This window comes from Oncorhynchus gorbuscha, linkage group LG03 (genome assembly GCF_021184085.1).
Source record: "Oncorhynchus gorbuscha isolate QuinsamMale2020 ecotype Even-year linkage group LG03, OgorEven_v1.0, whole genome shotgun sequence".
NCBI classification, from domain to species: domain Eukaryota; kingdom Metazoa; phylum Chordata; class Actinopteri; order Salmoniformes; family Salmonidae; genus Oncorhynchus; species Oncorhynchus gorbuscha.
In genome coordinates, this window is record NC_060175.1 from 55899997 (window position 1) to 56027522 (window position 127526).

The window sequence follows — 127526 nt, forward strand, 5'->3', positions numbered from 1 at the left end:
TACCAATACAAGTCACTACATTTACATTTACATTTAAGTCATTTAGCAGACGCTCTTATCCAGAGCGACTTACAAATTGGTGCATTCACCTTATGACATCCAGTGGGACAGTCACTTAACAATAGTGCATCTAAAACTTAGGGGGGGTGGGGTGAGAGGGATTACTTAACCTATCCTAGGTATTCCTTAAAGAGGTGGGGTTTCAGGTGTCTCCGGAAGGTGGTGATTGACTCCGCTGTCCTGGCGTCGTGAGGGAGTTTGTTCCACCATTGGGGGGCCAGGGCAGCGAACAGTTTTGACTGGGCTGAGCGGGAGCTGTACTTCCTCAGTGGTAGGGAGGCGAGCAGGCCAGAGGTGGATGAACGCAGTGCCCTTGTTTGGGTGTAGGGCCTGATCAGAGCCTGGAGGTACTGAGGTGCCGTTCCCCTCACAGCTCCGTAGGCAAGCACCATGGTCTTGTAGCGGATGCGAGCTTCAACTGGAAGCCAGTGGAGAGAACGGAGGAGCGGGGTGACGTGAGAGAACTTGGGAAGGTTGAACACCAGACGGGCTGCGGCGTTCTGGATGAGTTGAAGGGGTTTAATGGCACAGGCAGGGAGCCCAGCCAACAGCGAGTTGCAGTAATCCAGACGGGAGATGACAAGTGCCTGGATTAGGACCTGCGCCGCTTCCTGTGTGAGGCAGGGTCGTACTCTGCGGATGTTGTAGAGCATGAACCTACAGGAACGGGCCACCGCCTTGATGTTAGTTGAGAACGACAGGGTGTTGTCCAGGATCACACCAAGGTTCTTGGCGCTCTGGGAGGAGGACACAGTGGAGTTGTCAACCGTGATGGCGAGATCATGGAACGGGCAGTCCTTCCCCGGGAGGAAGAGCAGCTCCGTCTTGCCGAGGTTCAGCTTGAGGTGGTGATCCGTCATCCACACTGATATGTCTGCCAGACATGCAGAGATGCGATTCGCCACCTGGTCATCAGAAGGGGGAAAGGAGAAGATTAATTGTGTGTCGTCTGCATAGCAATGATAAGAGAGACCATGTGAGGTTATGACAGAGCCAAGTGACTTGGTGTATAGCGAGAATAGGAGAGGGCCAAGAACAGAGCCCTGGGGGACACCAGTGGTGAGAGCGCGTGGTGAGGAGACAGATTCTCGCCACGCCACCTGGTAGGAGCGACCTGTCAGGTAGGACGCAATCCAAGCGTGGGCCGCGCCGGAGATGCCCAACTCGGAGAGGGTGGAGAGGAGGATCTGATGGTTCACAGTATCGAAGGCAGCCGATAGATCTAGAAGGATGAGAGCAGAGGAGAGAGAGTTAGCTTTAGCAGTGCGGAGCGCCTCCGTGATACAGAGGAGAGCAGTCTCAGTTGAATGACTAGTCTTGAAACCTGACTGATTTGGATCAAGAAGGTCATTCAGAGAGAGATAGCGGGAGAGCTGGCCAAGGACGGCACGTTCAAGAGTTTTGGAGAGAAAAGAAAGAAGGGATACTGGTCTGTAATTGTTGACATCGGAGGGATCGAGTGTGTAGGTTTTTTCAGAAGGGGTGCAACTCTCGCTCTCTTGAAGACGGAAGGGACGTAGCCAACGGTCAGGGATGAGTTGATGAGCGAGGTGAGGTAAGGGAGAAGGTCTCCGGAAATGGTCTGGAGAAGAGAGGAGGGGATAGGGTCAAGCGGGCAGGTTGTTGGGCGGCCGGCCGTCACAAGACGCGAGATTTCATCTGGAGAGAGAGGGGAGAAAGAGGTCAGAGCATAGGGTAGGGCAGTGTGAGCAGAACCAGCGGTGTCGTTTGACTTAGCAAACGAGGATCGGATGTCGTCGACCTTCTTTTCAAAATGGTTGACGAAGTCATCTGCAGAGAGGGAGGAGGGGGGGGAGGGGGCGGAGGATTCAGGAGGGAGGAGAAGGTGGCAAAGAGCTTCCTAGGGTTAGAGGCAGAAGCTTGGAATTTAGCGTGGTAGAAAGTGGCTTTAGCAGCAGAGACAGAGGAGGAAAATGTAGAGAGGAGGGAGTGAAAGGATGCCAGGTCCGCAGGGAGGCGAGTTTTCCTCCATTTCCGCTCGGCTGCCCGGAGCCCTGTTCTGTGAGCTCGCAATGAGTCATCGAGCCACGGAGCGGGAGGGGAGGACCGAGCCGGCCTGGAGGATAGGGGACATAGAGAGTCAAGGGATGCAGAGAGGGAGGAGAGGAGGGTTGAGGAGGCAGAATCAGGAGATAGGTGGGAGAAGGTTTGAGCGGAGGGAAGAGATGATAGGATGGAAGAGGAGAGAGTAGCGGGGGAGAGAGAGCGAAGGTTGGGACGGCGCGATACCATCCGAGTAGGGGCAGTGTGGGAGGTGTTGGATGAGAGCGAGAGGGAAAAGGATACAAGGCAGTACAAAGACACAGGCGTCCTTCCTAACTCAGTAGCCGGAGAGGAAGGAAGCCACTCAGGAATTTCACCCTGAGGCAAATTCTGACTTTAAAACAATTAAAAAGATTTTAATGGCAATGATAGGAGAAAACTGCAGATGGATAAACAACATTGCAGTTACTCCATCATAATAACCTAATTGACAGAGTGAAAAGGAACCCTGTACATAATACACATTTTCCAAAACATGCATCCTGTTTGCAACAAGGCACTGAAGTAATTCTGCAAAAACAATGTGGCAAAGCAATTTGTCCTGAATACGTAGTGTTATGTTTGGGGCAAATTCAATACATTCCTGAGTCCACTCTACATATTTTCAAGCATAGTGATGGCTGGATCATGTTATGGGAATGCTTGTGAGCATTAATCATTTTCAGGATCATTTTCAGGTTAACAAATAAATGGAATGCAGTTAAGCACAGGCAAAATCCTAGAGGAAAACCTGGTTCAGTCGGCTTTCTACCAGACACTGGGATATGAATTCACCTTTCAGCAGAAAAATAACCTAAAACGCAAGGCCACATCTACACTGGGGTTGCTTACCAATACGACAGACAGTGAATGTTCATGAGTGGCCCAGTTATAGTTTTGACTTAAATCTACTTGAAAATGTACGGCAAGCCCTGAAAAAGATTGTCTAGAAATGATCAACAACCAATTTGACAGCTTCAAACAATAAATGGGCAAATGTTGCACAATCCAGGTCTGGAAAGCTCTTAGAGAGTCTTACCCAGAAAGACTGTCAAAGGTGCATCTCCAAGTATTGGCTCAGGGGTGTAAATACTTATGTAAAATAGATATTTATTTATTTCATTTTCAATACATTTGCTAAAATGTCTAAAACATGCTTTCACTAATCATTATGGGGTATTGTGTATAGCTGGGTAGAATCAATTCCATTTTCAATTCAGGCTGTAACAAAATGTGGAATAAGTCAAAGGGGTATAAATACCTTCTAAATGCACTGTATATGAACATCAGCATACAATCAAAAGTCATTCAATTTATAAAACTACTAACGATAAGATCCCAGTTAGTCGTTTTATAAATTGATTATATTATATATGAAAAAGGGTTGTCATTTCACAAATGTAAGTCATTTCAAGCCTTATTCAAAGAGTTTTGTTTGATAAAATACATCATAAAATATGTAATATCTTCATATTTATGTAATCCTTGTACTGTGGACTTCTGTCCTCAAAAGCTATTTATAACTATTTTTACCAGAAAGGTGAGATTTGAACCTTCTTGGAGTATGCAGCATTACCAGTTATTGATTATGGCCCGCTCATGATCAATAATAACATTTGGGGATTACACAGATAACGTAACTAAATGTAATCTGAAATGTTAAGATCCATAACAATATCTGCAACCTTTTGCCATAACAGGAAAACATGCCACTATTTACAATCAGGTGGAACATGGTGTGCAACCTAAAGACACCCCTTCTGAGATGCAGATCCAACAATACCTGACTTTTGCATAAATCTTACAGACAACTGTACTGGTTTGTTTGCCTTGACATCTGGCCTGCAGTTCTCCTGTATGACTCAGTTCTCTTGTATGAGTCCCTCTAATAAGTTGTCAAAATATGGCAGTTCATCCAACGCACAACTAATCAGGACCCTGTATATTGTCATGATTTGTTTTTAGATACATTCAAGGTGATATTGATGAACCTCAGATGTTCTTAAAACAATATTGTCCTCCTGGAACTTTTCATTTCTGAATAAGTTGCCAAGTAATACCTACAAATTCTACCAGAGTTAAATGACATGCTGAACCCACCAATCATGTGACCTGAAAGGTTATCCCAAGAAAAGGTTGCTACAGCAGCATTAACTTTGTACTCATCTCCACCAACATGTACAGGGAACCCCATCGGTTGCGAGCTCGTCAAGATCATGTAGCATTGGTTTCAAGATTACTTCCCAACCACATTACTTTAAATATCTTTACAAAGGATCACCTTCAGTGCTCAGTTGTCTCTACCAAGTCTGTCCCAAAACATTTCGATTTGCTAGTTAAGCATTACACTTTCAAATAGCTCTTTGTTGACTGTTGCTGGGTGCTATCGTCCTCCATCAGCACTGGCCTGTACCCTACCTGCCCTAAGCGCTCTCCTGGCCCCTTACCATGTCTGAATTTGTCCTGCTAGGTGACCTAAACTGGGACATGCTTAAACCACCTGACCAATGAGACTCCCGAAATCTTTCTCAAATGATCACCAATCCCACAAGGTATGACTCCAAACACCCAGAAAAGGCCACTCTCCTCGATGTTATCCTCACAAATAATCCTGATAGGTATCAGAATGGAGTTTTCTTTCATGACCTTAGTGATCGGAGATCTTTGTGGGCTATACTCGGCCTTGTCTCAGGATGGTAAGTTGGTGGTTGTAGATTTCCCTCTAGTGGTGTGGGGGCTGTGCTTTGGCAAAGTGGGTGGGGTTATATCCTTCCTGTTTGGCCCTGTCCGGGGGTGTCCTCGGATGGGGCCACAGTGTCTCCTGACCCCTCCTGTCTCAGCCTCCAGTATTTATGCTGCAGTAGTTTATGTGTCGGGGGGCTAGGGTCAGTTTGTTTATCTGGAGTACTTCTCCTGTCCTATTCGGTGTCCTGTGTAAATCTAAGTGTGCGTTCTCTAATTCTCTCCTTCTTTCTCTCTCTCGGAGGACCTGAGCCCTAGAACCATGCCCCAGGACTACCTGACATGATGACTCCTTGCTGTCCCCAGTCCACCTGGCCATGCTGCTGCTCCAGTTTCAACTGGCCTGGGCCCTAGGACCATGTCCCAGGACTACCTGACATGAGGACTCCTTGCTGTCCCCAGTCCACCTGGCCATGCTCCTGCTCCAGTTTCAACTGTTCTGCCTTACTATTATTCAACCATGCTGGTCATTTATGAACATTTGAACATCTTGGCCACGTTCTGTTATAATCTCCACCCGGCACAGCCAGAAGAGGACTGGCCACCCCACATATGCTCTCTCTAATTCTCTCTTTCTTTCTCTCTCTCGGAGGACCTGAGCCCTAGGACCGTGCCCCAGGACTACCTGACATGATGGCTCCTTGCTGTCCCCAGTCCACCTGACTGTGCTGCTGCTCCAGTTTCAACTGTTCTGCCTTATTATTATTTGACCATGCTGGTCATTTATGAACATTTGAACATCTTGGTCATTTTCTGTTATAATCTCTACCCGGCACAGCCAGAAGAGGACTGGCCACCCCACATAGCCCGGTTCCTCTCTAGGTTTCTTCCTAGGTTTTGGCCTTTCTAGGGAGTTTTTCCTAGCCACCGTGCTTTTACACCTGCATTGTTTGCTGTTTGGGGTTTTAGGCTGGGTTTCTGTACAGCACTTTGAGATATCAGCTGATGTACGAAGGGCTATATAAATAAATTTGATTTGATTTGATTTGATTTGATCACTGTTTTACAGCATGTGTTCGTAATGGCTGCTCAGTCAAACAACCTATCCTGATTTGTCATAGACACTTGCTAAACTTTAATGAGCAAGCCTTCCTTCATGAACTGGCCTTTGTAAAATATGCTTGGACAAACATGCCCCCATAAAGAAGATGAGAATTAAACAGGTTCGGGCCCTGGTTCGACCGTGATCTTGCAGAGTTACTCCACCTCAAGAATTGCATTTGGCGAAAGGCTCTGCACATGGATACTCAGGCTGACTGGCTATTGTTCAGGCAATTGAGAAATAAGTGCACTCGGGCTATCCGGAAGGCCAAAGTTACTTACTCCAAGGAGAAGTTCTCTTTGTGGGTCTAACCAAGAAGTTCAGGAAAACGGATAAAGACCTGGAGAATAAACTCTCCTCCTCAAAGCTGTCCATGTCCCTTAATGTTGATGATGTGGTCGTAACTGACAAGAAGCACATTGCTGAGCTCTTTAATCATCACTTCATTAAGTCAGGATTCCTATGACAGCCATGCCTCCTTGCCCGTTCGACATTTCCTCAACTCCCACCCCTTCTAATGCGACTTTCCCAGATGCTTCTCCTTCTTTTTCCCCTGCCCCGCTACAAAGATTCTCCCTGCAGGCAGTCACTGAGTCCGAGGTGCTAAAGTAGCTCCTTAAACTTAAACCCCCCAAAAAACATCTAGTGATGTTTTAGACCCTTTCTTATAAAGTTCTTAGGGCTAGGCGCAGATTCTGTGCTGTTAGTGGGACAAATTCTGGTGAAACTGGAGGGCGTGCAATTCAAATAAATAATCATATATATTATGGATATTAAACAGTTAGGTACTTACAAGTGTCTTATATCGGTTGAAATTCTTGTTAATCTAACTGCACTGTCTGATTTACAGTAGCCATTAAAGCGAAATCATGCCATGCAATTGTTTGAGGACGGCACCACACATCAATATACTTTTCCACCGGCACATAAATTCACAAATAGCGATTAAATATGCACATAAATTGTCGTCATCCAAAGGGTCACAGCTATAACATGTAGTGTCGTTTTGTTAGATTAAATCTTCTTTAAATCTTCCATCGAAGTTTAGCGGTAAATCTTCCATCGATTTGAGTAATCCACTCGTTCAACACGCATAAAAAGGAATCCGGAAATCTACCGCTAAACTTCGTTAAAACAGATACCCTAAAATGTAATCAAACTATAATATTTCATACGGAAAGAAGTATGTTCAATAGGAAACTGATATTAGCAGGTGCGTCATGTCTTCATCGCGCGCCCAAACACGAATTTCCAAGACTGTGTCCCTGTACTAAAACTACTCTTTCTCATTCATTTTGGAAGTTACAAGCCTGAAACCTTGAACATTGAGTTCTGACACCTTGTGGAAGCCAAAGCAATTGCATCATGGGAGCTGGAATTCAGAATGCCCCTATACTTTCCATTGTAAGAACACGGGCTCTCAAATGTCCAGTTGGCTTTTCTTTGGATTGTCTCCTACCATATCTATTGTGTTATAGTCTCCTACATTATTTTAATATTTCTACAAACTTCAATGTGTTCTCTTTCCAATGGGAGTAATTATATGCATATCCTGCCTTCAGGGCCTGAATAACAGGCAGTTTACTTTGGGCATGTCAGTCAGGCGGAAATTTTATAGATCGGCAGGTAAGGGTGCTCTCGAGCGGCTAGATGTTCTTTACCATTCAGCCATCAGATTTGCCATCAATGCTCCTTATAGGACACATCACTGCACTCAATACTCCACTGTAAACCAGTCATCTCTGTATTCAAGACCAACTGGTTGATGCTTATTAATAAAACCCTTTTAGGCCTCACTGCCCCTTATCTGAGATATCTACTGCAGCCCTCATCCTCTGTTAAAGGACCTGTTAAAGGACCCCAAAGCACACACATCACTGGGTCCCTTCTCTTTTCGGGTTCACTGCAGCAAGCGACTGGAATGAGCTGCAACAAACACTCAAACTGGACAGTTTTAGCTCAATCTCTTCATTCAAAGACTCAATCATGGACACTCTTACTGACAGTTGTGGCTGCTTTGTTTGATGCATTGTTGGCTCTACCTTCTTGACCTTTGTGCTGTTGACTTTGCCCAATAATGTTTGTGCCATGTTTTTGTACTGCTACCATGTTGTCATGTTTTGCGTCTTTCATCCTATATTTATATTGTATTTATCATTTTAATCCCTGGCCCCCGTCCCCACAGGAGGCCTTTCGCCTTTTGGTAGGCCATCATTGTAAATAAGAATTTGTTCTTAACTGACTTTCCGAGTTAAATAAAGGTTAAAAAATATCATAATAAAAATATGAATAACACACCAGTAAAGCTAAAGGAATATGCTCCACGTTAGACCAATACCTTGCATCCATATTATCTATAGTACAGTAAAAGGCACACAACTTGTGTTTGCTTCTCTTAGAGCCTGAAGGGTTCACCCCTTCAAATTCATCCTTATAAAAATGTCATAAAGCATTTGGATAGGGTTTAAAGACTGGGTGCTCCTTAAAGTAGACCCCCATCACAATAGTCACTTAAAACCTGTTAACCTGTTTCGTCAGTATCAGAGGGTAAAACAAAATGTCTATGCCTCCGACAAACATATTGTCTGAAAGACTCAGATTTGAAAAAAGTTGATTTAGGGTCATTAAGACCACAGGTTATACTGAAATTAGATTAATGTGCATGAATAAATCTTACTTGCTGGACCAACTTCATCAGATTGAAATTCTAGGACACTGGTGTGAATGAGGCATGGTGGTTGATTTAATACAGGAGGTTGATGATTCTGGTTAAAGTTGTTTGTTATTCAGGTGGGGCGGGTATGCCAAGTTGAAAACAACGTACGCACAGATGGCTAAAATCACCCCCTCTTCCACGCATGTGTCTCCACACCATCCACCTTGACCACACTGGCACCTCTACTGGCGAATGCGATCTTCCTGTCTTCATGGTGTACCAGCAGTGTGGTGGCTTACTGGGCCTCGCCCTCGACAAAATAAACAAACACAAAGATGGGGGGGTAAATTAGCTAGAATACATGTTATAAAGTGTGTATATTTGTGTGGGTGAGATGATATGGTGAGGTGATGATCAGTGGTGTGTGTTCCTAAAAACAAAAAAAATCCTATGAGAGAGAGCGAGAGAGGATCAATAACAAGATACCAGAGTCAGAAAGCACATGCTGCTTTTTCCATTTCATCTTACATGAACTTTCAAAGAATACATTTCCAAAGCCACAATCCCTGATAATGTGCAGTATAGGCAATACTTAATGATTGTGATGGATTATTGTAAGTACCAGGTAGATCCTCAGTGCGTGTCTCTCTTGCATCCATGTAGAGTTTTGCTAATTGGGATTTCCCTTCAGCCATAACAAGCACATTTGGAAGAATTTCGGTGAAGCCCTCATTGAAGGACGGCATATTGTAATGATATTCGTCTGCTGTTTGAAGAGAGTCAGACCGAAATGCAGCGTGTAGGTTACTCATGACTTTTAATGAAGAAAATAGCGGTACATGAAATAACTGAAAATACGAAAACAACAAACGAGTGAAACTAATACAGCCTATCTGGTGACTAACACAGAGACAGGTACAATCGCCCACGAAATACAACGCGCACTCAAGCTACCTAAATACGGTTCCCAATCCGAGACAACTAGAATCAACTGACTCCAATTAGGAATCGCCTCAGGCAGCCAAGCCTAACTAGACACACCCCTACTAATACACACTCCCAATTAATACAAACCCCAATACGAAATACAACATATAAACCCATGTCACACCCTGGCCAACCCAAACATATAACAAAAACACAAGATACAATGACCAAGGCATGACAGAACCCCCCCCCCCCCCTAAGGTGCGGACTCCGGGACGCACCTCAAGAGCATAGGGAGGGTCCGGGTGGGCGTCTGTCCATGGTGGCGGTTCTGGCTCGGGACGTGGACCCCACTCCATAAATGTCCTAGTTCCTCCCCTTCGCGTCCTAGGATAATCCACCTTCTCCGCCGACCATGGCCTAATAGTCCTCACCCTGATCCCCACATAACTGAGGGGCAGCTCGGGACCGAGGGGAAGCTCGGGACCGAGGGGCAGCTCGGGACAGAGGGGCAGCTCGGGACAGAGGGGCAGCTCGGGACAGAGGGGCAGCTCGGGACAGAGGGGCAGCTCGGGACAGAGGAGCAGCTCGGGACAGAGGGGCAGCTCGGGACAGAGGGGCATCTCGGGACAGAGGGGCAGCCCGGGACCGAAGCAGCCCAGTACTGAGGGGAAGCCCGGTACTGAGAGGGAGCCCAGTACAGAGAGGAAGCCTAGTACTGAAAGGAAGCTCAGTACTGAGAGGAAGCTCAGGCAGGTAGTAGGCTCCGGTAAATCCTGGCTGGCTGGTGGACCTGGATGATTCAGGTTGTCTGGCCGATCTAGAAGATCTTGGCAGACTGGCACTTCTGGCGGATCCTGGCAGACTGGCACTTCTGGCGGATCCTGGCAGACTGGTGACGCTGGGCCGACTGGCGGCGCTGGGCAGACAGGAGACTCCGGCAGCGCAGGACAGGAGAAAGGCTCTGGCTGAGCTGAACAGGCGGGAGACTCCAACAGTGCAGGAGAGGAGAAAAGCTCTGGCTGCGCTGAACAGGCGAGGCGCACTGGACGCGCTGGGCCGACTGGTAGCACTGGTGGCGCTGGACAGACAGGAGACTCCGGCAGCGCAGGAGAGGAGAAAAGCTCTGGCTGCGCTGAACAGGCGAGGCGCACTGGACGCGCTGGGCCGACTGGGAGCACTGGCGGCGCTGGGCAGACAGGAGACTCCGGCAGCGCAGGAGAGGAGAAAGGCTCTGGCTGCGCTGAACAGGCGAGGCGCACTGGAGGCCTGGTGCGTGATGCTGGAACTGGTGGTACTGGCGCGAGGACACGCACAGGAAGCCTGGTGCGGGGAGCTGCTACCGGAGGACTGGTGAGTGGAGGTGGCACAGGATGGGCTAGACCGTGAAGACGTACTGGAGATCTTGAGAGCAGTGTAGGCACAGGACGTGCAAGGCTAGGGATGTGCACAGGAGGCCTGGTGCGTGAGGCTGGCACCAACTTCACCAGCTGACTAACACGCACCTCAGGTTGAGTATAGAGCGCTAACTCAGGTGCTATTAAATCCCAGACACGATCCGTCGGACGAATATTATATCTATAGCACCAAGCTAGCAACTCCCTCATTACTCTCCACTCCACTTTCCCCATTAACTCCTTCACAGTCTCTGCTTCGCTCACCTCTAACACTGGCTCTGGTTCAGGTCTCCTCCTTGGCTCCTCACGATGAACAAGGAGAGTTGGCTCAGGTTTATCTCCTGACTCAGCCATACTCTCCCTAAGCCCCCCCCAATAAATTTTTGGGGGTGACTTTCCGGTTTCCAACCACGTCGCCGTGCTGCCTCCTCATACTTGCGCTTTCCCCTGTTACCTTCGGTTCTCGCTCTGTATAACCGTGCTTTCCTTTTTGATTCCATATGTGTATAGCCCTCTTCGCATTGCTGTAGGGAATCCCAGGCAGGCTCCTGCACTCGCTCTGGGTCGGCCGCCCACCTGTCGATTTCTTCCCACGTCGTATAATCCCTGCTTCTGCCGTCCATAGCGTCCTCCTTTAGATCCTGCCAGTTCACACGCTGCTCGGTCTGTGAATGGTGGTGGGTGATTCTGTAATGATATTTGTCTGCTGTTTGAAGAGAGTCAGACCGAAATGCAGCGTGTAGGTTACTCATGACTTTTAATGAAGAAAATAGCGGTACATGAAATAACTGAAAATACGAAAACAACAAACGAGTGAAACTAATACAGCCTATCTGGTGACTAACACAGAGACAGGTACAATCGCCCACGAAATACAACGCGCACTCAAGCTACCTAAATACGGTTCCCAATCCGAGACAACTAGAATCAGCTGACTCCAATTAGGAATCGCCTCAGGCAGCCAAGCCTAACTAGACACACCCCTACTAATACACACTCCCAATTAATACAAACCCCAATACAAAATACAACATATAAACCCATGTCACACCCTGGCCAACCCAAACATATAACAAAAACACAAGATACAATAACCAAGGCGTGACACATATGTTGTCTACTGTGGAGTGGATGCGATCCACCTCCTTATACAACTATAGAAAGAGAGCGAGCCAGAGAGACAGACCGAGAGAGACCATAATACAACTTTAGAAATCATATTGATTCTTCACTAATGCCTGAAATTAATGACATGTTTTAAGCTGAAATGTTGAGTTCTCAAAGTATTGCCCAACCAAACTAAAGCTTTTTGAACAAAAATAAGTACCCCCAACGATTGTCTTAAGTATTCCAACAGATTGCAGCTTTGAAGGGTTAATCTACAAAATTGTTTTAATCTTACACCAGAGGATTTCCTGCAGAAGGGGTATTTCTTTGCTGTGTCCTCCACAGTCATTCCTTTTGCCTTTGGCTTCAGCTCACAGAAGGATGGCCTGACATTCTCCTGTAGAGTTCTCTGATACAGAGCAGAATTCATGGTTCCTTCTATTGAGTAAAGTCGTCCAGGTCCAGAGGCAGCAAAGCATCCCCAAACCATCACACTACTACCACCATGCTTAATCGTTGGTATAAGGTTCTTACTGTGATTTGCCATGTTTGGTTTTCGCCAGACATAATAGGACCCATGTCATCCAAAAAGTAATACTTTTGACTCATCTGTCCATCTTGGTCATCCAGGTGCATTTGGCAAATTTGAGGCAACTTTTTGGGTCCTATTGTGTCTGGTGAGAAACAAACACTGCATTCCACAGTAAGAACCTCATACCAATACCTCAAACATCTTGGAAAATTCCAGAAAAATTATGTCATGGCTTTAAAAGCTTCGGATAGGCTAATTAACATATTGGAGGTGTACCTGTGGATGTATTTCAAGGCCTACCTTCAAACTCAGTGCCTCTTTGCTCGACATCAAAATAAAATCAGCCAAGACTTCAAAAAAGGAATTGTAGACCTCTACAAGTCTGGTTCATCATTGGGAGCAATTTACAAATGCCTGAAGGTACCACAGTCATCTGTACAAACAATAGTACACAAGTATAAACACCATGGGACCACACAGCCGTCATACTGCTCAGGAAGGAGACGCATTCTGTCTCCTAGAGATGAACGTACTTTGGTGCGAAAAGTGCAAATTAATCCCAGAACAACAGCAAAGGACCTTATGAAGATGCTGGAGGAAACAGATACAAAAGTATCTATATCCACAGCAAAATTAGTCGTATATCAACATAACCTGAAAGGCCACTCAGCAAGGAAGAAGCCACTGCTCCAAAGCTGCCATAAAGAGCAAGACTATGGTTTGCAACTGCACATGGGGACAAAGAGCAAACTTTTTGGAGAAATGTCCTCTGGTCTGATTAAACAAAAATTGAACGGTTTTGTCATTATGGCCATTGTTATGTTTGGAGGAAAAAGGGGGAGGCTTGCAAGGCAAAGAACACCATCCCAACCTTGAAGCATAGGGGTGGCAGCATCATGTTGTGGGAGTGTTTTGCTGCAGGAGGGACTGGTTCACTTCACAAAATAGATGGCATCATGTGGAAGGAAAATTATGTGGATATATTGAAGCAACATCAAGACATCAGTCAGGAAGTTAAAGCTTGGTCGCAAATGAGTCTTTGAAATGACCAAGCATTCTTCCAAAGTTGTGGCAAAATGGCTTAAGGACAACAAAGTCAAGGTAATGGAGTGGCCATCACAAAGCACTGACCTCAAGCCTATAGAAAATGTGTGGGCAGAACTGAAAAAGTGTCTGCAAGCAAGGAGGCCAACAAACCTGACTCAGTTTCACCAGCTCTGTCAGGAGGAATGGGATAAAATCCACCCAACTTATTGTGGAAATCTTGTGAAAGGCTACCAGAAAAGTTTGACCCAAGTTAAACAATTGAAAGGCAATGCAACCAAATACTAATTGAGTGCATGTAAACTTCTGAACCACTGGGAATGTGATGAAAGAAATAAACCACTCCTTTCATTCAGACATTTCACATTCTTAAAATAAAGTGGTGAGCCTACCTGACCTAAAACAGGGAATTTTTCACAGAATTGTATTAGATGTCAGGAATTGTGACAAAAAATGGTGAGTTTAAATGTAATTGGCTAAGGTGTATGTAAATTTACGACTTCAACTGTATGAACTCATCAAAAAAAATAAACGTCCTCTCACTCAACTCCTTTATTTTCAGCAAACTTAACGTGTCTCAAAAATTGTATCAACATAAAGGTTCAGCATGGCACTATGGCACTGGCCCTCACTCTCCGATCCAACAGATCCCAGACGTGCTCAATGGGATTGAGATCCGGGCTCTTCGCTGGCCATGGCAGAATACTGACATTCCGGTTAAGCAGGTAATCACACAGAACGAGCAGTATGGCTGTTGGCATTGTCATGCTGGAGGGTCATGTCAGGATGAACATGCAGGAAGGGTACCACATGAGGGAGGAGGATGTCTTCCCTGTTTCGCAGTGTAACAAGCTCAGTCTAATGATGCTTTGACACATCGCCCCAGACCATGAAAGACTGTGTACCTCCAAACCAATCCTGCTCCAGAGTACAGGCCTTGGTGTAACGCTCATTCCGTCGATGATAAACGCAAATCTGACCATCACCCCTAGTGAGACAAAACCGCGACTCGTCAGTGAAGAGCACTGTTTGCCAGTCCTGTCTGGTCCAGCGACGGTGGTTTTGTGTCCATATGCAACATTGTTGCCAGTGATGTCTGGTGAGGACCTGCCTTACAGCAGGCCTACAAGCTCTCAGTCCAGCCTCTCTCAGCCTATTGCGGACAGTCTGAGCACTGATGGAGGGATTGTGTTCCTGGTGTAACTCAGGCAGTTGTTGTTGCCATCCTGTACCTGTCCAGCAGGTGTGATGTTTGGCTGTACCGATCCTGTACCGTTGTTACACGTAGTCTGCCACTGCGTGGACAATCAGCTGTCTGCCCTGTCTCCCTGTAGTGATGTCTTAGGCATCTCACAGTACGGACATTGCAATTTATTGCCCTGGCCACATCTGCAGTCCTCATGCCTCCTTGCAGCATGCTTAAGGCACATTCACACAGATGAGCAGGGACCCTGGGTATCTTTCTTTTGGTGTTTTTCAGAGTCAGTATAAAGGGCTCTTTAGTGTCCTAGGTTTTCATAACTGTGACCTTAATTGCCTACCGTCTGTATGCTGCTAGTGTCTTAACGGCCTTTCCACAGGTGCATGTTCATTATTTGTTCATTGAACAAGCATGGGAAAAAGTTTTTAAACCCTTTACAGTGAAGATCTGTGAAGTTATTTGGATTTTTATTAATTATATTTGAAAGACAGGGTCCTGAAAAAGGGACGTTTCTTTCTTTGCTGAGTTTACTACCGTTCAAAAGTTTGTGGTCACTTAGAAATGTCCTTTTTTTTAAAGGAAAGCACATTTTTTGGCAATTAAAATAACATCAAATTGATCAGAAATACAGTGTAGACATTGTTGTAAATTACTATTTTAGCTGGAAATGGCTGATTTTTAAATTGATACTGTAGGTGTACAGAGGCCAATTATCAGCAACCATCACTCCTGTATTTATGATTTTAAAAGGATAGTTGATCATTAGACAAACATTTTGTAGTTATGTTAGCACAGCTGAAAACAGTTGTTCTGTTTAATAAACAATAAAACTGTCACGCCTTGGTCATTGTATTTTGTGTTTTTGTTATATGTTTGGGTAGGCCAGGGTGTGACATGGGTTTAATTGTTGTTTTTCATATTGGGGTTTGTAGTATTTGGGATCTCGGATGATTAGGGGTGTGTCGAGTTAGGCTTGGCTGCCTGAGGCGATTCTCAATCAGAGTCAGGTGATACTCATTGTCTCGGATTGGGAACCGTATTTAGGTAGCCTGAGTTTCACTTTGTATTTTGTGGGTGATTGTTCCTGTCTCTGTGTAGTGTTCACCAGAACACTAGTGTAATAGGTTTCTTGTTCCGTTTGTTGTTTTTGTATTTATCAGTTATTTCATGTACCGCGATTACTTCATTAAAGTCATGAGTAACCAACACGCTGCATTTCGGTCCGACTCTCTTCCTTCAACAGACGAACGTCGTTACAAAAACTGGCATTCTTTTGACTAGTTGAGTATCTGAAGCATCAGCATTTGTGGGTTCGATTACAGAATCAAAATGGCCAGAAACAAAGGACTTGCTTCTGAAACTCATCAGTCTATTCTTGTTCTGAAAAAATGAAGGCTATTCCATGTGAGAAATTGCCAAGAAACAACACTGTGTACTACTCCCTTCACAGAACAGCGCAAACTGACTAACCAGAACAGAAGGAGGAGTGGGAGGCCCCAGTGCACATCTAAGCAGGAGGACAAGTACATTAGAGTGTCTAGTTTGAGAAACAGATGCGTCAAGTTCACAACTTCATTAAATAGTACCCGCAAAACACCAGTCTCAATGTCAACAGTGAAGAGGCAACTCCGGGATGCTGGCCTTCTAGGCAGAGTTCCTCTGTCCATTGCCTGTGTTCTTTTGCCCATCTTAATCTTTTATTTTTATTGGCCAGTCTGAGATAAGGCTTTTTCTTTGCAACTCGGCCTAGAAGGCCAGTATAGAGGGTGCAGCAAGTCAGCACGTCCGGAGTAAATATCAGTTGGCTTTTCATAGCCGAGCATTCAGAGGTTGAGAGCAGTAGAGAGGGTCGAAAACAGTAGGTCCTAGACAAGATAGCACGTTCGGTGAACAGGTCAAGGTTCCATAGCCGCTAGCTGAACAGTTGAAACTGGAGCAGCAGCAAGACAAGGTAACACGTCTGGTGAGCAGGTCAGGGTTCCATAGTCACAGGAAAAACAGCAGAGACTGGATCAGCGGCACAACCAGATGGACCGGGAATGGAGACAGCCAGGAATTATCAGGCCAAGTAGTCCTGAGGCATGGTGCTAAGGCTCAGGTCCTTTGGGAGGGGAGAGAGCTGGGAGAATTAGAGGGGAGCATACTTAAGTTCACACAGGACATCAGATAAGACGGGATAACTTTACCAGATAGGAGAGACTGACCATATCCCCCTGGTACATAGAAAATTGCAGAATACTGTAGATTCTGCGATGTATGCTTCTCCGTCAGATTCGTCCGTTTTATGATAATCTCCAAAGAGAGACCAATCAGTTTCCAGCTGAGGGGAAATGTATGGAAAATTTAAAATACTGTTCTAATTGGAAACCTCAAAAAGACAAATGATTTGATGGTGAATGTAATCTCATAAGGATCAAACCTGAGATCTTTATAAAATAGAAAACATCGCCAACCACAGGATAGAAACGGTCGGCAACAATATTTTGACACATTGAACGAATAAAACCAAACCTAACATTGGAAGAAACGGAAGCATTTTAATAACACCCTGAAAGAGATTGAAGATTTGATTGATGGAAAGCCAGTTCTGGGAGAAATGAAATGGTCTAAATGGTAAACAGAGTAACAACCTAACCATTTAAAATGGCAACATTTGGAAAGATAATATTGAATAATAATTACATTAGAAGACTTTACTTAAACAAGACAAACTCAGCTCCATAGAACCCACATATAAAAACAACCAGAACCCAATTGACTACCAAATTACACAGGCTGAACTTTAAAATGAAATACAAAGTCTTAAACCTGGAAAGGCATGTGGCCCTGACAGCATCAGGAATTAAATGCTTAAACAGTAATCCTGAGCTGCAGGATACCTTATTAAAATGATTCAACCTGGTGTTAGAGAGTGGCTTGCTTACCTGATATTTAGAACCAGGGGCTCATAACCCCCATATATAAAAAAGTTGACAAACTGGACTCCAATAATAATGTCTACAAGGGGAAACTGTTCTGCTGTATTCTCAATGACTAAATACAGACCTTCCTCACACAACATAACGCTCACAGCAAAAACAAATTGGCTTTCTACCCAAACACAGAACGAAAGACCACATACACATATTACACACACCAATGAACCAGCATGTTCATCAGAAAAGCCTGCAAAGCATTTTACTCCATTAAAAAGAAAATGATCAAATAAAATGTGGAAGTGAGGTTTGGGGTCCAACCTTTAACTATTATTACAAGCATTGAGAGAAATCAAATGGAAAATCGAAATACAGAATATGCTATGTTATATCCAAAATAAATTACCAAATAATAAATGCGGAGCGGAACTTGGAAAATTCCCTTTAATTGTAAATAAATGGACAAACATTTTTGCACCATTTCAAATTAAGCCCCAAAACATCCTTACAATTCAAAGCAGTGGAACCCAAGAACTGAACCCTGTTAGTTAGGAACACTAAACAACCTTATTATCCAAACATACGGAAATCAATCAAATTGTTACAGAATTGAAAACCTCCTATTTGACAAATTGGGAAAATGAAACAAAAACGCAGAATAAACTAAATTGCTATTTGACCCTCAAAAGTGAATATCTCTACCAGACAGATTCAAACCAAATATAGGCTCAGCCACCACCAATTAACTATAGAAAAGGGAGACAAAAAAAAGACATGGATACCGAAAGAGTGTATGTGGTCGCTGCACAGCAGGGGAAGTAGAGACAAATGCACCTTTTCCTCTGATGCGAGAAATAATACAACATTGATAAAAATTCAAGAAAATATCTCAATCAATTCCCTACTTCTGTGCATTTACTAATGACAAAGCTGGGAATTATACTGGGTAAGTGAGAAACCGCAGATATTACTGCCAGTATACTGTATGATTGCCATAGCTTAACATTCCATTACCATCAAGTCTCTGAAGTATTTACATTGTAAAATATCTTACAGTGGCTTGTGAAATTATTCACTCCCCTGGCATTTTGCAATATTTTATTGCCTTAAACCCTGGAATTAAAATAGATTAATGGGGGGGTTTGTATAATTTGATTTACACAACATGCCTACCACTTTGAAGATGTAAAGTATTTTTTCTATTGGCAAAACTGCTCCAGCTCCTTCAAGTTGGATTGGTTCCGTCTGGTGTACAGCAATCTTTAGGTCATACCACAGATTCTCATTTGGATTGAGGTCTTGGCTTTGACTAGGCCATTCCAAGACCTTAAAATGTTTCACTCGAGTGTTGCTTTAGCGGTATGCTTAGGGTCATTGTCTTTCTGGAAGCTGAACCTCTGTCCCAGTCTCAAATCTCTGGAAGACTGAAACAGGTTTCCCTCAAGAATTTCCCTGTATTTAGCACCATCCATCATTCTTCAACGTTTCAGCTGTTTCAGGGTTATCTTTGGTCTCTTTTTTGCCTCTCTGATTAATACCCTCCTTGCCTGGTCCGTGAGTTTTGGTGGGCAGCCTTATGTTGGCAGGTTTGTTATGGTGCCATATTCTTTCCATTTTTTTTTTAAATATAATGCTCCATGGGATGTTCAACATTTCAGATATTTTTTATAACCCAACCCTGATCTGTACTTCTCCACAACTTTGTCCCACACCTGTTTGTAGAGCTATTTGGTCTTCAAAGTGCCACTTGCTTGGTGGTGTACCTTGTTTAGTGGTGTTGCAGACTCTGGGGCCTTTCAGAACAGGTGTATATATACTGAGATCATGTGACAGATCATGTGACACTTAGATTGCACACAGGTGGACTAATTATGTGACTTCTGAAGGTAATCGTTTGCACCTGATCTTATTTAGGGGCTTCATAGCAAAGGGTGTGAATACATATGCACTGACCACTTTTCTGTCATTTTTTATTTGACATTTCTTGAATTGCACCACATTTGGTCTATTTTGTGTATGTCCATTACATGACATCTATTTAAATTACAGGTTGTAATGCAACAAAATAGGAAAAACACCAAGGGGGATGAATAATTTTGCAAGGCATTGTACAAGTCATAGACAGAGTAACCATCATCCATGTACATTTTGTTGTTTATTTATTAGTCATTCTTTCAAAATAATGCTTTTTATAACCTTATTTGTATTTATTTAAACGTATCGACCAAAGAATACACAATACAACAGCAGTATGTACCGTTATTATTAATATTGAAACGAACGGTATTTCATTATCCTCATTACATTGTACTTTATTTACTGAAATGCTGTATCACTATACTGCTTTGGCAATATCTACCATTTGTATTTCATGCCAATAAAGCAATCTGCATTTGAATTTGAGAGAGCGAGAGAGAGGTTTCACACCAAATATTAGAGTGATAATATTTCTCCAAACAAATGCCTAGGCTTTGTGAGGCGGGGCTATCCTTTTGTTTACTTTGGATTATGGATTGCCCCTTGGAGAGTAATCAGTCTGATAGAATTAAACTTACTGATGACTGCTGCTCTATTCCCCGATTGGTGTTTGTTGTTTCCTCAGGTTGCTTAGACTTCTTCCCATGGCCAAACATTGCTTTGGTCCTTTTCAATCAGGCAAGGCCCCTTTTTTCTACACATCCTGTCTGAATGACGTGCCCAAAGTAAACTGCATGTTACTCATGCCCTGAAGCCAGGATATGCATATAATTGGTACCAAAAGAAAACACTTTGAAGGTTGTAGAAATGTTAAAATAATATATAACACAATAGATATGGTAGGAGAAAATCCAAAGGAAAACCAACCAGAATTTTCTTTTGAGAGACCATGCCCTTCCAATGGCCAGTATAAGGGCATTGTAAAATTCTAATTACCAAATTCTATCCGTGTTTGTGCGAAGAATAAGAATACAAGACGCACCTGCTAAAATCAGTTTCCTATTGAACATACTTCTTTCCGTAAGAAATACTATAGTTTGATTACATTTTAGGGTATCTGAGGAATAAATATACATGCATTTTGACTTGTTGAAACAAAGTTTAGGGGTAGATATTTGGACTCATTTCTTTGCATGTAGAACGAGTGGATTGCTCAAATCAATGGCACCAACTAAACAGACTTTTTGGGATATAAAGAAGGATTTTATCTAACAAAATGACACTACATGTTATAGTTGGGACCCTTTGGATGACAAATCAGAGGAAGATTCTCAAAAAGTAAGTGAATATTTAATCGCTATTTGTGAATTTATGAAACCTGTGCCAGTGGAAAATATTTTGTTGTGGGGTGCCATCCTCAAACAATCGCATGGCATGCTTTCGCTGTAATAGCGACTGTAAATCAGACAGTGCAGTTAGATTAACAAGAATGTAAGCTTTCAACCGATATAAGACACTTGTAAGTACCTAAATGTTTAATATTCATAATTTTTATGATTATTTATTTGATTTGTACGCCCTCCAGTTTCACTGGAAGTTGTCCCACTGGCGGGATGCCTAGGCTTAAGAAGTTCATGGCCGTGGACAAGTGGTGCAGGTTCTGCCTTGAACCTGCATTTCAAGGACATGTGCCAGGGTTTCTAATCGGATCAAAGAGACAATTGTGCAAAAGCATTAGCAACCCAAAATATTTGTTTTTCAAGTTGTTTGTATGTAACAGCTAAAAAATAAAAGTGATTGATTTAATAAAAACAATTACAGATTATGGCATTTACCCATGTGACAATCTACGTAATATAATAAAAAAAAATAGTTTCAAATCCATCAGTGTTTGTCAGACTAAGCAACATCCCGAAAATCGATCTTCTCACGATGAAGTCTTCATCGTCCGAACAGTTTGGCCTACAAACTAATATGACCACTTTATGGAAAGATGAGACTCACAACCACAGTTGTCACAAGACTCGTCTGAAGTTAACCCATACAAATGAATGGAAGTATGACGGTAGTTTTGTGGCAACAAAAATAAGGGGTTAAATATCTGTCCAAAATAACAAAACTATTTTCTTGAGCTTTATTACATCTATATGTATATATAGACAGACAGATTAAAAGTACATTAACATTGTAATACTTCTGACAGCCATCTTTCTAACTCAGCTCATAACTTTTGTACTTATACATTCACTATACATTCAAGACGGTCATAAGCTTTTTCGCCATCAATAGCCAATATTGATAAATTTATATATAGTTTTTTAGTATATTGTATTAAACTGAAACATATTTTATTTGTTTAAGTGTCTATTCTTAAACAACCCCTGTTTGATATGTATCAAGTCTGGTAAAGACTTTTGGTATAATATTGCTTAACAGATTTGTTATTATTTTATTGTCACAATTTATTAAACTTATGGGTCTGTAATCAGCAGGGGACTCTCCAGATTTTCCTGGTTTTAATATAACTGAAATAACTGTTTGATACATGGAACTAGTAAGTAATGAATTAAATGACGTGTGTTGTCATTTGTGTCCCAAAATGTTAAATTGAATTCTATGGGAAAGCCGTCCTTTCCTGCTGCTTTTCTCCATTTTGGGGCGGTAGGTAGCGTAGTGGTTAGAGCGTTGGGGCAGTAACCGAAAGGTTGCTAGATCGAATCCCCAAGCTGATAAAGTACAAATCTGTTGTTCTGCCCCTCAACAAGGCCTGCTGTTCCTAGGCTGTCTTTGTAAATAAGAATTTGTTCTTAGCCAACTTGCCAAGATAAATATATAAAATATTTTAATTTTAATGTCTAATATTTATTTGTGGTTATTTATGATTATTTTTTTGTCTGCTGATAATTGCTTCATGGTTGTTGAAGTCAAAGAAGGCTGTAGAATCTGTCCAACTGTTGTATAATTCTGATTTATATCGATTTTCATAGAAGCTTTTGAAATTGTCATAAATCACATTGTTGTTTCTTAACACATTTGTATCTTTATCTTTTAAAAATATAACTGGTTTGGCATGTATTAGTTTTGTGAGAGCTGGGAGATGTTTGGCAGGTTTATTTTGCCATTAGGTAGTATACTTTATTTGAGTTTAAGCTGTAGTTGTTGGCTCTATTCAAAAGTAAAAGATCATATTCCTGCTTAAGTCCAGAAATTGTATTTTCTTTTTTACCTTCGAAAGATTTTTAATTAGCCAACTGCACGATCAAGACACCTGCCACAATCACAAGTACTGTTGCATAAGCCTACAGATCTTCCCCGAATTGTCCGGCTCTTGGAACCGATTGTTTACTGACATGCTCTTCTTTGTGCATTGCTTAGCAATGTGTCCCACCCCTTTTCACTTAAAGCAAATTGTCTGACCGGTTTGTATCATTACCATTCTTCAGAGCAAGACCTTGGACTGCATTTATTAGCTACCCAATGACATTACAATGCTCGGCCACCACTTTAAGAACATCTTCCAAAGAGACAGCTGGCTTCAAGGTCAGAACACCGAGAATCCCTCCCTCTCTTGTCACACAGCACTTTCCTGCTATTGACAACTAGTGTTACAGGGCTGGTCCTCCAGTGAGCAGGTGATGGCTTCCTCACGTACATCAAACTAACTTCCGCAGCTCTCTCTTGAGGGCAGGATCTATGATGCCCTCAAGGAACTGGTTTATGACATTTTTATCAATTTTATCCTCGGAAACGAAGTCTTGTTCTTGTTTCAGTACAAAGCTAAGCATCTGCGAGAGTCCATGTGAGAAATCACCAAAATCCCATCAAACTCCCTCGCTCTGATGCAGGCCATAGAAGGTGTGTAACAGCTGAGATGCGCTACACTTCTCTATATTAGCCCCCTTAGATAAAAGAACAGGTCACTGGGCTGGCGTGACTCCCCACCCATGCGTAACCGCACTTCCTTTAAGGCTGACCCCTCAAGAGACAGTATGGAATCTACCTTTTCATCAGTAATCTGATCTCTGGCTCAAATTACACATACAACCTCCTCAATGAACTCGTCAACTGACCAACCATATTTAAAGACGCTCTAGGTACATACGCATATGGCCTTGTTGACCATTACCCAGAGCGTCAATAGTTGCCATTGCTTCATCATGTTTCCTATATAGCTCTGCAATCTGTGGCTGTAAGTCAACTACAGGGTTACCCTCACCACCAGGGGGGGGTGTTACCATAACCTGCTGGCTCTGACATAATCTACAGTATGTACTCAAACTCAGTTTAAGGATATACTGTAGAGTAGAAACATTCTATAAAAGTTGCTGGATGGATGGAGATGATGGAATATAGTCCGCTGTGTTGGTCTGTGATGATCCACGGCGCTCACTGGATCCCGGCAGTCTGGTTATTGAACCTCCACAGCAACCCCAGGCAGGCCTCGCTGTCCGTTCTCAAAACCCCTGGAACAATCTGTCGTCAGATCTCTCTGGCCCTGCAGCACTCTTCACCACTACCATAATTATACACTTCACTACCCTAACAACTCTATCAGAACCCAACTCCCGGTACCAAAAGGTTGGCGACATTGGTTAAAAGTTGGTGAGTGTTGGTGAAAGTAAACTAATTTGGGGTTGTTTATTCTGTCAAAACTTCCATTTTAAATAGGATAATGTAAGAGGGAAATCATCGCAAGGTGAAGTCATCATGAAGTAAGAATCTGTCTAAATCACAATCAAGTGAAATAATTCTGTTAGTAAAGTGCGTAAAAATAACCTGCAAAGTTAAATGCAGAGATGGTAGTGGCTCTGCTTTAATAACACTGTCCACATGATATCTTAACCCCACATGGAACAGCAGTTACAGACATGTTCGATTGGGTTCAAGTCCGGGCTCTGGCTGGGCCACTCAAGGATATTCATAGACTTGTCCCATAGCCACTCCTACATTGTCTTGGCTGTGTGCTTAGGGTCGTTGTCCTTTTACTACAGGGTTGGCAATTCCAGTCCTCGGGGGCCTGATTGGTGTCACAGTTTTGCCACTAGGAAAACCACTAGGTTTTCTAACCACTAGGATACCCTGCCTCCCTAATTGGATACTGCCAGGTTTCCTCCAGACGTGACGCTTGGCAGTTAGGACAGAGTTAAATCTTGGTTTCATCAGACCAGAGAATTTAGTTTTTCCATGGTTTGAGAGGCTTTCATCTGCCTTTTACTGAGGAGTTGCTTCCTGCTGGCCACTCTACCATAAAGGCCTGATTGTTGGAGTGCTGCAGATATGGTTGTCCTTCTGGAAGGTTCTCCCATTTCCACAGAGGATCTCTGAAGCTCTGTCTGAGTGACCATCGGGTTCTTGATCACCTCCCTGACTAAGGCCCTTCTCCCCCAATTGCTCAGTTTCGCTGGGCGGCCAGCTCTAGGTAGACTCTTGGTGGTTTCAAACTTCTTCCATTTAAGACTGACGCAAGCCACTGTGTTCTTGGGGACCTTCAATGCTGCAGAACTGTTTCGGTACCCTTCCCCAGATCTATGCCTTAACACAATCCTGCCTTTGAGCTCTACGGACAATTCCTTTCGACCTCGTGGCTTGGTTTTTACTCTGACATGTACTGTCAACTGTGGGACCTTATATAGACAGGTGTAAGTAACTGTGGGACCTTATATAGACAGGTGTAGGTACAAAGGTGTAGGTCCAAATCATGTTCAATCAATTACATTTTCCACAGGTGGACTCCAATCAAGTTGTAGAAATATCAAGGATGATTAATGGAAACAGGATGCACTTGAGATCAATTTCGAGGATCATAGCAAAGGTTCTGAATACTTATGTAAATAAGGTATCTGTTTTTAAATATGCAAAAATGTCTGAAAACTTGTTTTCAATTTGACTCTCCATATCGGCATTGTGTGTAGATGGATGAGGAAAACATGTCATTTAATCTATTTTAGAATAAGGCTGTAACATAACAAAATGTGAAAAAAGGGGTCTGAATACTTTCCAAATGCACTGTATCTGTGGCTGTACTGTTCGTAGTCAGATTTGCCTTCACCTATATTGTTAATACTCGTGCTTGACTATTAACAACATACGCACCACTATGACATAATTTGTTACCCCATGCACCGGGCTACTTGGTTCAAGGTCAGTACCAGATTTGAAACGGGGCTAAATATCCTGCTTGGTTCCAGGAATAAAGTGGGCCATGGGCCAATGGAAATGAAATAGGAACCATGATATTCACAGCACAGCACAGCGTGGCCCTGCAATGGTAAAAGCGTCATTACATGTCCCGTATTGCTCCACAATGAGGAATGCCTCCTAGTGACTAGCCTGAATCCTTGGTTGAGAAAAGCTTTGTGGAAGATCTCATACTCCTTGTGTGTGTCTGGGTGTGTATAACACATTTTCAACCATATTGTATCATACAGATTTAGGATCTTCATTTCACCTATATTGTCACAGCAAAATCATCTTGCAGCAACAGGATTTGAACGTTTAGTCCAGAATGTTGCTTGATCGAAGGTTAGACTTATCTGGCCAAAAGTAAGCTACATGAAAAGTGCAGTACTGTTTATATAACCTTGTGTTAGTGTTGGTTTTCAGTAAATGTATGTTAATTACAAAGCTCATCTGCATTTCCTGCAGTGCAGAAAAATTCTCAGATACAAAAGTGTGACCGAATTAATGTATCAGACACTGTATACTGAAGTGTATTGTGTAGGCTGTCACAACCTGGCTCTTAGAAGGTGACAAGCAAGGGAGTCCACATGTTGGCATTTAAGAAGCAAAAATATGTATTAAATAACTTTAAAAAGTATATAACTACAAAGGAAAACTAACTTGTGAAGTGTGGAAGGAGACATGTTAGGAGTGTAATGGAGATGCATGAATGAAGGTAGAATGTGTGTAAATGTTGAAGGGTGCACCTAATCAAAAACCATAATCAACCAGATCACAACAAAAATGGTGCTTGTGAAGAGAGAGAGCCTGGACTGGGCACCAGGAACTTTTATCTTCTAGTTGATCCCAAACCCAGGTGCAACTTGTCACCTTAACGATCCAATCAGCTCCACCTGTCCCCAATCAGCAAATAAAAGCCCAAACACAGACGGAGGCAGGTGAGTGTGAAGGGGGTGTAACAAGGCTACGTGGTCAGTTTTTGTAAAGTAGAAAATATGTCTCATGATTTGTCAGTGGGTTGATTGGCTTTTGAGGATAGAGACAGGATCTACCCCCACTTTCACCTGAGAAGCCCTCACTAGAAAATAATTGCAGCTGATATTTCATTTGGAAAGTCACAGCTATGTGGCGTGAAGGTCTGTGAAAATCTGAAAACATGTATAAAACCTATTTTGTTAAGTTCATCCCAAAAAATAGGATTAATCGTCAACCTACAGTACCAGTCAAAAGTTGACACACCACCTCATTCCATGGTTCTTCTTTATTTGAACTATTTTCTACATTGTAGAATAATAGTGTAGACATCAAAACTATGAAATAACACATGGAATCATGTAGTAAACAGTGTTAAATCAAAATATATTTGAGATTCTTCAAAGTATACCCTGATGAAGACAGCTTGTCTGTCAATGTTGGTTATTAGGTTAAAATATTCCATCTAAACGCAGTATGCGGCTTTCTTCCTTTTTCAAGATTCTTCAAATTAGCCACCCTTTGCCTTTGACAGATTTCCATACCCTTGGCATTCTCTCAACCAGTATCATGAGATAGTCACCTGGAATGCATATAAATTAACAGGTGGAACTTGACAAAAGTTAATTTGTGGAATTTCTTTCCTCCTTAATGCATTTGAGCCAATTGGTTATGTTGTGACAAGGTAGGGGTAGTATACAGAACATAGCCCTATTTGGTAAAAGACAGTCCATATTATGGCAAGAACTGCTAAAATAAGCAAAGGAAAAAGACAGTTAATTTAAGGTGAATTTAAGACATGAAGGTCAGTCAATCCGGAAAATGTCAAGAACTTTAAACGTTTCTTCAAGTGTGGTTGCAAAAACCATCAAGCGCTATGACGAAACTGGCTCTCATGAGGACCGCCACAGGAAAGTAAAATCCAGAGTTACCTCTGCTGCAGAAAATAAATTCATCAGAGTAACTGCATCTCAGATTTAAACCCAAATAAATGCTTCACAGAGTTCAAGTAACAGACACATCTCAACATCAACTGTTCAGAGGAGACTGCTTGAATCAGGCCTTCTTGGTTGAATTGCTGCAAATAAACCACTAATAAAGAACACCAATTAGAAGAAGAGACTTGCTTGGGCCAAGAAACACGAGCAATGGACATTAGACCAGTGGAAATGTGTCCTTTCGTCTGAGTCCAAATTTGAGGTTTTTGGTTCCAACCGCCGTGTCTTTGTGAGACACATAGTAGGTGAATGGATGATCTCTGCATGTGTAGTTCCCACTGTGAAGCACGGAGGAGGAGGTGTGATGGTGCTTTGCTGGTGACACTGTCAGTGATTTATTTACAATTCAAGGCACACCAGCATGGCTACCACAGCATTCTGCAGAGATATGCCATCCCATCTGGTTTGCGCTAAGTGAGACTACCATTTGTTTTTCAACAGGACAATGACCCAACACTCCTCCAGGCTGTGTAAGGGCTATTTGACCAAGAAGGAGAGTGATGGCGTGCTGCATCAGATGACCTGGCCTCCACAATCACCCGACCTCAATCTATTTGAGATGGTTTGGGATAAGTTGGACTGCAGAGTGAAGGAAAGGCAGCCAACAAGTGCTCAGCATATGTGGGAACTCCTTCAAGAATGTTGGAAAAGCATTCCAGGTTGAGAGAATGCCAAAAGTGTGCAAAGCTATCAATAAGGAAAAGGGTGGCTATTTGAATAATCTCAAATATATTTGGATTTGTTTATCTTTTTTTGTTACTACATGATTCCATATGTGTTATTTCATAGTTTTGATGTCTTCACTATTATTATACAACATAGAATGAATAGGTGTGCCCAAACCTTTGACTGATACTATACATTGAAGAGTGTTGCTAATTATGTTCTAGATAACCCCTCAGGAACATGTTACACATTTTTGGGGGATTGCCTTGTCACATCAAACCTCTGAACTTTGTGTCCTCCATTGATTTGATCATTTTGTGTTTGTTGAATGATAATATAATTTACATTTACATTACATTTAAGTCATTTAGCAGATGCTCTTATCCAGAGCGACTTACAAATTGGTGCATTCACCTTATGACATCCAGTGGAACAGTCACTTTACAATAGTGCATCTACTGCTGCAAAACAATTTACAGCTCTGGTTCACACCTGATTTCAACTTTTAGACATACTGGATTTTAGCATTTTGAAAGATTATGGACATGCACTATATACACAAAGGTATGTGGACACCCCTTCAATTTAGTAGATTGGGCTTTTTCAGTCACACCCATTGCTGACAGGTGTATAAAATTGAGCAGACAGCCATGCAATCTCCACAGCCAAACATTGGCAGTAGAATGTTGCCTTACTTTAGAGTTAATTGACTTTCAACGTGGCGCCACCATGTGTGTAAGATGGCGGCGACAGAGATGGTCGCCTCGCTTCAGGTCCTTAGGAAACTATGCAGCTTATTGTTTTTTATGTATGTTTTCATACATTGAAAATCTCAAGTGTTATTACATACAGCCGGGAAGAACTATTGGATATAAAAGCAATGTGAACTTACCAACATGACGACCAGGAATACGTCTTTCCCGAAGCAAATCCTTTGTTTGGACCTCCACACTGGACATGGGATCTTATCCCAGTGGCCGACCCAGAACAACTCAGTCGCTGCAGGAGAGGCCGACGGAGCGGCCTACTGGTAAGACTCAGAAGGCGAGCACACCATCCATTGCTTCCGAGCATATTACTCGCCAATGTCCAATCTCTAGATAACAAGATGGATGAAATTAGGGCACAAGTGGCCTTCCAGAGAGACAGACATTGAAAGATCAAAAGTCCCCTGGGCGGAAGTGCAGACCTCACCCTCCTCAGAAGTGAGCTGGAGAGGGGCAGGCAACGCTGGACTCGCAAATTGGAATGAAACAGCCGCGGGCTGGAGGGAGCGCTGACTCGACAGTACCTGGGATGACGGGCCAGGGTTCGTAACCCATCTGACTCTCTGGCCGAGTAGCAACAGGAACATGAAAAGAGCGTATTCTTCTCAGCCTAACATTCTCTGTTTCACGGAAACATGGCTCACTAAAGATATGTTGTCAGAGTTGGTACAGCCACCCGGTCTCTTCATGCATCGCACTGACAGAAACAAACATCTCGCTGGTAAGAAGAAGGGCGGGGTGTATGACTTGTGATTACACCATGAGTTGTTACTCATAACAACATACAGGAACTCAAGTCCTTTTGTTCACCTGACCTAGAATTCCTTACAATCAAATGCTGACCACATTATTTTCCAAGAGAATTCTCATCGATTACAGTCATAGTTGTGTATATCCCCCCCAAGCAGATACCTCGTCGGCCCTGAAAGAACTTCACTGGACTCTTTGTAAACTGGAAACCCTACATCCTGAGGCTGTATTTATTGTAGCTGGGGATTTTCACAAAGCTAACCTGAGAACAAGACTTCCTAAATTCTATCAGCATATTGAATGCACGACACGAGTTGGTTGCATTCTAGATAATATGCTACTCTAATTTCCGAATGCATATAAAGCCATCCCCCTCCCTGCGATCAGCAAATCTGATCATGACTCCATTTTGTTGCTCACGGCATTTAGACAGAAACTAAAACAGGAAACGCCCGTGCTCAGGTCAATCCAACGCTGGTCTGACCATTCGGATTCCACGCTTCAAGGTTGCGTCAATCACGTGGACTGGGATATGTTCCGGATAGCCTCAGACAACAACATTGATGTATATACTCTGACTCGGTGAGCGTGTTTATTAGCAAGTGAATCGGAGATGTCGTACTCGCTGTGACTATTAAAACCTTTCCAAACTAGGAACCTTGGATTGATGGCAAAATCTGCGCAAAACTGAAAGAGAGAACCAGCGCTTTTAATCATGGCAAGGCGACTGGACTCATGACTGAATACCAACAGTGCAGCTATTCCCTCCGCAAGGCAAACAAACAAGCAAAGCAAAGCGTCAGTATAGAGACAAAGTAGAGTCGCAATTCAATGGCTCAAACACAAGACAGATATGGCAGGGTCTACAGTCAGTCACGTATTACAAAAAGAAAACCAGCCCCGTAGCGGACATCGACGTCTTGCTCCCAGACAAATTAAACCATTTCTTTGCTCGCTTTGAGGACAATACATTGCCACTGACACGGCCCGCTACCAAAGCCTGTGGGCTCTCCTTCTCCGTGGCAAACATGAGTAAAACATTTAAACTTGTTAACCCTTGCAAGGCTGCCGGCCTAAATTGCATCCCTAGCTGCTTCCTCAGAGCATGCGCAGACCAGCTAGCTGGTGTGTTTACGGACACATTCTATCAATCCGTATCTGTCTGCTGTCCCCACAGGCTTCAAGATGCTCACCAATGTTCCTGTTCACAAGAAAGCCAAGGTAACTGAACTAAATGGCTATTGCCCCTTTGGCACTCACTTCTGTCATCATGAAGTGCTTTGAGAGACTAGTCAAGGATCATGTCACCTCTACCCTACCTGACCCTAGACCCACTCCAATTTGCTTACCACCTCAATAGGTTCACTGGCGATGCAATAGCCATTACACTGCCCTATCCAATCTGGAGAAAATGGGTCCTGGACTTGACGGGCTGCCACCAGGTGGTGAAGGTAGGAAGCATCCCCACCCCGCTGATCCTCAACACTGGGGCCCCAAAAGGGTGCTTTCTCAGCCCTCTCCTGTACTACCTGGTCACCCATGACTGTGTGGCCATGCACGCTTCCAACTCAATCATCAAGTTTGCACACAACACTAAAGTGGTATTACCAACAATTGCGAGATGGCCTACAGGGAGGTGAGGGCCCTCGGAGTGTGGTGTCAGTTAAATAATCTCACTCAACGTCAACAAAACAGGTGATCATGGACATTAGGCAACAGCTGAGGAAGCACCCCTTCTTCCACATTGACTGGACAGTAGTGGAGAAGGTGGAAAGTTAAGTTAATCGACGTACACATCACGGACAAACTGAAATGGTCCACACAGACAGTGTGGTGAAGAAGGCGCAACTGCCCTCCAGGACACCTAACAACACCCGATGTCACAGGAAGGCCAAAAAGATCATCAAGGACAACAACCACCTGAGCCACTGCCTGTTCACCCCGCTGTCATCTAGAAGGCGAGGTCAGTACAGGTGCATCAAAGCTGGGACTGAGAGACTGAAAAACTCGGGAATCCTCGGATTCCGGGGGTAGTAGTCCTGGGCCTTTAGCGGCGGGATAGTACATCTGGCTTGACATTCTTTGATCCCGGCTGGTATGAGAGGGAGAAGTTGAACCGTGTGAACAGCAGGGCCCATCTGGCTTGCTGAAGTTGAGGCACTTGGCTGTGCGGAGATACTCCAGGTTCTTGTGGTCAGTCCATGTGATGAATGGATGTTCCGCCTCCTCCAGCCAGTGCCTCCATCATGATCTTCACCATGAGAAGCTCACGATTCCCCACATTGTAGTTCCTTTCTGTGGCATTGAGGCAATGGGAGAAGAAGGCTCAGGGATGTAGCTTGAGGTCGAATACAGAACGCTGGGACAGGACAGACCCCACTCCAACGGCCGAAACATCGGGCTCCACCTCGAACTGACGAGATGGGTCAGGATGAACCAGGATGGGAGCTGTAGTGAAGTGTTATGAGGTCCCGGGAATGCCCGGTCAGCAGCTGGGGACCACATGAATGGAACCATGGGCGAGGTGAGTGCTGATAGTGGGGAAGCCAGGGCACTGAAATCCCGGATAAAGAGGCGATAGAAGTTGGCGAACCCCAGAAAACGTTGCAGCTGTACCCTGGACGTAGGCTGAGGCTAATTCATCACTGCTCTCACCTTCCCGGGTGACACTCCCACAGAGATGATATAACCCAGAAAGGGGATGGTGGAGCGATGGAACTCGCATTTCTCTACCTTTACAAACAGCTGATTCTCCAGATGGCGTTGAAGGACCTGCCGGACATGGAGCACGTGTTCTTGATGGAAGCGGGAGAAGACGAGGATGTTATCAATGTAGACGAAGACAAAGACGATCCAGTTCAAGATGTCACGGAGGACATCAATAGAGAGGCTGGGAAAAACCAGGAGCTGACAGGACAAACGCTGGTAAGCTTGACAAACAAGACGAACTGGCAACAGACAAACAGAAAACACAGGTATAAATACACAGGGGATAATGGGGAAGATGGGCGACACCTGGATGGGAGTAGAGACAAGCACAAGGACAGGTGAAACAGATCAGGGCGTGACAGGATGAATTTGAACGCCGACTGCGAGCCAGGCTTAATCGCCCAATATCAGTTCCCGACCTCACTAATGCTTGTTGCTGAACGGAAGCAAGTCCTCTAGCAATGTTCCAAGATCCAACACCAACTGAAGAGTGGAGGCTGTTATAGCAGCAAAGGGTGGACCAACTCCATATTAATGCCCATGATTTGGTAATGAGATGTTCGACAAGCAGTAACTGTATATAGTATACAAGTCCCGCTTGTTGCATGGTTATTCATGAAATATCATTAAGTGTTATCATCTTTGCTCGGTAGCTGCACTACGGGTGGTCATGCTCTTGTCCAGGGACTGGAATGTTTAGCGAGACCTGTCACCGTGGTTCAGACAGAGGCTTTTTAATCAACACTCTCTTTTATTCATTTAGTGCAGCAGCAGGATGGTGGAGTAAGTCAACTGCCATGGTAAGAACCCCAGAGCCTATTATCATGAAGCGTATCATTCTATAGGGAAACTTAGCAAATCCAGACCTGGGAAGTCAATGGCTAATGCAGGGTCTTATTTTCACATAGCTGTGTTAATCAGATGTAATCCTACAGATAAAACCATGTGCACTACTGTTAGTGTTTGGCAGAGGGTCCTAATTCCTTCTCTCACACACATCAATTAGAGAGCCAGGTCTGGGCTAGGATGAATAGTCTGCATTTCAGGATGTCAAGTACTGACATTTTGGAAAAGAGGAAGATTTAATAACACCCCTCTAAAGGTAATGCACTTTAGAACATAAGAAGCATCCCTCTAAAATGTACAGTAAGCCCACTTAAATAATTATGGGGCCATTTAAAAATGTAAAGTATTGTGGAAGATCGTGGATTGCGATCGAAAGTTGAAAAGTAATGCACTTCGTAAGTTAAGGAACACCCCTCTAAAGGTAATGAACTTCCCAACAAACACTCTAGAATCAAGTGGAAGGAACACCATTTAGTAAGGAACACCCCTAACAGTGTTTCCCAACCCTGGTCCTCCAACAGTACACATTTTCGTTGAAGCCCTGGACCAACACACCTCATTCAACTCATGGAGGGCTTGATGATCAGTTGACAAGTTGAATCAGGTATTCTTGTCCAGTGCTACAATGAACACATGTACTGTTGGGGGTACTCGAGGACCAGGCTTGGGAAACACTGCCCTAGTAGACTAATGCACTTTTTTAACATAAGGAACACCCCACTAAATGTGATCCGGAGGCTATATACATTCAATATATTCTCCAGTTTTAAGGTGGAATTGGAAAGATACCCCTCATATATATGATACCCCTCATATGCTTGTACATTTTGTATGCGTACTGCTTCTTTGTCATTAAGGGTTGTCTGTAAACCATTCCCCTTTATTGCTTCTTTGTCATTATGGGTTGTCTGTATACAACTCCCCTTTGCCAGATACTATTAGATATTGCCTGTTGTTGGAGAAAAATAAATAAAAATACAGCCTTGATTACCACAGCCAGGTGAAATTTAGTAGTCAACTTCTTTATTCCTATTAACTAATAATCACTCGGTGGGCTCCCAAGTATGCAGCGGACTACGGCACTGTATCTCAGTGCTAGAGACGTCACTACAGACCTTGGTTCGATTCCAGGCTGTATCGCAACTGGCCGTGAATGGGAGTCCCATAGGGCGGCGCGCAACTGGCCCAGGGTTGTCCGTGTTAGGGTTTGGCTGGGGTAGGCCATCATTATAAATGAGAATTTGTTCTTAACTGACTTGCCTAGTTAAATAAAGATAGCCAACAGACATCCAGTTACTGCATCTTGAACTGGGAAGGGATGATGTCATTGTCTCTGAGTGTAGATCCACCTTTGATTGGACAGTCTATGATTAGAATGATTAGATTGGAGAGTTTTACACTCACCCAGGCACGACCAGAAGAGGACTGGCTACCCCTAAGAGCCTGGTTCCTCTCTCGATTTCATCCTAGGTTCATGTCCTTCTAGGGAGTTTTTTCGAGCCACCGTACTTCTACAGTACATTTGCATTGCTTGCTGCTTGGGGTTTTAGGATGGGTTTCTGTATGACCACTTTGTAACATCTACTGATGTAAAAAGGGCTTAATAAATACATGTGATTTGATGTGGTCAGTGGGAGCCGGTAGCTGACTAAATCAAATCATAGCCAACTTTACTTGTCACATGCGCCGAATACAACAAGTGCAGACTTTACCATGAAATGCTTACTTTACAAGTCTTTAACCAACAGTGCAGTTCAAGAAGAATTAAGAAAATATTTACCAAATAGACTAAAGTAAAATATAAGAATAACAAGTAACATAATAAGAATAACAGTAACGCGGCTATATACAGGGGGCACCGGTACCAAGTCAGTGTGCAGGGGTACAGGTTAGTGGTGGCTATTGTGAGTGTATGATTGGACTGATAAGCAGGGCCAACAATGCATGGCTCATTGTGATCCACACTGCATGTACAACAGGTGCTGCATGCATGATAACAGCCTGAAACAATGTATATTCTCAGAGAGCGAGCAAGAGGAGAGCACCCTGTGATGATGTGGTGGTTTAATCTATTATACCACATTGGCAATGGTAAAATATTTATTTTCAAAAAGAGAGCAGAGCAGATAGGAAGAAATGGCCCTGACTGGAAGTGAAGAAAAAGATTATGGGAAGGATTAATTATGCAATCCGGTATTACCTGAATTACTTAGTAGAAAGAATTGCCCCAAAGCCATGATATGCAAAACTACTGTTCACTGAAATGTATAGGAGGACATATTTTTTTGTGAACATGTCATATAGCTGTAACCTGGCTGGTAGTTGTGCAACTGTTGTGTAGTGGGTGGAGCAGACAGAGTCACATCCTCCATCCTCCCTATGAAATGCCTCAGAAGTCCTCATTAGATTCTAATGAGGGGCGGGACAACAAAATTAACCTTAGGACCAAAGGTTGCTGTTCAATAGCAGTCAGTGCTATGATGTCACTTGGTGGTTTCCTACAAGCAATCAGTGCTGATTACAATACAGTAGTGCTCTGTGTTTGTTTAACCTCCTGCAGTGCTCGGAGATGTTTCCTTTCCCATGCCCTGAGCATAGAAGACAAAAAAACACCTGAGGGAGTTGGACTAAGGCCTCGCCTGAAGCTAATCTCTGAAGTGATCAGAATGATTTCTGACATTATTTTCTATGAGGACAGAAGTGAGCAAAACAAGTTGCTTGTGAGCGAGAAAGTTGTCTGACTGCTCTGACTCTCGATATCCTATATATGTATTTTTATTTAACCTTTAATTTAACAGGGAAGACATATATAGGCCTAGGTCTCTTTTCCAAATATGCCCTGTATAATACAATATAAATATACAAGTTATATATATAAACTCAGCAAAAAAAGAAATGTCCCTTTTTCAGGACCCTGTCTTCCAAAGGTAATTCATAAAAATCCACATAACTTCACAGATCTTCATTGTAATGGGTTTAAACACTGTTTCCCATGCTTCAATGAACCATAAACAATTAATGAACATGCTCCTGTGGAACGGTCGTTAAGACACTAACAGCTTACAGGCGGTAGTCAATTAAGGTCACAGTTATGAAAACTTAGGACACTAAAGAGACACCCCCCATTTGTTCAGAGACACATTATTCCATTTCTGTTAGTCAAATGTATGTGGAATTTGTTTATATCTCTTGTTATGTCAGTTTATGTCTCAGTTGTTGAATCTTGCTATGTTCATACAAATATTTAGACAGGTTAAGTTTGCTGAAAATAAATGCAGTTGACAGTGAGAGGATTATTCTTTTTTTGCTGAGTTATATATATATATATAAACCGCCATAAAAAAGGTCAGACTATTGTTTGCAACTGCACATGGGGACAAAGATCGTAATTGTTGGAGAAATGTCCTCTGGTCTGATGAAACAAAAATACAAATGTTTGGCCATAATGACCATCATTATGTTTGGAGGACAAAGGGGGACGTTTGCAAGCAGAAGAACGCCATCCCAACCATGAAGCACAAGGGTGAAAGCATCATGTTGTGGGGGTGCTTTGCTGCAGGAGGGTCTAGTGCACTTCACAAAATAGATGGCATCATGATGGAGGACAATTATGTGGATATATTGAGCTTTAGAAGCTTCTGATAGGCTAATTGACATCATTTGAGTCAATTGGAGGTGTACCTGCAGATGTATTTCGAGGCCTACCTTCAAACTCAGTGCCTCTTTGCTTAACATCATGGGAAATTTAAAAGAAATCAGCCAGGACCTTGTGAAGATGCTGGAGGAAACAGGCACAAAAGTATCTGTAGCCACAGTAAAACGAGTCCTATGTCGACATAACCTGAAAGGCCGCTCAGCAAGGAAGAAGCCACTGCTCCGAAACCACAATAAAAAGCCAGACTATGGTTTGCAACTGCACATGGGGACAAAGATCGTACTTTTTGGAGAAATGTCCTCCTCTCTGATTAAACAAAAATAGAACTGTTTGGCCATAATGACCATCATTATGTTAGGTGGAAAAAGGGGGAGGCTTGCAAGCTGAAGAACACCATCCCAACCATGAAGCACATCTTGTGAGGGTGCTTTGCTGCAGGAGGGACAGGTGCACTTCCATCATGAGGGAGGACATTTACGTGGATATATTGAAGCAAGATCTCAAGACATCAGTCAGGAAGCTAAAGCTTGGGTCTTCCAAATATACAATGACCCCAAGCATACTTCCAAAGTTGAAATGGCTTAAAGACAACAAAGTCAAGGAAGTGGAGTAGCCATCACAAAGCCCAGACCTCAATCCTATAGAAAATTTGTGGGCAGAACTGAAAAAGTCTGTGTGAGCAAGGAGGCCTACAAACCTGACTCAGTTTTTTTCTTTAACTTTATTTATCTAGGCAAGACAGTTAAGAACAAATTGTTATTTTCAATGATGGCCTAGGAACAGTGGGTTAACTGTCTGTTCAGGGTGGGAATGACAGATTTATACCTTGTCAGCTCAGGGGTTTGAACTTGTAACCTTCCGGTTGCTAGTCCAATGCTCTAACCACTAGGCTACCATGCCACCCCATGAGGCTACATACACCAGCTCTATCAGGAGGAATGGGCCAACATTCACCCAACTTGTTGTGGGAAGCTTGTGGAAGGCTACCCAAAACGTTTGACCCAAGTTAAACAATTTAAAGGCAATGCTACCAAATACGAATTGAGTGTATGTAAACTTCTGACCCACTGGGGACGTGATGAAATAAATAAAAGCTGAAATTAATCATTCTCTCAGTTATTATTCTGACATTTCACATTCTTAAAATAAAGTGGTCATCCTAACTGACCTAAGACAGGGAATCTTTACTAGGATTAAATGTCAGAAATTGTGAAAAACTGAGTTTAAATGTACTTGGCTAAGGTGTATGTACAGATATATTCTATTCTACTGTATTTAGTTCATGCCTATCCGACATTGATCACCCTAATATTTATACATTTCTTAATTCCATTCTTTTACTTTTAGATTTGTGTGTATTGTTGTGAATTGTTAGAAACTGCTGCACTGTTGGAGCTAGGAACACAAGCATTTTGCCACAACTGCAATAACATCTGTTTAAATATGTGTATGTGACCAATACATTTAATTTGATTTTTAAGCCCAGACTTTAGTGTGTATCCCACTGTAGATGTCTCCTGTAGGGTCAGTACTGCAGTTGGTGTGGGCTGGAGTGGAGACACATGACAAGGAGGAGGGGAAAACATTTCAGGGGCACGGCTCTCATCTTCAAACAACCAATAAGAGGCTGGCTGGCTGGACTGACCTCACCAGTTCGCACTCTAGTGCCTCGGCCGGCCCAGCTGTTTGATCTGGCCACTGAATGAACCAAACTTTTGTCCACTTCCCTTCCACTTCACAGACTAGCCCTTATGCTGACTCTGAAGTATTAATTATAGTTTGGGACTGTCTCTCTGACTTTCTGGACCAGAAAGAGGTCTCTGCTTCTTCCACAGATCCACTTAGGATATAGTATAGTATGCAGTCTGTCCTGTGCTGAAGTGCCTCGGTGAGAGCTCCCCATCTCAGCCTGCAGAGCTCATCTGGATTTAGAAAGATCTGCTGGCAAGGTAAGACGCAACCCATACATCCATCTGCATTAGCTCTGGGATGTCGATTTGTCGACATGGGAAAAGAAAGGGGCATCTCACTTATACGTTTGATGGGACACACACAGTATGTCAGGTTGTTATGTGAGTGACGGGTGTGAGAAAAAAACATGGCAATTTCTTTCATTCTTCATGCCCTGAAAAGCATTGACAGATGGTCATGATCACGATGGCTCACTTTGGGGTCGTTATAGTATTGAGGAGGATGTTTGAGGCATGGCTGCAATGGAAATCAATGGGGATCGCCTACTACACAAACATAGGCCAGGACCTGAACTCTCCAACTCATTCCTACCAAGCCTTCAACCTAAATGCCACTGCTTGTATCATAGGCTTTAGAAGAGCATACTGAAATAACCTAATATTGGTCCAACAACCCAACTTTTGTCCTGACCTGATCCACATTAGTTTCTGTTAGTCACACATCCATTTGGGGGGCCATGTTCGCTTAAAGTCCTGGGGCTTCTGATCCCCGGGCTTGTGCGCCTCTCTGATGTGACAAGATGTCTGCTAGGGATTGAACCTTGTATAAGATAAGACATAGACCTTGTTGTGGCACAGCTAATACCCTGTAGCGCCGAGCACATGTGCCGCTGGCACGTTTGAAGCAGCATATTCCATCTCAAGTGGCACTGTCAGGCCTCCCACTCTGGCTGCTTATTACAGAACTTAAGCCAATGAGGGGGCCATTCTCCTTTCCCCCTGTTCCCCTGACTCATATTTCATCCTCCATGCATGCTGTCTGCACATGGTAAACCTAGAAAGCAGGATCAAATTGAGTTCTCAACTAAAGAGTCTGCAAAGTTTTCAGTCTTCTTGAGTGGAGGAAATTGCCGCCCTTGTTTATTTCATTATTCATAACCTTGATGGGGTTATAAATCGTTAATATACGTTATTGTCTTTGTCCTGATATTCTCCTCCATTCATGAATTTAAACAGAATATTATTACACGGTGTTGTTTTTGTGGGACTCAATGAACTCCCTGACCCCATGCACAGAATGCACAGAATGTACAAAATGTACGCGGCGTACCCTGTGCTCTAGCACAAACATGTAAGGATTGAGAGACTGCCTGTTGAAAGTGTAAAGACTATTTTCAGATAGAGACATGTCTTTTTTGCTGACCTTTGTTCCCAGGGCAGGAAGTGACGGCTGTAATAGGACACCCCGTACATTGCATTCTCACACCTATTAAACAGTGCAGTCCACTCCTGATAAGTGCACTTTGGATATGTACAAACTCCTTTGCAATATAACTAAATGGCCTGGTTTAGTTGAAGTTAATAGTGGAACGCGGTCTTATTTTTCCTTTCTCTCACTACAGCCGCTAACAAAGGAACGTTGTAAACCAGCATGGCACTGTGAATGACTTTAAGAGACTCCAATGGCAGCCTTTTCAGTTGAATGCATTCAGTTGCACAACCTTAACCTTCCCTATATCTAGGTTAAATTCTCACTCTGCAAATTGTAAAAATTAAATTCAAAAAATAAACAGACAGCTCTTTGATTGATATTATCAACGGCTGCTCTCCTTTTTGTTTACCAGGAAATTCCTGTTACACTGTCCAACATGCAATATGTCGTAGCCGACATTAACAGGTTTCTGTATAAGACATAGTCTCGCCCTGGAAAAAATGTTTGTGTTCAAACGAGACACTCAGAGGCTGCCATACATAAAGCCCACTGTCTGTCATTGACTCGTTATATTACCTTTGCATCAAAGCTCTGTCTGGACAGTGTTAGGAGGAAATAATGGGCTTTTGAAAAACAAAACAAAAAACGCCCCACTTTCCTCCAGACTTCAGCATTCAATCAGTGCAATCCTATCACCCCCCCCCCCAGCTCAACTCTCAGCTTGGCGTCACAGTTTCTCAAAACTCTGGAAAGATACGGTCCATGCCGAGGCACCGCTGCACCGTACACCAAACTGCTAATCCCATGTTGTTTTCACCACCACAACGGGCCGTCACTTTGTTTAGATCAAGAGTCCTCTCCGCCGAACATGCAGAAGCTCTAAATCATCACCCTCTTTATGAAAGCCTTGGCTTTGGAGGAAGCTAAATATAACACATGTTCACGGTTTGATCCATTTGCACTGCGGATGGGCTCCCCAGTGTAAACAATACAATAAGCCATGTGACTCTGGAGATGGGCCTGTATTCAGCAGCTCAGAAGTGAGGAGTCGTGGGAGTATAATGGACGGCTGGAATTACAGGAGGTGTAAAAAAGCAGCTCCAGAAATGCCACCCACACAGTCAATATTGGGCTTTTTAGGATGCGTCTTTTTGGCAAATCAAATTCATCCATTTACTTGTGAAATCCCAGAGGATGAAGTTATGGATTCTGCGTTTCATACACTGGCAAGAAATAATCATGCAAATGGCCTAAAGTTGAAACTATCGAAAGTTGGCAACCAGCAGGTAAACCAATAACAAAGCGTACTCCCCAAACCCTGTTTTGGTAAGAAGCCGAGGGGTGGGGCTGGAGAAATTTAACCTCTATCAAATTCATAGACGGAACTATGGATGCAAGGACTGACCATCCATGATTTCAAAATGATAGTTTTAACAATGTTTTGAGGCTTCTTACCAAAATGTAAACAAACAGACAGTGGAGCCTGTTCATTTAGATTGACCTTGTTTACAAACGTTGAAGTAAAACACGCTTATATTTCTGGCTCTGATGGGGTACGACAGTCGAACTAAGCTCATGAAGCGTTTCTGCGTTAATAAGCGACTGCTGATTGCCCGCTGCAGATTGTCAACATTTAAATGATCAAGCCATTGATGTTAACAGGACATTTTCATGCGTGCCTTACCCCTCTCGCTGTTTGATATTTAGTTATTGTTGCAATAACATTGATTCACTGAAGCAAATTACCATGACACACCTGTGATATCTACCAAACATAGGGAAGTAGGGGTGCTGACGATGCTGCAGGAAAAATTCTTCCCAAAAGTAGTGCACTGGGCCTTTACTAGTATTTTTTTAAAAGGTAGTTGTACAATTAAGAACAGTATCTTTCAGGATTCAATAGTTGTAATTGTAAGAGTTGTTGCCCTGTCCCATTCTCTGTGATTGTCATTGTAATTGAATCCAGATAGAACAAAACCCTGTCCCTTTCTCTGTGATTGTCATTCTAATGGAATCCAGAAGGAATAAGTCCCTGTCCTCAAACATGTACATCAAAAAGGTGCAAAGTTACGGGCAACAACCACTTTTTGTGCCGTATTAGTTTACCATCCTTACAAACCACTTAATGTAAATGTGCACTACTGTATTGTATATAGATTGGTCATCTAGGTTTGTACCTGTAGACTTTTCATAACCATGAAGAAAAACACAATACAGTAATTGTGACATCAAGTGGTTTGTAATGCTGTGAGGTGAAGATGTGGCTCACTTGGTAGAGCATTCTGCTTGCAATGCTATGGTTGTGGGTTCAATTCCCATGGGGGACCAGTACAAAAAAAAGTATGAAAATGTAAGCACTCACTATGGTAAGTTGCTCTGAATAAAAGTGTCTATGGAAAATAAATGAAGAGGCCATTTCAGTTAGACTAAGCAAGAATGTTTTATATTCCACAACTATTATCAGATTAACTGTTTTGTACAGATAATTATCAGACTCACGTTACAAATGCTGGTAAACACTCAAATACATTTTGCTTTTTAAAATTTTTATCACAAAAGTAGTGGACTGTGCCTTTACTAGTCCTGATTTAGTGGACCGATATAGATGTCATCAGCACGGCAAATTGACACGTGTTTAATGAACTTTTCTATTATTTCTCTATTTTCTTTCTCTCTGCATTGTTGAGAAGGGGCCCGTAAGTAAGCATTTCACTGTTAGTCTGCACTTGTTATTTCCGAAGCATGTGACAAATGAAGTTATATTTTAATTGATCTGACCTTAACAGTAAAGAACAAGTCTTCCTTGAACATACATATTTACTTTTATGATTAATGTTCATGTTCACTTCGTGAAACATTGTTTTTAACATAGTTTGATTCATAAAAAATAAAAATAAAAAAAATACAGTTCTAGCTTTGTTTAAACGATGACATGTTTCTGAAAGCTTTATTCATCTTTCTCCAACAGGTGCCCATTGCTGTGTAGGGTCCTGTGCAGAGAAGCTTGGTGAGCAGCAGCCATGCCGCCTGCCACTGGAGGACCCCAGGGGTACACCCCTCCAGAGGGGGGCTGGGGCTGGGCGGTGGTGGTGGGAGCCTTCATCTCCATCGGCTTCTCCTTTGCCTTTCCCAAGTCCATCACTGTCTTCTTCAAGGAGATCGAGGTCATCTTCAACTGCTCCAGCAGCCAGGTGTCCTGGATCTCCTCCATCATGCTGGCAGTCATGTATGCTGGAGGTGAGCTGGAAGATGGAATAGTACACCACTCCCAGAAATGTACATGTTAATTAAAAACGTTTTGGATATACAGTAATAACACAATAACGTTTTTTTTCACACAAATTAAATTCTAACATGTTAAATGTGTACTCCAGCCATCTTTACTTTCACAAACGCCTGAAAAGCAAGAATGGGGTGCATTTTTTTGTTGTTCCTAAATACATTACACATTTTATATGCCATGGAACATATTAGAATTGCAAACGGAATGTGTTAATTTCCCAGTAGGAAGAGCTAGTGTGATGAGATAGTGTGTGGCAGAAGTGAGCTGTAAGATGCACAGCCAGAGTGAGTAGTGGAGCATTGTGTAACAGACCTGGGTTCAAATGGTATTTGCTTTCTTTCCAATACATTGAGCTTTTGATTGAGCCTTGGCAGGGAATGGACCAAGAGACCATTGAATTGGTTCCATTGCGCCAGGCGTAACTCAATCAAGCAGAGCTAAAATATTTTATAGAAAACAAACGCTACTTCAACCCAGGCCTGTTGTTGGCAGCGTGTAACCGCTGCCTAAGAGCACATTAGCTACATTGATATTGTCATCAGTAATAACAGCTGCTGAACACCCCAATAGTGTCCTACTAAAGCTTGGTCATCCCATGAAGGGAATGGTGATGATCAGTTTTAAGTGCTACTGACACCTTTTAGCTACTGTAGCTCATTAAGCATGTGTCCCAAATCGTGTCGCACTATATCCTCCTACAAGCTCTCAAGATGGCGTTTGAGACTTTGGAAACTTCAACTTGGTTTTCTTTTAGATATTTAATTTGATGCAAAAAAATGTGAATGATAGATACGACAACAACTTAGAAAATGTCTACCATCGTCCTTCATGCTCTGACTGCGCCTTGTAAGATGAATGTAATCTGGAAGCCTATATTAGGCCTCCGTATTCTCTGTATACCTTTCAGTGCGAATGTGATTGAAAAATACACTCTACCTTTTGCTCAGTAGACCGTTCATGCACCTTCTTTTCTTCAGTCACACAGTGCTCCCATAGTTTCCCACCCATTGACTATGTGGCGTGAGGTCACTGGGCATCACATCAAGATGAAGTGTATTGTCCAAAACGAGACGGCGAGGCCTGAATCAAACCACTGTCTTTGAAATTAAACGAAATGGGAATGCTTTTACTCTTCAGAAGCATCGTCTTTAACAGTGCACCGGTAGCTGTCTCCTGATTCTCTGTGGATGTGGTTCCTCTCTTTCCAGTGTGCTTGTTAATGTTGTCCCAGGTGACATCTGAGGCTGAAGAGATGAAATGGCCAACATGAAAGTCAGGCAGACCACTGTGAGTGTGTCGGTTGGTCTGGCTTCCTGTACCAGCGGGGACTGGGGTGAATCGCTGGGTGATGTTAAACAGGTCTGCCGCGTGAACCGGTGATACGCCTCTTTTCATCTGGATGACATTCAACACACACACACAGAGAACAGCAATCAGAGGGACTCTCCTTCTCATGCTCCTTGTCCCTCAAGACGAGGTCTGGCGTAAGATAACAAAGCGTTGTCGGCATTGTCTGTTTTCTCTCCAGGAGGGGAGATAAACTGGCGTGGTGTTCTCTCATAAAAGTTACTAAACAATGTTATTAACTGTACAAATTGCCAGCGTTTTCAGCCGGCTTACTAGTAGTGCCTGTTTAGAATAACGTGTAAAATAAACAACTGTACGAGTAATTACCAAAACACTGAACTCATGAGAGGATTAGTGCCAGTATGTTTCATGTGTAGTAGTAGTAGTACAAACTACATACACAATATAGTAGGTCAAGCTTCAGTAATAGCAGCACTTTATGAATTCTTGAATGATTTCGGAACCATAATCCTAATTTAGTATATAAGCAACCGGCATCATGTGTGTAAGTATAGTCCACTCAGACAGATAAGCAGTCACTAACCTACTGAAGTACAAAGCTGCCGTGGCTGGCCCCCACCAGATCAGTGAATCACTGCTATTTATTGTTCAGCAGTACATTCCTTCAAAAGATAACACCTAGCTCAGGCACACATTCAGGAGCTGCATGGGTGAAAGCCAGGTCACCGGGTCATGCAGTAAGATTGTCTCAGATGGTTCCCAGTAGATTCCAGTTCTCCCTCTCTGAGCTTTGAGTAGGTTGCCTGTTAGCTAGGTTTTGGACACATCACTGCCTGTGCATGATGAGGAACACATTACTGTGTGGGCTTACCTCTAACCCCTGTACAGGACCAGAATACATAGGCCCTGTCAAACGCAAGCCTTAAAGTGGAGGTGATGTCCAACGGTACACGGCACACAATATGTGTTCTTCTAGATTGTAGTTCAATGAGTCAATGAGTCATTGTATCAATTGTCTTTAGAAAAACCTTTTTTTACAATTGTCTTGAAGTACTTAACAGTAACCTGCCTAGACTCCCAAAGACCAAGCAGCACCACAGTGGCAATCCAGACATGTAACATTTTTGATAGGCGTTCTTGCTCAACAGAAAATGGCTTGTGTTGCTTGCCTTATTTAACTGTAAGTCGCCATAACAATTTATTGAATAGTATTTGTGTGTCATCCATGAATGGTTTGGTCAAAGGCTACCCCCCCCCCCCCCCTCACTAGCTCATCTTTGAAATGGGCGGGGACAGGCTCTTTGTTGGGGTTTAGCCTTGCCTGCATTAGAATCTAAGAAGCCTTTGTCGTGTTCCGAGCTGGCAAATGAGTCTGGACAACCTCTAAATAAAAACCGTCACATTCTATTTAGGTTCCTTCAGTGGTGCCGAGATTTGGCAGGGAGGCTGAAGCATCTTCCACGTCGATCTTCGCTCCCATTTAGGCCCTGTTGTTGTAAGCCAGACAGGGGGGTGGGCATGCAGACAGAGAGTAGGCATATGTTCACATAGTGTAGTGAGCGAGCTGTGGTTAGGCTCAGTTTATAATCCGTAGTTACCTTGACTTGGTGTTGCCAAAACCTCAGATTCAGCCACACCTTAATGGAATGAATATGTTGCAGTCTAAGACAATAACAAAATGATGATCTTGTGAACAGCCGCCAATGTTTCCAGTAGAGAAGATAATAGGGCATGTACTGTAGTAGTAGACTGTGGGGTGAACCTAAGGCCATCATTGATTAGAAAGATGTGGAGTATGTTTATCAAGTCACATCAATAGACAATGAACTGTATATCCAGACATTGGTGGTACAATGGGTGGTACAATGGGTGGGACAATTGGTGGGACAATGGGCGGGACAAAGTAATCTCCCTTTCAATGTATTGTTCCCATCTTTCAAAATGAAGGGATAGTATTTACTATTACATGGGACTTGTGGTAGGATACCCATAGGGAATGTGTCTGCCTAAAGGAGTCACCGTGTTTCAGTGGTGCTGGTGGCTAGCTGATGTTGGCTAGGCAAACCGAAAAGTGTGCTTGCATACTCCCTTAAAAGACCTTTGCTTGGAAAAAATGAAGAAATCGGCAAGAGTACTGTTTGTCCATTTTGAGACGCGATAGCCAGTCCTCAAAATAGTCACAGTTAATTGAAGATAACTCAAGAAATCTGTCACGCATTTTTACGTTTTTTTTTGCCAAGGAGACCTTAGTTGCGCAATTGTACATCTAATTAAGATGTAGGTAGAGCATAGCTCTTGCAACATCAGGGTTGTTGGTTTGAGTCCCACCTGGGAACAGTACGATAAATGTATGCACTCATTAGTACAACTGTAAGTCGCTCTGGATAAGAGCGTCTGCTAAATGACTAACATGATGTTTGATTTTTCATGAAAACTAGTTGTCTCTCGTTGAATGACAACAACGACTTTAAGAATCCCTAACGTTGACCAGTCACCGACAAAGGGGTGGAGACTCCCGAACTTCAACTGGCCTAGAGAAAAAATGTTGTGTTCCCAAACAGCCAACAAAACCCTTACCAAAGTCCAAAATGAACGAAAATGTCACCAAATGTCGTCATAATGTATGCACAAACTGTTTTGTCTGGTAAGCATGTGGACGCATTAAGTGTAGCTTACTCTGCTGTTTTTATGTTGTGCTAAGTATGCTGCTTGGAGACAGTGGACATAAAATGCAATGTACTTTATGGTTTCAGTCCTAATTGTATCCTGTGTTCAAGTACTTTCAACTTTTTTTATCTATACAAAACCTCTCTCTTACACACACACACACACACACATCATCCTGCACACACACGATCACCCACAGAGCAGAATGAAGCAGGATTTTACAGTAGCCTTGTTCTGAAGGGCTCTTTAGAGACGTCTGCTTTTGTCATTCTCAGCACCTACAATAGGAGCACACAAGCCGCAGCGACACCTCACAATTTCATTGTGATTGTCTTGTTTTGTGTGAGATTGCATTGCGAACAGTCGCTAGACCAGAGAAATTGCTGCAGTGCTGCAGTGAGAGAAATCATTGCACAAGTTGTGTTGATTCTCTGGCTGCGCCGGTGTTTCTCAGAACTGTGGCTTTGGGGAACTCTAGTGGTCAAATATAACATCTCTCTCAAGTTATCTGGCTTTTCTTATTATACACTTTCCCTTTATCACGTTTTGAATAAAGAAAGGAATCTTCTCTATGAACATATTTAAAACCATGTGAATAAATAATAATAAAGAGAAAGGAGTGCCATCCTATAAAGGTCATCAACATTTGATTTCAATAGTCATAATGGTATAGTCAGTTTTGCTTGGGCATAGTTGCCTAATGTAACTTTTACCAACACGTGAACCATCTTGACTGTTTGGTATTGCATTTGTCATTTGTGATGTGTGTGTGTTTGTCTCAGGTCCTATCAGCAGTATCCTGGTTAATAAGTATGGGAGTCGTCCAGTCATGATGTGTGGAGGATTACTGTCTGGGTGTGGACTGATATCTGCCTCCTTCTGTAACTCAGTGGAAGGACTGTACTTCTGTGTGGGAGTGGTCGGAGGTCAGTGATCTAAAGTAACTAAGTCAAAAACACTTTGAAGTACAACTTAGGTAGATATGTGGGGTATCTGTACTTTACTATTTATATTTTTTGACAACTACATTCCTAAAGAGAATATGTACTTTTTACTTCCATACATTTTCCCTCACACCCAAAAACACTTGCTCCGACAGGACAACAATATGGTCCAATTCACACAATTATCAATATAACGCGTTGTCATCCCTAAAGCTTCTAATCTGGCAGACTCAGTAAACATAAATACTTTTTTATGTCTGAGTGTTAGTGTGCCACTGGCCGTCCGTAAATAAAAGAAAGAAAAAAAAGAAAGAAAGAATGGTGCTTTCTAGTTTGCGTATCATAAGGAACTTGATGTATAAGCATTTCCTTTTATGTTTTACTTTTATGACAATTGAGTACTTTTTCCACCACCATTCTTAAGTACATTTAAAACCAAATATTTGAGTCTTTTACTCAAGTTGTGTTTTGCTGGGTGACTTTTACTTGAGTAATTTTCTAACCTCTACAGGATTGGTCTAATGTGTTATATTCTCCCACATTAATTTCACATTTCCACAAACTTCTTGTGTTTTTTCATGTGTTTTCAAGAATATGCATGTCCCGAGCTACAGGCAGTTAGATTTGGGTATGTCATTTTAGGTGAAAATTGAAAAAAGGGTCAGATCCGAGGTTAAGTTATCTTTACTTTTACTTAAGTACGAGTACTGTTTCAAACTTTGTCAGAGGTAGGCCTCTTTCATTTATGATCACAATTTGTTTTTTTTCTGTTAAGGACCTTTATCGCCCTCTAGGGAACTCTTTAGGAACTCTATCACCACTCTAGTATCCTGTGTCTAGACTAAAACCAATGGGAAATCACAAAACATAAATATGTTTTGAACTGTTATAAATGTATTTCAACAGGCTTGGGACTGGCATTCAATCTGAACCCAGCCCTTACTATGATTGGGAAGTACTTCTACCATAAGCGGCCCATCGCCAATGGAATCGCCATGGCAGGCAGCCCGGTGTTCCTGTCCACCCTGGCCCCTCTCAACAGTTGGTTATTTGACCAGTTTGGCTGGAGGGGCAGCTTCCTGATCCTGGGAGGCCTGCTGTTCAACTGCTGCGTGGCTGGCTCTCTCATGAGACCCATCGAAATTAAACCACAATCTTCCTTGAAAAGTGAAGATGTTGCCAAAGAGAGTATGACATGTGGGCAGAAGTGCAACACTTTTATTGACCTCTCGCTGTTCAAACACCGGGGCTTCGTGCTCTACCTCATGGGTAACGTCATCATGTTCTTTGGTCTCTTCTCCCCACTGGTGTTCCTTAGTAACTTCGCCAAGAGCAGGGACATCCCCAAAGAGAAGGCAGCCTTCCTGCTGTCTGTTCTAGCCTTTGTGGACATGGTGGCCCGGCCCTCCATGGGCATTGTGGCCAATACCAAGTGGATACGACCCAGGGTGCAGTACTTCTTTGCCTGCTCTGTGCTATTGAATGGCGTGTGCCACATCCTGGCCCCCATCTCCGTGGACTACACAGGCTTTGTTATCTACGCCATCTTCTTTGGCTTTGCCTTCGGCTGGCTGAGTGCGGTGCTGTTTGAGACACTCATGGACCTGGTGGGAACCCAGCGCTTCTCCAGTGCAGTGGGACTGGTCACCATCGTGGAGTGTGGGCCTGTCTTGTTAGGACCCCCTTTGCTAGGTGAGTATGTGCACACGTACATGTATTTGTAGTTTGGTTAAGCACCTTGTTTCTATATAAAGACACACAATCATCTAACTGGTTCATTTTTATGAAAAGTAAAGACTATTAACTTATGATACAATTTAGAATTTAATCTTTTGTTTTGCCACAGGTAAATTCAAAGACATTTACAACGACTACCAATACACCTACCAGAGCTGTGGTGTGATCCTTATTATTGCCAGTGTGTTCCTGTTCGTGGGGATGGGTATCAACTACCGGTTGTTGCACAACGAGAAAAAGGAGGAGGAAAGGAAGGCTGATCTGGAGGAAAAAGAAGAAGAGTCCAACAAGGACAACGCTGCCAAAGAAGCCAGCAACGACAGGTTGAGAGCATTTGATGAGGCAAAAACTGCGGAAGACACAGTCTAACTCTCATCACCATGTGAATGTGTGAATTTGATGTCATCGCAATACAGTCAATTAAGATAATGTAGACATCAAATTCATTCAGTTCAAGTCCTTGCCATCTAGCAGATTTCATGTAAAGATAATTCTCAGCCCCATTTCCACTTCTGTCATTGAATAATGTATTATTAGTATAATATGACTGGAGCAAGATACACTTGTGTATGATATAGGCATGCAATCTCTACTGACATGTACTGCCACCCTGCAAAAATATACTCTTATGTTATCAATCTGGACTCCAGATTGTGTTGTGATATATTTTTGAATATTATTAGATACAGATCATTTGTTTATACTGTGTTTGGAATTTCATAAATGCACTTTATATAACTGCAATTTATTATTCTGTGAAAAAATGGAACTGCTAGAACTTTTACAACCTTTAATAAATCACTATAACATGTCAGGTTTCTTTCTCTCTGAAAGCATTTCTAGAAACTTGTTCTTAAAGTAACACTGTTAGTGAGTTACATGAATAGTCAGGTGTCGTCTCTTGATGTGACATGTATTCCCAATTGTATTCAATACAACTTAACAACAATTATTTCCTGCCTTAACAAATAATTTCTACAATTCATGTCCAAAAGCATGTGGACATCTCATTCCAAAATCATGGGCATTAATATGAATTTGGTTCCCCCCTTTGCTGCCATAACAGCCTGCACTATTATGGGAAGGCTTTGCACTAGATGTTGGAACATTGCTGTGGGGACTTGCTTCCATTCAATCACAAGATCATTAGTGAGATTGGACACTGCTGTTGGGCGACTAGGCCTGACTCGCAGTTGAGCGTTCCAATTCATCCGAAAGGTGTTCGATGCGGTTTGAGGTCAGGGCTCTGTGCAGGACAGTCAAGTTCTTCCATGCCGATCTCGAAAAAACTTTTCTCTATGGACCTCGCTTTGTGCACTGGGGCATTGTCATGCTGAAACAGGAAAGGGCCTTCCCCAAACTGTTGCCACAAAGTTAGAAGCACAGAATCATCTAGAATGTCATTGTATGCTAAAGCATTAAGATTTCCCTTCACTGTAAGTAACTAAGGGACCTAGCCCGAACCATGAAAAACAGCCCCAGACCATTATTCCTCCACCATCGAAATGTACAGTTGGCACGATGCATTGGGGCAGGTAGCGTTCTCCTGGCATCCTCCAAACCCAGATTTGTCGGTCAGAGTGCCAGATGGTGAAGTGTGAATCATCACTCCAGAGAGCGCGTTTCCACTGCTCCAGAGTCAAATGGCAGTGAGCTGTACACCACTCCAGCCGACACTTGGCATTGCGCATGGTGATCTTGTGTAGGGCTGCTCAGCCATGGAAACCTATTTCATGAAGCTCCCTTGACGAACAGTTCCTGTGCTGATGTTACTTCGAGGCAGCTTGGAACTCAGTAGTGAGTGTTGCAACCGAGGAGAGATTATTTTTATGGCCATTCTACTGCCAATGTGTGTCTACGGAGATTGCGTAGCTGTGTGCTCAATTTTATACAGCTGTCAGCAACGGTGTGGCTGAAATAGCCGAATTCACAAATTTAAAGGTGTGTTCACATACTTTGTATATATAGCGCATGTTCAAGAGATGACTGATAGAGGGTGCTGTGTTGAAGCCACCGTGCCTCCATCTTGGCACTCACCCACCATTGTAAAAAATATTTTGGAAGCTATAGAAATGCATGTATTAATGTCTACATTAATTTTTGCCTCCTTAATGCATACTTTGAAATGATATTTGTGAGCTATGCAAAACAATACCTAAATATATGTAATTTCATCCCTGAAACACTGTAGAATTCCATTCAATCCTATGGAGGACTGCTCCTACTGGGGAGTGACAATATGGCCGACCTGTGGCTTCAAAGCCTCACAACGGCCAATACATAGCATCCTCAATCCAGGGTTTATTTACAATTCGATTCAATACATTCGTCTTAACCCATTATCTATTTCTTTCCACTAGGTGTCAGTATTTACTGTTACATTAATGACAGTTAAAGGCGCTACATGGTCAATCTGCAGTCTGCATCGGCCTTTACAGTGATAAGGACTCTGCAGAAGTCCGGGCATTCATACGTTTTGAACTTCGTGGAGCAGCACAGAGCTGTTGAGCAGAGCTGGTGTGAAGGAAGTTGTCAAGGAAGTAAGTTTGTGTTTGTACAGGACTTCCCGCCCCCCAATTACCGTCAACCAATCATGTCTATGCAGAGCCCTCCGCAATGTTACAAAATCTGGGAGGTACAGGGCTCAATTAGGCCTCTGCATGCCTCCAGATGCCCCGCTATTTCCTCACACCCTCCTTACAGAGTCTGACTACATTGTATATACAGCATCGATTGGTTCTTAAGTCCTGAAGGTTTAACCTTATCCTGGAAGAAATTGCACTTATATTGCAAAATGACATAGTATATCACATACTGCTAGATTTTGACTTATTTTTCAAGTCATTTAAAAAACCTGAGATCAAAGACGTGTCATCGTTAACGCAGGAATCAATTGTTCGATCCAATGAAAATTTATATGGATTATTTGTTGTCCTATGACGGTACCTTGATCCATGAGGGAACAGACCATATGTTTTTGTCGTCATCCTCATTTTCATATGCTCAAGGGACTTGGAAGGAGGCATTTTGACATAATTAAACAAAGACACACTTTCAATCATGCGTTTCATACATGGATGATGACCATGATGTGAACGGTTTTGTAACACTTTTATGTTGTTATTTTTTTCCCCCAAAAAAAAAACCCGATACGGGATATTGTGTTCATATAGCAAGGAGAGGTATTATGATATAATTAAATGTATGTATTCAGGAGAAAGAAAATCCAATAACTGAATACAAGCTGTCATTTTATCTGGATCAGGTCTGTATTTATTTATTGCAGCCTAATTATAAAATAAAGTATCCCCATACACAGCTATTGGATTATTTGAATGAATTGGCTAACCTAGGCTACAATGTTTCCATCAATTAGTATAATGCCTAACCATAAATTAAGAAAATAAATATTTAACTATGGTAAGATGTAACTTTCAATTTCTCTGTTAATATGTGGACCCTTCAAATTAGTGGATTCTGTTATATCAGCCACAAACGTTGCTAACAGTTTTATAAAATCGAGCACACCGCCATGCAATCTCCATAGCCAATAGAATGTACCATACTGAAGTGCTCAGTAACTTTCAACATGGCACCGTCATAGGATGCCACATTTCCAACAAATCAGTTCGTCAAATTTCTGCCCTGCTAGAGCTACCCCGGTCAACAGTGCTGTTATTGTGAAGTGGAAATGTCTAGGAGCAACAACGGCTCAGCCGTGAAGTGATATACATACAAGCTCACTGAATGGGACATTGGTTGCAACACTCTCTACCGAGTTCCAAACTGCCTCTGGAAGCAATGTCCACACAATACCTGTTGTCGGGAGGTTCAGGAAATTGGTTCCCATGGCTGAGCAGCCGCACACAAGTCTAAGATCACCATGCGCAGTGCCAAGAGTCAGCTGGAGTGGTGTAAAGCTCGCCGCCATTGGACTCCTCTGAGTGACGAATCATGCTTCACGATCTGCCAGTCGGATGGACAAATATGGGTTTGGTGGTTGCCATGCGGATGCCATGCTACCTGCCCCAATGCATAGTGCCAACTGTAAAGTTTGGTGGAGGAGGAACAATGGTCTGGGGTTATGTTTCATTGTTTGGGATAGACCCCTTGGTTCCTGTGAAGGGAAATCGTAATGCTACAGCATACAATGACATCCCAGACAATTATGTGCTTCTAACTTTGTGGTAACAGTTTGGGGTAGGATCTTTTCTGTTTCAGCATGACAATACCCCCGTGTACAAAGCGAGGTCCATACAGAAATGGTTTGTCGAGATCGGCGTGGAAGAACTTGAATTGGAATTGGAATGCCGACTGCGAGCCAGGCCAACATCAGTGCTTCTGGCTGAATGGAAGCAAGTCCCTGCATCAATGTTCCAACATCTAGCGGAAAGCCATCCCAGAAGAGTGGAGGCTATTATAACAGTAAAGGGGGACCAACTCCATATTAATGCCCATTTGTTTTGGAATGAGATGTTCGAAGAGCAGGTGTCCACATACTTTCAGCCATGTAGTTTACATTCCACACATGCTAAATACAAAAATAAGGTTCTGCCCCTGCAGCTACAATGTTTCCAGCTGAATGTAGCTTAATTGTTATATTTAAAGCTTTTAGATAACAGCACAGCAGATAAGCAAGAACTGCACGGAACTAATGCATCAATATCTTAGAAATGTTACAATTTAGTTTAGGATGGAATAACGTTTAGAAGTCGTTTGTTGTTTTTAAAGTGAAGAAATCATTGCATTCTGCTCGCACATTGGAAAAAAATATCAGTCCTGTCTGCCTGTTGAGCTCTCAACTCAGCCATTGAATTTCAATTTTTTTTTAAACGTTGTCTGTCTGTCTTCACCTCCAGGTAGGGAGCTAGCTACTAGCTAAGATAATATTTCACTATGTTAATTATTTAGCTAATTATCTAAATATTTGATTGCAAAATATTAGTTTTTGTAAATGTGTCTCCAACCCCAGCCTAGCAGACATTATTAGCTAACTAACTGTCACGATCGTTGTTGTAATCATACTCAGACCAAAGCGCAGCGCGGAATCGGTTCGACATCCTTTTATTATAAGAGAACAGAACAAAAAAACAATAAAGAATAAACGATACGTGCAGCTCAATCAGTGCTCACAGGCAACTACGCAGAAACATGATCCCACAAAACACTGTGGGGAAATGGCTGCCTAAATATGATCCCCAATCAGAGACAACGATAAACAGCTGCCTCTGATTGGGAACCAAACCAGGCCAACATAGAAATAAATGCACTAGATCGCCCACCCTAGTCAAACCCCGACCTAACCAAAATAGAGAATAAAAAGGTTCTCTATGTTAAAGGCGTGACACTAACGTACTGTTCCAAAATTTCAGTTTGTGTACTAATGTTTTCTGGAGAAATAAAATGGCTATAGCCAAAGGCCCTTGCTTGCTAATGTACTAACGCTGTCAATTATGTGTTGTTGTCAAAGAACGTTATCAATTTGCTGTCACCCTGGGTGCACATTTTGTTTTTTGCCCTAGAACTCCACTACTCGGATGCCTGGCGAGATTACGTCGGCAAAAAGATAATCCGCCTTTACCTTCCGTTTTATTGGCGAACATACAATCCCTGGAGAATAAACTGGATGAGCTCCGTTCGAGACTATCCTATCAACGGGACATTCAAAACTGTAATATCCTATGTTTCACAGAGTCGTGGCAGAACAAGGACATGGATAATATACAGTTAGCTGGGTTTTCAGGATATCGGCAAGACAGAAAAGCAGCTTCCGGTAAGATCAGGGGGGGGTGTGGTGTGTGTCTCTTTGTGAACAACAGCTGGTGCGCAATCTCTAATATTAAGGAGGTATCTAGATTTTGCTCGCCTGAGTTAGAGTACCTTTTGATTGTAGATCACAATATTTACCAAGAGAGTTTTAATCCATATTCTTCTTAGCTGTCTATTTACCAACACAAACTAAGATTGCACTGAACGAGCTATATAAGGCCCTAAGCAAACTGGAAAATGTTAATCCATCCAAAATGTTCATCCAGAGGCAGCACCCCGGCCGACTTTATTTCAGGAAAACTGAAATCCATTTTACCTCATTTCTACCAGCACATGCAACAAGAGGGAAAAAAATGGTGGATCACCTTTACTCCACACACGGAAACATGTACTGTACAAAGCTCTCCCTCACCCTCCATTTGGCAAATCTGACCACAACTGACCTGATCTGACCACAACTCCTGATTCCTGCTTAAAAGCAAAAACTCAAACAGGACGTATCAGTGATGCACTGAAACAGATGCTAAGCCACAAGACTGTTTCGCTAGTACATACTGGAATACATTCCCCTTATTCATCCAATGGCAATGAGGAGTATAACACATTAATTACCAGCTTAATTAATAAATGCATCGACAACGTCGTCCCCACAGTGACCAGTACATATCCCAACCAGAAATTATGGTTTACAGGCAACATCCGCATGGAGCTAAAGGCTGAAGCTTTCAGTAGCTGGATACTTATAATAAATCCCACTACGACCTCCAACAAACCATCAAACAGGCAAAACATCAATACAGGACTAAGATCGAATCCTTTTACACTGGCTCTGATGCTCGTCAGATGTGGCAGGGCTTGCAAACTATCATAGATTGCAAAGGGAAACCTAGTTGTGAGATGCCCAGTGAAGCAAGCTTACCAGATGAGCTAAATGCCTTCTATGCTCACTTCGAAGCAAGCAACACTGAAGCATGCATAAGAGCACTTGCTGTTCCAGGCAACTGTCTTTCAAGCAGACTACCATAATCCCTGTGCCCAAGATCGCCAAGGTAACCTGCGTAAATTATGGCCGTCGCATAGCACTCACATCTGTAGCCATGAAATGCTTTGAAAGGCTGGTCATGGCACACATCAACACCATCCTCCCAGAAACCTTAGACTGACTCTAATTCGCATACCTCCCCAAAAGATCCACAGATGATGCAATCTCTATTGCACTCCACACTGCCCTTTCCCACCTGGACAAAAGTAACACACACCTATCTCTCTCTGCTGTCTACTGTAATCCACTATCATCTCCATTGTTTTGTTGACATTGAGGGAGAGGTTATTTTCCCGGCACCATTCCGTCAGGGTCCTCACATCCTCCCTGTATGCCGTCTTGTCGTTGTTGGATATCAGGCCTACCACTGTTGTCAGCAAACTTGATGATTGAGTTGCCACTCAGTCATGGGTGAACAGGGAGTACAGGAGGAGGTTGAGCACACACCCTTGTTGTTCCACAGTCTTGAGGATCAGCATGGCGAAGGTGTTGTTGCCTACCTTCACACCCGAGGTCGGCCCTTCTGCCCAGCTGCAAAGGGCGGGGTTGAGACCAATTGTCCAAGCTTGGTGATGTGGTATGATTCTGCTATTTTCTTTACATTTGATCTGGAACCCCCAACAGAAGCTAGCCAGCTAACTAGCTAGTAGTTAGCTTGCCACTGCTAGTGGTCATCAGCTACATTTAGCAAGGACATATCTCGCCAGTCTGCACAGCCCGACTCAAAACAGAGCAAATCGGGCTTATTTTTCTCCATATCTCTGGATTCCTATCTCAAGCTCTGAACCTTTTCACCTAGGTCATCGCAGCTAGCTAACTGCTATCCAATTGGCTTCTCCTGGCTAATGTCTCTGTCCCGAAGCAACCACCAATTAGTCTGGAGCTAGCCTATGCAAGGCCCAACTCCCGGCAAGCTGAAGAGGTCAATCAGCCACTAATTTAAGCTACAATACCTATTTTGCCAAATGGCCTGGACACCTTTAATTGCCGAAATGGAGCCCTGCCGATCCATCATGACTGAACAACTGACGTAATCCGCCCGAGGGGGTTACTTCCGGCGCCGACTGAGATGGCCGCCTCGCTTCGCGTTCCTAGGAAACTATGCAGTTTTTTGTTTTTTTACGTGTTATTTCTTACATTAGTACCCCAGGTCATCTTAGGTTTCATTACATACAGTCGAGAAGAACTACTGAATATAAGATCAGCGTCAACTCACCATCAGTACGACCAAGAATATGTTTTCCGCGACGCGGATCCTGTGTTCTGCCTTACAAACAGGACAACGGAATGGATCGCATGCAGCGACCCAAGGAAACGACTCCGAAAAAGAGGGAAACGCGGCGGTGTTCTGGTCAGACTCCGAAAAAGGGCACATCGCGCACCACTTCCCAGTATTCTTCTTGCCAATGTCCAGTCTCTCGACAACAAGGTTGATGAAATCCGAGCAAGGGTGGCATTCCAGAGGGACATCAGAGACTGCAACGTTCTTTGCTTTACGGAGACATGGCTCACTGGGAAAACGCTATCCAGGGCGGTGCAGCCAACGGGTTTCTCCACGCATCGCGCCGACAGAAACAAACATCTCTCTGGTAAGAAGAGTGGCGGGGCGTATGCCTCATGACTAACGGGACATGGTGTGATGAAGGAAACATACAGGAACTCAAATCCTTCTGTTCACCTGATTTAGAATTCCTCACAATCAAATGTAGACCGCATTATCTTCCAAGAGAATTCTCTTCGATTATAATCACAGCCGTATATATCCCCCCCAAGCAGACACATCGATGGCTCTGAACGAACTTTATTTAACTCTTTGCAAACTGGAAAACATTTATCCGGAGGCTGCATTCATTGTAGCTGGGGATTTTAACAAAGCCAATCTGAAAACAAGACTCCCTAAATTTTATCAGCATATCGATTGCGCAACCAGGGGTGGTAAAACCTTGGATCATTGTTACTCTAACTTCCGCGACGCATATAAGGCCCTGCCCCGCCCCCCTTTCGGAAAAGCTGACCACGACTCCATTTTGCTGATCCCTGCCTACAGGCAGAAATTAAAACAAGAGGCTCCCACGCTGAGGTCTGTCCAACGCTGGTCAGACCAAGCTGACTCTACACTCCAAGACTGCTTCCATCACGTGGACTGGGACATGTTTCGTATTGCGTCAGATGGGAATATTGACGAATACGCTGATTCGGTGTGCGAGTTCATTAGAACGTGCGTCGAAGATGTCGTTCCCATAGCAACGATTAAAACATTCCCAAACCAGAAACCGTGGATTGATGGCAGCATTCGCGTGAAACTGAAAGCGCGAACCACTGCTTTTAATCAGGGCAAGGTGTCTGGCAACATGACTGAATACAAACAGTGCAGCTATTCCCTCCGTAAGGCTATTAAACAAGCTAAGCGTCAGTACAGAGACAAAGTGGAATCTCAATTCAATGGCTCAGACATAAGAGGCATGTGGCAGGGTCTACAGTCAATCACGGACTACAAGATGAAATCCAGCCCAGTCACGGACCAGGATGTCTTGCTCCCAGGCAGACTAAATAACTTTTTTGCCCGCTTTGAGGACAATACAGTGCCACTGACACGGCCTGCAACGGAAACATGCGGTCTCTCCTTCACTGCAGCCGAGGTGAGTAAGACATTTAAACGTGTTAACCCTCGCAAGGCTGCAGGCCCAGACGGCATCCCCAGCCGCGCCCTCAGAGCATGCGCAGACCAGCTGGCCGGTGTGTTTACGGACATATTCAATCAATCCCTATACCAGTCTGCTGTTCCCACATGCTTCAAGAGGGCCACCATTGTTCCTGTTCCCAAGAAAGCTAAGGTAACTGAGCTAAACGACTACCGCCCGTAGCACTCACTTCCGTCATCATGAAGTGCTTTGAGAGACTAGTCAAGGACCATATCACCTCCACCCTACCTGACACCCTAGACCCACTCCAATTTGCTTACCGCCCAAATAGGTCCACAGACGATGCAATCTCAACCACACTGCACACTGCCCTAACCCACCTGGACAAGAGGAATACCTATGTGAGAATGCTGTTCATCGACTACAGCTCGGCATTCAACACCATAGTACCCTCCAAGCTCGTCATCAAGCTCGAGACCCTGGGTCTCGACCCCGCCCTGTGCAACTGGGTACTGGACTTCCTGACGGGCCGCCCCCAGGTGGTGAGGGTAGGCAACAACATCTCCTCCCCGCTGATCCTCAACACGGGGGCCCCACAAGGGTGCGTTCTGAGCCCTCTCCTGTACTCCCTGTTCACCCACGACTGCGTGGCCATGCACGCCTCCAACTCAATCATCAAGTTTGCGGACGACACAACAGTGGTAGGCTTGATTACCAACAACGACGAGACGGCCTACAGGGAGGAGGTGAGGCCACTCGGAGTGTGGTGTCAGGAAAATAACCTCACACTCAACGTCAACAAAACTAAGGAGATGATTGTGGACTTCAGGAAACAGCAGAGGGAACACCCCCCTATCCACATCGATGGAACAGTAGTGGAGAGGGTAGCTAGTTTTAAGTTCCTCGGCATACACATCACAGACAAACTGAATTGGTCCACTCACACTGACAGCGTCGTGAAGAAGGCGCAGCAGCGCCTATTCAACATCAGGAGGCTGAAGAAATTCGGCTTGTCACCAAAAGCACTCACAAACTTCTACAGATGCACAATCGAGAGCATCCTGGCGGGCTGTATCACCGCCTGGTACGGCAACTGCTCCGCCCTCAACCGTAAGGCTCTCCAGAGGGTAGTGAGGACTGCACAACGCATCACCGGGGGCAAACTACCTGCCCTCCAGGACACCTACACCACCCGTTGTTACAGGAAGGCCATAAAGATCATCAAGGACATCAACCATCCGAACCACTGCCTGTTCACCCTGCTATCATCCAGAAGGCGAGGTCAGTACAGGTGCATCAAAGCTGGGACCGAGAGACTGAAAAACAGCTTCTATCTCAAGGCCATCAGACTGTTAAACAGCCACCACTAACACTGAGTGGCTGCTGCCAACACACTGTCATTGACACTGACCCAACTCCAGCCATTTTAATAATGGGAATTGATGGGAAATGATGTAAATATATCACTAGCCACTTTAAACAATGCTACCTTATATAATGTTACTTACCCTACATTATTCATCTCATATGCATATGTATATACTGTACTCTACATCATCGACTGCATCCTTATGTAACACATGTATCACTAGCCACTTTAACTATGCCACTTTGTTTACTTTGTCTACACACTCATCTCATATGTATATACTGTACTCGATACCATCTACTGTATGCTGCTCTGTACCATCACTCATTCATATATCCTTATGTACATGTTCCTTATCCCCTTACACTGTGTATAAGACAGTAGTTTTGGAATTGTTAGTTAGATTACTTGTTGGTTATCACTGCATTGTCAGAACTAGAAGCACAAGCATTTCGCTACACTCGCATTAACATCTGCTAACCATGTGTATGTGACAAATAAAATTTGATTTGATTTGATTTGGCTCCGCTGTCGCGACGTCCCCTGAATGCCCATCTGCTAGCCTGCAATCCGCGGCTCGCTAGCTGTCCAGAGCACACCGGACTGTTAGCTGAAGAAGTCCATCAGACCATTTTTTGGGGGCTACTGTACATATTTTGAAAATTGGCCTGGACCCTTTTACTACACAGAGTCCTGCTGATCCATGTCTCAATTGTCTCAAGGCTTAAACATCCTTCTTTAACCAAACACCTCCCCTTCATATACACTGATTGAAGTGGATTTTACAAGGGACATCAATAAGGGATCAAAGCTTCCACCTGGATTCACCTGGTCAGTCTATGTAATGTTTTGTATACTCAGTGTATATATACTGTAGATATATTTATTTTTTATTCATATTTTTTTTTACCCTGACATTGCTCATTCTGATATTTCTTAATTCCTTTATTAACATTTTGGGGATTTGTGTTTATTGTTTTGTATTGTTAGGTGTTACAGCACTTTAACTGAAGCTTGTAACATGCACATTTTGCTGCACCTGCAATAACATCTGCCAGTTGGAATCTGATTGCATACACCAATATGGTCTGCCCGACGATGAGGGAGAGTTTGTGGTGGATTTGTGTGGGGTCCTTGAGTATGCTGCGTGCCTTCCTCTGGCAGATGTCCTGGATGGGTGAGGGCACGGTCCCAGTGATGTACTGTGCCATCTTCACAACGTGCAGGAGTGCCTTGCAGTTGTGGACGGAGATATTTCCATAACAGGCCATGATGCATCCGGCTCAGGACGCTCTCAATGGTGCAGTAGTAGTATTTAGAGAGGAGGCAGCATGCCAAATTTCTTCAGCCACCTAGTAGAGACGCTGTTGTCATGCTGGTCCATGACGAGTCCGCAGTGAAGTGGTCGCTGAGAAACTTAAATCTTGTGACTCTCTCTACTGGTTGTCATGACACCACAATGCCAGTTCACACACCTGCTCCATACAGGTTGACTCGTCGTTGTTGGTTATCAGGCCTACAACCGTGGTGTTGTACAAAGCCACGCAGTTATGGGTGAAAATGGACTGAGGACACACCCCTGGGGGTCACCTGTGTTGAGTCAGTGTCTCCTTAACTTCTTATGGTATAGGAGACAGTTGCGTCCCACTTGGGCAAAAAACAGTGAAAATGCAGTGCGGCAAATAAAAAAAATGATATAAAAATCAAACTTTCGTTAAATCACACGTAAGATACTCAATTAAAGCTACACTCGTTGTGAATCCAGGACACATGTCAGATTTTATAAAGGCTTTTCGGCAAAAGCATAAGATGATAGCCCAATAGTAAACAAAGAGAGTACCATATTTCAATCTTGCAGGCGCTACACAAAACGCAGAAATAAAATATAAAATTAATTCCGTCCATAAATATCCAAAATGTTCATTTATTTGGCGTGTTTGATCCAGAAAACAACAGCTTCCAAAAAAACGCAACGTCACTACAAAATATTTCAAAAGTTGCCGATTGTCACGCCTTGGTCATTGTATTTTGTGTTTTTGTTATATGTTTGGGTAGGCCAGGGTGTGACATGGGTTTATATGTTGTATTCGTATTGGGGTTTGTATTATTTGGGATCGCGGCTGATTAGGGGTGTTGTTAGGCTTGGCTGCCTGAGGCGATTCTCAATCAGAGTCAGGTGCTTGTCGTCTTATGTTTTATGTTTTACAGTGAAAACACAACATATATTTATGTTAGATCACCACCAAATCCAAAAAACACACAGCCATTTTTCCCAGCCAAAGATAGTCACAAAAGCAGAATTAGAGATAAAATGAATCACTAACCTTTGATAATCTTCATCAGATGACAATCATATGACATCATGGTAAACAATACATTTATGTTTTGTTCGATAATATTTACATTTACATTTAAGTCATTTAGCAGACGCTCTTATCCAGAGCATATTTGTATCCACAAATCTCAGTTTACTTTGACGCCATGTTCAGAAATGCTGTAATGCTCCGGGTGTCGTGGGTGTGGAGTCAAATGCAGGAGACAGAGTTCAATGCTGTGCGTCTTTACTAGCACCAACGCACCACAGGGTGCTCACAAAAGTAACGTTCCCAAACACAGGGGAAAAAGTACAATAGAAAAAATCACGACTAGGCACTAAGCACGTACCTCTACAACAGAGCCGAAGGTTTACAATGAAATAATCCCGCACAACAACCAGGCGGGCCGGCTGTCTAATAAAGACAAACTAATTAAACATGAACAGGTGCTACCACTAAACATACAAGGAGGGGGAGGAAAAACAATCAGTGGCAACTAATAGGCCGGTGATGACGACCGCCGAGCGCCACCCGCCCAGGAAGGGGAAACACCCTCGGTCGGACTCGTGACAGTACCCCCCCTCTGACGCGCGGCTCCCGCCGCGCGACGACACCGGCCTCGAGGTCGCCCCGGAGGAAGAGGTGCAGGGCGATCCGGATGGAGGCGATGGAAATCCCTCAACATGGATGGATCCAAGATGTCCCCCACCGGTACCCAGCACCTCTCCTCCGGACCATACCCCTCCCAGTCCACGAGGTACTGCAGGCCCCTCACCCGGCGTCTTGAGTCCAGAATGGCCCGGATCGTGTACGCCGGGGTCCCCTCGATGTCCAGAGGGGGGGAGGGACCTCCGGTACCTCACTGTCCTGCAGGGGACCAGCTACCACCGGCCTGAGGAGAGACACATGAAACGAGGGGTTAATACGATAATAGGAAGGGAGTTGTAATCGATAACACACCTCGTTTATTCTCCTCAGGACTTTAAAGGGCCCTACACACTGCGGACCCAGCTTCCGGCAGGGCAAGCGGAGAGGTAGGTTTCGGGTCGAGGCCAGACCCTGTCCCCGGTACAAACACGGGGCCTCACTGCGGTGGCGGTCAGCACTCCTCTTCTGCCGTCCACTCGCTTGTCGTAGAGATTCCTGGACGGCCCTCCAGGTCTCCTTGGAGCGCTGTACCCATTCCTCCACCGCAGGAGCCTCGGTCTGGCTCGGATGCCATGGTGCCAGGACCGGCTGGTACCCCAACACACACTGAAAAGGGGACACGTTAGTAGAGGAGTGGCGTAGTGAGTTCTGAGCCATTTCAGCCCAGGGAATGTATCGTGCCCACTCCCATGGCCGATCCTGGCAATACGACCGCAGAAACCTACCCACCTCCTGGTTCATTCTCTCCACCTGCACATTAGTCTCGGGGTGATAACCGGAGGTCAGGCTGACAGAGACCCCCAAGCGTTCCATGAACGCTCTCCATACACGAGATGTGAATTGGGGGCCCCGATCAGAAACGATGTCCTCCGGCACCCCGTAGTGCCGAAAGACATGGGTAAATAATGCCTCCGCAGTCTGCAGGGCTGTAGGGATACCGGGCAACGGGAGGAGACGGCAGGACTTAGAAAAACGATCCACAATCACTAGAACCGCGGTGTTCCCCTGAGACGGCGGGAGATCGGTCAGGGAATCTATGGACAGATGTGACCATGGCCGCTGTGGAATGGGGAGTGGTTGTAGCTTCCCTCTAGGAAGGTGCCTAGGAGCCTTACTCTGAGCGCACACTGAGCAAGAGGAGACATAACCCTTAACGTCCTTAACCAACGTAGGCCACCAATACCTCCCCTGAAGGCGCCCCACTGTCCTCGTCACCCCAGGGTGACCCGAGGAGGGTAGGACATGAGCCCACCGAATCAGTTTGTCCCGAACACCAAGCGGCACGTACCTTCGCCCCGCTGGACACTGAGGAGGCGCGGGTTCAGCCCGTAACGAACGCTCGATGTCCGAGTCCACCTCCCATACCACTGGGGCTACCAGCTTTGAGGCGGGAAGGATGGGAGTAGGTTCGGTGGACCCATCCTCGGTGTCATAAAGGCGGAACAGTGCGTCTGCCTTCACGTTCTGGGAGCCCGGTCTATTAGACAAAGTAAACCGGAACCGGGTGAAGAATATGGCCCACCTTGCCTGACGTGGGTTAAGTCTCCTAGCTGCCCGAATATACTCCAGATTCTGGTGGTCGGTCCAGATGAGAAAAGGGTGCTTAGCCCCCTCAAGCCAGTGTCTCCACACCTTCAGAGCTCTAACTAGCAACTCCCGGTCCCCCACATCATAGTTACGCTCCGCTGGGCTGAGCTTCCTTGAGAAGAAAGCGCAGGGGCGGAGTTTTGGTGGCGTACCCGAGCGCTGTGATAGCACGGCACCCACCCCAGCCTCGGACGCGTCCACCTCCACTATGAATGCTAGAGAGGGGTCCGGATGCGCCAACACGGGCGCATCAGTGAACAGCGCCTTCAACCTGTTGAATGCTCTGTCCGCCTCTGCTGACCACTGCAACCGCACCGGGCCCCCCTTCAGCAGTGAGGTAATGGGAGCCGCTATCTGGCCAAAACCCCGGATAAACCTCCGGTAGTAGTTGGCAAAACCCAAAAACCGCTGCACCTCCTTTACCGTGGTTGGAGTCGGCCAATTACGCACGGCCCTAATGCGGTCACCCTCCATCACCACCCCCGAGGTGGAAATGCGATATCCCAGAAAAGAGACGGCTCGTTTAGAGAACACGCATTTCTCAGCCTTGACGTATAGGTCATGCTCCAGCAGTCTACCAAGCACTTTGCGCACCAGAGACACATGCGCGGTGTGAGTGGCCGAGTAGATCAGAATGTCATCGATATAAACAACCACTCCCTGCCCGCCCAGGTCCCTGAGAATCTCGTCTACAAAGGATTGGAAAACGGCTGGAGCATTCTTTAACCCATACAGCATGACGAGGTACTCATAGTGGCCGGATGTAGTACTAAATGCGGTTTTCCACTCGTCTCCCTTCCGAATACGCACCAGACTATACGCGCTCCTGAGATCCAGTTTTGTGAAGAACTGCGCTCCGTGGAACGATTCCACCGCCGTAGCCATGAGAGGTAGAGGGTAACTATACCCCACTGTGATGGCGTTTAGACCTCTATAATCGATACACGGACGCAAACCTCCCTCCTTTTTCCTCACAAAAAAGAAACTCGAGGAGACGGGTGAAATGGAGGGCCGAATGTACCCCTGTCCCAGCGACTCCGTGACATATGTCTCCATTGCCAACGTTTCCTCCTGGGACAGTGGGTAAACGTGACTCTTGGGAAGCGCAGCGTACACCTGGAGATCTATCGTACAATCCCTTCCCGGTCGATAAGGTGGTAATTTAGTCGCTTTCACTTTACTGAAAGCGATTGCCAAATCGGCATACTCGGGGGGAATGCACACCGTGGAACCCTGGTCTGGACTCTCCACCGACGTGGCACCGATGGAAACTCCCAAACACCTTCCAGAACACTCCTCTGACCACCCCTGTAGAACCCCCTGTCTCCATGAAATTTTAGGATTGTGCCGGGCCAACCAGGGAGTCCCCAGCACCACTGGAAACGCAGGCGAATCAATAATAAAAAAACTGATACGCTCCCTATGATTCCCCTGCGTCACCATGTCCAGTGGGACCGTGGTCTCCCTGACCATCCCTGACCCTAATGGCCGGCTATCTAGGGAGTGCACGGGGAAAGGAGGATCTATCGGCACCAGCGGAACCCCTAACTTAAGGGCGAGTCCGCGATCCATAAAGTTCCCAGCTGCGCCTGAATCGACTAGCGCCCTATGCTGGGAAGAGGGAAAAAAGTGAAGGAAAGAGATTAAGACAAACAAATGGCCAACAAGGGGTTCTGGGTGAGTTTGATGCTGACTCACCTGGGGTGACCGAGAAGCGTTCCGCCTGCCATCTCTACTCCCAGAAGGACCCCCCCAGCACCGATCAGACGTGTGCCCTCTCCGACCACAATTGGTGCAGGGAAGGCCACCTCCTCCCGTACCCCTCGGCATAGTCCCTCACCACTCCATGGGAATGGGAGCGGAGGGGCTGGGTGGTGGAACGCACAGAACCCTCTCTGAACGCCCGCGGGCAGCCAGCAGATTATCCAGTCGAATAGACATGTCGATCAGCTGATCCAGTGACAGAGTGGTGTCCCGACATGCTAACTCCCGGCGGACGTCCTCTCGGAGACTACACCTGTAGTGGTCCATAAGGGCCCTGTCGTTCCACCCAGATCCGGCTGCCAAGGTCCGGAACTCCAGCGCGTAATCCTGGGCGCTCCTCTTCTCCTGCCTGAGATGAAATAGTCGTTCTCCCACCGCTCGGCCGTCTAGAGGGTGATCAAACACGGCACGGAAGCGGCAGGAAAACTCTGTGTAGTGCTCCCGCGCTGAGTCTGGGCCATTCCAGACTGCGTTCGCCCACTCCAGAGCACGACCCGTGAGGCAGGAGATGAGGACACTCACCCTCTCTGCTCCTGAGGGAGTGGGTCTGATGGTGGCCAGGTATAGCTCCAGCTGAAGCAGAAACCCCTGGCAACCTGCCGCCGCTCCATCATAAGCCCTCGGTAGCGTCAGACAGAGGGTGCTGGAGTCGGGAGATGGGGAATCCGGAACCGTGGGTGCCGAAGGTGGAGAGAGGAGACCACTCCTCTCCCATCTTTCCATTCTCTCCATCACTTGATCCATCGCGGATCCGATCCGATGGAGGACAGTGGTGTGGTGGAGAACCCGTTCCTCCATCGATGGGAGAGGGTTGGCTGCTGCTCCTGCTGACTCCATCAATCTGATAGGTGCGGGATTCTGTAATGCTCCGGGTGTCGTGGGTGTGGAGTCAAATGCAGGAGACAGAGTTCAATGCTGTGCGTCTTTACTAGCACCAACGCACCACAGGGTGCTCACAAAAGTAACGTTCCCAAACACAGGGGAAAAAGTACAATAGAAAAAATCACGACTAGGCACTAAGCACGTACCTCTACAACAGAGCCGAAGGTTTACAATGAAATAATCCCGCACAACAACCAGGCGGGCCGGCTGTCTAATAAAGACAAACTAATTACATTTACATTTACATTACATTTAAGTCATTTAGCAGACGCTCTTATCCAGAGCGGCTTACAAATTGGTGCATTCACCTTATGACATCCAGTGGAACAGCCACTTTACAATAGTGCATCTAAATCTTTTAAGGGGGGGGGGTGAGAAGGATTACTTTATCCTATCCTAGGTATTCCTTAAAGAGGTGGGGTTTCAGGTGTCTCCGGAAGGTGGTGATTGACTCCGCTGTCCTGGGGTCGTGAGGGAGTTTGTTCCACCATTGGAGAGCCAGAACAGCGAACAGTTTTGACTGGGCTGAGCGGGAACTGTACTTCCTCAGTGGTAGGGAGGCGAGCAGGCCAGAGGTGGATGAACGCAGTGCCCTTATTTGGGTGTAGGGCCTGATCAGAGCCTGGAGGTACTGAGGTGCCGTTCCCCTCACAGCTCCGTAGGCAAGCACCATGGTCTTGTAGCGGATGCGAGCTTCAACTGGAAGCCAGTGGAGAGAGCGGAGGAGCGGGGTGACGTGAGAGAACTTGGGAAGGTTGAACACTAGACGGGCTGCGGTGTTCTGGATGAGTTGTAGGGGTTTAATGGCACAGGCAGGGAGCCCAGCCAACAGCGAGTTGCAGTAATCCAGACGGGAGATGACAAGTGCCTGGATTAGGACCTGCGCCGCTTCCTGTGTGAGGCAGGGTCGTACTCTGCGGATGTTGTAGAGCATGAATCTACAGGAACGGGCCACCGCCTTGATGTTAGTTGAGAACGACAGGGTGTTGTCCAGGATCACGCCAAGGTTCTTAGCGCTCTGGGAGGAGGACACAATGGAATTGTCAACCGTGATGGCGAGATCATGGAACGGGCAGTCCTTCCCCGTTTAATTAAACATGAACAGGTGCTACCACTAAACATACAAGGAGGGGGAGGAAAAACAATCAGTGGCAGCTAATAGGCCGGTGATGACGACCGCCGAGCGCCACCCGCCCGGGAAGGTGAAACACCCTCGGTCGGACTCGTGACAAATGCCTCCAAAATATCCGGAGTAATTACAGAGAGCTATGCCAGATAACAGAAATACTCATCATAAACTTTGACGAAAGATACATGTTTTACATATAATTAAAGATCCACTGGTTCAACGCAACCGCTGTATCAGATTTTTTTTAAACGTTACAAAAAAAGCATACCATGCAATAATCTAAAACGGCGCTAAGACGTAAATATATTTCTCTGCCATGTTGGAGTCAAGAGAAATACGAAATTACATCATAAATAGTCTCTTACCTTTGATGATCTTTCATCAGAATGCAGTGCAAGGACTCCTAGTTCCACAATAAATCGTTGTTTTGTTCCATAATGTCCATTACTAAAATTTTATTTTAAAGGAGGAAGCTAAATGATCAAAAGATGGCGCAGACAGAGACGGTCACCTCACTTCAAGTCATTTGGAAATTATGCAGTGATTGGTGGTCGAAATTAGGGCACGAGTTTCCTTCCAGAGAGACATCAGACATTGTAACATTCTATGTTTTACGGAAACATTTCTCACTCGGGATATGTTGTCAGACGATACAGCCATCGGGTTTCTTCATGCGTCGCGCCCACAGAAAAAACATCTCTCTGGTAAGTGGAAGGGCGAGGGTTTATGAACATACAGTAACTTAAGTCCTTTTGTTCACCTGACCAAGAAATCCTTACAATCAAATGCCGACTGCATTATCTCCCAAGACAATTCTCTTTGATTATAGTCAAAGCTGTGTATACCCCCCCCCACAATATATACTCAGGCCTCATTTATTGAAGCTGAGGATGTTAAGAAAGCTAATTTGAGAACAAGAAAACCTATATTTTACTAGCACATTGACTTTCGTACCTGCTCGAGCAAAACACTCGACTGCTGCTAATGCATACAGGGCGCTTCCCCGCCCTCCTTTGGCAAATCCAACCATGACTCCATCTTGCTCATACCGCCCTATAGGCAGCAACTCAAGCAGGATGTACCTGTGACTAAAACCATTCAAGGATGGTCTGACCCATCCACGCTTCAGATTGTTTTGATCACATAGACTGGAAAATGTTCCGGGAAGCCTCAGACAAGACAATAAAATCAATGTATACGTCGACTCTGTTTGGGAATTTATTATAATGTGCATTGGAGAGCTTGTACCCACTGTGACTATTAAAACCTACCCCAACCAGAAACTGTGGATAGAAGGCAGCATTCGTGCAAAACTGAAAGCGCAAACCACCGCATTCAATCATGGAAAGAGGTCAGGAATAAAGCTGAATATAACCAGCATAGTTATTCCCTCCGCAAGGCAATCAAACAAGCAGCATGTCAGTATAGGGACAAAATGGAGTCGCAATTCAATGACCCAGACAAGCGACATATGTGGCAGGGTCTACAGGTAATTACGGACTACAAATATATTCATATAATGCCTGGATGTTTACAATTTCGGTGATTCTCTTAGAAATGGGTAAAAGTACTGTATAGCAACCCCAGGTGTAAAATAGTAAATAGCGGTTACTTCTCAGCGTGTTTTGAATTGTCAAGAAGATTTAACCTGTCTAGGACTAGGGTTCCACTAGATGACTGGGGTTCCGCTAGTGAAATATAACTAATATCACCCTGTATCTTCAATAGGGGCTAAGTTGAAAAACTACAAACTTCAGATTTCCCAGTTCCTGGTTGGATTTTATCTCAGGTTTTTGCCTGCCATATGAGTTCTGTTATACTCACAGACATCATTCAAACAGTTTTAGAAAATTCTGAATGGTTTCTATCCAATACTAACAATAATATGCATATATTAGCATCTGGGACAGAGAAGGACGCGGTTCACTCTGGGCACGCTAGTGAAAATGCTGCCCCCTATCCCAAAAAGGTTAAACAATGGTGTCCGCAGTCACCATATCAATTCATTATGGACATTAAAATGCAAGCTATTAAATCATGTCAAATAGCAACATTAGAGGATTATAAATCCAAGGCTTAAAAACAAAGGTGTCCATGTATGCGATGATTCAAGTATTATATTTAATCTGCTAGCTAGATCCCTGCAATGTCTCATTGAAGATCTAGATAACTTTTCTGGACTCTCTGGACTAAAACCTAATTATGATAAGTGTACAATATTACGTATTTGATCGTTAAAAAAATACAACTTGTACATAACTATGCAGTTCATATTTAAAATGGGCTGACGGTGAAGTAGTATATAAAACAATATTAAGTCAGCCCTACACAATGAATTTCAATAGAAAACCGACAATATCCTTCCTGCAACAATATAGAGGTAAATATCTGTCTATTTATGGAAAATTTTCCCTGGTTAACTCCTTAGTCATATCTCAGTTTACTCACTTACTTATGGCTCTGCCTATTCCTGATAAAAAAAAATCAAATCGTATGAGCAAAAAATATTTAGCTTTATCTGGGATACTAAACCAGACGAGAAACAGTGTGCCTACCTATATTTATACATTTGTATATTTTTATTTAAACTGGTAAGATGTCTGAGAACACATACTCATTTACAGCAACAACCTGGGGAATAGTTACAGGGTAGAAGAGGGGGGGTGAATGAGCCAATTTATTGACCTTTATTGACCACGGAGAGTCAGGACACCCATTTAACGTCTCCCATCCAAAAGAGGGCACCCTACTGCTTTTTGTCATTGGGATATGTTTTCGACAAGAGGAAAGGGTGCCTCCTACTGACCCTCCAACACCACTTCCAGAAGCATCTGTTCTCCAATCCAGGGACTTACCAGGACCAACTCTGCTTAGCTTAGCTTTAGAAGCAAACCAGCAGTGGAATGAAGGGTGGTATGCAGGACTAGCTGGCTATATAATGAATATGAATTGGGTGTTGTGAGATTATTCAATATAAAAGCACTAAACATCTCTAGAAGCTTCACTTATTCAAAAGTTTCATTTGAACCCTAAATGGTTCTCAAGTAAACTACTAAGAAAAGCTAATTCACTGTTTTTAGCCTTTTGCCTGTGTACAGATTTCGATGTCTCATTTTTGCAAATGATACCTTTTTCAAAGTATCTCTCTTTTTCAAACAAGCATTGCAGACCTGGCTACAATTTCAATTTCATCTCCCTGAAAAGATGGTTGAATATAAATGTGCTGGGTGATGAAAGACCTGTATGAGAAACAAGTTTGAAAAAGGGTATTTTGTATTTAAATGATATTGTAAATTGGAATGGTTGACTTGTCTGTCATGGAGTTATCAGAATTATTTGGAAAGGTCTACTCAGTCCAAGATGATAACCAATTGATTACAGCATTACCCCAAAAATGGAGGCAGGCGGCAGCAGGGGGTAGGGAAGTGGTCTGTCTGCCCAATATAAATTATCAGAACTTGCAGAGGAATAAAAATAGCATAAATAGGAAAGTATACCAGCTTCATTTGAGGACCAGGATGTTGTGTAATTTAGATTGCCAAATAGTTGGGAAGCGATATTTGATTTACCGATTCCATGCGATAGGGTGTATGAGTTGATTCAAGACGTGTGCCTTTCAGCTAATGCAGATTTTGTGAGAATACAGAATCAATTGACCATTTATTTTAGTATTGCCCTCAAGTAGCTTCTCAGGAATGGTTTAAAATGCAAAACATTGATCTAAAATTGACACTAAATATCCTTTGAGATCTGGAGACCAGGTCAATTACTAATATATAGTTTCTCAACTCAGAGTCTATTCAATATAAATTGTATGTTAATCACAGCATAGTTGAAATATATATGCTGCGTAGAAATCCAAAGTGTCTGGCCAGCAGAGACAGGTGGGATGGACTAAGGGAAGCTGAGGTTTGGGATGTGGAATTGAGAGAAGGGGGAGTAGAGTTGCTGGGCAAAGGATAGAATGACAGATGTAAAATAAACTCCAAAAACTTTTGAATGACACGGAGGGGTTTGGTTGATACAGTTGAGGCTGATGCCATGCAGGTTTTTGTACAAATGCGTACACTCATTCAAATGCTCATAGATGGACATGGTTCCATAAATGGTTGGCCTTGCTGTTATATTGGCCTTTATGTTTCTCGTTCATTGGTGGTGCATGGGGCAGGGAATGGAATTCAATGCATTTCTCAGGGTGGAATCTGATGCTTGAGGGGCAGCGCTTGGAGGGCTATATCGGTCAGGTCCCCATTTGACAGTGGGAGATCTGTCGACGTGCCCTTGACCCTTTGTGTCTCTGGCTAAGAGGCTGTTAGATGAAGAATGTGATGTGGTTGGGGCAGCTTCCCTGCAAGTATGTTTATTACCAGATGAAATAGTCAAACTGAATCTACACATCAAGGGAACATTTGGTTCATTTGGCCAACCACTTAGCGATCAAGGTTTGTAGGGTCTACACAGTGTATTAAAATGTTTACCCAGCCAGGCCTGCTTTGTGACCAGATTAGCTGTTGATGCATACGAATTAGGACCAGTAAGAGAGAATAAAGGACACATGTTCAGTAATATTGGTGTGACATTTATTACTGTACAAGAGGCAACTAGTATCGTCTTCCTGCCGCTTCGTTTAATTCAGACCAACAACCACAGTTCAGAAATTGTTTAAGTAATGCTTCAGCACAATGTACACAGGTTTACAATGGTCATTGAAGTTGAGAGGTTGGAGGAAAACAGCACGACCTGATGAAGATATCCCAGAAGCCTTGTACATCTTCAGGTTCCCCAGAAAGATATCCTGCAAGACAAAATCGTCAGCAGGGTAGCCTAGTGGTTAGAGAGTTGGACTAGTAACCAAAAGGTTGCAAGTACAAATCATGAGCTGACAATGTACAAATATTTCGTTCTGCCCATGAACAGGCAGTCAACCCACTGTTCCTAGGCTGTCATTGAAGTTCAGAATTTGTTCTTAACTGCCATGCTAAATAAAGGTAAAATACAACACAAATTCTAGTTCCCAGTCATGTGCACCTATACAAAACTCACATTCAGTCACAGGTGTAAGCCACATCCAAGTACTTATAGGTTCCGACACAGGGGTCACCGAACACAGAGTTGGATACCTTGACGATACACTGGCGCTTTCCATCACACCTGTGTGTCAACAGGGAGAGGTTAACACCACAGCCAATGACTTCCTCCAGCTAAATGTACACTGAAGGTTTCAGTACCTTTCTGCCATTTTGCTGGTGGTGGATTGGCTGAGGCAGCTGGTGTTTGAGTTGTTCATGTGGGCGCCCAATGGAACACACATCGTGTTGACGACGACCATAGTTGGCACGCTGAATACGGATCTCACCTCGATCTGAGGAAGAAAAAGGACAAACCTGGGTGTTGGTGTGGGCTAGTGACTAATATACACGTCACCACATGATTAAACTGTACGGTAGTGTTGACCAGCTTACCACATAGTAGTTGAGAATCAGAGCCATCACATATGATGCTGCTTACTGCAAAGACAACACAGGAGTTACACCACCGGCCAGACAAATTAAGACATACATTAGCCTGGTGAAGTGTTAGTGATGTGTACTGACAGGGAATGTTGATTTCAGGTGTATTATTTAAAAGTCATTATAAACTCCTTAGCATGAACCAAGGTACAAAAAGTTAGGCGCGTCATCTTCCACCATTACCTTTTAGTTTCACTTCCTTGTGAGCAGTTCTCGAAATGCTAACATTTTAAGGAAACTGGCTTGGCTAGACCTAAACTGGTGAAAAAATAAAGTCAACCCGCTACACCTAATCTGTATTTCTAGGCAGTTTGTGCCAGCTGTCAGATTGGCTATAAAACTGTGGGAGTCGCGCTAGCTAGTTACTGTTCACTGAAACATGGTAAACCAGATTAAGTGCACAAGCATCAAATAAGCTTGAGACACTTCCATTCCATGTTCTTGCTGGCTAATTGAGCTAGATATGTCAATTTAACAAGGAACAGCAGCAGCACATGAGACAAGTCAAAAAGGTTACTGCAAAAAGGGTCAATGCGGATAGTCATTCAGCAGTTATGGCTTGGGGGAAGTAGAAGCCGTTCAGGGTCCTGTTGGTTCCAGACTTGGTGCATCCGTACCATTTGTTATGGAGTAGCAGAGACCAGTATAACTTGGGTGGCGCGAGTCATTGACAATGTAGGGCCTGCCGACACAGGTGGTGTCAAAACCCTGATGCAGGGAGCGCGGCCTCTGATGTACTGGGCCGTACGCGATACCCTCTGTAGCACCTTGTGGTCAGATGCCATACCTAGTGGTGATGCAGCCAGTCAAAAAGCTCTCAATGGTGTAGAATTCAGGATCGGAGGGCTGATACCAATCCTTGTAGCCTCCTGGCAGGCAGGGGCTCGGCCCTCCGTTTCCTGTAGTCCACTACCTTTGGCATCTTAGCACCACACTGCCAGGTCTCTGACCTCCCTATAGGCTACTCAAACTAAAGAGGTTGCATATCCACAGCTTGCTAGGGTTAGTTAGCAGGTGAGGGTGGTTTACACTTGGAGAAACAAACGTTAACAAGCTGGTACCATAGGGGAACCAAACCATTATATTAATTTTCTAGCAATCAGCTGAGCTTACTTTTTAAAGATTAAGTGGGTAGGAGAATTAAACAATGTCCCAACATGCCACAGTCATACCGACATTACGTCGAATCCAAATATGGATATGGGTGCCCACCACTAAATATTATAAGCACACATTCAGAGACTGACTTGTTTCTTGCTGTTGGACACAGGAGTATTTGGTGTCCAGGTACTTATAAGTCCCCGACACAGGGGTCTCCAAAAACGAAATTGGATGCAGGGACAATACTGTCATGTTTTGTCATTGGTTATCATGTCTTGTCTCTGTGCTTCCCCTCTATTCGTTTCCCTCTGCTGGTCTTATTAGGTTCTTTCCCTCTTTCTATCCCTCTCTTCCCCTCCCTCTCTCCCTCTCTCGCTCTCTCTCCTTATCGTTCCGTTCCTGCTCCCAGCTGTTCCTCATTTACTCTTTTCACACCTGTCCCCTATTTTGCCCTCTGATTAGAGCCACTATTTCTCCCTCTGTTTTCCGCTTCTGTCCTTGTCGGATCCTTGTATGATGTTCGCTGTTCTGTGTCCTTGTCTCGCCCTGTCGTGTTTTATCTTCTTCAGATGCTGCGTATGAGCAGGTGTCTTAGTCTGCTACGGTCGGTGCCTTCCCGAAGCAACCTGCAGTCTATGGTCGAGTCTCCAGTCAGTCCTCGCAACTACGAGTGGATTTCAGTTTTTCCTGTTTTGTTTTCTCCTTGATATATCCAGGATTATTACTTTTGTCATATACTGGAATAAAGACTCTGTTTTCGTTAAGTCGCTTTTGGGTCCTCATTCACCAGCATAATAAATACACTCGCTCTTCCCACCGCATCTGTGTGGTTCAAAGACATGTTGAGGTCATGAGTTCATACAGGTAAACACAACAGGTTCCAGCACATTTCTGCCATCTTGCTGGTGGATGTTTACACTACAGCCAAGGAGTTACAGGTTCTAATACCTTTCTGCCATCTTGCTGGTGGAGGATTGGCTGAGGCAGTTGGTGTCGGTGAGTTGGTTATCAGGGCGCCCAATAGAACAAACATTGTGTTGACGACGGCCGGAGGACATATGGATCTTACCTCCATCTGAGGGAGATGGAGAACCGTGAGGCACGAAGGAGAGCCAAGTATGGGTCTCTATGGTGTGGGCTAGTGACGCTAATCTACAGTATAAACGATCATAGGTGGTCAGTGAGTATACTGTTCAGCAGTGTGGACCAGCTTACCACATTGCAGTAAAGCATCAGAGCCTTCACACGTGATGCTGATTGCTGCCAGGACAAATACACAGGAATTACACACCACTCACATTAGCTTGGTTAAGTAGTATCATAATTATTACATACAGTACCTCCATCTGTTAGTGTGCAGCAAGCTGTAGCCAGCACTGAAACAACATCACACAGCTCATTCAGCAACATCATATGCACTTGGACCATGAAGCTACAACTCAGCAATGGTCTCTATACTCAAGCATTTCAGTTATACTAAGTATATTATAGTCAAGTTCAGCATTTGGTCTCATATTCCATGCTTTGAATAGATTTTTGGCCAAAAGGAACTGAATGTCCCTCAAATCATATTACATGTACTTCTTTTTACTCACAAATACAAACATTTGGTCATATATATTTAAATTCTAATCTGCATCATATACAGATTTTGTATACTCACATGTGACCACCGTCAGTCTCAACATGCGCATGATGCCAGGTACAGGAGTGTTACTAACAGAGAAAATGCAACTGATGATAACAAGTTCCAATACACCTGGTATTTATGTTATGTGACATGTCTTAGTTTACCCAGGTGTATCTATTTGTCTCCAGGTGCACCTCATTGCAATTAGGGGCCGGCGTTTGCCGGTCAAAACCTGGCTATTGAGTCAGTCTCATGGAGTTAGATAGAGGACTCTAGATGGATGAAATCCATGTTGGCATGAACATTGCCACTGAGGGCTTCCAACAAAGTAGCCATCTAGGTGGAGCTTCTTCGTTAAGGAAGAATCACACGGGCCACTTTCAGTCGCAAAACCTTTGAGCATTGCAGATATACATTTCATTAATAGAGACAACGTATTTCCTTAATAATCTCCATGTCGGGGAGACATATTTGTTCAATATAGCATATTTTTATCTGAACCTTCCAAAAGGTTTCATCCTGCCTAACGCTCCCCATTATTCAATCCGGGTAATCAGGAGGGATCAGCCAATTAATTATACTCTTGAGCAAACACTGCATAACTGTAGGTGGCATTAAATTGCCAACATTGGTTTCATACAGTACCTTTTCAAACAACACACTCTGTGATGGTGTGCAGCCTTTAAGTTTGTTTGCCAACTCATAGAAATTATAGAAGACAATGGACTACTTTAATAAAATGAATATTGCCTCTATTGTCTCTAATGTAATTACATTTGTTATTTGATTTGAATGAAGCTGCATTTGCGCTCACGTACTCCATAATGGGACACATATAAAGATGATATACTGTGACTATCATTCTCTATGGTCCGATCCCTATGATGTGTTGTTCTGGTGGCTGAGAGTGTGTTCTCTTCCTCTCAACTGTCCATTCTCAGGGCTGCTGGACAGGTGCCTTGCCCGTCAACGTTGCAGCCCTTTGGGTGTTGCACTTATCAGGCTTCACCGCCATGGACCAGAAAGGCTGGTCCTAGTCATTTTGTGCATTTATATGTTCCCAGATGCCACTCCTGTGAAGGGAGAGCGCTGCGCTTGAAGGCAGTTTGGTGACCACAGAACCCCAGTACAGGTACTCTATTGTAAACATTATTAAAGTGAACCGTGTTGAATGACCATTTACATATGGCAGCAGTTTCTATGGTACAGGGTAGAGTACTAGGTGGTATCAACCCAGTACCCTGCTCTTAACAGTGGCTAAGTTTGGGCTGGGTACTGGGAGGAGGCCGGCAAGAGGAGACGATTTTAACGTCCGATGGACTGGAGTAAGAAACTTCCATCTCCAGTTTCTCAGTCTCTAGGTCACAGCTTTGATGCTCCTGTACTATCACCTCCTTCTGGATGGTAGCGGGGTGAACAGGCCATGGCTCGAGTGGCTGAGGTCCTTGATGATCTTCTTGGCCTATCTGTGACACAGAGCGATGTAGGTGTACTGGAGGGCAGGCAGTGTGCTCCCGATGATGCGTTGGGCTGACCGCACCACCATTTGGGGAGCCCTTTGGTTGCAATTGCCGTACTAGGCGTTGACACAGCCCTACAGGATCCTCTCAATGGTGCACCTGTAGAAGTTCATGAGGGCCTTACAGGACAAGCCAAATTTCTTCAGCCTCCTGAGGTTAAGTAGGTGCTGTTGCGCCTTCATCACATTTTCTCTACGAATAGATCATTTCAGGTTGATTTTGATGTGCACGCCGAGTAACTTGAAGCTTTTCGTCCTCTCCAGTGCGACCCTGTAGAAGTGGATGGGGACTAGCTCTCTCTGCTGTCTACTGTAATCCACAATCATCTCCATTGTTTTGTTGACATTGAGGGAGAGGTTATTTTCCTGGCACCATTCCGTCAGGGTCCTCACATCCTCCCTGTATGCCGTCTTGTCGTTGTTGGAAATCAGGCCTACCACTGCTGTCAGCAAACTTGATGATTGGAAAAAGATGCACTCAATTTCGAGTCTCATAGCAAAGGGTCTGAATACTAAGGTATTTCAGCAAAACTTTCTAAAAAACTGTTTTGGCTTTGTCATTATGGGGTATTATGTGTTGATTGCTGAGGAATGTTTTTTATTTAATCCATTTAAGAATAAGGCTGTAACGTAACAAAATGTGGAAAGGTCAAGGGGTCAAGGGGCACTGTAGGCTTTGACGAACCTTATACACTTCTGTAAATTTCATTAAAACTACAACATGTCAATGTTCAACCTTATCATGCGATATCTATGCAACAGAACAAATGAACAGGAATGACATCTACTCTAATGAGTGGCTAAAAAGAACTAGCTGAATGCCACAACCTTACTAAACTACAACTCCAGCCTTCTGATGTGACCCGCTGGATTCAAATCTTAATAACCCAACATCAATAACCCAGCAGTTTTTAAAGAAAAGAAAACAACCCAACTAAGTGGGAAAACAACCCAACACCTGCAACCAAGCAGTTGGATCAACCAGCATTTCTTTTTTAGAGTGTAGGCTCCACTGTTGACTTGTGCTTGGCAGCCAAATGTATAGGTGTCCCCATAATATTTCAATTGAGGAAGTGTGAACATAATAATTGATTTAGCTATCCACGGTTGACGTCCCTTCAAATAAAAATGCCCCCATCCCGCTGATTTGAGCTGCTGAACAGCAAGCTTATTTACACTTGAGATGCATTTATGGAAGAGCAAGTGTATTTGCTTTTTCCAAAAAAGTTTAGCTCAGTGGGGAATTAGGGATGCCCCGATTTGCGATCTGGAAATCTTTTGCCTACTACATCAACAGACAGGGTTTCATGAAATAAGTCTATAGCCACAATGTTTTTTTATTGCACATTAGGCGATGTTCAACTTTAATTCACTGGCACAAAACATATAAACAAAGTACTCAATATAAAAGTTGATAAATGGAGGCCATTCATATAAAATAATGTATATGTGCAGCACTGTGTTTTCAACATCAATTGATCAAATCAGTTCTATGTTCTCTTGTCAAACTCTGTAATGTCATGGAAAACACAGGGACGTCAATTGAGACTAGTAGTGTCAGCGGACCTTGGCGTGTGCAGAAAAACAGTCGGTTATCCTGGCTGGAAGTGTTGCTCTCCTGCCATGTAAACATTACTGCCATGTCAGATTCACACGGGACTAAAATGATGGATGTGGTGTATCGTTCTCGTGCACATACTTTCATTACCCAATAAAACTAATCCCATAGGTCTTAGTCAACTTTTTATTTCCATTTCATGCATTTTACTGGAAGTGAAACTTTAAGCATGGAAGCTGCATCGTACTGTCACTGCTTTACTCCTGTATAAAATCAGGATTTATGACAAGAGCGTCGTATTTCTTTTGACAGAGCAACATCAGGAAGCCCTTCGATGTTTCAAACCAGAACAAGAATCCCTGTGAGAACGTCTGCAGAACAGCGCAGAACAGCTCAATCAAGACTGCAAGGTTAGTATGTTGTTTATTACACCAATATCCTGATGAAGAGAATATTCCAAACACAGGTTATGTAATTCATCATGCCTATTCCAATGGGGCATATGTTGGTCATTTTATATTTTATAATGTTATTTAGCTTTATGTGGCTGCGTAATGAGACAATGGAAAACATGCATTGTTACTTTCAATATCTCTTTAGGAAAGCAGAATGCAAAGGTCATTGCCAAGAAAGACTCAGTCTTGGAAGAACTGGAACAAAATAAAAGATCAACAAGCAAACATGCATGTAGAGATTCAGGCCACAGCCCAGGAATTTCAAACATTAACAGTTGAGATACATAGGTGGGACATTTAGGAGGTTCCTATTTTCATGTTTGGTGAACCTAAATAGTCAGATTGGTAATACACATTCTTATATTACCTTTAATTTTGACTTGCTTACCATGGCAAAATACATTGAACTGATGCTTACTTCAGTCACAGAGCTTGACAAAAGAATCATTGAATTAGGGAAACTATTGCTCGCCTTCTTCGCCTTGTACCTACGACAGCAGCACAGCCGTGAAAAAAAAGTAACCACGCCCTCTTGTGTGCAATTGCTTTATTTTTCAAACATTGACATTAGTTTTTATCTTGTATGCAGCCAGAGATTACATATCAGTTTTGTTTTCTGAGAGAGATCAAAGAACAGAAAAAAAATGAAGACAGCCAGCTACAAATCCTTGAAGATGAACTGGTAAAGATGATATGTAAAGATTATATAAAAAATATTTTAAAAACGCTGAATGTGAAAAAGAATCTCACGACAGACATTGCCCAGCATGAGTGAGTCCTTTGATGTTCAAACATCACTTATCCAATAACCCGAGGGACACTTTTCCTCCATGTCTCCGTTTAAATAATGCTGAATGTGAAGTCTTCCCCAGGGTGAGTTATGAGGAGCTATCAGAAATTTTCAATCAGCTGCAACTGGAGAACACTATTCTGGAGTAGATGCAGAATGAATCCTCAGAGGCAACTATTCTTGTAGCACAACTTAAGGTCTGTATGAATTGAACATGCATTGCTGTATGTATAGAATAATTAAGCAATACGGCCCGAGGGGGGTTGCGGTATATGGTAAATGTATGGTGGGTGGGAAAAAGTACCCAATTGTCATACTTACGCAAAGAAACCTTAATAGAAAATGACTCAAGTCAAAGTGAGTCACCCATTAAAATCTCACTTTTAAAAATAAATCCCACTTTAAAATATATATATATTGGGTTTTATATATACTTAATAAACAAAAGTAAATGTAATTGCTAAAATATACATAAGTATCAAAAGTAAAAGTATAAATCATTTCAAATTCCTGGGGTGACAGGTAGCCTAGTGGTTAGAGTGTTGGGCCAGTAACTGAAAGGTTGCTAGCTCAAATCCCCAAGCTGACAAGGTATACCACTCTTCCTAGGCCACCATTGTAAATGAGAATTTGTTGTTAACTGACTTGCCTAGTTAAATGAAATAAATTAAGCAAACCAGATGGCAACATTTTGATTTAACTTTTTCTGGATAGCCAGGGGGGACACCAACACTCAGACATAATTTACAAACCAAGCATGTGTTTAGTGAGTTAACCAGATCAGAGGCAGTAGGGATGACCAGGGATGTTCTCTTGATAAGTGTGTCCGGCTCAGCATTCAAAATTGACTTTTGGGTGTCAGGGAAAATGTATAAAGTAAAAAGTACATGTTTTTTTTAGTAATGTAATGAAGTAAAAGTAGTCCAAAATACCAATAGTAGAGTAAAGTACAGATACCCCCAAAAACTACTTAAGTAGAACTTTCAAGTACCTGTATCTTTACTTTACACCACTGCCAATATACCACGGCTAAGGGCTGTTCTTATGCACGACACAATGAGGTGTGCCTGGATACAGCCCGTGGCCATATACCACAAACCCCTGAGGTGCCAATTTATTTAAAAAATGTAGGGGGTAGATCAACGTTAATATTGCAGATAGATTGTGGCTTCCATCAATGTAATTGTCTATATCATTTCAAATCCCCCACATATATTTTTTGTTATTATATACTCTACCAGTCAAAAGTTTGGACATACCTACTCATTCAAGTGTTTTTCTTAATTTGTACTATTTGCTAAGTTGTAGAATAACATTGGAGACATCAACACTGAAATAACACATATGGAATCATGTAGTCACCAAAAAAGTGTTAAACAAATCAAAATATCTTTTATATTTGAGATTGTTCGAAGTAGCCACCCTTTGCCTTGATGACAGCTTTGCGCACTTTTGGCATTCTCTCAACCAGCTTCTTGAGGAATGCTTTTCCAACAGTCTTGAAGGAGTTACCACATATGCTGAGCACTTGTTTGCTGCTTTTCTTTCATTCTGTGGTCCAACTCATCCCAAACCATCTCAATTGGGTTGAGGTCGGGTGATTGTGGAGGCCATCATTTGTTTGTTCATCTTTCCATCAAACCTGACTAGTCTCCATGCAGCTGAAAAATATCCCCACAGCATGATGCTGCCACCACCATGCTTCACTGTAGGGATAGTATTGGCCAGGTGATGAGCGGTGCCTGGTTTCCTCCAGACATGACGCTTGCATTCAGGCCTAAGAGTTCAATCTTGGTTTCATCTGACCAGATAATCTTGTTTCTCATGGTCTGGAGTCTTTTAGGTGCCTTTTGGCAAACTCAAAGCATGCTGGCATGTGCCTTTTAGTGAGGACTAGCTTCCGTCTGGCCAATGATTGACCTGATTGGTGAAGTGCTGCATAGATGGTTGTCCTTTAGGCCCTTCTCCCCCGATTGTTCAGTTTGGCCAGGCGGCCAGCTCTAGGAAGAACCTTGGTGGGTCCAAACTTCTTCCATTTAAAAATGATGGAGGACACTGTGTTCTTGGGCACCTTCAATGCTGCAGATCTGTGCCTGGACACAATCCTGTCTCGGAGCTCGAAGGACAATTCCTTTCGACATCATGGCTTGGTTTTTGGTCTGGCATGCACCGTCAACTGTGTGACCTAAAATAGACAGGTTTGTGCCTTTCCAAATCAATCAATTTAACATACCACAGGTGGACTCCAGTCGAGTTGTAGAAACATCTCAAGGATGATCAATGGAAACAGGATGCACCTGAGCTCAATTGAGTCTCATAGCAAAGAGGCGGAATACTTATGTAAATAAGGTATTTCTGTTTTTTATTTTGAATACATTTACAAACATTTCTAAAAACCTTTTTTCACTTTGTCATTATGGGGTATGGTGTGTAGATTGATGAGGAAAAAAACATATTTAATCAAATTTAGTATAAGGCTGTAACGTAACAAAATGTGTAAAAAGTGAAGGGGTCTGAATACTTTCCGAATGCACTGTATATACACTGAGTGTAGAAAACATAAGGAACACCTTCATAATATTGAGTTTCAATCCCTTTTGTCCTAAGAACAGTCTCAATCCATCGGGCATGGACTCTACAAGGTGGTCGAAAGCATTCCATAGGGATTATTACTCCAATGCTTCCAACAGTTGTGTCAACTTGGATAGATGTCTTTGGGTTGTGGACCATTCTTGTTACATACGGGAAACTGTGGAGCATGAAATACCCAGCAGCGTTGCAGTTCTTGACACACTCAAACTAGATTGCCTGGCACCTACTACCATAACCTGTTCAAAGGAATTTTAATATTTTGTCTTGCCCATTCACCCTCTAAATGGCACACATACACAATCCATGTCTTAAATCTTAACAATCCTTCTTTAACCTGTGCCCTCCCGTGTATCTACACTGATTGAAGTGGATTTAACAGGTGACATTAATAAGGGATCATAACTTTAACCTGGATTCACCTGGTCAGACTGTCACGGAGAAAGCAAATGTTCCTGATGTTTTGTACACTTAGTGTACAATCAGTTTCAAGTATCCTCCTTTTTACAGAGTTGGCTACAATTTCATTTCCATCCTCCAGAAAAGGAAGATCTAATTTTACAGCAAATAATAGAATAATAATAGAATAATATTAACTCCAATTTACTGATACAGACAAAAATAATGAAAAAAATTCTAAACTTATGTCACACAGGCATACTAACAACAGTGGATGGAGGTATTTGCTCAATCCAAAAAGTATAACCAACTCATTGCAGCACTGCCACAAAATGGGAAGAGACCATTACTTTTTGAAGAAATTCAAGAATGAATCTGCCTGCAACCCATTCAAAATCTGTAGCTCAGTTGGTAGAGCATGGTGCTTGTAACGCCAGGGTAGTGGGTTCGATCCCCGGGACCACCCATACGTAGAATGTATGCACACATGACTGTAAGTCGCTTTGGATAAAAGCGTCTGCTAAATGGCATATATTATTATTATTATTAAAATCATAAATGGTTTAAAATGAGTAGTGTAAATGGAAAAATGTATCAGTCAGAGTGTTTGACAGCAATACCGTATAAAATTCAAGTCATATGAGAACAGGCTTTTGATGGCTCAATACCTTGCCATCGGATCTATGAATTGATATATAAAACAACAATTGACACTTCAACAAATTATTTTAAATTTAAGCTGTAGTATAAAATACTTGCTACAAAATGAATCCTCAATATATTGGGCATTGAACAGTCAGCCTTGTGCAGACTCTCCTGAGGACACAGAATCAATAGAACATATTTTATGGTACAGTCCATTGGTGGCTCGATTTTGGAGTCAGGCCCAGGAATGGTTGTTCAGTCTTAATGTCTGTGTTCAGCAGGACCTGCAACCTACATTGTTAGGGAATCTGAAAAACCACAATCAGTCAATGCGAAGTATCATTATACTCCTAGGTAAAGTATGAAGGGATGAATTGTAAAAGAAAATAGAAAAATGCCATTATACTGGGAAAGATGGGTTAATCTGTGGACATCGGAGCGTGGAGTTAAGATCAGAATGAATAATGGATTGGCCGCTGTGGGTGAAAATCCAACACTTGAAGAAAGAGGAAGTTAAGAATATATATAATTATTTAACTACAGGTATCATAGAGCGAAATAACTGTAAGTAGCGGTATAAGTATTGTTGTCCATTAGCTGAATCCAATTAGGGATGGAATGGTAGGGTGACAAAAGTACTAAGAAGAAAACATACAAATTATATACATACCAAAAATGTATACAGTTGAAGTATGAAGTTTACATGCACAAATACATTTAACCTCAGTTTTTCACAATTCCTGACATTTAATCCTAGTAAATATTCCCTGTTTCAGGTCACTTATTTTAAGAATGCGAAATGTCAGAATAATAGTAGAGAGAATAATTTTTCAGATTTCATTTCTTTCATCACATTCCCAGTGGGTCAGAAGTTTACATACACTCAATTAGTATTTGGTAGCATTGCCTTTAAATTGTTTAGCTTGGGTCAAATGTTTCGGGTAGCCTTCCACAAGCTTCCCACAATAAGTTGGGTGAATGTTGGCCCATTTCTCCTGATAGAGCTAGTGTAACCGAGTCAGGTTTGTAGGCCTCCTTGCTCGCACACACTTTTTCATTTCTGCCCACAGATTTGATATATAATTGAGGTCAGGGCTTTGTGATAGCCACTCCAATACCTTGACTTTGTTGTCCTTAAGCCATTTTGCCACAACTTTGGAAGTATGCTTGGGGTCATTGTCCATTTGGAAGACCCATTTGCGACCAAGCTTTAACTTCCTGACTGATGTCTTTAGATGTTGTTTCAATATATCCACGTAAATTTCCTCCCTCATGATGCCATATATTTTGTGAAGTGCACCTGTCCCTCCTGCAGCAAAGCACCCCCACAACATGTGCTTATTCGTTGGGATGGTGTTCTTCAGCTTGCAAGCATCCCCCTTTTTCCACCAAACATAATGATGGTCATTATGGCCAAACAGTTATATTTTTGTTTCATTAGACAAGAGGACATTTCTCCAAAAAGTACGATCTTTGTCTCCATGTGCAGTTGCAAACCATAGTCTGGCTTTTTATTGCGGTTTGGGAGCAGTGGCTTGTTCCTTGCTGAGCGGCCTTTCAGGTTATGTCGACATAGGACTCGTTTTACTGTGGCTACAGATACTTTTGTGCCTGTTTCCTCCAGCATCTTCACAAGGTCCTGGCTGAATTATTTTACATTTCCCATGATGTTAAGCAAAGAGGCACTGAGTTTGAAGGTAGGCCTTGAAATACCTCCGCAGGTACACCTCCAATTGACTCAAATGATGTCAATTAGCCTATCAGAAGCTTCTAAATCCATGACATCATTTTCTGGAATTTTCCAAGCTGTTTAAAGGCACAGTCAAATTAGTGTAATTAATGTGAACTTCTGACCCACTGGAATTGTGATACAGTGAATTATAAGTGAAATAATTTGTTTTTAAACAATTGTTGGAAAAATGACTTGTGTCATGCACAAAGTACATGTTCTAACCAACTTCCAAAACTATAGTTTGTTAACAAGAAATTTGTGGAGTGGTTGAAAAAGTTTGAATGACTCCAACCTAAGTGTATGTAAACTTCCGACTTCAACAGTATAAACAATGCAATTGTAAAAGTGATGTTAAAAAAAAGCCCATTGGCTAGTTTGGACATCATTTACAAACTGGTGTAAAAAAAAAGAAGAAGAAGCTAGATTTGACATTAAAAATCATCATCAATTGGCTGAAAAGTATGAAAGGTAGAGGCCTCATAGCCTGGGGAGCTCTCTCGTTCTTCAGTTAAGAACTCCAGGCGGAACTGTGATCGCTGGGACACATGTAGACGGTTATCAAAATTGAACTCATCCTCCGTCATATCAGTAGTTGTCATAGTTGGATTATAGATTTGTGAACCATCGTAGAGTCCTCCTGAAATTACAAGTGTGTCGTCTGCTGCTAGGGATCCACCCACTGAAAATGAATTGAGTAGAGCCGTAAGAACCAATGTAACATTCACTACAGTAGCACACATGTGTCAGCTGTAATAAAGCATATATTAATGTACTACACAAGAATGTATTACTCATGTATTATTCATTTGGAGCCTGCATGCACTGTCAATGTGTCTACATCTTAGTGAGACTGACAAAATGCATTTGAGATATTGAAAAAAGATCTAATGAGAACATGATGTATGAATTTGTTTACCTTCGGCCTCAGAGTTGTTATGGAGAGGTCGATGTGAGTATTGCCTCATCTGGTTCCATCTATTCAACGTGTACATAAATATTCCCAAAACAAACACCCCAAGCACAACACTGAAGAAAACCGTCATGCCTTTTTCTGAATTGTCTAGTCCAAAACCTGTTGAATAAACCAGGAAAGATGGGAATAATTTAAATTCACTTACATTTGTGTTGCATCATAACTAATCATCTTTAAAGACAGACATATCAACCAGCATGAGTTACCTTGTGTCACATTATGTGTTGCGGTTGTCATCGACATGGCGGCATTTGTGGTTTGAGGAAGATTCTTAGTGGATTGTTGTGGTGGGATAGTTGATGTACTGTTTTGGTTTTCAGTGGTCTTGGCTGCTTGGGTGGTTGGTGCAGTGGAGGGGACAATACCTGGGACTGTAATGGCTGCAGATGTAGCATTAGCTGTAGGGGCCAAAGCTGATGGTGTTGACTCAGTGGTTGTGTTTGAGCTCACAGCCAGTGCTGTTGTGGTTGTTGAGTTGTCCTGCACAGCATTGTGAGTTGTTGTTCCAGTGCTGTTCTGACTTGAGTTATGGTAACTTGTAGTAGAGAGAGCACCGTCAACAGTGACATTTGAAGGAGTTGACATGGCTGTGGTGTAGGTCTGGTTTGGCGCCATTGTCTCTGTAATTGCAGTAACCAAACGGATATTTGCGACAGTGGCATTATTTCCTCTCTCAGAAGAGCTTGTCAGAGTTGTAGTTGTAGTCAAGGAAATGGCCATAATAAAACTTGCCAGGGGTAGAGAAAGTCTGTGATCAATGGCCATCATGTTCTCTTTGGTCCTATAGTGAACAACATAATAAAGACATGTATTATAAGGATCCAAAAAAAACAAAAAAAAACAGCTGTGTATACAGTGTTGACCAACCATATCTTAAAGTCCCTCAGGCTGTGTGTTCTAATATAGAAACAACACAAGCCTGTACTTGTTCTATTTTTCACAGTCCCAAAGGATACCATACATATGAGTCACAACCAATGTTCTCTTAAAATGTTTTAGGCACTGAGCAAATTTCTGGTCTGCTGAGCTCAAACATTGTGAAAATTCTGTGCAACTTCCAGCGCGCGTTTACTGTGACCACTGAGGCTGTACCCGCTTTAAGTTACAGTTTTAACAGTGGCCAAGTAGGCTACTGTGGCTATTGGATCATAATGTAGGCCTACCAGAGTGGCCTACCATCAAAAACAATGGACAAAATGCATCCCATAACATTTTAACATGGAAACAGCTGTTCTATCATTCAGCCTACAGTAGCAGCCAATGTGTGGTTTTCAATGTAGGCCTACATGAGAGTTTTGAAGAAGAAAAAACAGGCAGGGCTCGACATTAACCTGTTTATCCACTTGTCCTTCAGACAAGGAGGTGACTGAAAATGAGGTTGTTTTGATGCAAGAAACCACTTTACAAAATAAAATGCGTTACTATTCCCATACCATTATTACAGAGAATCAGACAAATTATGCTAACATCTGCCTACTGGCTACTTAGCTTATTCAAGCCTGTCTCAAAATACAACACTGCCCCTTTAACACATAAAAAAAGCTCTTTTACCTGACTCACTTTTCAAAAATGTCTAGAAAAGGTACACATGTTGGGCTCTTGTAGGAAAAGAAAAAAATCACTCCCCTATTGCTGACTACACATTATCTATAACTGGGCTAATAACAAACTAGCAAAGGATATGAACAAAAATGTGCACATATGGCCACATGCAGCTCTTGCTTTAATCGCAAAAGAAGCACATCTACTCACGACCACAGCTGTAAAGTCCAGATCAAAGCAAATGGCATGGATCCATACCCCCGAGCTGACAAGGTACAAATCTGTCGTTAACCCAGTGTTAACCCACAAATCAGTTAACCCACTGTTCCTAGGCCGTCATTGAAAATAAGAATTTGTTCTTAACTGACTTGCCTAGTTAAATAAAGGTAAAATAAAAAAATCAAAAATATATGGCAATGGTCTATTTGCATATAGGTTTACTGCAGCTCTGATTGGTTATGCCGCACCCGTCTGCGTACTTTACGAGATGAGACCATGCCTGTCAATGCAATAGAATCCTACCCTGTTGCGTTCTGTCTACAATGCAATATCTTGCATTGAAAGTGGCTAATATTGCGTTGATTCGATCACAATTTCCACAGTAACGCAAACGCTGATAGTGTTAACTAACATGGAAAACTCTAGAAAGTTGAGCGAAATTCAATCTCGTTCTTCTCTCAGTGGACTGATAAGAGTATTTCTTCTGCGCAGTAGTCCCAGGGGAGCTGCGCAGCAGTCACGTGTTACTGTACGCGGGTAGTTTGGAGGAAACGTTGGTGACGACCCATGTTTTGTCATTGTATTCAGGTTGTCCTGCTGTGTATGGTAGCCTTTGTATTAGCAAAATGTTACAGCACATGTGTATTTGACCAAGGTAGGCAGAATCGCACCTCTTTCAGCCCACTAAAGAATTAGCATCATAATAAATAAATGATAGTCTACAGTATAAAAAAAACTACCAGCTAGAAGACGGAGACAGCACAGGTGCATCAAAGCTGGGACATAGAGACTAAAAAACAGCTTCTATCACCACTAGCCGGTCTCCGCGCAGTACCCTGCCCTGAACTTAGTCACTTACTAGCCGGCTACCACCAACCCTTCATCTTAGAGACTGTTGCCCTATGTACAAAGTCATTGAAAACTGGGTACTTTAATAATGTCTACATAACATTTTACCTACTTCATATGTATATACTGTATTCCAGTCAAGGCTCATTCTATATACCTACTGATGCACACACCTTTCCTATTCATATACTGCCCATACACACCATTATATACATACGGTATATATATACCAGTCTCAACGTCAACAGTGAAGAGGCGACTCCGGGATGCTGGCCTTCTAGGCAGAGATGCAAAGAAAAAGACATATCTCAGATAAGCCAATAAAAAAAGATTAAAATGGGCAAAATAACTCAGACACTGGACAGAGATATGGCTTTTTTCTTTGCAACTCTGCCTAGAAGGCCAGCATCCTGGAATTGTCCCTTCACTGTTGACGTTGAGACTGGTGTTTTGCGGGTACTATTTAATGAAGCTGCCCGTTGAGGACTTGTGAGGCGTCTGTCATTGGAACACAGGAGTGATGGTTGCTGATAATGGGCCTCTGTACACCTATGGGGTGACAGGGTAGCCTAGTGGTTAGAGCGTTGGACTAGTAACCGAAAGGTTGCAAGATCGAATCCCCGAGCTGACAAGGTACAAATTGTCATTCTGCTCCAGAACAGGCAGTTAACCCACTATTCCTTGGCAGTCATTAAAAATAAGAATTTGTTCTTAACTGACTTGCCTAGTAAAATAAAGGCAAAATTAAATGTAGATATTCCATTTAAAAAATCTGTTGTTTCCAGCTACAATAGTCATTAACAATGTCTATACTGTATTTAAGATACATTTTATGTTATTTTAATGGACAAAAAATGTGCTTTTTAAAGAAAACAAACAAGGACATTTTAAGTCACTTAGAAATGTCCTTGTTTTTTAAAGAAAAGCAAAAAAATGTGGCCATTAAAATAACATAAAATTGATCAGAAATACAGTGTAGACATTGTTAATGTTGTAAATGACTATTGTAGCTGGAAACTACAGATTTTTTTAATGGAATATCTACATAGGCTTACAGAGGCCCATTATCAGCAACCATCACTCCTCCATCACCCTACCATTTTTTTATTACTGTTTATAATATATATACACTACTGTTCAAAAGTTATATTCCGGTCTCTGACATTGCTCGTTCTGATATTTCTTCATTTAAATTAGTGTTATGTATACAGCACTGATGAAGCTAGAAACATAAGCATTTCGCTGCACCTGCAATAACATTTGCAAAATACAGTATGCGTGCACGACAATAAAATGTGGTTGGAACCGGAACAATACCAATGCACCTGCCTTCTGAAACTAAGTAGAGGGCAACTGAAATATTAAGCATACATGGTGTTTCATTAATACGTTATCTTTCGACTGTGTTTTTGACCTTCCCTATACCCTACCATTTTATTTTCACAGTTAAGATTCAGAAAATAGTTTTAGCTCACCTTACACAGCCAGCACCCGTGAGAGTGAAACCAGGAACTTGGTTTATTGCTTTGTTCTCCACTCCCTACAGACCGCAGAGAGCAGAAGGCTTGCTTTCATGGCCCAGTGAAATGTGAAGTGGGCGGTCCCCTTCTGTGTTCACTTCCTCTATTGTCTGCTGGTTGGCAAGGAGACCTGGTCATTAGTCAGAAGAACTCTTTACATGTAGGCTTACAGTCAACAAATCAGAACTTTTTGTTGATACGTTATCTTCTAAGTTATTATTAAAACCAGTGTTCCCGAGAGGTAAGAAAGGAAGAAAATGTTGCTGCACAAATCGCTGCACAAATTGCTTTGTCTACTGCATGTTAACTGTATGTGACCCTGGGTATTTGCCCCAGGAAAACAAATTTAAGTAGTATGTAGGTAGTGTACAGTTGTTTGTGGTTAATTAATATGGTCACCTTGGTAAAGATGCATGTGATGTACACAAGATACAGTATAACTGTTGCACTCCAAACCTGCTTAGAAATAAGCATGCATTTGTGTCTAGCTCATTGGCCTTACCAAGCATGTTTATGAAAACAACTTGACAATGAAAGAAATCCCAAAAAGAACAATCACAGCAAGCTAACTCACTATACATTTCAACACAATCTTTATAGCCACAAAATTAATATACAGTCAAATGTATTGTATCAGCCTCAAGGGCTGTAAAACACAAAATAAACATGATCACATATCAACTGCATATGCTCATATTACAAGTCCATTATTTGTAGTGACAAGTAGGTTAGATGTACATTTTAATTTATGTATTTTTTATTAAACCTATTTTATCTATAATCTTAACACAATGTTAAAGTCATAAACCCCCACCTCACAACCCATCGACCCCAAACTGTTCACACCCCTCTTGTAGGCAATTTATTTTTGTTGTTGTTGTTGTTGTTGCAGTTTTAAAGCTAATTTCCTCCAATTATAGACATTTTGCCATGTCATATGTGTGTTCACATGATACTTTAGTGACTCAACAAAAACAAAGGAGGCCGCTTTGGGGTTGAGGTCCCTGATCAATTAATCTGGCCATGATAACTACAACTATAAGATAGCTCGTTAGCCTCACATACCTACCTAGCTACCATATGCTACCTAGTTGATCAACTGGACATTTTGGACAGGTTATAAATGGCTCTTTAAAGTCTGTCAGTGAGTGAAATAGCAAGAGGAAAACTGCCCATACACTAACACATTTTGAATTGGTGCCTTGTGCATTCTCTACTATTACAACTCTCGACAGCAAGAAACTGAAACACCAGCTGAGTTAAAATAAATACATAAAAATAACATGACTGTTTTGTCGAACCCACGGTTCATATTGACCCTGTTTAATATGGGGTTAGTAATGCTAGTCCTTTGTTCTTGTTCTTCACACACATTTGCTGATTAGGGACTTCATCTGCGTAATTACACACTCGGGCTTCCTTTCTTAGCAATGAATTTCATTACAATAAAACTAGAATGGAAATGTGAGAGGACAAATTGTTCTCTTGGAGCACTCCAGTTGACAGAGTGTATTTAGCTTGGTGACAGCATCACATTTTAGTGACCTTTTCCACATCCTTATCCACAATGTTAAACTGAGAGTCTTTGAATCCAGCGTTGTTTGATCCATTCTTCAGCTCTGATCCAGCCTTTTCATTTATCTCAGAGTCTAATGCCTGTGGAAGACACACAAAGACCACACCAGTAGCCAGTTAACACACAGACAGATAGGCACAGCCGCAGAACATTCAATACAGATGTAGGCCTACAGTATGAGAGAGAGAGAGAGAGAGAGATGGGGGAAGAGAGAGAGAGAGATGGGGGAAGAGAGAGAGAGAGATGGAGGAAGAGAGAAAGGGTTGGAGGAAGAGGCTTTACCTCTGAGTCCTTGCCACAGCCAGCGCAGAATAGATCACGTCTCCTTACAAAGAGATCCAAGCGTAGATTCTCCTGCTTGCAACCACCTGGAAAGACACGACACAAGGAGATGTCTGGCTTAAATAAATGCATCCAGTATCAATTTGAATGAGCCTAAGTCATTATACTTAGGGCTAGGAGTTTTTCCGAAACCAAACTCCTCGTCGGGTCATGATGTCAAAACATAACGCATAACATGCACTATGCTGTTAGGGTTAGCGCTAAAGGAGGTGTCCTCACCTGTGATAGCGCTTACCACCAGGCCCACGATCACAGTCACCAGACTGCCCAGGAGACAGAAGTACAAGTAGGACAGGGAGTACCATGAGTCTGCCAGAGCTGGCCGGTCACTGTAACAACAAGAAAGAGAGAGAGTCATACCTGAGCAACATTATCTCAGCCCCCCTAACACATTAGCCTTGTGAAATCAGATTCCTTTCGGTGACACAGGATGTAAGCTAGCAAGATCAGGCTGATTTAACAAGGCTGCTAACCCATAGCTATAAGCACCATCGGACTGGTCAAAGGTAGTGCACTATATGGGGAATAGGGGACTTTGGAGACATTGGTTATAAAGTGACTGTGAGTAACTCACTCAGGCAGAGGGGTCAGTGTTACTGCCCCGGTCAATGGGGCCAGGGTGGTGTAGTTCAGGTCCTGTGTGCGGTTACAGCCTGCCACACTGATTGGCAGGGGGTTGGTCTTATCAGCTAGGGGTGGGTATATCTGCGCACCAATCCCTACCCACAGTGTAATAACAAGGCCCACAATCAGTCCTGTGAGTCCCCCCTGCAGGGCATAAGGAAGCAGTCTCAGTACTGTCTTACCTATAGAGATACCGCACATACATTTTTATATTGCCTAACCTTTGACGTTGTTGTATTTAACAACACAATATTGATTTTTATGTCAGGACTTTTATAGTGTTTACAGATGTTCATTTCTCTTTGAGTAATGAGTTAATCAGTCTTTGAGTATGAATGATGATTGATATGAATGAGATCGGGGGATGCCTACTGTTGAGTTTGCTGTGTGCCAGAACATGCCTAGTACGTAAAGTCCAAGAAGAGGTCCACTTATCATTCCAAATATGGACAGTGCTGCCTGAAAAGAGACAACTGTTAGAAACATAAAGTGGAGGGGATGACTACCAGACAGCAGGTGGTGCTACAGAGCCACATCTGATTGTTTTTCCTACCTGCAAAATGCTTCCCATCAGTGAAGCTATTGCAGCCATCCCAATGCACAAAAACCCGAAGAAAATACCTGGAATATGTCCAAAGGTAATTAAATATCCATAAACGTATGATGAACATATGATGATTAAGACTATATTTACATGTAAAGTAACAACATATAATGAAATATAATGAACATACTAAAGAGAAATTCTAACTGACCTTCTATATTTGTATCACAGCATTATTTGAATGAACTCACGTGTCATTTTGTTACTCTGACATAGGGCTGTGGCGGTCATGACATTTTGTCAGATTGTTATTGTTTTGTGTGAAACTCACTGAGGCCCATGTTGATCCAGGACACCTGTTTCTCGGTCAGGTTTTTCCACACTGGCCTGACGAAGTCCTCCACAGTGACAGCCACCAGCGCATTGATGCTGGAGGACACAGTACTGAAACAGACACAATGGCAATAGATGAGGGGAAGAGAAAGAATGTCCTTTGTCTGCAGGGAATTCATAGTTAAACACATTCATTGATAGGTTAGTAGTGGAATACCGCTTGTGTTTGGACCCAGGACGGGGTAGGGGGTCGTGAGGTTGGGTTTTCATACTATGCCAATCAATTTAAATATCCATCTAGACCTTTTCCACCTAGAACATTTGTGTGACCAAACCTTCTCTATTTGGGTTCCCCTTGGGAGTATTCTCACCTTAGGGTGCCACTGTATGCTGCAGACACAAACAATCCAGGGACTCCAGGATAGGCTGCCAGAATGTCCATCACCAGGTAAGGAAGCAGCTTGTTTACACAAACACACACACACACACACACGCACACACACACGCTCACACGCACACACACGCACGCACGCACACACACACACACACACGCACGCACACACACACACACACATGCACACACTGGTCAGTTTCAACATTTGACAACACTGCCATAGACAAATCAAATTCAAATCTAATCACATTTTATTTGTCACATGCTTTGTAGACAACACATGTAGACTAACAATGAAATGTTTACTTATGGGTCCTTTTCCAACAATGCAGAGTTAAAGAGAAGAAGAAAGAAAATATTGACACAGTGAATAACATGGCTATATATAGGGAATAGAAAATAACACGGCTATATATAGGGAGTAGAAGATAACATGGCTATATATAGGGAATAGAAAATAACATGGCTATATATAGGGAGTAGAAAATAACATGGCTATATATAGGGAATAGAAAATAACATGGCTATATATAGGGAATAGAAAATAACATGGCTATATATAGGGAGTAGAAAATAACATGGCTATATATAGGGAATAGAAAATAACATGGCTATATATAGGGAGTAGAAAATAACATGGCTATATATAGGGAGTAGAAAATAACATGGCTATATATAGGGAGTAGAAAATAACATGGCTATATATAGGGAGTAGAAAATAACATGGCTATATATAGGGAATAGAAAATAACATGGCTATATATAGGGAGTAGAAAATAACATGGCTATATATAGGGAGTAGAAAATAACATGGCTATATATAGGGAGTAGAAAATAACACGGCTATATATAGGGAGTAGAAAATAACACGGCTATATATAGGGAGTAGAAAATAACACGGCTATATATAGGGAGTAGAAAATAACATGGCTATATATAGGGAGTAGAAAATAACACGACTATATAGAGAGTAGAAAATAACATGGCTATATATAGGGAGTAGAAAATAACATGGCTATATATAGAGAGTAGAAAATAACATGGCTATATATAGGGAATAGAAAATAACATGGCTATATATAGGGAGTAGAAAATAACATGGCTATATATAGGGAGTAGAAAATAACATGGCTATATATAGGGAGTAGAAAATAACATGGCTATATATAGGGAGTAGAAAATAACATGGCTATATATAGGGAGTAGAAAATAACATGGCTATATATAGGGAATAGAAAATAACATGGCTATATATAGGGAGTAGAAAATAACATGGCTATATATAGGGAGTAGAAAATACCATGGCTATATATAGGGAGTAGAAAATAATGTACCCGCCTGCCTGACCATTCTGCCTGCCTTGACAACGAGCCTGTCTGCCACTCTGTACCTCCTGGACCCTGATCTGGTCTTGACCTTTTTGCCTGTCCACGACTATTCTCTTGCCTACCCCTTTGGATTATTAAACATTGTAAGACTCCAACCATTTGCCTCCTGTGTCACTATCATGGTCTCGCCTTGTGCCTTGATAGTACGAACTATCAAGGCACAGCAGACTTGGATCAACTCTGCCATGCTGTCTCCCTGCAGGGAGCCACCATTAGGAGACATGAGGAGTTGGTACAGGGCCTTTTGGAAGGGCTGCCTCCTGTGTCTGCATCTGGGTCTCACCTTGTTCCTCGATAAATGCAGCCAGTCAATTGCGTTGGTGTGCTTGGACCATGACAGATCCTTAGTGATGTGGAGACTGAGGAACTTGAAGCTCTGACATGCTCCACAACAGGCCCGTAGATGTGAATGGGGGCCCTCCTTTCCCTGTATCTTTTTTGTCTTGCTGACGTTGAGGGAGAGGTTGTTGTCCTAGCACCACACTGCCAAGTCTCTAACATCATCCCTATAGGCTGTCTCCTCATCATTGGCTATCAGGCCCACCACCGTTGTGTCGTCGGCAAACTTAATGTTGGTGTTACAGTCATGCAAAGCCACTCAGTCGTGGGTGAACAGGGAGTACAGAAGGGGACTGAGCACACACCCCTGAGGGGCCCCCGTGTTGAGGGTCAGCGTGGTAGATATGTCTGGAAACATGTAGGTATTACAAACTGGGTCAGGGAGGGGTTGAAAATGTCAGTGAAGACACTTCGCAACTAGTCAGTGCATGCTCTGAGTATGTGTCCTGGTAATCCGTCTGGCCCTGACATATTTTGAATTTTAATATGTTAACCTCTTAAGTCGACCCTCTTCTTTTTCGAACATTCTGTTAAAAATCGCGCAACATTTCAGGGCCCTGCTACTCATGCCAGGAATATAGTATATGCATATGATTCGTATGTGTGGATAGCAAACACTCTGACGTTTCTAAAACTGGTTAAATCACGGCTGTGACTTTAACAGAGCGTGAGTTTCATCGAATAGTGCAGGAAAACCTGATCACTGAAAATGGAAATAAATATCCTTGCGCTTACTTCCAGGAATTGTTCAAAGTGAACCGAATTACATGAGACCGAGGTTTCAGCGCCTACAGCTACCACACGTTGTCTAGAGTCTTGTCATTTGATTCGCAATTGATTCTTGGTCTAACCGGTTCAAGGGAACACCTTCCCTCCGTTCTCCGACCGGATGTTTTGGTCGAGCTCTCTCGGCCATGTTTTTTTCCAGACGACACCTATAGAAGTTACATCGCCTCCTGATGAATTTTATCGCTTATTAACGTGTACTAATACCTAAAGTTGCATTACAAAAGTATTTTGAAGTGTTTTGTGAAAGTTTATCGTCGACTTTTTGAATTTTAAAAAATGACGTTACGTTATGAAACGCTCTTTTTTTTAGTTTATCATACAGTCTACATAGAACGATATCTAGGCTATATATGGACCGATTTAATCGGAAAAAAAGACCCAATAGTGATTATGGGACATCTAGGAGTGCCAACAAAGAAGATGGTCAAAGGTAATGAATGTTTTATATTTTATTGTGCGGTTTGTGTAGCGCCGAATATGCTAATTATTTTGTTTACGTCCCCTGCGGGTCTTTTGTGGTGTTACATGCTATCAGATAATAGCTTCTCATGCTTTCGCCGAAAAGCATTTTAAAAATCTGACTTGTTGCCTGGATTCACAACGAGTGTAGCTTTAATTCAATACCCTGCATGTGTATTTTAATGAACGTTTGAGTTTTAACTAATACTATTAGCATTTAGCGTAGCGCATTTGCATTTCCAGAGCTCTAGATGGGACGCCTGCGTGCCAGGTAAGAGCCAGTAGTTAAAGGTCTTATTCACATCTGCTTCGGAGAGAGTGATTTCACAGTCTTTCGGAACAGCTGGTGTTCTCACGCATGGTTCAGTGTTGTTTGCCTCGAAGCGAGCATAGAAGGCATTTCCCTCATTTGGTAGGCCCATGTCACTTTGTAGCTCGTGGCTATGATTCCCTTTATAATCCATGATAATTTGCAAGCCCTGCCACATCCGACGAGCATCAGAGCCGGTGTAGTAGGATTTGGTCTTAGTCCTGTATTGAGGCTTTGCCTGTTTGATGGTTCCTTGGAGGGCGTAGCAGGATTTCTTATAAGCGTCCGAGTTAGTGTCCCGCTCCTTTCAAGCGGCAGCTCTAGCCTTTATGTCAGTGCGGATATTGCCTTTAGTCCATGGCTTCTGGTTGGGATATGTATGTACGGTCACTGTGGGGAAGACGTTGTCGATGCACTTAGTAATGAAGCCAGTGACTAATGTGGTAAACTCCTCAATGCCATCGGATGAATCCCGGAACATATTCCAGTCTGTGCTATTGAAACAATCCAGTAATTTAACATCTGCTTAATCTGACCTCTTCCGAATTAAGCATGTTACTGGTACTTCCTGTTTGAGTCTTTGCATGTAAGCAAGAATCTGGAGGACAGAGTCATCGTCAGATTTGTCAAATGGGGGGCGAAGGAGAGCTTTGTATGTATGTCTGTGTGAGTAAAGATCATCTAGAGTTTTTTAGTCGCACAGTTGACATGCTGGTAGAAATGATGTAAAACGGATTTCAGTTTTCCTGCATTGAAATCACCAGCCACTAGGAGCTCTGCCTCTGGAAGAGCATTTTCTTGTTGGCCTATGGCCTTACAGCTTGTTGAGTACGGTCTAAGTGCCAGCATCAGTTTGTGGTGGTAAATACACTGCTACAAAAATATAGATGTAAACTCTCTTGGTAAAAAAGTATGGTCTACAATTTATCATGAGATATTCTAACTCAGGCGAGCAGAACCTCGAGACTTCCTTAATATTATTGCAGCAATTTATATGCCATCCATGCCTATATTAACCATAGCTGTCTTACACTTACTTACCTGATCAACTGCCCCTACATCACCGTTAGTGAATGGATCACAGTCTTTGTAAATGGAGTACATGGTGAGGCCGGAGAACACTGCTAAGCTCACAGTCAACCAGAGACCAATTATATTCCCATACAGTGACCTGAGGGTTTTAAAGAAAGCAAACATGGAAAAAGACTCATATTGCTATTCTTCTTTCACAGCTTTTCCTGTATGATTGTTCTACATTGTGGAAAGTAGGAGTGCACCTTACAGTTTGGCTTGGGTTAGGGTTTTGCAAGAGATGTAACGCTGCACCTGTGACTGGTTGATGGAGTAAATGGACACCCACATTACACTGCCACCAACCACGATCGTCCAGAACGTGTGACGCTTCAAAGGATCTGGATCAAAACTGCATTAGAAGGTATAAAATTGAAAATGCTCAGGAAACTATGCGGGGTCATACTGTGCTGGTAATAAATTTGTATCATTGTAGCTATTCAATCCCTGCATGACATTTGTGGACATTATACTTACTCAAAGGCGCTGAGCCTGCCTCCCTGGTAGCAGTCGTCCCAGATCTTCCCCAGGCCCCCCTGGATGACAGCCCCCCTTGCGATGACAGCCACGAAACCTGCTAACATGATCACCATCTGAAACACGTCTGTCCATATCACCGCTTTCAGACCTCCCTGAGAACCACAATACAACATGGAGTCAGGGGAAGGAATGTACAGTGTGCCGTAACCTCATGTACATAAAAGAGGTATGTTCATGTGTAGGTTCTGTTGTTTTTCCTGGACCCTAGTAATTGACCATAACTGGGTTACAGTTTTCCCTGCACGGTCATGTCATGGGGTCAGGAAAAACTCCTGGCCTTGGTCATGTGTATTGTCACAGCAGGAAGGTTGGTTGCTGATTGGGAGTGTGTGAGATGAACCACTGACCAGGGTACAGTAGAGGATGCACACCACCCCAGTGGCCACCAGCACTCCCCAGAGGTTCATCCCTGTGACTGAAACACACAGAAGTTCAGCCCTGTGACTGAAACACACAGAAGTTCAGCCCTGTGACTGAAACACACAGAAGTTCAGCCCTGTGACTGAAACACACAGAAGTTCAGCCCTGTGACTGAAACACACAGAAGTTCAGCCCTGTGACTGAAACACCCAGAGGTACAGACCCGTTTACATGACTTTTGAGCTGCTGATAGCATCAATTCATGAACAATTAGTCAACACAATCATCAGATCATAGACCAGTTGAATTAGCTAAAGATGTATAATCAGTCAGACCCTCGATAAACGAGCATATAATATTATTGTGGTTTGGATAAGGGACATTACAGAGGTACTTTGCATATGACTTACTTTGATTGAGTGCGAGAGCTGGCGCATATATGACCATACCAGTATACAGGGCCTGAAAGAAACACAGCAATTAGTTGATTGATGTAAACATATACTTGATGCACATTCATAAAGGTGGAATGTTTACCTGAGATGGCCAGATGGCTTCAGAAAAACAGGCAATGGAAAAAAGGGACATTTTTTGTCATTAAAGTATTACAGATATTATTGTTTCCACCAAATCCTTGGGGAAGTATTGCCTATCTTTTCATCCCATCTTCATGATGTTAACTGAATATTTACCGTTTGTGTGATGTACATGGATGTCCCGATCACCCGAATCAACTTATTAAAGCGCATCTCCAGATACTGCAGAGAAAATAAACATTTTAGTCAAACCTGGCCTGATTTCATTGGCTTTTTACACATGTAAATATTTGTTTCTACCCAGCTAACAACAACATGTTCCCAAATTGTTTGAGAACGTTCCCGTAAGTGTCTCATTAGGTCACGAACCCTCAGAAAACTGAACACGTTCATTTTCTTGTAACGTCCCATGAAATGTTTCTAGAACATTAATATTGTATATTCTGAGAACATGGTAACCATGTTCTGAGTAAGGTCTTTGTTAACACAGATTGTTCCCCTAACTAATGGAAAACTGAACACTCAAACATTAGGGGAACATTATGGGTAACATTACAAAAAATGTTATTTCTCCCTAGAATTGTTATCTGGGTAATCAGGAAGTGATGATAATGAAAGATGCATAGACTTTTCATAAGTACATCCTGGTTCACACCTACCCACAACTCTGGACCCAAGTATCTCTTGTACCTCATTCTACCCTCCTGCCCCACATGCACCCCTCGCTCCAGGTCCGTCTACCTTCAGCACCCCAGCAGCAGACTAAAAACTATGGGTGACAGGGCTTTCAGACACTATTAGGGCTGCAGAGACTCGTTCCTACTTTAAGGCATAGCTCAAGACTGTGCTATTCAGAAAAGCTTACAAGGACCTCAGCTAATTCTGTTATTGTGTCCTCTGGATCTGGCGACACCTGTATATAGCTTTGATTGTTGTCTGTGTTCTATGTTCTGGATTGTTTTTATCATTATTATTATTATTTATTACAAAATGTTTGCACCTTGGGTCTGAGAAAAGCGCTTCACAAATTAGAATCATCATCATTATTATCTGCAAGCCTAAAGCCTCAACATTATTTTGGATTAAGTCATCAATGGTTTCTTTGTCAAAACAAAGGAAATAATTGAATGGACTTTTAATGCAGTTAGTCACACATTTAGTCCTCATAGATGCTGAATGTGACAGATGTAACAGGAAGACACCCCTCCTGGATTAGATTGCTTTCATGGATCAGTGATGAATCATTAGTTAAATTACAACGGATAGACATGTTAGAGCACACCCCTCTCATCAACACCTCTCCCTACTGATTCATCTTAATTCCTACATCTAACATCTTACCCAAGTTCCCCTATTCCTCTTCACTTTATCTCCATCCACGTTGATTGCACTTGCTGTTTGACCGGTACAATAGACCCAGTGGAATGGTCCCAAAAGTACAATGTACCCAAGTGGGTCTGACACTGTCTGGTATATCTCCTTACCTCATAGGTGCTGGTGATGCCCAGGCGGTAGAAGAGAGGGACAAATATCTCGGCGGTGACGATGGACATGATGGCATAGGAGATGGCAAAGATCCAGTAGTCCGCCCCAAACCGATAGGCTTCGGCTGGTGTGCCGATCACGGTGATGCCAGACATGAAGCTGGCAGTGAGGGACATGGCAACGGGCACCGCTGTCATCTGACGGCCCCCCAGCAGGAACTCACCGCTGCTGTTGTTCTTGCGGCCCCGGATGGCTTGGAACAGGCCAATGCCAGCTGCCCCCAGGACTGTGCCCACAAATACCACATAGTCCCACACAGAGAACGAGGCCACGGGGCCCCCTGTGCCCATCGTCATGGTTAATGAGCCCAGAAGAGATCTCTCAGGCAGGGACGACACTTATCTCACCTTTACTATCTAAACACCTTCACCCACTGCTTGTAACTTAGATCTTACAGTTTGATTGTTAGGCAATGTTATGCTAATATTTAATTTCCTTTCTTTCCAATGCACACAATTTTTCCCATTTAAAATTTGATCAAATGAATGTTATATGAATTACCGAATTATTTAACTTTCACAAAGTTAAATCAAGAATGTCAAAATAAAACACTTTTACTAAAATTGAGGCCAACTGTTTTTCAGTCTTCCAAGAGAACAAACCAATAGCACATAAATTCTCAGTCAACTATATATGCACCTCAGGAATGCCAGTATCAATACAGATTAAGTGTTGAAATTATTGCAGTTATTTGACACTTACAATAGACATCCACAATGGAAAGAAATGTCCTTCTACAAGCATCCTAGAATCCCAAGAACTAATGTCCAATATTCCTGTGATAAGTCTTGCTTACTTGTTGATGTTGAACAACGCTGAAAACTACTAGCAAAGCATCCTCCCGTTTAGCAAGACTTCCTTGTGTGCTCCCCTTGTCCTGACAAAATCATGGAAGAACACACTGTTGGTGCTGGTTAACCATAAATACAACTTTAATGAATCATCACCCAAGGACAACAGATACAGAATTCACCACACCGCCTTCCGAGATTGTAAAACGGAACGATCTTTATATCTGACTTCATAAAGTGTGTTTGGCCTGCCGGCTGCTCTACCATTCAATAGAAATATACTGGTTTTATTATTGAGGTAAAACACCATGCATTGTCAGCCTGACACTGTTGTAACTGTCGAAGCATGGGATCCGCATCAAGAACTCCTGCAATATTTATGGACTCTAAGACCAAACATTTTTATTATATTTTGTATCATTTGTGTGTGTTTTTGTTCTACCTTATGTTATTTTTAGTACCACAATTATTTTGATTACTGCATTGTTGGGTTTAGAGCTTGCAGGAAAGGCAATTACAATGCATTTACAACCCTGTACTAGTGAACATGACATTAAAACTTGACTGATTAGACTTTCCAGACAAGCTAAGTCAGCTGTGAGATAGAACAACACATGTAGTCATTGATCAGTCATGGATTAGTCATTCGATCCCATTGCATGAGTCAGTATATTGGAAAAATTATTTTAAATGCGAGCACTTTTTGAAATAGAAGACAATGCCCAGTTTTGGGGGAAATTAAGGATACTGAATCACTCAAGGACTCAGTTACAACCTTACATGACCATGAGATACAGGGATTTTTTATTTTTTTATTCCACCTACCAGGTAGGCTATTTGAGAACAAGTTCTCATTTGCGACTGCGACCTGGCCAAGATAAAGCATAGCAATTTGACACATACAACAACACAGAGTTGCACATGGAATAAACAAAACATACAGTAGAACAAAGAAAACAAAAAGTCTATATACAGTGAGTACAAATTAAGTAAGATAAGGGAATTAAGACAATAAATAGGCCATGGTGGCGAAGTAATTACAATATAGCAGTTTAACACTGGAATGGTAGATGTGCAGAAGATGAATGTGCAAGTAGAGATACTGGGGTACAAAGGAGCAAGATAAATAAATAAATACAGTATGGGGATGAGGTAGGTAGATAGATGGGCTGTTTACAGATGGGCTATGTTCAAGTGCAGTGATCTGTGAGCTGCTCTGACAGCTGGTGCTTAAAGCTAGTGAGGGAGATATGAGTCTCCAGCTTCAGAGAGTTTTGCAGTTCGTTCCAGTCATTGGCAGCAGAGAACTGGAAGGAAAGACGACCAAAAAAGGAATTGGCTTTGGGGGTGACCAGTGAGATATACCTGCTGGAGCCACGGAGGCCACGGTAGGAGAGTTGTATGGCAGTGAAGCTCGTCTGGAGGTTAGTTAACACAGTGTCCAAAGAGGGGCCAGAAGGATGCAGAATGGTGTCATCTGCGTAGAGGTGTATCAGAGAATCACCAGCAGCAAGAGCAACATCATTGATGTATACAGAGAAGATAGTCGGCCCAAGGATTGAACCCTGTGGCACCCCCATAGAGACTGACAGAGGTCCGGACAACAGGCCCTCCAATTTGACACACTGAACTCTATCAGAGAAGTATTTGGTAAACCAGGCGAGGCAATCATTTGAGATCCCAAGGCTGTCGAGTCTGCCAATAAGAATGCGGTGATTGACAGTCGTCGAAAGCCTTGGCCAGGTCGATGAATACAGCTCCACAGTAATATCTCTTATCGATGGCGGTTATCTCATTTAGGACCTTGAGCGTGGCTGAGATGCACCCATGACCAGCTCTGAAACCAGATTGCATAGCGGAGAAGGTATACTGGGATTCGAAATGGTCGGTAATCTGTTTGTTAATTTGGCTTTTGAGGACCTTAGAAAGACAGGGTAGGATATGTAACGGATGTGAAACGGCTAGCTTAGTTAGCGGTGTGCGCTAAATAGCGTTTCAATCGGTTACGTCACTTGCTCTGAGACCTTGAAGTAGTGTTTCCCCTTGCTCTGCAAGGGCCGTGGCTTTTGTGGAGCGATGGGTAATGACGCTTCGAGGGTGACTGTTGTTGATGTGTGCAGAAGGTCCCTGGTTCGCGCCCGGGTATGGGCGAGGGGACGGTTTAAAATTATACTGTTACATTGATGCTGTTGACCCGGATTACTGGTTGCTGCGGAAAAAGGAGGAAGGTCAAAAGGGGGGTGAGTGTAACGGATGTGAAACGGCTAGCTTAGTTAGCGGTGTGCGCTAAATAGCGTTTCAATCGGTTACGTCACTTGCTCTGAGACCTTGAAGTAGTGTTTCCCCTTGCTCTGCAAGGGCCGCGGCTTTTGTGGAGCGATGGGCAACGATGCTTCGAGGGTGACTGTTGTCGTTGTGTGCAGAAGGTCCCTGGTTCGCGCCCGGGTATGGGCGAGGGGACGGTTTAAAATTATACTGTTACAGATAGATATAGGTCTGTAGTAGTTTGGGTCTTAAGGTCCACCCCCTTTGAAGAGGGGGATGACCATGGCAGCTTTCCAATCTTTGGGAATCTCAGACGATACGAAAGAGAGGTTGAACAGGCTAGTAATAGGGGTTGCAACAATTTTGCAGATAATTTTAGAAAGAGAGGGTCCAGATTGCCTAGCCCGGCTGATTTGTAGGGGTTCAGATTTTGCAGCTCTTTTAGAACTTCAGCTATCTGGTTTTGGGTGAAGGAGAAATGGTGGGGGCTTTGGCGGGGTTGCTGTGGAGGATGCCGGGCAGTTGACCGGGGTAGGGGTAGCCGGTTGGAAAGCATGGCCAGCCATAGAGAAATGCTTATTGAAATTCTCAATTATAGTGGATTTATTGGTGGTGAAAGTTTTTCCTTACCTCAGAACAGTGGGCAGCTGGGAGGAGGTGCTCTTATTTTCCATGGACTTTACAGTGTCCCAGAACTTGTTTGAGCTAGTACTACAGGATGCAATTTTCTGCTTGAAAAAGCTAGCCTTAGCTTTCCTAACTGCCCGTGTATATTTGTTCCTAACTTCCCTGAAAAGTTGCATATCACTGGGGCTATTCATTGCTAATGCATAATGCCACAGGATGTTTTTGTGCTGGTCAAGGGCAGACAGGTCTGGAGTGAACCAAAGACTAATATCTATTCCTAGTTCTACATTTTTTGAATGGGGCATGCTTATTTAAGATAGTGAGGAAGGCACATTTAAAGAATAGCAAGGCATCTTCTACTGACGAGATGAGGTCAATGTCATTCCAGGATACCCTGGCCAGGTCGATTAGAAAGGCCTGCTCGCAGAAGTGTTTTAGGGAGCGTTTGACAGTGATGAGGGGAGGTCGTTTGGTCGCAGACCCATTACGGATGCAGGCAATGAAGCAGTGATCTCGATTGAAAACAGCAGAGGTGTATTTGGAGGGTGAGTTATTTAGGATGACATCTATGAGGGTGCCCGTGTTTACAGATTTGGAGTTGTACCTGGTAGGTTCATTGATCATTGGTGTGAGATTGAGGGCATCTAGCTTAGATTGTAGGATGGCCACGGTGTTAAGCATGTCCCAGTTTAGGTCACCTAGTAGCACGAGCTCAGAAGATAGATGGGGGGCAATCAATTCACATATGGTATCGAGGGCACAGCTGAGGGCAACAGTGAGCGACTTGTTTCTGGAAAGGTGCATTTTTAGAAGTAGAAGCTCGAATTGTTTCGGTACAGACTTGTATAGTAATACAGAACTCTGCAGGCTATCTTTGCAGTAGATTGCAACACCGACCCCTTTGGCAGTTCTATCTTGGCGGAAAATGTTATAGTTAGTTAGGGATGAAGTTTTCAGGGTTTTTGGTGGTTTTCCTAAGCCAGGATTTGAACACGGCTAAGACATCCGGGTTGGCAGAGTGTGCTAAAGCAGTGAGAAAAATACATTTAGGGAGTAGGCTTGTAATGTTAACATGCATGAAACCAAGGCTTTTACGGTTACAGAAGTCAACGAATGAGAGCACCTAGGGAGTGGGAGTGGAGCTAGGCACTGCAGGTCCTAGATTAACCTCTATATCACCAGAGGAACAGAGGAGAAGTAGGATAAGGTTACGGCTAATTGCTATACGAACGTCTAGCACGTTCGGAACAGAGAGTAAAAGGAGCAGGTTTCTGGGCACGATAGCATAGATTCAAGGCATAGCATACAGACAAAGGTAAGGTAGGATGTGAGTACATTGGAGGTAAACCTAGACATTGAGTAATGATGAGAGAGATATAGTCTCTAGAGATGTTTAAACCAGGTGATGTCATCGCATATGTAGAAGGTGGAATAACATGGTTGGTTAAGGCATATTGAGCAGGGCTAGAGCCTCTACAGTGAAATGAAACTATAATCACTAACCAGGACAGTAATGGACGAGACATATTGATATTAGAGAGAGGCATGCGTAGCCAAGTGAACATATGGGTCCAGTGAGTGGTTGGGCTGACTCGGGACACGGCGATTCAGACAGTTAAGCAGGTCGATGCTAACAAGTTAACAGTTAGTAGGCTGGGGCTAAACAAGCTAACAGTTAGCAGACCCGGTTAGCAAGCAAGCAGTTAGCAGGGGCTAGCAGCTAGCAGACCGGGGCAGGCAAGCTAGTAGTTAGCAGACCGGGGCAAGCAATCTAGCAGTTAGCAGATGGGGGTAAGTCTGGTTTTGCCTCTTCATGCGGTGACATCGATAGACCAGTCGTGGAATTAGTAGGGTTCCACGTAGCTCTAGGTAGCTAGCAGGCCTAGCAGGTTAGCAGAATGGGCCTTCAGTGGGCAGATTGGAATCCTCGGGCAGATTATGTCGGTATTCCAGTCGTAGAGAATCGGCGGGGTTCCGAGCCCCATACCGGCAGTAGAAGGGGTCCGGATATTGTAGCCCAGGAGTGGGCTTCGGTGGTAGCACAGGAGCCCTACCCGGGCTAGCTTCAGGCTAATTGGTGCTTACTCCGGGATTGAAACGCTAGCCAGGAGTGGTCACCCGGAATTGCGATTAGCTAGTTGCGAAGATCCAGATGAAAATGTTTAGAGTTTGCGGTAGGAATCCGGGGATATGGAGAGAAATAGGTCCGTTATGCTCTGGTTTGAGTCATGTTGTTCGAACTGGCGAGAGCTTTCCAAGCTAAAGATTAGCTGATGACCGCTAGCAATGGTTTGCTGACTGATAGCTGGTAGGTTGTTAGCTGGCTAGCTTCAGTTGAGGGATTCCAGATCTGAAGTAAATAGAAATACTTAAGAAAAAAGCAGATCCACGCCAGATTGGGTGTTGCGGGTTGCAGGAGAGTATTTAGAAGTTGAGGTTGAGGAAAATATTTAAAAAGATATGCGAAGAAAAAGATGTAAAAAGATATATGCAAGGGACACGACAGGACAAAGACGTCTGACTGCTACGCCATCTTGAGACGGTAAGAGGGATAATCCTCTATACAATCATGAACATCAAATTAAAACACTTAAACTGCAATATGTAACTTTTTGGGCTACTCACATAGAAATGTGAGTTATAGATCTGTCACTCTCAATGAAAGCAAGTCTAAGAAGCAGTATATTTGTTCTATGTGTGTTGTTTCTATGCTTCCCTGTTGTTTTCGTTTAATGTTAATTAAATTACCCCCCCATTATATTACCCCCATTAAATTACCCCCCCATTATAGCTGATTATAAATCCATAATAATAAACATATTATCACCTAATGTCGTGTTAGATCTTTTTATCAACTTAAGTTATTGTGAACATTACAAGTTTTGAACTTCTATTTGCTATTTATGGCCTGTAGGCCTCATTGACCTGAGCTCAAACAACTTGTTTATGAGTTAAAAAAGCATAATGTATGGATTATTTTGACTATAACAAATACTCAGATTAAACATATTGTGCTATTTATCAGACTATCTTGTGTCAAAGTTTAACAAGGACATTTGTTTTGGAATCGTTTCAAATTTTTAAATAGTAAGCCCAAAATAACATCTGTTGTGTTCCTGGTCAAAACAGACCGGTGTGATTTTATTAGTAAAGAAAGGACATAGGCCCAAAACTACACATGAAAACTTTACCATATTACAAAATGAATGTCTGAACATATTAAAGATCAACAGTAACAATAACAGTACTACTAACAATAACAAAAACATTAAAATAGAGTTGACTCCATAAGTGAATGAAACTTGAAAGATAAAAAATAACATACCTTATCAAGGTTGCTAACTCCCCCTCTGTTGTAAATCCAGGACAGTGTTGGGCTTCTTGTCCTCCCTGATACTCACAGCGGTGTGCAGAGTTGTAATCAGGAGCACATTCTTCTGTTTCTTCGGGCAGTAGGACACAAGAGTGTGTGTGTGTGTGTGTGTGTGTGTGTGTGTGTGTGTGTGTGTGTGTGTGTGTGTGTGTGTGTGTGTGTGTGTGTGTGTGTGTGTGTGTGTGTGTGCGTGCGTGCGTGCGTGCGTGCGTGCGTGCGTGCGTGCGTGCGTGCGTGCGTGCGTGCGTGCGTGCGTGCGTCCGTGCGTGCGTGCGTGTGTGTGTCTAAAGACGGATCATTTTTTAACAGAAACACCAGAGGTTTACAAAAGTTAAATAAAACACCCAAAATGGAATGAAAATCTTCCAAATGTAATTTGTGTGATCAGATGCCCTGTGAGGACTAAGGATTAAAAAGTATGTCTGACATGTATTGGGGTACTCAATTATGGATTGATTTAAAAAGCAATATGAGAATCTTAAAATTAATTTCTAAAACTCACAGCCAGCCAGTGCAGAGACCTTAAATTAGATTAAATTAACTATATTTCTCAGAGAGAAAACTTGTAAATTGGTCCAATTTGACCGGAACACAACAGGAGGGTTAAGTTAAGTTTTGTAAATTTTAGTGGTGTTAACCATTTTCAAACAACTGAAAAAACAATATTTTGGGATAGGGAAAATATATTTCACGGAGGTTTAGACAGTACAATGATTCTCTTGCTTATTTTGTCACATACACTGAAATTAGGCAAATTAGAATTTTAGAAACTAGGAAATGGCTGAGCAATTTCTGCATTGTGCACCTTCCATTGGTTATCTGCTCACATCAATGCAGTACATTATTTCATTTCCTGGAAGGCAGTACATCATAAACAAGGTGTATTGAGGGCTTACTATATGCGAATCAAGCACGTTGATTTTACAGTTGGGTTAAGTTTGTTTAAGATTGTGGGGTATAATATGAGATTTCAGATGAAAATAAACCTTCCAGAGCCTGATAGCTTTCAGATTTCAAGTCCCTGTTCTCAGTACTTACTGTTGACAAGAATATTTACTGTAACCAGGAACTGAACATTCATTGGCTTTGAGCCTACTGCTGAGGAACACTGAACAATTTGTTCTGTTATTTTTTCATTGCCACTAGTGTTTCAATTAGTTGAAAGTCAGGTTGCCTTGGTTATCCGGTCAGGCTGCGATAGCCTGTGTCACAGAACAAGCTCTACACCAGACACACTCAATAGGCAGACCGTGGCCAAGTCCGGACCCAGGACCGCGGGTCCTGTCTTAATATTTTTTAAAGTATTATTATTACATTTTCTATTCGGTCAGGATTCGTATCCTGGTTTCATAAGACATGAAAATGTGTAAAATTGAGAGAAATAGGCATTAACGGCAAAATGTTTCCATTACTCCATGTACGGTGTCCAATCAAAACATCTTATTTTGACCAATGGGTAAAATAACATATATTTGAATTGTGTAGATACTACTCTAAGAAAACCTATGGTCCAAACCTCATGTCTCTTTCATAGTCCGTTCAAAAGTTATTGGAGTTTTCCCCCTTCTATTATAGACAGAATTAGTGTTACTAAATATATCGAGGACAGAGAAAAAAAAGTCTGTAGAGTCCATGCAAATAACTAAGAAATTAAGATGTATCAGAAAGAGCAACGTCAGAAGGCTTTCCAACAGATGTTGCAACGTTGCTGTGGGGACTTCCATTCAGCCACAAGTGCATTAGTGAGGTTGGGCACTGATGTTGCGCGATTAGGCCTACCTCACAGTGGGTGTTCCAATTCATCTCAAAGGTGATTGATGGCGTTGCGATCAGGGCTCTGTGCAGGACAGTGAAGTTCTTCCACACTGATCTTGACAAAACATTTCAGTATGGATTTTGCTTTGTGCACGGGGGCATTGTCATGCTGAAACAGGAAAGGGCCTTCCCCAAACTGTTGCCACAAACTTGGAAGCACAGAATCATCTAGAATATCATTGTATGCTGAAGCGTTAAGATTTCCCTTCACTGGAACTAAGGGGCCTAGCCCAAACCAGCGCCAGACCATTATTCCTCCACCAAGCTTTACAGTTGGCACTAGGTAGCTTTCCCCTGGCATCCGCCAAACCCAGATTTGTCCGTCGAACTGTCAGATCATGAAGCGTGATTCATCACTCCAGCAAACGCTTGGCATGGTGATCTTAGGCTTGTGTGCGGCTGCTCGGGCATGGAAACCCATTTAACGACGCTCCCGATTAACAGTTCTTGTGCTGACGTTGCTTCCAGAGGCAGTTTGGAACTCGGTAGTGAATATTGCAAACGAGGACAGACGAGATTTTTATGCGTTACGTGCTTCAGTACTTGGCAGTCTCTTTTTGTGTGCTTGTATGGCCTACCACTTTGCGGTTGAGATGTTGTTGCTCCTAGACTTTCCACTTCACATGAACAGAAATTACAGTTATCCAGGACAGCTCTAGCAGGGCAGAAATTTGACAAACTGACTTGTTGGAAAGGTGGCATCCTATGACGGCGCCATGTTGAAAGTTACTTAGCTCTTTAGTGAGACCATTCTACTGCCAATATTTGTCAATGGAGATTGCATGGTTGTGTTCTCAATTTTATACTTCTGTCAGCAATGAGTGTGTCTAAAATAGCAGAATCCACTCATTTTAAGGGGTGTCCACATACGTTTGTATATATAGTGTATATTCAAATATGTATAGATAGTATGGACAGCATATGAATGGAAAACATGTCAACAGCAGTAGTTATATTGGATGAGCCATGACTACAACACACTTTACATATATAAAGTCGGCATAAAACTGTATGTAAACATTATTAAGTTGACCAGTGTTCAAGGACTCTATGTACAGTGCCTTCGTAAAGTATTCATACCCCTTGACTTAGTCCACATTTTGTTGCGTTACAGCCTGAATTCAAAATGGATCAAAAATATCACAAAATAACCCTCATTGACAAAGTGAAAACATGTTTTTAGTCATTTTTGCAAATTGTTTGACAATGAAATACAGAAATATTCTATTCACTTAAGTGTTCACACCCCTGAGTCAATACTTTATAGAAGCACCTTTGGAAGCGATTATAGCTGTGAGTCTTTCTGGGTAAGTCTCTAAGAGCTTTCCACACCTAGATTGTGCAACAGTTGCCCATTATTGTTTTAAGAATTCTTCAAGCTCTGTCAGATTGGGTAGTTGATCATTGCTAGAGAACCATTTTCAGGTATTGCCATAGATTTCCAAGTAGATTTAAATCTAAACTGTAAACTGTTGAGCACTGTCTTCTTGGTAAGAAACTCCAGCGTAGATGTGGCCTTGTGTTTTAGGTTATTGTCCTGCTGAAAGGTGAATTAATCTCCCAGTGTCTGGTGGAAAGCAGACTGAACCAGGTTTTCTTATAGGATTTAGCCTGTGCTTAGCTCCATTTTGTTTCCTTTTTATCCTGAAAAACTCTCCATTCCTGACTAAAAGCATACCCATTACATGACGCTGCCATCAATATACTTGAAAATATGAAGAGTGGTACTCAGTGATGTGTTGTATATAAGGGCAAAAGGCAAGACCCAAATGCAGACACAGGAGGCAGATGGTTGAGCTACGATATTTATTATACCCAAAGGGCTAGGCAAAAGGCAGGTCAGGGACAGGCGAGAGTTTATAAACCAGGTCAGAGTCCAAACAGTACGAGGGGATAGGCAGGCTCGAAGTCAGGACAGGCAGGGGTTTAGTGAACAGGTCCGAGTCCAAACAGTTCAAGGGGATAGGCAGGCTCGAGGTCAGAAGAGCCAGAGTGCTCAGGCAGGCGGATTCGGCATCAGGACAGGCAAGGGTTAAAATGAGGAGGGCTAAGAAAAGACAGAGACTGGTGAAAAATAGTAGCTAGGCGAAATGCTGGTTGACTTGGCAAAACAAGACAAACTGGCACAGAAAGACAGGAAACAGAGGGATAAATACACCGGGGACTAATGGGGAAAACAGGAGACACCTGGAGGTGGGTGGAGACAATCACAGACAGGTGAAACAGATCAGGGCGTGACATTGTATTGGATTTTCCCCAAACATAACACTTTGTATTCAGGACAAAAAGTTAATTGCTTTGTCACATTTTTTTGCAGTATTACTTTAGTGCTTTGTTGCAAACAGGAGGTATGTTTTGAAATATTTACATTTTCTGTACAAGCTTCCTTCTTTTCACTCTGTCATTTATGTTAGTATTGTGCAATAACTACAATGTTGTTGATCCATCCTCAGTTTTATCCTATCACAGCCATTAATTAAACTCAGTAATTGTTTTAAAGTCACCATTGGCCTCATGGTGAAATCCCTAAGCGGTTTCTTTCCTCTCCGGCAACTGAGTTAGGAAGGACTCCTATATCTTTGTAGTGACTAGGTGTATTGATATGCCAGCCAAAGTGTCATTAATAACTTCACCATGTTAAAAGATATATTTTTTTACCCATCTACCAATAGGCGCTCTTCTTTGCAAGGCATTGGAAAATCTCCCTGGTCTTTGTGGTTGAATCTGTTTGAAATTCACTGCTTGACTGAGGGACCTTAGAGACAATTGTCTGTGGTACAGCGATGATTCTAAAAATCATGTTCAATTATGTTCAATTATCTCATACATAGTGAGTCCACATAAGTTATTGTGACTTGTTAAGCACATTTTTACTCCTGAACTGAATTTGGCTTGTAAAATGTTCTAAGAACACAATTCCACTTTGACATTATGTGATATTGTGTGTAGGCCAGTGACCAAAGAAATCTTATTTTAATCCATTTTAAATCCAGGTTGTAACACAACCAAATGTGGGGGGGAAAGAATCAAGGGGTGTGAATGCTTTCTGAAGGCAGTGTACATAGGGCAGCAGTATCTAAGGTGCTGGGTAGAGTCCTGGTGGTAGCCAGTGACTAAGGTTCAGGGGTGGGTAATGGGCGAAGGCCGGCTACTGGTGACTATTGAACAGTCTGATGGCCTGGAGATAAAAGCTGTTTTCCAGTCTCTCGGTCCCAGCTTTGATGCACCTGTACTGTCTCCACCTTCTAGATGGCAGTGGGGTGAAAAGGCCATGGCTCTGGTGGCTGAAGGCCTTGATAAGCACATGGGTGGTGAGAGGAGCCTCACTCTCACTTCACTACAGCGACCTAAAGTGGAAGTATCAAATTCCTTACAAAACCAAAACGTATAGGTGATGTAAATACAAAAAAAAATGTCTTATGTAACAGCAAATAGTTCAATTGGAGTAGGTTGCAGTTATAGGCCTACATGGAATCCTGTATGACTTTGTTATAGAGCTCATCAGAGTTTAATAGACAAGGTATTTCAGGATGTTACACGTCTTTATGGCGTTGTATGAACTTTGACCATATTTCAGAACACATGATTGCTTGCAAAGCTTGATATTTTTAAGCTCACTTTCACATATTTTTTTCCCAACCAATTGAAAGTGTAACAAAACAAGAAAAGTAGGCCTATGTCCAGAAATAACCTCTCACCCCTGACCCCTAGGCAAATTATTTATAGGAACATGTAGATCTGAAAGAATTGGATATGTAAGCTTATGGTTGCATCTCCACTTTGCCCTGTGATTTTAACCATATTGTAGGCCAGGGATAATCAACTAGATTCAGCTGCGGGCAGATTTTTTCTTCAGTGATGGTCGGAGGGCCCGGAACATAATTGCATATAATTTGTAGACTGCAAACTGACCACAAGAAGCCCAAACATATATAATATTTGACTAACATTATCATTTCAAATCTTGCTTTCATTTGTATATGATCACGTTTCTTTCTATTATGCGTGGAAATACTTGTGAACAGAAATACTTGTGAACAGATTTCCCAAATTAAAAACACTTGGAGCTGATTTCCCGGTGTTTTTACGTTCAACAATGAAAATTAAACAAAAAAAACAAAAAAACAAAAATATGATTTTATTTTTTTGCTCAGTAAATTTGTGGGGCCAAATAAAACCACCCACGAGCCAAATTAGGCCCACGGGCCGCCAGTTGGCGAACCCTGTTGTAGGCCCTATATGCTTAGCAGATCCTGTTCCTAGATTTGAACAACATTTAAATTTTTATTATTTAGCATACACTTCTAGGAGTTGCTCGTCTAGGAGTTGGAAACAGGGTTGTTACTGGACTGGACCAATCTCTGAATTTACCACTTAGTTTTCTATTGTGCCACCAAGTGGGAATGTCACACACTGCATTACATACTGCCAAAGAGCAGGGTTATTATGAGGCTATTACAGGTTAACCCCACACAGTGCTGTACTGGTAATGGAAGTTTGTAGTTACAGAGGATGCCTTTTATTAATGCATGTCATCCTCATAATGGGCCAGGAGTTTCCTGCGTCCACACTGTCAGAGATGGGAGATAATGGTCCAGTAGGATCAAGGTGGATTAGGATGACTGTATAAAGACCATCGGGCTCCATCAGACAGCATCATCAGACCTGCAGGTGCCCAGCTCTACCAGGTGAGTGAGCAGAGCTGACCTGACAGTAAAACTGGTACAGCTTCTTTGTCGTGCTATTGGTGCATGACTGAGTTGTGTTTTATTAAAATGGCTTCTCAAATGCATCAACCTCAATTTTTCATATTTCCAACTACAAAACGTTTGATTTGTTCATATTTTATTCATGCCGTTTGCTCTACTTCTATGCAGGTTCTTGATTGTGTGACGGAACATCTTCGCTGTTTGCCAAATGGAATTGTCTGTGGCCATGTGTGGTCTCCTTTGCCTGCTCTTCAGCCAAGCTGTGCCCATGTGTGTGCCCACGGACTACACTCTGTATGAGGAGAGACGTGAATGTGACTTCTGCGTGGCCATCAATACGACCATTTGCATGGGCTTCTGCTACTCAAGGGTAAGTAGCCTATAACCTCAACCAGACATTCTTAGTTCTTTAATAGATCTGTAAAATGCACTCACTTATAAACTTTTATCCCCCCATAAAATATTTGATGTTTTACCTTTATTTTATCAGAGTAATCTCATCGAGATTTTGCATAATATTTTATAAGACCGACCTGGCCATGATAGCAGCAGACTAGTAGATACAGACAAGGTCAATATACAAAATACTACGTATACAATATATATCCTGTCACACATTTTGCATTGCAGAAGAGACGCTAAAATATAATTACAACTTAAAACTTCAACTATAACAAATTCCAATCGCAGGCATATTTGACCTACATCGCATGTACAGTATGTAATGTACTGTATATACTGAGTGTACAAAACATTAAGAACACCTGCTCTTTCCATGAATCCAGGTGAAAGTTATGATCCCTTATTTATGTCACTTGGTAAATACACTTCAATCAGTGTAGATGATCGGGAGGAGACAGGTTAAAGAAGGAATTTTGAGCCTTGAGACAATTGAAATTGTGTAAGTGTGCCATTCAGAGGGTGAATGGGCAAGACAAAAGATTTAAGTGCCTTAGAACGGGGTATGTTAGTAGGTGCCAGGCGCACGGGTTTGAGTGTGTCAAGAACTGCAACGCCACTGGGTTTTTCACACTCAACAGTGTGCATAAAGAATGGTCCACCACCCAAAGGACATCCAGCCAACTTGACACAACTGTGGGAAGCATTGGAGTCAACATGGGCCACCATCCCTGTGGAACAGTTTCAACACTTTGTAGAGTCCATGCCCCAATGAATTGTGGATGTTCTGAGGGAAAAAGGGGGTGCAACTCAATATTAGGAAGGTGTTCCTAATGTTTGGTACACTTAGTGTATGTTAAGCATTGGTGTTTGTGTGTGTGTGTGATTACCAGGACAGTAACATGAAGGAGCTGGCCGGACCACGTTTCCTTATCCAGAGAGGCTGTACCTATGACCAGGTGGAGTACAGAACAGTCATACTACCTGGTTGCCCGCTCCATGCCAACCCTCTCCTCACCTACCCCGTGGCCCTCAGCTGCCACTGTGGCACCTGCAACACAGACAGTGATGAGTGTGCCCACAAGGCCAGCAGTGGAGACGGCGCCAGATGTTCCAAGCCTCTCAGACACATCTACCCATACCCTGGCCTGAACAGCTACATCCACCCCAACTGATAACGCTCTCCCTTCCCTGGATAGTTTGGCTGTAATGACCATACTGACCAATACATTTACATTTACATTTGGTCCTTTCAAATCAAGTTTATGGTCAGTAGCCTAATCATTATGATAACAGGACAGCATTGTCGTACTCGTGTGTTTGTGGTGGATACAGTGAGCTACAAGGTGGTGTATCCTATTCATTGTGACATGTATTGTTGCTGTTGTGTTTGGTATGTGAATATGCCTTTTTGTTTGCCACTTTGCTTGCAATGGAGGCTAATCCTGGTATTTCTGTCTGCCTCATGTCTTTCCTGTCCATTGACTCACTGAGCTATTTTGTTTACAGTGAACCGATATCATGAATGGGACGTTATTAAAGCTGAAGTCTGTAAATAGTTGTAACTCATCTGAATGAATCACATTCTGTGTAGGAACACAGCATGCGGTCACACTCCACACACATCGCAAATCAATTGTTAATTGTTCATGCTTCGTAAAACAACACTTGTAGACTAACAGTGTAATAACTACTTATGGGTCCTTTTCCAACAAGGCAGAGTTACAGTTACAGATAAAGATAAAAACAAATATAAAATAAAAATATAAATAGTGACACGCAAAATAATTACAGTGAATAACAATAATGAGTATAAATTACAGGACTATGTACAGGGAGTACCAGTATTGAGTCAATGTGTGGGGGTACGAGGGAATTGAGGTAGCTATGCACATACACTGTACATACAAAACTATGTGGACACCGCTTCATATTAGTGGATTCGGCTATTACAGCAACACCTTTGTTGACAGTTGTATAAAATTGAGCACACTGCCATGCAATCTCCGTAGACAAACACTGGAAGAAGAATGTCCTTACTGAAGAGCTCAGTGACATTCACCGTGGCACCGTCACAGGATGCCACCTTTCCAACAAGTCAGTTCATCAAATTTCTACCCTGCTAGAGCTGCCCTGGTCAACTGTAAGAGTGGAATTGTGAAGTGGAAACGTCTAGGCGCACCAATGGCTCAGCCACGAGGTGGTAGGCCAAACAAGCTCATAGAACTGGACTGTTGAGTGCTAAAGCAAGTAGCACGTCTATCCTCAATTGCAGCACTCACTATCGAGTTCTAAACTGCCTCAAAGCAACGTCATCGCAATAATTGTTCGTCGGGAGCTTCATGAAATGGGTTTTCATTGCCGAACAGCCACACACAAGCCTAAGATCACCATTCGCAATGCCAAATGTCGGCTGGAGTGGTGTAAAGCTCGCCCCCCATTGGACTAGAGCAGTGGAAACGCGGTCTCTGGAGTGATGAATCACTATTCACCATCTGGCAGTCTGACGGACTAATCCGGGATTGGCGGATGCCAGGAGAACGCTACCTTCCCAAATGCATAGTGCCAACTGTAAAATTTGGTGGAGGGGGAATAATGTTCTGGGGCTGTTTTTCATGGTTCAGGGCCAAACATCATATACACAGTAATGTAGTAATGTAACAAATGTCAAGGAGTCAGCACGTTCAGCACGTTCGACGTGTTCTACAGCGCCTTTTAGAGAATTGTCTCTACGTAAAGGCTGAGAAGTGCTCTTTTCATGTCTCCTCCGTTACTTTTCTCGGTTCCGTTATTTCCGCTGAAGGCATTCAGATGGATTCCGCTAAGGTCCAAGCTGTCAGTGATTGGCCCGTTCCAAGGTCACGTGTCGAGTTGCAGAGCTTTTTAGGTTTCGCTAATTTCTATCGGCGTTTCATTCGTAATTTCGGTCAAGTTGCTGCCCCTCTCACAGCTCTTACTTCTGTCAAGACGTGTTTTAAGTGGTCCGGTTCCGCCCAGGGAGCTTTTGATCTTCTAAAAGAACGTTTTACGTCCGCTCCTATCCTCGTTACTCCTGACGTCACTAGACAATTCATTGTCGAGGTTGACGCTTCAGAGGTAGGCGTGGGAGCCATTCTATCCCAGCTTCCAGTCTGACGATAAGGTTCATCCATTTAAATATCGCCTGTCGCCATCTGAGCGCAACTATGATGTGGGTAACCGTGAACTGCTCGCCATCCGTAGCCCTAGGCGAATGGCGACAGTGGTTGACCGTTCCTTTTGTCGTTTGGACAGACCATAAGAACCTTGAGTACATCCGTTCTGCCAAACGACTTAATGCCCGTCAAGCTCGTTGGGCGTTGTTTTTCGCTCGTTTCGAGTTTGTGATTTCTTACCGTCCGGGTAGCAAGAACACCAAGCCTGATGCCTTATCCCGTCTGTTTAGTTCTTCTGTGGCTTCTACTGATCCCGAGGGGATTCTTCCTTATGGGCGTGTTGTCGGGTTAACAGTCTGGGGAATTGAAAGACAGGTTAAGCAAGCACTCACGCACAGATTTTTTTGTCCTAGTAACCTCCTTTTCGTTCCTGTTTCCACTCGTCTGGCTGTTCTTCAGTGGGCTCACTCTGCCAAGTTAGCTGGTCATCCCGGTGTTCGAGGCACTCTTGCGTCTATTCGCCAGCGCTTTTGGTGGCCGACTCAGGAGCGTGACACGCGCCGTTTCGTGGCTGCTTGTTCGGACTGCGCAGACTAAGTCGGGTAACTCTCCTCCTGCCGGTCGTCTCAGACCGCTCCCCATTCCTTCTCGACCATGGTCTCACATCGCCCTAGACTTCATTACCGGTCTGCCTTTGTCTGCGGGGAAGACTGTGATTCTTACGGTTGTCGATAGGTTCTCTAAGGCGGCACATTTCATTCCCCTCGCTAAACTTCCTTCCGCTAAGGAGACGGCACAAATCATTATCGAGAATGTATTCAGAATTCATGGCCTCCCGTTAGACAGAGGCCCGCAATTCACGTCACAGTTTTGGAGGGAGTTCTGTCGTTTGATTGGTGCGTCCGTCAGTCTCTCTTCCGGGTTTCATCCCCAGTCTAACGGTCAAGCAGAGAGGGCCAATCAGACGATTGGTCGCATACTACGCAGCCTTTCTTTCAGAAACCCTGCGTCTTGGGCAGAACAGCTCCCCTGGGCAGAATACGCTCACAATTCGCTTCCTTCGTCTGCTACCGGGTTATCTCCGTTTCAGAGTAGTCTGGGTTACCAGCCTCCTCTGTTCTCATCCCAGCTTGCCGAGTCCAGCGTTCCCTCCGCTCAAGCGTTTGTCCAACGTTGTGAGCGCACCTGGAGGAGGGTGAGGTCTGCACTTTGCCGTTACAGGGCACAGACTGTGAGAGCCGCCAATAAACGCAGGATTAAGAGTCCAAGGTATTGTTGCGGCCAGAGAGTGTGGCTTTCCACTCGCAACCTTCCTCTTACGACAGCTTCTCGAAGTTGACTCCCGGTTCATTGGTCCGTTCCGTGTCTCCCAGGTCGTCAATCCTGTCGCTGTGCGACTGCTTCTTCCGCGACATCTTCGTTCCATCCTGTCTTCCATGTCTCCTGTGTCAAGCCCTTTCTTCGCACTCCCGTTCGTCTTCCCTCCCCCTCCCGTCCTTGTCGAGAGCGCACCTATTTACAAGGTACATAAGATCATGGACATGCGTTCTCGGGGACGGGGTCACCAATACTTAGTGGATTGGGAGGGTTACGGTCCTGAGGAGAGGAGTTGGGTTCCGTCTCGGGACGTGCTGGACCGTTCACTCATTGATGATTTCCTCCGTTGCCGCCAGGATTCCTCCTCGAGTGCGCCAGGAGGCGCTCGGTGAGTGGGGGGTACTGTCATGTTTTGTCATTGATTATCATGCCTTGTCCCTGTTCTTCTCCTTCTATTCGTTTCCCTCTGCTGGTCTTATTAGGTTCTTTCCCTCTTTCTATCCCTCTCTCTCCCCCTCCCTCTCTCACTCTCCCGCTCTCTCTTCTCTCTATCGTTCCGTTCCTGCTCCCAGCTGTTCCTATTCCCCTAATCAATCATTTAGTCTTCCCACACCTGTTCCCGATCCTTTTCCCTGATTAGAGTCCCTATTTCTCTCCTTGTTATTCGTTTCTGCCCTGTCGGTTCCTTGTCTAGAATTCATCGTGCTGTGTTTGTGTATCGCCCTGTCGTGTCGTGTTGTCCTCAGATGCTGCGTGGTGAGCAGGTGTCTGAGTCTGTTTGGTTCAAGTGCCTTCCCGAGGCAACCTGCTGTTCACCTGCTGTTCAAGATCGAGTCTCCAGTTTGTCCTCGTCATTTCGAGTGAAAGTTGTGTTTTTTGATTGTATTTACTTTACTGGATTAAAGACTCTGTTTTCGCCAAGTCGCTTTTGGGTCCTCTTTCACCTGCATGACATGGAGGCTGTCCAGTAGCCACTGTTTACAAGTTCATCCAGCCCCACTGTCCAATGTCTCAGACACCTGGAGAAGTTCAGAGCGGGAAGGGACAGGTTGTAGTGCCCTGAGTCAGTAGTAATTATTAGGAAGTCATTAATTCCATTCTTTAAATTAAACAACCACACAGCTGTGGCACAGCCATGGGCAAAAGACAAACTACAAACCAAAATGTAACACCAAGAAAAGAACAAATAAATTATTCTATATATACAGTGCATTCAGAAAGTATTCAGACTCCTTGACATTTGTTACATTACAGCCTTATTCTAAAACATATTTTAAAAGTCTACACACAATACCCCATAATGACAAAGTGAATATAGGTTTTAGAAATGTTAGCAAATTGATAAAATATAAAAACAGAAATACCTGATTTACATAAGTATTCAGAACCTTTCTAATGAGATGAGCTCAGGTGCATCCTAATTCCATTGGTCATCCTTGAGATCTTTCTAAAACTTGACTGGAGTCCACCTGTGGTAAATTCAACTGATTGGACATGATTTGGAAAGGCACACACCTGTCTATGTAAGGTCGTACAGTTGACAGTGGATGTTAGAGCAAAAGCCAAGCCATGAGATCAAGGAATTGTCTGTAGATCTCCGAGACAGGATTGTGTCGAGGCACAGATCTGGGGAAGGTTACCAAAACATTTCTGCAGCATTGAAGGTCCCCAAGAACACAGTGGCCGCCATCATTCATTTTCATATGGAAGAAGTTAGGAACCACGAAGACTCTTTCGAGAGCTGGCCAAATTGAGCAATAGGGGGAGAAGGGCTTGGTCAGGGACGAGACCAAAAACCTGATGGTCACTCTGACAGAGGTCCAGATGTCCTCTATGGAGATGGGAGAACCTTACAGAAGGACAACCATCTCTGCAGCACTCCACCAATCTGGCCTTTATGATAGAGTGGCCAGACTGAAGGCACTCCTCAGTAAAAAGCACATGACAGCCGGCTTGGAGTTTGCCAAAAGGCACCTAAAGACTCTCAGACCGTGAGAAACAAGAATCTCTGGTCTGATGAAACCAAGATTGAACTCTTTGGCCTGAATGCCAAGCGTCACATCTGGAGAAAACCTGACACCATCCGTACGGTGAAGCATGGTCGTGACAGAATCATGGTGTGGGGATGCTTTTCAGCGACATGGACTGGGAGACTAGTCAGGATCGAGGGAAAGATGAACGGAGCAAAGTACAGAGGTCCTTGATGAAAACCTGCTTCAGAGCGCTCAGGACCTGAGACTGAGGCGAAGGTTCACCTTGCAACAGGACAACAACCCTAAGCACACAACCAAGTCCATGCAGGAGTGACTTAGGGACAACTCTCTGACTGTTCTTGAGTGGCCCAGGCAGAACCCGGACATCAACCTGATCGAACATCTCTGGAAAGACCTGAAAGAAGCTATACAGCGATGCTCCCCATCCAACCAACAGAGCTTGAGAGGATCCGCAAAGAAGAATGGGAGAAACTCCCCAAATACACGTGTGCCCAGCTTATAGCGTCATACCCAGAAATACTCAAGGCTGTAATCCCTGCCAAATGTGCTTCAACAAAGTACTGAGTAAAGGATGTGAATACTTACGTAAATATTATATTTCTAAAATGTGACATGAAAATAATAGCTTGGCTGTAATAGCTGGTAGCTATGTTGGTTAAGTGTGCCTCAAAATCTAAATCAATCACAGACAGTGTCACTAGCATAACATCCCCACACCATCACACCATCTTCCTTCATGCTTCACTGTGGAAACCACACATGAGGAGATCATCCATTCACCTACTCTGCGTCTCACAAAGACACGGCGGTTGGAACCAAAAATCTCAAATTTGTACTCATCAGAACAAAGGAGAGATTTCCACCGGTCTAATGTCCATTGCGTATGTCCATTGCGCCGATACTCGACTTCGGCGATGTCATCTACAAAATAGCTTCCAATATTATACTTAGAAAATTGGATGTAGTCTATCACAGTGCCATCCGTTTTGTTACCAAAGCGCCTTATACCACCCACCACTGCGCGACCTGTATGCTCTAGACGGCAGGCCCTCGCTGCATATTCGTCGCCAGACCCACTGGCTCCAGGTCATATATAAGTCTATGCTAGGTAAAGCTCCACCTTATCTCAGCTCACTGGTCACAATAACAACACCCACCTGCTCCAGCAGGTATATCTCACTGGTCATCCCAAAGCCAACACCCCCTTTGGCCGCCTTTCCTTCCAGTTCTCTGCTGCCAGTGACTGGAACGAATTGCAAAATTCACTGAAGCTGGAGACTTACATTTCCCTCACTAACTTTAAACATCAGCTATCTGAGCAGCTAACCGATCGCTGCAGCTGTACATATTCCATCTGTAAATAGCCCAACCAATCTACCTACCTCATCCCCATATTGTTTTTATTTACTTTTCTGCTCTTTTGCACACCATGATGATGTTTTCACTACATCATCATCTGCTCATCATCATCTGCCCATCTATCACTCCAGTGTTAATCTGCTAAATTGTAATTACTTTGCTACTATGGCCTATTTATTGCCTTACCTCCTCACGGCATTTGCACACAATGTATATAGACTTTCTTTTTTTCTATTGTGTTATTGACTGTACGGTTGTTTATTCCATGTGTAACTCTGTGCTGTTGTTTGTGTCGCACTGCTTTGCTTTATCTTGGCCAGGTCGCAGTTGTAAACGAGAACCTGTTCTCAACTAGCTTACCTGGTTAAATAAAGGTTAAATATATTTTTTTAAACAGTTGATGTTGAGATGTGTCTGTTACTTGAACTCTTGTGAGGTAAAATCTTAGGTGCAGTTAATTGCCGATTTCTGAGGCTAGTAACTCCAATTAACTTATTCTCTGCAGCATCGGTAACTCTGTGTATTCCTTTCCTGTGGCGGTCCTCATGAGAGCAAGTTTCATCATAGCGCTTGACGGCTTTTGAAAATGTAGTTGAAGGAATTTTCAAAGTTCTTGGTCTTTTACCAAATAGGGCTATCTTCTGTATACCACCCCTACCAAGTCACAACACAACTGATTGGCTCAAAAGCATTAAGAAGGAAAGACATTCCACAAATGTACTTTTAACAAGAAACACCTGTTAATTTAAATGCATTCCATGTGACTACCTCATGAAGCTGGTTGAGAGAATGCCAAGAGTGTGCAAAGCTGTCATCAAGGTAAAGGCTGGCAACTTTGAAGAATCTCAAATATAAAATGTTGATTTGTTTAACACTTTTTTGGTTACTACATGATTCCATATGTGTTCTTTCATATTTGTGATGTCTTCCCTATTATTCTGCAATGTTAAAAATAGTTACAAAAATAACTTGTTGAATGAGTAGGTGTGTCCAAACGTTTGACTGGTACTGAATGTCATTAAATGACATGTGCTTAACTATGTGGTTTTAATGTACATTAGCTGTGGTTCCTCTTATTTTGGGAGTATTATAACATTTTGTATATATTTTCAATGCATGCAACCTAAGAGTTCATGCCTGCAAGACAGAGGCTTAGGTTACAGTCAATCGGTCTGAGGGTTTGAACGTTTTATAGAACTACTTTTTATTTAATCCCACATTGAAATGAAAGCCAGTGAGACAGCTCAAATTGGTCGGTATATTACAACTGTATTTAGTACTAGATAGAAATGTCCTAACAGGGTAATTGTGCTGCCTGACAAGTTGAACAATGCTAGTCTTGATGAGGCCCTTACTTCTCTTGGGGTTGTTGTATGCAGAGTGATTTCCTTAGGGTCAAGCAACCTGGCTTCAAGCCTACCTCAGGTCAATACCCCCTCCTACCATTTACTGCTCTGATGAGCAGAAGTAAGATAGTGTATGAGGATCAAAGGCTCGTCCTGTTAAGGCATGAGGGATTTGTGATAAAGAAGCACATGTTGTGTTTTCTGAACCGAGGGAGTAGTGTTAAGATGCTAGCCTTGATAAATCACTCTTGGCATCTCCCTTGGCGTTCCTTTAGGGCAGGGTTTCCCAAACCTCTCCTTGGGCCCATCCAGAAGTTTCACATTTTTGTTTTAAACATTAACTGGCACACTTGGTTCAATTAGTCAACTATTCCTCAAGCTTTTTGATGAATTAAATACGGTTTGGCCATTTAGGGTTCAAACAAAATGTGAAACTTCTGGGAGGGCAGGTGGAGAAACGCTGTGTTAGGGTCAGATGCCCCAGGGTAAAGCTCTATTTAGGGAAATACCTGCAATATGCTGCAATATGGTCACCTGTTCCGGTGAGGTCTATGTCTTCTGCTGTGACTTCTGATGACAATCATATACAATTAACATGAGACAGCCAGGACTGGCATATGCTCTCTATTTAGAAACAAAACGAAATAGGTACATAACATTTACCATGTCTTGAGGCCTTCTTAAACCTTTTTTTGTCCATGTCTTTGGTGAATTATGTTGCTGCGGCTGTCCTACTCCATCCATTGGACAGGTGCAAGGCTAATGGAAGGAGCAAGTCACTCGCTTTGCAGCTCGCTCCTTCTGATCCTAAACGATTTATTGAAATCAAACATAGAATGGGAATCTGTCTGTGGTTAAAATTTCAACAGTGTGGTATGTAC

General features: G+C 43.2%; 4 protein-coding genes and 1 pseudogene across 8 annotated transcripts; 2 read left to right on the forward strand and 3 right to left on the reverse strand.

Moving 5' to 3' along the window:
• Positions 1-38789: 38789 nt before the first annotated feature.
• LOC124031592 (monocarboxylate transporter 1-like) lies at positions 38790-50992 on the forward strand. Of its 2 annotated transcripts, XM_046343020.1 has the most exons (5): positions 38790-39075; positions 43218-43486; positions 48290-48433; positions 49358-50143; positions 50298-50992. In XM_046343020.1, the coding sequence occupies exons 2-5, from the start codon at positions 43270-43272 to the stop codon at positions 50555-50557; spliced, it is 1407 nt and encodes a 468-aa protein (XP_046198976.1). In that variant the 5' UTR covers positions 38790-39075; positions 43218-43269; the 3' UTR covers positions 50558-50992. The 2 variants fall into 2 exon arrangements, with proteins under 2 accessions (XP_046198976.1, XP_046198977.1); XM_046343021.1 differs by lacking the exon at positions 38790-39075 and having other exon boundaries at positions 43203-43486.
• Positions 50993-74046: 23054 nt separating this feature from the next.
• Positions 74047-77640, reverse strand: LOC124020988 (annotated as a pseudogene).
• A 9823-nt stretch (positions 77641-87463) lies between these two features.
• Positions 87464-92462, reverse strand: si:ch211-105j21.9 (sialomucin core protein 24-like). 4 transcript variants are annotated; one of them, XM_046343025.1, is made up of 4 exons: positions 92322-92462; positions 88443-89017; positions 88180-88335; positions 87464-87942 (listed from the first exon to the last, which is right to left on the reverse strand). In XM_046343025.1, the coding sequence occupies exons 2-4, from the start codon at positions 89002-89004 to the stop codon at positions 87695-87697; spliced, it is 966 nt and encodes a 321-aa protein (XP_046198981.1). In that variant the 5' UTR covers positions 89005-89017; positions 92322-92462; the 3' UTR covers positions 87464-87694. The 4 variants fall into 4 exon arrangements, with proteins under 4 accessions (XP_046198981.1, XP_046198980.1, XP_046198983.1 ...); XM_046343024.1 differs by lacking the exon at positions 92322-92462 and adding an exon at positions 89989-90150; XM_046343027.1 differs by lacking the exon at positions 92322-92462 and adding an exon at positions 89797-90150.
• A 480-nt stretch (positions 92463-92942) lies between these two features.
• LOC124031593 (sodium-coupled monocarboxylate transporter 1-like) lies at positions 92943-110675 on the reverse strand. The gene is made up of 16 exons (XM_046343023.1): positions 110525-110675; positions 103456-104393; positions 102128-102193; positions 101846-101897; positions 101423-101490; positions 101013-101167; positions 100747-100887; positions 100506-100635; positions 96157-96245; positions 95784-95896; positions 95462-95529; positions 95281-95367; positions 94859-95052; positions 94504-94613; positions 94225-94310; positions 92943-94022 (listed from the first exon to the last, which is right to left on the reverse strand). Exons 2-16 carry the CDS (start codon positions 103810-103812, stop codon positions 93897-93899), a joined length of 1842 nt encoding a protein of 613 aa, XP_046198979.1. The 5' UTR covers positions 103813-104393; positions 110525-110675; the 3' UTR covers positions 92943-93896.
• Positions 110676-116924: 6249 nt separating this feature from the next.
• tshba (thyroid stimulating hormone subunit beta a) lies at positions 116925-119051 on the forward strand. Its single transcript, XM_046336316.1, has 3 exons — positions 116925-117075; positions 117265-117466; positions 118389-119051. The coding sequence occupies exons 2-3, from the start codon at positions 117305-117307 to the stop codon at positions 118668-118670; spliced, it is 444 nt and encodes a 147-aa protein (XP_046192272.1). The 5' UTR covers positions 116925-117075; positions 117265-117304; the 3' UTR covers positions 118671-119051.
• Positions 119052-127526: the final 8475 nt, after the last annotated feature.

Bases quoted from the DNA above. Each gene is read 5' to 3' on its own strand.
- LOC124031592 (XM_046343020.1), top strand. From the start codon at position 43,270: ATGCCGCCTGCCACTGGAGGACCCCAGGGGTACACCCCTCCAGAGGGG. The intron at 48,434-49,357 runs GTCAGTGATCTA...GTATTTCAACAG, and splicing joins CTGTGTGGGAGTGGTCGGAG to GCTTGGGACTGGCATTCAAT. The intron at 50,144-50,297 runs GTGAGTATGTGC...GTTTTGCCACAG, and splicing joins GTTAGGACCCCCTTTGCTAG to GTAAATTCAAAGACATTTAC.
- tshba (XM_046336316.1), top strand. From the start codon at position 117,305: ATGGAATTGTCTGTGGCCATGTGTGGTCTCCTTTGCCTGCTCTTCAGC. The intron at 117,467-118,388 runs GTAAGTAGCCTA...TGTGATTACCAG, and splicing joins TGGGCTTCTGCTACTCAAGG to GACAGTAACATGAAGGAGCT.
- LOC124031593 (XM_046343023.1), bottom strand. From the start codon at position 103,812: ATGACGATGGGCACAGGGGGCCCCGTGGCCTCGTTCTCTGTGTGGGAC. The intron at 101,491-101,845 runs GTAAGTCATATG...TGTGTGTTTCAG, and splicing joins AGCTCTCGCACTCAATCAAA to TCACAGGGATGAACCTCTGG. The intron at 95,897-96,156 runs GTGAGAATACTC...TGTCTGTTTCAG, and splicing joins GCATACAGTGGCACCCTAAG to TACTGTGTCCTCCAGCATCA.
- si:ch211-105j21.9 (XM_046343024.1), bottom strand. From the start codon at position 90,026: ATGCCATTTGCTTTGATCTGGACTTTACAGCTGTGGTC. The intron at 88,336-88,442 runs GTAACTCATGCT...TTTATTCAACAG, and splicing joins AACACATAATGTGACACAAG to GTTTTGGACTAGACAATTCA. The intron at 87,943-88,179 runs GTAAACAAATTC...ATTCATTTTCAG, and splicing joins TAACAACTCTGAGGCCGAAG to TGGGTGGATCCCTAGCAGCA.